We start from the raw sequence: 144,179 nt of genomic DNA, 5'->3' as shown, positions 1-144,179 counted from the left end.
TTATGCAGATTAACAATCTTTTTATTATTTTATTGAAATTTCCATGAATGTTCAAGGAAATGGGATACAACAGTTTTTCTTTCTTTCTTTTATCCAGCACCCCTGACATCTTCCAAATCATGGTTGACAACATTAATATTCAATCTTCTGCATTCTTACACTTTTACTTTATGCAGATTAACAATCTTTTTCTTATTTTATTGAAATTTCCATGAATATTCCAGTAAAGGGGATACAACAGTTTTTCTTTCTTTCTTTTATCCCGCACAACCCCCCAGCTTCCAAATCATTGTTGACAACATTAACATTCTATCTTCTGCATTCTTACACTTTTTCTTTATGTAAATAACAATCTATTTATTATTTTATTGAAATTTCCATGAATGTCCAAGGAAATGGGATACAACATTTTTTCTTTCTTTCTTTTATCCCCCATGCCCCCAGCTTCCAAATCGTGGTTGACAACATTAATATTCAATCTTCGGCATTCTTACACTTTTTCTTTATGCAGATGAACAATCTTTTTATTATTTTAATGAAATTTCCATGAATGTTCAAGGAAATGGAATACAACAGTTTTTCTTTCTTTCTTTTATCCCCCACCACCTCCCACCTTCCAAATCATGGTTGGCAACAGTAATATTCAATCTTGTGCATTCTTACACTTTTACTTTATGCAGATTAACAATCTTTTTATTATTTTATTAAAATTTCCATGAATGTTCAAGGAAATTGGATACAACAGTTTTTCTTACTTTCTTTTATCCCCCACCCCCCTAGCTTCCAAATGATGCTTGACAACATTAATATTATATCTTTTGCATTCTTAAACTTTTTCTTTATGCAGACTAACAATCTTTTTATTATTTTATTGAAATTTCCATGAATGTTCAAGGAAATGTGATACAACATTATTTCTTTCTTTCTTTCATCCCGCACGCCCCCAGCTTCCAAATCGTGGTTGAGAATATAAATATTCAATGTTATGCATTCTTACACTTTTTCTTTATGCAGATTAACAATTTTTTATTATTTTATTGAAATTTCCATGAATGTTCAAGGAAATGGGATACAACAGTTTTTCTTTCTTTCTTTCATCCCCCTACACCCCCAGCTTCCAAATCATTGTTGACAACATTAATATTCCATCTTCTGCATTCTTACTCTTTTTCTTTATGCAGATTAACAATCTTTTATTATTTTATTGACATTTCCATGAAAGTTCAAGGAAATGGGATACAACAGTTTTTCTTTCTTTCTTTTATCCCCCAACACGCCCCAGCTTCCCAATCATGGTTGACAACATTAATATTCTATCTTCTGCATTCTTACTCTTTTTCTCTGTGCAGATTAACAATCTTTTTATTATTTTATTGAAATTGCCATGAATGTTCAAGGAAATGGGATACATCATTTTTTCTTTCTTTCTTTTATCCTCCAGCGCCCCCAGCTTCCAAATCATGGTTGACAACATTAATATTCTATATTCTGCATTCTTACTCTTTTTCTCTATGCCGATTAACAATCTTTTTATTATTGTATTGAAATTTCCATGAATGTTCAAGGAAATGGGATACAACAGTTTTTCTTTCTTTCTTTCATCCCCCACCCCCCCAGGCTTCCAAATCATGGTTGACAAAATAATATTGTATATTCTGGCTTCATACTCTTTTTCTTTATGCAGATTCACAATCTTGTCATTATTTTATTGAAATTCCATGAATGTTCAAGGAAATGGGATACAACAATTTCTCTTTCTTTCTTTTATCCCCCACGCTCCAAGCTTCCAAATCATGGTTGACAACATTAATATTCTATCTTCTGCATTCTTATTCTTTTTCTTTATGCAGATTACCCATCTTTTTATTATTTTATTGAAATTTCCATGAATGTTCAAGGAAATGGTATACAACAGTTTTTCTTTCTTTCTTTTATCCCCCACCACCCCCCAAGCTTCCAAATCATGGTTCACAACACTAATAGTCTATCTTCTGCATTCTTACACTTTTTCTTTATGCATATTAACAATCTTTTTATTATTTTATTGAAATTTCCATGAATGTTCAAGGAAATGGTATACAACTGTTTTTCTTTCTTTCTTTTATCCCCCACTGCCCCCCAGTTTACAAATCATGGTTGACAACATTAATATTCTATCTTCTGCATTCTTACACTTTTACTTTATGCAGATTAACAATCTTTTTCTTATTTTATTGAAATTTCCATGAATGTTCAAGGAAAGGGGATACAACAGTTTTTCTTTCTTTCTTTTATCCCCCACAACCCCCCAGCTTCTAAAACATGGTTGACAACATTAATATTCTATCTTCTGCATTCTTACTCTTTTTCTTTATGCAGATTAACAATCTTTTTATTATTGTATTGAAATTTCCATGAATGTTCAAGGAAATGGGATACAACATTTTTTCTTTCTTTCTTTCATCCCGCACGTCCCCAGCTTCCAAATCGTGGTTGACAACATGAACATTCTATCTCCTGCATTCTTACTCTTTTTCTTTATGCAGATTAACAAACTTTTATTATTTTTTTGAAATTTCCATGAATGTTCAAGAAAATGGTATACAACAGTTTTTTTTTCTTTCTTTCAACCCCCACCCTCCCAGCTTCCAAATCATGGTTGACAACATAATATTGTATCTTCTGCCTTCATACTATTTTTCTTTATGCAATTAACAAACTTGTCATTATTTTACTGAAATTTCATGAATGTTCAAGGAAATGGGATACAACATTTTCTCTTTCTTTCTTTTATACCCCACTCCCCAAGATTCCAAATCATGGTTGACAACATTAATATTCTATCTTCTGCATTCTTACTCTTTTTCTTTATACAGATTACCAATCTTTTAAATATTTTATTGAAATTTCCATGAATGTTCAAGGAAATGGTATACAACAGTTTTTCTTTCTTTCTTTTATCCCCCACCTCCCACCACCTTCCAAATCATGGTTGACAACATTAATATTCAATCTTCTGTATTCTTACACTTTTTCTTTATGTAAATAACAATCTATTTATTATTTTATTGAAATTTCCTTGAATGTCCAAGGAAATGGGATACAACATTATTTCTTTCTTTCTTTCATCCCGCACGCCCCCAGCTTCCAAATCGTGGTTGACAATATTAATATTCAATGTTCTGCATTCCTACACTTTTTCTTTATGCATATTAACAATCTTTTTATTATTTTATTGAAATTTCCATGAATGTTCAAGGAAATGGGATACAACAGTTTTTCTTTCTTTCTTTTATCCCCCACAACCCCTCAGCTTCTAAAACATAGTTCACAACATTAATATTCTATCTTCTGCATTCTTACTCTTTTTCTTTATGCAGATTAACCATCTTTTTATTATTGTATTGAAATTTCCATGAATGTTCAAGGAAATGGGATACAACAGTTTTTCTTTCTTTCTTTTATCCCCCACCCCCGCCAGCTTCCAAATCATGGTTGACAACATGAACATTCTATCTCCTGCATTCTTACTCTTTTTCTTTATGCAGATTAACAATCTTTTATTATTTTTTTGAAATTTCCATGAATGTTCAAGGAAATGGGATACAACAGTTTTTTTTTCTTTCTTTCATCCCCCACCCTCCCAGCTTCCAAATCATGGTTGACAACATAATATTGTATCTTCTGCCTTCATACTCTTTTTCTTTATGCATTTAACAATCTTGTCATTATTTTACTGAAATTTCATGACTGTTCAAGGAAATGGGATACAACATTTTCTCTTTCTTTCTTTCATCCCCCACTCCCCAAGCTTCCAAATCATGGTTCACAACACTAATAGTCTATCTTCTGCATTCTTACACTTTTTCTTTATGCATATTAACAATCTTTTTATTATTTTATTGAAATTTCCATGAATGTTCAAGGAAATGGTATACAACAGTTTTTCTTTCTTTCTTTTATCCCCCACCACCCCCCAAGCTTCCAAATCATGGTTCACAACACTAATAGTCTATCTTCTGCATTCTTACACTTTTTCTTTATGCATATTAACAATCTTTTTATTATTTTATTGAAATTTCCATGAATGTTCAAGGAAATGGTATACAACTGTTTTTCTTTCTTTCTTTTATCCCCCACTGCCCCCCAGTTTACAAATCATGGTTGACAACATTAATATTCTATCTTCTGCATTCTTACTCTTTTTCTTTATGCAGATTAAAAATCTTTTTATTATTTTATTTAAATTTCCATGAATGTTCCAGTAAATGGGATACAGCAGTTTTTCTTTCATTCTTTTAACCTCCAGCGACCCCAGCTTCCAAATAATGGTTGACAACATTAATATTCTATCTTCTGCATTCTTACTCTTTTTCTTTATGCAGATTAACAATCTTTTTATTATTTTATTGAAATTTCCATGAATGTTCAAGGAAATGGGATACAACAGTTTTTCTTTCTTTCTTTTATCCAGCACCCCTGACATCTTCCAAATCATGGTTGACAACATTAATATTCAATCTTCTGCATTCTTACACTTTTACTTTATGCAGATTAACAATCTTTTTCTTATTTTATTGAAATTTCCATGAATATTCCAGGAAAGGGGATACAACAGTTTTTCTTTCTTTCTTTTATCCCGCACAACCCCCCAGCTTCCAAATCATTGTTGACAACATTAACATTCTATCTTCTGCATTCTTACACTTTTTCTTTATGTAAATAACAATCTATTTATTATTTTATTGAAATTTCCATGAATGTCCAAGGAAATGGGATACAACATTTTTTCTTTCTTTCTTTTATCCCCCATGCCCCCAGCTTCCAAATCGTGGTTGACAACATTAATATTCAATCTTCGGCATTCTTACACTTTTTCTTTATGCAGATGAACAATCTTTTTATTATTTTAATGAAATTTCCATGAATGTTCAAGGAAATGGAATACAACAGTTTTTCTTTCTTTCTTTAATCCCCCACCACCTCCCACCTTCCAAATCATGGTTGGCAACAGTAATATTCAATCTTGTGCATTCTTACACTTTTACTTTATGCAGATTAACAATCTTTTTATTATTTTATTAAAATTTCCATGAATGTTCAAGGAAATTGGATACAACAGTTTTTCTTACTTTCTTTTATCCCCCACCCCCTAGCTTCCAAATGATGCTTGACAACATTAATATTATATCTTTTGCATTCTTAAACTTTTTCTTTATGCAGACTAACAATCTTTTTATTATTTTATTGAAATTTCCATGAATGTTCAAGGAAATGTGATACAACATTATTTCTTTCTTTCTTTCATCCCGCACGCCCCCAGCTTCCAAATCGTGGTTGAGAATATTAATATTCAATGTTATGCATTCTTACACTTTTTCTTTATGCAGATTAACAATTTTTTATTATTTTATTGAAATTTCCATGAATGTTCAAGGAAATGGGATACAACAGTTTTTCTTTCTTTCTTTCATCCCCGTACACCCCCAGCTTCCAAATCATTGTTGACAACATTAATATTCCATCTTCTGCATTCTTACTCTTTTTCTTTATGCAGATTAACAATCTTTTATTATTTTATTGACATTTCCATGAAAGTTCAAGGAAATGGGATACAACAGTTTTTCTTTCTTTCTTTTATCCCCCAACACGCCCCAGCTTCCCAATCATGGTTGACAACATTAATATTCTATCTTCTGCATTCTTACTCTTTTTCTCTGTGCAGATTAACAATCTTTTTATTATTTTATTGAAATTGCCATGAATGTTCAAGGAAATGGGATACAACATTTTTTCTTTCTTTCTTTTATCCTCCAGCGCCCCCAGCTTCCAAATCATGGTTGACAACATTAATATTCTATCTTCTGCATTCTTACTCTTTTTCTCTGTGCAGATTAACAATCTTTTTATTATTGTATTGAAATTTCCATGAATGTTCAAGGAAATGGGATACAACAGTTTTTCTTTCTTTCTTTCATCCCCCACCCCCCCAGGCTTCCAAATCATGGTTGACAAAATAATATTGTATATTCTGGCTTCATACTCTTTTTCTTTATGCAGATTCACAATCTTGTCATTATTTTATTGAAATTCCATGAATGTTCAAGGAAATGGGATACAACAATTTCTCTTTCTTTCTTTTATCCCCCACGCTCCAAGCTTCCAAATCATGGTTGACAACATTAATATTCTATCTTCTGCATTCTTACTCTTTTTCTTTATGCAGATTAACAATCTTTTTATTATTTTATTGAAATTTCCATGAATTTTCCAGTAAATGGGATACAGCAGTTTTTCTTTCATTCTTTTAACCTCCAGCGACCCCAGCTTCCAAATAATGGTTGACAACATTAATATTCTATCTTCTGCATTCTTACTCTTTTTCTTTATGCAGATTAACAATCTTTTTATTATTTTATTGAAATTTCCATGAATGTTCAAGGAAATGGGATACAACAGTTTTTCTTTCTTTCTTTTATCCAGCACCCCTGACATCTTCCAAATCATGGTTGACAACATGAACATTCAATCTTCTGCATTCTTACACTTTTACTTTATGCAGATTAACAATCTTTTTCTTATTTTATTGAAATTTCCATGAATATTCCAGTAAAGGGGATACAACAGTTTTTCTTTCTTTCTTTTATCCCCCAACACGCCCCAGCTTCCCAATCATGGTTGACAACATTAATATTCTATCTTCTGCATTCTTACTCTTTTTCTCTGTGCAGATTAACAATCTTTTTATTATTTTATTGAAATTTCCATGAATGTTCAAGGAAATGGGATACAACAGTTTTTCTTTCTTTCTTTTATCCCGCACAACCCCCGATTCCAAATAATTGTTGACAACATTAACATTCGATCTTCTGCACTCTTAATCTTTTTCATTATGCAGATTAACCATCTTTTTATTATTGTATTGAAATTTCCATGAATGTTCAAGGAAATGGGATACAACAGTTTTTCTTTCTTTCTTTTATCCCCCACCCCCGCCAGCTTCCAAATCATGGTTGACAACATGAACATTCTATCTCCTGCATTCTTACTCTTTTTCTTTATGCAGATTAACAATCTTTTATTATTTTTTTGAAATTTCCATGAATGTTCAAGGAAATGGGATACAACAGTTTTTTTTTCTTTCTTTCATCCCCCACCCTCCCAGCTTCCAAATCATGGTTGACAACATAATATTGTATCTTCTGCCTTCATACTCTTTTTCTTTATGCATTTAACAATCTTGTCATTATTTTACTGAAATTTCATGACTGTTCAAGGAAATGGGATACAACATTTTCTCTTTCTTTCTTTCATCCCCCACTCCCCAAGCTTCCAAATCATGGTTGACAACATTAATATTCTATCTTCTGCATTCTTACTCTTTTTCTTTATGCTGATTGCCAATCTTTTTAATATTTTATTGAAATTTCCATGAATGTTCAAGGAAATGGTATACAACAGTTTTTCTTTCTTTCTTTTATCCCCCACCACCCACCACCTTCCAAATCATGGTTGACAACATTAATATTCAATCTTCTGTATTCTTACACTTTTTCTTTATGTAAATAACAATCTATTTATTATTTTATTGAAATTTCCATGAATGTCCAAGGAAATGGGATACAACATTTTTTCTTTCTTTCTTTTATCCCCCACGCCCCCAGCTTCCAAATCGTGGTTGACAACATTAATATTCAATCTTCGGCATTCTTACACTTTTTCTTTATGCAGTTGAACAATCTTTTTATTATTTTAATGAAATTTCCATGAATGTTCAAGGAAATGGGATACAACAGTTTTTCTTTCTTTCTTTTATCCAGCACCCCTGACATCTTCCAAATCCTGGTTGACAACATTAATATTCAATCTTCTGCATTCTTACACTTTTACTTTATGCAGATTAACAATCTTTTTCTTATTTTATTGAAATTTCCATGAATATTCCAGTAAAGGGGATACAACAGTTTTTCTTTCTTTCTTTTATCCCCCAACACGCCCCAGCTTCCCAATCATGGTTGACAACATTAATATTCTATCTTCTGCATTCTTACTCTTTTTCTCTGTGCAGATTAACAATCTTTTTATTATTTTATTGAAATTTCCATGAATGTTCAAGGAAATGGGATACAACAGTTTTTCTTTCTTTCTTTTATCCCGCACAACCCCCGATTCCAAATCATTGTTGACAACATTAACATTCAATCTTCTGCACTCTTAATCTTTTTCATTATGCAGATTAACAATCTTTTTATTATTTTATTGAAATTGCCATGAATGTTCAAGGAAATGGGATACAACATTTTTTCTTTCTTTCTTTTATCCTCCAGCGCCCCCAGCTTCCAAATCATGGTTGACAACATTAATATTCTATCTTCTGCATTCTTACTCTTTTTCTCTATGCAGATTAACAATCTTTTTATTATTGTATTGAAATTTCCATGAATGTTCAAGGAAATGGGATACAACAGTTTTTCTTTCTTTCTTTCATCCCCCACCCCCCCAGCTTCCAAATCATGGTTGACAAATTAATATTGTATATTCTGGCTTCATACTCTTTTTCTTTATGCAGATTCACAATCTTGTCATTATTTTATTGAAATTCCATGAATGTTCAAGGAAATGGGATACAACAATTTCTCTTTCTTTCTTTTATCCCCCACGCTCCAAGCTTCCAAATCATGGTTGCCAACATTAATATTCTATCTTCTGCATTCTTATTCTTTTTCTTTATGCAGATTACCCATCTTTTTATTATTTTATTGAAATTTCCATGAATGTTCAAGGAAATGGTATACAACAGTTTTTCTTTCTTTCTTTTATCCCCCACCACCCCCCAAGCTTCCAAATCATGGTTCACAACACTAATAGTCTATCTTCTGCATTCTTACACTTTTTCTTTATGCATATTAACAATCTTTTTATTATTTTATTGAAATTTCCATGAATGTTCAAGGAAATGGTATACAACTGTTTTTCTTTCTTTCTTTTATCCCCCACTGCCCTCCAGTTTACAAATCATGGTTGACAACATTAATATTCTATCTTCTGCATTCTTACTCTTTTTCTTTATGCAGATTAAAAATCTTTTTATTATTTTATTGAAATTTCCATGAATGTTCCAGTAAATGGGATACAGCAGTTTTTCTTTCATTCTTTTAACCTCCAGCGACCCCAGCTTCCAAATAATGGTTGACAACATTAATATTCTATCTTCTGCATTCTTACTCTTTTTCTTTATGCAGATTAACAATCTTTTTATTATTTTATTGAAATTTCCATGAATGTTCAAGGAAATGGGATACAACAGTTTTTCTTTCTTTCTTTTATCCAGCACCCCTGACATCTTCCAAATCATGGTTGACAACATTAATATTCAATCTTCTGCATTCTTACACTTTTACTTTATGCAGATTAACAATCTTTTTCTTATTTTATTGAAATTTCCATGAATATTCCAGTAAAGGGGATACAACAGTTTTTCTTTCTTTCTTTTATCCCGCACAACCCCCCAGCTTCCAAATCATTGTTGACAACATTAACATTCTATCTTCTGCATTCTTACACTTTTTCTTTATGTAAATAACAATCTATTTATTATTTTATTGAAATTTCCATGAATGTCCAAGGAAATGGGATACAACATTTTTTCTTTCTTTCTTTTATCCCCCATGCCCCCAGCTTCCAAATCGTGGTTGACAACATTAATATTCAATCTTCGGCATTCTTACACTTTTTCTTTATGCAGATGAACAATCTTTTTATTATTTTAATGAAATTTCCATGAATGTTCAAGGAAATGGAATACAACAGTTTTTCTTTCTTTCTTTTATCCCCCACCACCTCCCACCTTCCAAATCATGGTTGGCAACAGTAATATTCAATCTTGTGCATTCTTACACTTTTACTTTATGCAGATTAACAATCTTTTTATTATTTTATTAAAATTTCCATGAATGTTCAAGGAAATTGGATACAACAGTTTTTCTTACTTTCTTTTATCCCCCACCCCCCTAGCTTCCAAATGATGCTTGACAACATTAATATTATATCTTTTGCATTCTTAAACTTTTTCTTTATGCAGACTAACAATCTTTTTATTATTTTATTGAAATTTCCATGAATGTTCAAGGAAATGTGATACAACATTATTTCTTTCTTTCTTTCATCCCGCACGCCCCCAGCTTCCAAATCGTGGTTGAGAATATAAATATTCAATGTTATGCATTCTTACACTTTTTCTTTATGCAGATTAACAATTTTTTATTATTTTATTGAAATTTCCATGAATGTTCAAGGAAATGGGATACAACAGTTTTTCTTTCTTTCTTTCATCCCCCTACACCCCCAGCTTCCAAATCATTGTTGACAACATTAATATTCCATCTTCTGCATTCTTACTCTTTTTCTTTATGCAGATTAACAATCTTTTATTATTTTATTGACATTTCCATGAAAGTTCAAGGAAATGGGATACAACAGTTTTTCTTTCTTTCTTTTATCCCCCAACACGCCCCAGCTTCCCAATCATGGTTGACAACATTAATATTCTATCTTCTGCATTCTTACTCTTTTTCTCTGTGCAGATTAACAATCTTTTTATTATTTTATTGAAATTGCCATGAATGTTCAAGGAAATGGGATACATCATTTTTTCTTTCTTTCTTTTATCCTCCAGCGCCCCCAGCTTCCAAATCATGGTTGACAACATTAATATTCTATATTCTGCATTCTTACTCTTTTTCTCTATGCCGATTAACAATCTTTTTATTATTGTATTGAAATTTCCATGAATGTTCAAGGAAATGGGATACAACAGTTTTTCTTTCTTTCTTTCATCCCCCACCCCCCCAGGCTTCCAAATCATGGTTGACAAAATAATATTGTATATTCTGGCTTCATACTCTTTTTCTTTATGCAGATTCACAATCTTGTCATTATTTTATTGAAATTCCATGAATGTTCAAGGAAATGGGATACAACAATTTCTCTTTCTTTCTTTTATCCCCCACGCTCCAAGCTTCCAAATCATGGTTGACAACATTAATATTCTATCTTCTGCATTCTTATTCTTTTTCTTTATGCAGATTACCCATCTTTTTATTATTTTATTGAAATTTCCATGAATGTTCAAGGAAATGGTATACAACAGTTTTTCTTTCTTTCTTTTATCCCCCACCACCCCCCAAGCTTCCAAATCATGGTTCACAACACTAATAGTCTATCTTCTGCATTCTTACACTTTTTCTTTATGCATATTAACAATCTTTTTATTATTTTATTGAAATTTCCATGAATGTTCAAGGAAATGGTATACAACTGTTTTTCTTTCTTTCTTTTATCCCCCACTGCCCCCCAGTTTACAAATCATGGTTGACAACATTAATATTCTATCTTCTGCATTCTTACACTTTTACTTTATGCAGATTAACAATCTTTTTCTTATTTTATTGAAATTTCCATGAATGTTCAAGGAAAGGGGATACAACAGTTTTTCTTTCTTTCTTTTATCCCCCACAACCCCCCAGCTTCTAAAACATGGTTGACAACATTAATATTCTATCTTCTGCATTCTTACTCTTTTTCTTTATGCAGATTAACAATCTTTTTATTATTGTATTGAAATTTCCATGAATGTTCAAGGAAATGGGATACAACATTTTTTCTTTCTTTCTTTCATCCCGCACGTCCCCAGCTTCCAAATCGTGGTTGACAACATGAACATTCTATCTCCTGCATTCTTACTCTTTTTCTTTATGCAGATTAACAAACTTTTATTATTTTTTTGAAATTTCCATGAATGTTCAAGAAAATGGTATACAACAGTTTTTTTTTCTTTCTTTCAACCCCCACCCTCCCAGCTTCCAAATCATGGTTGACAACATAATATTGTATCTTCTGCCTTCATACTATTTTTCTTTATGCAATTAACAAACTTGTCATTATTTTACTGAAATTTCATGAATGTTCAAGGAAATGGGATACAACATTTTCTCTTTCTTTCTTTTATACCCCACTCCCCAAGATTCCAAATCATGGTTGACAACATTAATATTCTATCTTCTGCATTCTTACTCTTTTTCTTTATACAGATTACCAATCTTTTAAATATTTTATTGAAATTTCCATGAATGTTCAAGGAAATGGTATACAACAGTTTTTCTTTCTTTCTTTTATCCCCCACCTCCCACCACCTTCCAAATCATGGTTGACAACATTAATATTCAATCTTCTGTATTCTTACACTTTTTCTTTATGTAAATAACAATCTATTTATTATTTTATTGAAATTTCCTTGAATGTCCAAGGAAATGGGATACAACATTATTTCTTTCTTTCTTTCATCCCGCACGCCCCCAGCTTCCAAATCGTGGTTGACAATATTAATATTCAATGTTCTGCATTCCTACACTTTTTCTTTATGCATATTAACAATCTTTTTATTATTTTATTGAAATTTCCATGAATGTTCAAGGAAATGGGATACAACAGTTTTTCTTTCTTTCTTTTATCCCCCACAACCCCTCAGCTTCTAAAACATAGTTCACAACATTAATATTCTATCTTCTGCATTCTTACTCTTTTTCTTTATGCAGATTAACCATCTTTTTATTATTGTATTGAAATTTCCATGAATGTTCAAGGAAATGGGATACAACAGTTTTTCTTTCTTTCTTTTATCCCCCACCCCCGCCAGCTTCCAAATCATGGTTGACAACATGAACATTCTATCTCCTGCATTCTTACTCTTTTTCTTTATGCAGATTAACAATCTTTTATTATTTTTTTGAAATTTCCATGAATGTTCAAGGAAATGGGATACAACAGTTTTTTTTTCTTTCTTTCATCCCCCACCCTCCCAGCTTCCAAATCATGGTTGACAACATAATATTGTATCTTCTGCCTTCATACTCTTTTTCTTTATGCATTTAACAATCTTGTCATTATTTTACTGAAATTTCATGACTGTTCAAGGAAATGGGATACAACATTTTCTCTTTCTTTCTTTCATCCCCCACTCCCCAAGCTTCCAAATCATGGTTCACAACACTAATAGTCTATCTTCTGCATTCTTACACTTTTTCTTTATGCATATTAACAATCTTTTTATTATTTTATTGAAATTTCCATGAATGTTCAAGGAAATGGTATACAACAGTTTTTCTTTCTTTCTTTTATCCCCCACCACCCCCCAAGCTTCCAAATCATGGTTCACAACACTAATAGTCTATCTTCTGCATTCTTACACTTTTTCTTTATGCATATTAACAATCTTTTTATTATTTTATTGAAATTTCCATGAATGTTCAAGGAAATGGTATACAACTGTTTTTCTTTCTTTCTTTTATCCCCCACTGCCCCCCAGTTTACAAATCATGGTTGACAACATTAATATTCTATCTTCTGCATTCTTACTCTTTTTCTTTATGCAGATTAAAAATCTTTTTATTATTTTATTTAAATTTCCATGAATGTTCCAGTAAATGGGATACAGCAGTTTTTCTTTCATTCTTTTAACCTCCAGCGACCCCAGCTTCCAAATAATGGTTGACAACATTAATATTCTATCTTCTGCATTCTTACTCTTTTTCTTTATGCAGATTAACAATCTTTTTATTATTTTATTGAAATTTCCATGAATGTTCAAGGAAATGGGATACAACAGTTTTTCTTTCTTTCTTTTATCCAGCACCCCTGACATCTTCCAAATCATGGTTGACAACATTAATATTCAATCTTCTGCATTCTTACACTTTTACTTTATGCAGATTAACAATCTTTTTCTTATTTTATTGAAATTTCCATGAATATTCCAGGAAAGGGGATACAACAGTTTTTCTTTCTTTCTTTTATCCCGCACAACCCCCCAGCTTCCAAATCATTGTTGACAACATTAACATTCTATCTTCTGCATTCTTACACTTTTTCTTTATGTAAATAACAATCTATTTATTATTTTATTGAAATTTCCATGAATGTCCAAGGAAATGGGATACAACATTTTTTCTTTCTTTCTTTTATCCCCCATGCCCCCAGCTTCCAAATCGTGGTTGACAACATTAATATTCAATCTTCGGCATTCTTACACTTTTTCTTTATGCAGATGAACAATCTTTTTATTATTTTAATGAAATTTCCATGAATGTTCAAGGAAATGGAATACAACAGTTTTTCTTTCTTTCTTTAATCCCCCACCACCTCCCACCTTCCAAATCATGGTTGGCAACAGTAATATTCAATCTTGTGCATTCTTACACTTTTACTTTATGCAGATTAACAATCTTTTTATTATTTTATTAAAATTTCCATGAATGTTCAAGGAAATTGGATACAACAGTTTTTCTTACTTTCTTTTATCCCCCACCCCCTAGCTTCCAAATGATGCTTGACAACATTAATATTATATCTTTTGCATTCTTAAACTTTTTCTTTATGCAGACTAACAATCTTTTTATTATTTTATTGAAATTTCCATGAATGTTCAAGGAAATGTGATACAACATTATTTCTTTCTTTCTTTCATCCCGCACGCCCCCAGCTTCCAAATCGTGGTTGAGAATATTAATATTCAATGTTATGCATTCTTACACTTTTTCTTTATGCAGATTAACAATTTTTTATTATTTTATTGAAATTTCCATGAATGTTCAAGGAAATGGGATACAACAGTTTTTCTTTCTTTCTTTCATCCCCGTACACCCCCAGCTTCCAAATCATTGTTGACAACATTAATATTCCATCTTCTGCATTCTTACTCTTTTTCTTTATGCAGATTAACAATCTTTTATTATTTTATTGACATTTCCATGAAAGTTCAAGGAAATGGGATACAACAGTTTTTCTTTCTTTCTTTTATCCCCCAACACGCCCCAGCTTCCCAATCATGGTTGACAACATTAATATTCTATCTTCTGCATTCTTACTCTTTTTCTCTGTGCAGATTAACAATCTTTTTATTATTTTATTGAAATTGCCATGAATGTTCAAGGAAATGGGATACAACATTTTTTCTTTCTTTCTTTTATCCTCCAGCGCCCCCAGCTTCCAAATCATGGTTGACAACATTAATATTCTATCTTCTGCATTCTTACTCTTTTTCTCTGTGCAGATTAACAATCTTTTTATTATTGTATTGAAATTTCCATGAATGTTCAAGGAAATGGGATACAACAGTTTTTCTTTCTTTCTTTCATCCCCCACCCCCCCAGGCTTCCAAATCATGGTTGACAAAATAATATTGTATATTCTGGCTTCATACTCTTTTTCTTTATGCAGATTCACAATCTTGTCATTATTTTATTGAAATTCCATGAATGTTCAAGGAAATGGGATACAACAATTTCTCTTTCTTTCTTTTATCCCCCACGCTCCAAGCTTCCAAATCATGGTTGACAACATTAATATTCTATCTTCTGCATTCTTACTCTTTTTCTTTATGCAGATTAACAATCTTTTTATTATTTTATTGAAATTTCCATGAATTTTCCAGTAAATGGGATACAGCAGTTTTTCTTTCATTCTTTTAACCTCCAGCGACCCCAGCTTCCAAATAATGGTTGACAACATTAATATTCTATCTTCTGCATTCTTACTCTTTTTCTTTATGCAGATTAACAATCTTTTTATTATTTTATTGAAATTTCCATGAATGTTCAAGGAAATGGGATACAACAGTTTTTCTTTCTTTCTTTTATCCAGCACCCCTGACATCTTCCAAATCATGGTTGACAACATGAACATTCAATCTTCTGCATTCTTACACTTTTACTTTATGCAGATTAACAATCTTTTTCTTATTTTATTGAAATTTCCATGAATATTCCAGTAAAGGGGATACAACAGTTTTTCTTTCTTTCTTTTATCCCCCAACACGCCCCAGCTTCCCAATCATGGTTGACAACATTAATATTCTATCTTCTGCATTCTTACTCTTTTTCTCTGTGCAGATTAACAATCTTTTTATTATTTTATTGAAATTTCCATGAATGTTCAAGGAAATGGGATACAACAGTTTTTCTTTCTTTCTTTTATCCCGCACAACCCCCGATTCCAAATAATTGTTGACAACATTAACATTCGATCTTCTGCACTCTTAATCTTTTTCATTATGCAGATTAACCATCTTTTTATTATTGTATTGAAATTTCCATGAATGTTCAAGGAAATGGGATACAACAGTTTTTCTTTCTTTCTTTTATCCCCCACCCCCGCCAGCTTCCAAATCATGGTTGACAACATGAACATTCTATCTCCTGCATTCTTACTCTTTTTCTTTATGCAGATTAACAATCTTTTATTATTTTTTTGAAATTTCCATGAATGTTCAAGGAAATGGGATACAACAGTTTTTTTTTCTTTCTTTCATCCCCCACCCTCCCAGCTTCCAAATCATGGTTGACAACATAATATTGTATCTTCTGCCTTCATACTCTTTTTCTTTATGCATTTAACAATCTTGTCATTATTTTACTGAAATTTCATGACTGTTCAAGGAAATGGGATACAACATTTTCTCTTTCTTTCTTTCATCCCCCACTCCCCAAGCTTCCAAATCATGGTTGACAACATTAATATTCTATCTTCTGCATTCTTACTCTTTTTCTTTATGCTGATTGCCAATCTTTTTAATATTTTATTGAAATTTCCATGAATGTTCAAGGAAATGGTATACAACAGTTTTTCTTTCTTTCTTTTATCCCCCACCACCCACCACCTTCCAAATCATGGTTGACAACATTAATATTCAATCTTCTGTATTCTTACACTTTTTCTTTATGTAAATAACAATCTATTTATTATTTTATTGAAATTTCCATGAATGTCCAAGGAAATGGGATACAACATTTTTTCTTTCTTTCTTTTATCCCCCACGCCCCCAGCTTCCAAATCGTGGTTGACAACATTAATATTCAATCTTCGGCATTCTTACACTTTTTCTTTATGCAGTTGAACAATCTTTTTATTATTTTAATGAAATTTCCATGAATGTTCAAGGAAATGGAATACAACAGTTTTCTTTCTTTCTTTTATCTCCCACCACCTCCCACCTTCCAAATCATGGTTGGCAACAGTAATATTCAATCTTGTGCATTCTTACACTTTTACTTTATGCAAATTAACAATCTTTTTATTATTTTATTAAAATTTCCATGAATGTTCAAGGAAATTGGATACAACAGTTTTTCTTTCTTTCTTTTATCCCCCACTTGCCCGCAGCTTCTAATTCATGGTTGACAACATTAATATTCTATCTTCTGCATTCTTACTCTTTTTCGTTATGCAGATTAACTATCTTTTTATTATTTTATTGAAATTTCCATGAATGTTCAAGGAAATGGGATACAACAGTTTTTCTTACTTTCTTTTATCCCCCACCCCCCCCAGCTTCCAAATCATGGTTGACAACATTAATATTCTATCTTCTGCATTCTTACACTTTTTCTTTATGCAGACTAACAATCTTTTTATTATTTTATTGAAATTTCCATGAATGTTCAAGGAAATGTGATACAACATTATTTCTTTCTTTCTTTCATCCCGCACGACCCCAGCTTCCAAATCGTGGTTGAGAATATTAATATTCAATGTTCTGCATTCTTACACTTTTTCTCTATGCAGATTAACAATTTTTTATTATTTTATTGAAATTTCCATGAATGTTCAAGGAAATGGGATACAACAGTTTTTCTTTCTTTCTTTCATCCCCGTACACCCCCAGCTTCCAAATCATTGTTGACAACATTAATATTCCATCTTCTGCATTCTTACTCTTTTTCTTTATGCAGATTAACAATCTTTTATTATTTTATTGACATTTCCATGAAAGTTCAAGGAAATGGGATACAACAGTTTTTCTTTCTTTCTTTTATCCCCCAACACGCCCCAGCTTCCCAATCATGGTTGACAACATTAATATTCTATCTTCTGCATTCTTACTCTTTTTCTCTGTGCAGATTAACAATCTTTTTATTATTTTATTGAAATTGCCATGAATGTTCAAGGAAATGGGATACAACATTTTTTCTTTCTTTCTTTTATCCTCCAGCGCCCCCAGCTTCCAAATCATGGTTGACAACATTAATATTCTATCTTCTGCATTCTTACTCTTTTTCTCTGTGCAGATTAACAATCTTTTTATTATTGTATTGAAATTTCCATGAATGTTCAAGGAAATGGGATACAACAGTTTTTCTTTCTTTCTTTCATCCCCCACCCCCCCAGGCTTCCAAATCATGGTTGACAAAATAATATTGTATATTCTGGCTTCATACTCTTTTTCTTTATGCAGATTCACAATCTTGTCATTATTTTATTGAAATTCCATGAATGTTCAAGGAAATGGGATACAACAATTTCTCTTTCTTTCTTTTATCCCCCACGCTCCAAGCTTCCAAATCATGGTTGACAACATTAATATTCTATCTTCTGCATTCTTACTCTTTTTCTTTATGCAGATTAACAATCTTTTTATTATTTTATTGAAATTTCCATGAATTTTCCAGTAAATGGGATACAGCAGTTTTTCTTTCATTCTTTTAACCTCCAGCGACCCCAGCTTCCAAATAATGGTTGACAACATTAATATTCTATCTTCTGCATTCTTACTCTTTTTCTTTATGCAGATTAACAATCTTTTTATTATTTTATTGAAATTTCCATGAATGTTCAAGGAAATGGGATACAACAGTTTTTCTTTCTTTCTTTTATCCAGCACCCCTGACATCTTCCAAATCATGGTTGACAACATGAACATTCAATCTTCTGCATTCTTACACTTTTACTTTATGCAGATTAACAATCTTTTTCTTATTTTATTGAAATTTCCATGAATATTCCAGTAAAGGGGATACAACAGTTTTTCTTTCTTTCTTTTATCCCCCAACACGCCCCAGCTTCCCAATCATGGTTGACAACATTAATATTCTATCTTCTGCATTCTTACTCTTTTTCTCTGTGCAGATTAACAATCTTTTTATTATTTTATTGAAATTTCCATGAATGTTCAAGGAAATGGGATACAACAGTTTTTCTTTCTTTCTTTTATCCCGCACAACCCCCGATTCCAAATAATTGTTGACAACATTAACATTCGATCTTCTGCACTCTTAATCTTTTTCATTATGCAGATTAACCATCTTTTTATTATTGTATTGAAATTTCCATGAATGTTCAAGGAAATGGGATACAACAGTTTTTCTTTCTTTCTTTTATCCCCCACCCCCGCCAGCTTCCAAATCATGGTTGACAACATGAACATTCTATCTCCTGCATTCTTACTCTTTTTCTTTATGCAGATTAACAATCTTTTATTATTTTTTTGAAATTTCCATGAATGTTCAAGGAAATGGGATACAACAGTTTTTTTTTCTTTCTTTCATCCCCCACCCTCCCAGCTTCCAAATCATGGTTGACAACATAATATTGTATCTTCTGCCTTCATACTCTTTTTCTTTATGCATTTAACAATCTTGTCATTATTTTACTGAAATTTCATGACTGTTCAAGGAAATGGGATACAACATTTTCTCTTTCTTTCTTTCATCCCCCACTCCCCAAGCTTCCAAATCATGGTTGACAACATTAATATTCTATCTTCTGCATTCTTACTCTTTTTCTTTATGCTGATTGCCAATCTTTTTAATATTTTATTGAAATTTCCATGAATGTTCAAGGAAATGGTATACAACAGTTTTTCTTTCTTTCTTTTATCCCCCACCACCCACCACCTTCCAAATCATGGTTGACAACATTAATATTCAATCTTCTGTATTCTTACACTTTTTCTTTATGTAAATAACAATCTATTTATTATTTTATTGAAATTTCCATGAATGTCCAAGGAAATGGGATACAACATTTTTTCTTTCTTTCTTTTATCCCCCACGCCCCCAGCTTCCAAATCGTGGTTGACAACATTAATATTCAATCTTCGGCATTCTTACACTTTTTCTTTATGCAGTTGAACAATCTTTTTATTATTTTAATGAAATTTCCATGAATGTTCAAGGAAATGGAATACAACAGTTTTCTTTCTTTCTTTTATCTCCCACCACCTCCCACCTTCCAAATCATGGTTGGCAACAGTAATATTCAATCTTGTGCATTCTTACACTTTTACTTTATGCAAATTAACAATCTTTTTATTATTTTATTAAAATTTCCATGAATGTTCAAGGAAATTGGATACAACAGTTTTTCTTTCTTTCTTTTATCCCCCACTTGCCCGCAGCTTCTAATTCATGGTTGACAACATTAATATTCTATCTTCTGCATTCTTACTCTTTTTCGTTATGCAGATTAACTATCTTTTTATTATTTTATTGAAATTTCCATGAATGTTCAAGGAAATGGGATACAACAGTTTTTCTTACTTTCTTTTATCCCCCACCCCCCCCAGCTTCCAAATCATGGTTGACAACATTAATATTCTATCTTCTGCATTCTTACACTTTTTCTTTATGCAGACTAACAATCTTTTTATTATTTTATTGAAATTTCCATGAATGTTCAAGGAAATGTGATACAACATTATTTCTTTCTTTCTTTCATCCCGCACGACCCCAGCTTCCAAATCGTGGTTGAGAATATTAATATTCAATGTTCTGCATTCTTACACTTTTTCTCTATGCAGATTAACAATTTTTTATTATTTTATTGAAATTTCCATGAATGTTCAAGGAAATGGGATACAAAGGTTTTTCTTTCTTTCTTTCAACCCCCTACCCCCCCAGCTTCCAAAACATGGTTGACAACATTAATATTCCATGTTCTGCATTCTTACTCTTTTTCTCTGTGCAGATTAACAATCTTTTTATTATTTTATTGAAATTTCCATGAGTGTTCAAGGAAATGGGATACAACAGTTTTTCTTTCTTTCTTTTATCCCGCACAACCCCCCAGATTCCAAATCATTGTTGACAACATTAACATTCAATCTTCTGCATTCTTAATCTTTTTCTTTATGCAGATTAACAATCTTTTTATTATTTTATTGAAATTGCCATGAATGTTCAAGGAAATGGGATACAACATTTTTTCTTTCTTTCTTTTATCCTCCAGCGCCCCCAGCTTCCAAATCATGGTTGACAACATTAATATTCTATCTTCTGCATTCTTACTCTTTTTCTCTATGCAGATTAACAATCTTTTTATTATTGTATTGAAATTTCCATGAATGTTCAAGGAAATGGGATACAACATTATTTCTTTCTTTCTTTTATCCCTCATAACCCCCCATATTCCAAATCATTGTTGACAACATTAACATTCTATCTTCGTCATTCTTACTCTTTTTCTCTATGCAGATTTAGAATCTCTTTATTATTTTATTGAAATTTCAATGAATGTTCATAGAAATGTGACACAAGGGTTTTTCTTTCTTTCTTTTATCCCCCACCCCAACAGCTTCCAAATCTTGGTTCCCAACACTAATATTCTATCTTCTGCATTCTTACACTTTTTCTTTATGCATATTAACAATCTTTTTATTATTTTATTGAAATTTCCATGAATGTTAAAGGAAATGGGATACAACAGTTTTTCTTTCATTCTTTTATCCCCCACCCCCCCAGCTTCCAAATCATGATTGAAAACATTAATATTCTACCTTCTGCATTCTTACTGTTTTTCTTTATGCAGATTAACAATCTTTTCTTATTTTATTGAAATTTCCATGAAAGTTCAAGGAAATGGGATACAACAGTTTTTCTTTCTTTCTTTTATCCAGCACCCCTGACATCTTCCAAATCATGGTTGACAACATGAACATTCAATCTTCTGCATTCTTACACTTTTACTTTATGCAGATTAACAATCTTTTTCTTATTTTATTGAAATTTCCATGAATATTCCAGTAAAGGGGATACAACAGTTTTTCTTTCTTTCTTTTATCCCCCAACACGCCCCAGCTTCCCAATCATGGTTGACAACATTAATATTCTATCTTCTGCATTCTTACTCTTTTTCTCTGTGCAGATTAACAATCTTTTTATTATTTTATTGAAATTTCCATGAATGTTCAAGGAAATGGGATACAACAGTTTTTCTTTCTTTCTTTTATCCCGCACAACCCCCGATTCCAAATCATTGTTGACAACATTAACATTCAATCTTCTGCACTCTTAATCTTTTTCATTATGCAGATTAACAATCTTTTTATTATTTTATTGAAATTGCCATGAATGTTCAAGGAAATGGGATACAACATTTTTTCTTTCTTTCTTTTATCCTCCAGCGCCCCCAGCTTCCAAATCATGGTTGACAACATTAATATTCTATCTTCTGCATTCTTACTCTTTTTCTCTATGCAGATGAACAATCTTTTTATTATTGTATTGAAATTTCCATGAATGTTCAAGGAAATGGGATACAACAGTTTTTCTTTCTTTCTTTCATCCCCCACCCCCCCAGCTTCCAAATCATGGTTGACAAATTAATATTGTATATTCTGGCTTCATACTCTTTTTCTTTATGCAGATTCACAATCTTGTCATTATTTTATTGAAATTCCATGAATGTTCAAGGAAATGGGATACAACAATTTCTCTTTCTTTCTTTTATCCCCCACGCTCCAAGCTTCCAAATCATGGTTGACAACATTAATATTCTATCTTCTGCATTCTTATTCTTTTTCTTTATGCAGATTACCCATCTTTTTATTATTTTATTGAAATTTCCATGAATGTTCAAGGAAATGGTATACAACAGTTTTTCTTTCTTTCTTTTATCCCCCACCACCCCCCAAGCTTCCAAATCATGGTTCACAACACTAATAGTCTATCTTCTGCATTCTTACACTTTTTCTTTATGCATATTAACAATCTTTTTATTATTTTATTGAAATTTCCATGAATGTTCAAGGAAATGGTATACAACTGTTTTTCTTTCTTTCTTTTATCCCCCACTGCCCCCCAGTTTACAAATCATGGTTGACAACATTAATATTCTATCTTCTGCATTCTTACTCTTTTTCTTTATGCAGATTAAAAATCTTTTTATTATTTTATTGAAATTTCCATGAATGTTCCAGTAAATGGGATACAGCAGTTTTTCTTTCATTCTTTTAACCTCCAGCGACCCCAGCTTCCAAATAATGGTTGACAACATTAATATTCTATCTTCTGCATTCTTACTCTTTTTCTTTATGCAGATTAACAATCTTTTTATTATTTTATTGAAATTTCCATGAATGTTCAAGGAAATGGGATACAACAGTTTTTCTTTCTTTCTTTTATCCAGCACCCCTGACATCTTCCAAATCATGGTTGACAACATTAATATTCAATCTTCTGCATTCTTACACTTTTACTTTATGCAGATTAACAATCTTTTTCTTATTTTATTGAAATTTCCATGAATATTCCAGGAAAGGGGATACAACAGTTTTTCTTTCTTTCTTTTATCCCGCACAACCCCCCAGCTTCCAAATCATTGTTGACAACATTAACATTCTATCTTCTGCATTCTTACACTTTTTCTTTATGTAAATAACAATCTATTTATTATTTTATTGAAATTTCCATGAATGTCCAAGGAAATGGGATACAACATTTTTTCTTTCTTTCTTTTATCCCCCATGCCCCCAGCTTCCAAATCGTGGTTGACAACATTAATATTCAATCTTCGGCATTCTTACACTTTTTCTTTATGCAGATGAACAATCTTTTTATTATTTTAATGAAATTTCCATGAATGTTCAAGGAAATGGAATACAACAGTTTTTCTTTCTTTCTTTTATCCCCCACCACCTCCCACCTTCCAAATCATGGTTGGCAACAGTAATATTCAATCTTGTGCATTCTTACACTTTTACTTTATGCAGATTAACAATCTTTTTATTATTTTATTAAAATTTCCATGAATGTTCAAGGAAATTGGATACAACAGTTTTTCTTACTTTCTTTTATCCCCCACCCCCTAGCTTCCAAATGATGCTTGACAACATTAATATTATATCTTTTGCATTCTTAAACTTTTTCTTTATGCAGACTAACAATCTTTTTATTATTTTATTGAAATTTCCATGAATGTTCAAGGAAATGTGATACAACATTATTTCTTTCTTTCTTTCATCCCGCACGCCCCCAGCTTCCAAATCGTGGTTGAGAATATTAATATTCAATGTTATGCATTCTTACACTTTTTCTTTATGCAGATTAACAATTTTTTATTATTTTATTGAAATTTCCATGAATGTTCATGGAAATGGGATACAACAGTTTTTCTTTCTTTCTTTCATCCCCCTACACCCCCAGCTTCCAAATCATTGTTGACAACATTAATATTCCATCTTCTGCATTCTTACTCTTTTTCTTTATGCAGATTAACAATCTTTTATTATTTTATTGACATTTCCATGAAAGTTCAAGGAAATGGGATACAACAGTTTTTCTTTCTTTCTTTTATCCCCCAACACGCCCCAGGTTCCCAATCATGGTTGACAACATTAATATTCTATCTTCTGCATTCTTACTCTTTTTCTCTGTGCAGATTAACAATCTTTTTATTATTTTATTGAAATTGCCATGAATGTTCAAGGAAATGGGATACAACATTTTTTCTTTCTTTCTTTTATCCTCCAGCGCCCCCAGCTTCCAAATCATGGTTGACAACATTAATATTCTATCTTCTGCATTCTTACTCTTTTTCTCTGTGCAGATTAACAATCTTTTTATTATTGTATTGAAATTTCCATGAATGTTCAAGGAAATGGGATACAACAGTTTTTCTTTCTTTCTTTCATCCCCCACCCCCCCAGGCTTCCAAATCATGGTTGACAAAATAATATTGTATATTCTGGCTTCATACTCTTTTTCTTTATGCAGATTCACAATCTTGTCATTATTTTATTGAAATTCCATGAATGTTCAAGGAAATGGGATACAACAATTTCTCTTTCTTTCTTTTATCCCCCACGCTCCAAGCTTCCAAATCATGGTTGACAACATTAATATTCTATCTTCTGCATTCTTATTCTTTTTCTTTATGCAGATTACCCATCTTTTTATTATTTTATTGAAATTTCCATGAATGTTCAAGGAAATGGTATACAACAGTTTTTCTTTCTTTCTTTTATCCCCCACCACCCCCCAAGCTTCCAAATCATGGTTCACAACACTAATAGTCTATCTTCTGCATTCCTACACTTTTTCTTTATGCATATTAACAATCTTTTTATTATTTTATTGAAATTTCCATGAATGTTCAAGGAAATGGTATACAACTGTTTTTCTTTCTTTCTTTTATCACCCACTGCCCCCCAGTTTACAAATCGTGGTTGACTACATTAATATTCTATCTTCTGCATTCTTACTCTTTTTCTTTATGCAGATTAACAATCTTTTTATTATTTTATTGAAATTTCCATGAATGTTCCAGTAAATGGGATACAGCAGTTTTTCTTTCATTCTTTTAACCTCCAGCGACCCCAGCTTCCAAATAATGGTTGACAACATTAATATTCTATCTTCTGCATTCTGACTCTTTTTCTTTATGCAGATTAACAATCTTTTTATTATTTTATTGAAATTTCCATGAATGTTCAAGGAAATGGGATACAACAGTTTTTCTTTCTTTCTTTTATCCAGCACCCCTGACATCTTCCAAATCATGGTTGACAACATTAATATTCAATCTTCTGCATTCTTACACTTTTACTTTATGCAGATTAACAATCTTTTTCTTATTTTATTGAAATTTCCATGAATATTCCAGTAAAGGGGATACAACAGTTTTTCTTTCTTTCTTTTATCCCCCAACACGCCCCAGCTTCCCAATCATGGTTGACAACATTAATATTCTATCTTCTGCATTCTTACTCTTTTTCTCTGTGCAGATTAACAATCTTTTTATTATTTTATTGAAATTTCCATGAATGTTCAAGGAAATGGGATACAACAGTTTTTCTTTCTTTCTTTTATCCCGCACAACCCCCGATTCCAAATCATTGTTGACAACATTAACATTCAATCTTCTGCACTCTTAATCTTTTTCATTATGCAGATTAACAAACTTTTTATTATTTTATTGAAATTGCCATGAATGTTCAAGGAAATGGGATACAACATTTTTTCTTTCTTTCTTTTATCCTCCAGCGCCCCCAGCTTCCAAATCATGGTTGACAACATTAATATTCTATCTTCTGCATTCTTACTCTTTTTCTCTATGCAGATTAACAATCTTTTTATTATTGTATTGAAATTTCCATGAATGTTCAAGGAAATGGGATACAACAGTTTTTCTTTCTTTCTTTCATCCCCCACCCCCCCAGCTTCCAAATCATGGTTGACAAATTAATATTGTATATTCTGGCTTCATACTCTTTTTCTTTATGCAGATTCACAATCTTGTCATTATTTTATTGAAATTCCATGAATGTTCAAGGAAATGGGATACAACAATTTCTCTTTCTTTCTTTTATCCCCCACGCTCCAAGCTTCCAAATCATGGTTGACAACATTAATATTCTATCTTCTGCATTCTTATTCTTTTTCTTTATGCAGATTACCCATCTTTTTATTATTTTATTGAAATTTCCATGAATGTTCAAGGAAATGGTATACAACAGTTTTTCTTTCTTTCTTTTATCCCCCACCACCCCCCAAGCTTCCAAATCATGGTTCACAACACTAATAGTCTATCTTCTGCATTCTTACACTTTTTCTTTATGCATATTAACAATCTTTTTATTATTTTATTGAAATTTCCATGAATGTTCAAGGAAATGGTATACAACTGTTTTTCTTTCTTTCTTTTATCCCCCACTGCCCCCCAGTTTACAAATCATGGTTGACAACATTAATATTCTATCTTCTGCATTCTTACTCTTTTTCTTTATGCAGATTAACAATCTTTTTATTATTTTATTGAAATTTCCATGAATGTTCCAGTAAATGGGATACAGCAGTTTTTCTTTCATTCTTTTAACCTCCAGCGACCCCAGCTTCCAAATAATGGTTGACAACATTAATATTCTATCTTCTGCATTCTTACTCTTTTTCTTTATGCAGATTAACAATCTTTTTATTATTTTATTGAAATTTCCATGAATGTTCAAGGAAATGGGATACAACAGTTTTTCTTTCTTTCTTTTATCCAGCACCCCTGACATCTTCCAAATCATGGTTGACAACATTAATATTCAATCTTCTGCATTCTTACACTTTTACTTTATGCAGATTAACAATCTTTTTCTTATTTTATTGAAATTTCCATGAATATTCCAGTAAAGGGGATACAACAGTTTTTCTTTCTTTCTTTTATCCTCCAGCGCCCCAGCTTCCAAGTCATGGTTGACAACATTAATATTCTATCTTCTGCATTCTTACTCTTTTTCTTTATGCAGATTAACAATCTTTTTATTATTTTAATGAAATTTCCATGAATGTTCAAGGAAATGGGATACAACAGTTTTTCTTTCTTTCTTTTATCCCCCAATTGCCCGCAGCTTCTAATTCATGGTTGACAACATTAATATTCTATCTTCTGCATTCTTACTCTCTTTCTTTATGCAGATTAACAATCTTTTTATTATTTTATTGAAATTTCCATGAATGTTCAAGGAAATGGGATACAACAGTTTTTCTTTCTTTCTTTTATCCAGCACCCCCGCCATCTTCCAAATCATGGTTGACAACATTAATATTCAATCTTCTGCATTCTTACACTTTTACTTTATGCGGATTAACAATCTTTTTCTTATTTTATTGAAATTTCCATGAATGTTCAAGGAAATGGGATACAACACTTTTTCTTTCTTTCTTTTATCCCCCACCCCCGCCAGCCTCCAAATCATGGTTGACAACATGAACATTCTATCTCCTGCATTCTTACTCTTTTTCTTTATGCAGATTAACATTCTTTTATTATTTTATTGAAATTTCCATGAATGTTCAAGGAAATGGGATACAACAGTTTTTCTTTCTTTCTTTTATCCAGCACCCCTGACATCTTCCAAATCATGGTTGACAACATTAATATTCAATCTTCTGCATTCTTACACTTTTACTTTATGCAGATTAACAATCTTTTTCTTATTTTATTGAAATTTCCATGAATATTCCAGTAAAGGGGATACAACAGTTTTTCTTTCTTTCTTTTATCCCCCAACACGCCCCAGCTTCCCAATCATGGTTGACAACATTAATATTCTATCTTCTGCATTCTTACTCTTTTTCTCTGTGCAGATTAACAATCTTTTTATTATTTTATTGAAATTTCCATGAATGTTCAAGGAAATGGGATACAACAGTTTTTCTTTCTTTCTTTTATCCCGCACAACCCCCGATTCCAAATCATTGTTGACAACATTAACATTCAATCTTCTGCACTCTTAATCTTTTTCATTATGCAGATTAACAATCTTTTTATTATTTTATTGAAATTGCCATGAATGTTCAAGGAAATGGGATACAACATTTGTTCTTTCTTTCTTTTATCCTCCAGCGCCCCCAGCTTCCAAATCATGGTTGACAACATTAATATTCTATCTTCTGCATTCTTACTCTTTTTCTCTATGCAGATTAACAATCTTTTTATTATTGTATTGAAATTTCCATGAATGTTCAAGGAAATGGGATACAACAGTTTTTCTTTCTTTCTTTCATCCCCCACCCCCCCAGCTTCCAAATCATGGTTGACAAATTAATATTGTATATTCTGGCTTCATACTCTTTTTCTTTATGCAGATTCACAATCTTGTCATTATTTTATTGAAATTCCATGAATGTTCAAGGAAATGGGATACAACAATTTCTCTTTCTTTCTTTTATCCCCCACGCTCCAAGCTTCCAAATCATGGTTGACAACATTAATATTCTATCTTCTGCATTCTTATTCTTTTTCTTTATGCAGATTACCCATCTTTTTATTATTTTATTGAAATTTCCATGAATGTTCAAGGAAATGGTATACAACAGTTTTTCTTTCTTTCTTTTATCCCCCACCACCCCCCAAGCTTCCAAATCATGGTTCACAACACTAATAGTCTATCTTCTGCATTCTTACACTTTTTCTTTATGCATATTAACAATCTTTTTATTATTTTATTGAAATTTCCATGAATGTTCAAGGAAATGGTATACAACTGTTTTTCTTTCTTTCTTTTATCCCCCACTGCCCCCCAGTTTACAAATCATGGTTGACAACATTAATATTCTATCTTCTGCATTCTTACTCTTTTTCTTTATGCAGATTAAAAATCTTTTTATTATTTTATTGAAATTTCCATGAATGTTCCAGTAAATGGGATACAGCAGTTTTTCTTTCATTCTTTTAACCTCCAGCGACCCCAGCTTCCAAATAATGGTTGACAACATTAATATTCTATCTTCTGCATTCTTACTCTTTTTCTTTATGCAGATTAACAATCTTTTTATTATTTTATTGAAATTTCCATGAATGTTCAAGGAAATGGGATACAACAGTTTTTCTTTCTTTCTTTTATCCAGCACCCCTGACATCTTCCAAATCATGGTTGACAACATTAATATTCAATCTTCTGCATTCTTACACTTTTACTTTATGCAGATTAACAATCTTTTTCTTATTTTATTGAAATTTCCATGAATATTCCCGTAAAGGGGATACAACAGTTTTTCTTTCTTTCTTTTATCCTCCAGCGCCCCAGCTTCCAAGTCATGGTTGACAACATTAATATTCTATCTTCTGCATTCTTACTCTTTTTCTTTATGCAGATTAACAATCTTTTTATTATTTTAATGAAATTTCCATGAATGTTCAAGGAAATGGGATACAACAGTTTTTCTTTCTTTCTTTTATCCCCCAATTGCCCGCAGCTTCTAATTCATGGTTGACAACATTAATATTCTATCTTCTGCATTCTTACTCTCTTTCTTTATGCAGATTAACAATCTTTTTATTATTTTATTGAAATTTCCATGAATGTTCAAGGAAATGGGATACAACAGTTTTTCTTTCTTTCTTTTATCCAGCACCCCCGCCATCTTCCAAATCATGGTTGACAACATTAATATTCAATCTTCTGCATTCTTACACTTTTACTTTATGCAGATTAACAATCTTTTTCTTATTTTATTGAAATTTCCATGAATGTTCAAGGAAATGGGATACAACACTTTTTCTTTCTTTCTTTTATCCCCCACCCCCGCCAGCCTCCAAATCATGGTTGACAACATGAACATTCTATCTCCTGCATTCTTACTCTTTTTCTTTATGCAGATTAACATTCTTTTATTATTTTATTGAAATTTCCATGAATGTTCAAGGAAATGGGATACAATAGTTTTTCTTTCTTTCTCTTATCCCCCACGCTCCAAGCTTCCAAATCATGGTTGACAACATTAATATTCTATCTTCTGCATTCTTACTCTTTTTCTTTATGCAGATTACCAATCTTTTTATTATTTTATTATACTTTCCATGAATGTTCAAGGAAATGGTATACAACAGTTTTTCTTTCATTCTTTTATCCCCCACCCCCCCAAGCTTCCAAATCATGGTTGACAAGATTAATAGTCTATCTTCTGCATTCTTACACTTTTAGTTTATGCAGATTAACAACCTTTTTATTATTTTATTAAAATTTCCATGAATGTTCAAGGAAATTGGATACAACAGTTTTTCTTTCTTTCTTTTATCCCCCACTTGCCCGCAGCTTCTAATTCATGGTTGACAACATTAATATTCTTTCTTCTGCATTCTTACTCTCTTTCTTTATGCAGATTAACAATCTTTTTATTATTTTATTGAAATTTCCATGAATGTTCAAGGAAATGGGATACAACAGTTTTTCTTTCTTTCTTTTATCCCCCACTTGCCCCCAGCTTCCAAATCGTGGTTGACAATATTAATATTCAATGTTCTGCATTCTTACATTTTTCTTTGTGCAGATTAACAATTTTTTATTATTTTATTGATATTTCTATGAATGTTCAAGGAAATGGGATGCAACAGTTTTTCTTTCTTTCTTTCATCCCCCTACCCCCCCAGCTTCCAAATTATTGTTGACAACATTAATATTGTATCTTCTGCATTCTTACTCTTTTTCTCTATGCAGATTAACAATCTTTTTATTATTGTATTGAAATTTCCATGAATGTTCAAGGAAATGGGATAAAACAGTTTTTCTTTCTTTCTTTTATCCCGCACAACCCCCCAGATTCCAAATCATTGTTGACAACATTAACATTCTATCTTCGTCATTCTTACTCTTTTTCTCTATGCAGATTAAGAATCTTTTTATTATTTTATTGAAATTTCCATGAATGTTCAAGGAAATGGGATACAACACTTTTTCTTTCTTTCTATCATCCCCCAACCCCACCAGCTTCCAAATCATGGTTGACAACATTAATATTCTATCTTCTGCATTCTTACTCTTTTTCTTTATGCAGATTACCAATCTTTTTATTATTTTATTGAAATTTCCATGAATGTTCAAGGAAATGGGATACAACAGTTTTTCTTTCATTCTTTTATCCCCCACACCCCCAGCTTCCAAATCATGATTGAAAACATTAATATTCTACCTTCTGCATTCTTACTGTTTTTCTTTATGCAGATGAACAATCTTTTTATTATTTTAATGAAATTTCCATGAATGTTCAAGGAAATGGAATACAACAGTTTTTCTTTCTTTCTTTTTTCCCCAACCACCTCCCACCTTCCAAATCATGGTTGGCAACAGTAATATTCAATCTTGTGCATTCTTACACTTTTACTTTATGCAGATTAAAAATCTTTTTATTATTTTATTGAAATTTCCATGAATGTTCAAGGAAATTGGATACAACAGTTTTTCTTACTTTCTTTTATCCCCCACCCCCCCCAGCTTCCAAATCAAGTTTGACAACATTAATATTCTATCTTCTGCATTCTTACACTTTTTCTTTATGCAGACTAACAATCTTTTTATTATTTTATTGAAATTTCCATGAATGTTCAAGGAAATGGGATACAACAGTTTTTCTTTCTTTCTTTTATCCCCCACTTTCCCCCAGCTTCCAAATCGTGGTTGACAATATTAATATTCAATGTTCTGCATTCTTACACTTTTTCTTTGTGCAGATTAACAATTTTTTATTATTTTATTGAAATTTCCATGAATGTTCAAGGAAATGGGATGCAACAGTTTTTCTTTCTTTCTTTCATCCCCCTACCCCCCCAGCTTCCAAATCATGGTTGACAACATTAATATTCCATCTTCTGCATTCTTACTCTTTTTCTTTATGCAGATTAACAATCTTTTATTATTTTATTGAAATTTCCATGAATGTTCAAGGAAATGGGATACAACATTTTTTCTTTCTTTATTTTATCCTCCAGCGCCCCCAGCTTCCAAATCATTGTTGACAACATTAATATTGTATCTTCTGCATTCTTACTCTTTTTCTCTATGCAGATTAACAATCTTTTTATTATTGTATTGAAATTTCCATGAATGTTCAAGGAAATGGGATAAAACAGTTTTTCTTTCTTTCTTTTATCCCGCACAAACCCCCAGATTCCAAATCATTGTTGACAACATTAACATTCTATCTTCGTCATTCTTACTCTTTTTCTCTATGCAGATTAAGAATCTTTTTATTATTTTATTGAAATTTCCATGAATGTTCAAGGAAATGGGATACAACACTTTTTCTTTCTTTCTATCATCCCCCAACCCCACCAGCTTCCAAATCATGGTTGACAACATTAATATTCTATCTTCTGCATTCTTACTCTTTTTCTTTATGCAGATTACCAATCTTTTTATTATTTTATTGAAATTTCCATGAATGTTCAAGGAAATGGGATACAACAGTTTTTCTTTCATTCTTTTATCCCCCACCCCCCCAGCTTCCAAATCATGATTGAAAACATTAATATTCTACCTTCTGCATTCTTACTGTTTTTCTTTATGCAGATTAACAATCTTTTCTTATTTTATTGAAATTTCCATGAATGTTCAAGGAAATGGGATACAACACTTTTTCTTTCTTTCTTTTATCCCCCACCTCCGCCAGCTTCCAAATAATGGTTGACAACATGAACATTCTATCTCCTGCATTCTTATTCTTTTTCTTCATGCAGATTAACAATCTTTTATTATTTTATTGAAATTTCCATGAATGTTCAAGGAAATGGGATACAACAGTTTTTCTTTCTTTCTTTTATCCCCCACGCTCCAAGCTTCCAAATCATGGTTGACAACATTAATATTCTATCTTCTGCATTCTTACTCTTTTTCTTTATGCAGATTACCAATCTTTTTATTATTTTATTGAACTTTCCATGAATGTTCAAGGAAATGGTATACAACAGTTTTTCTTTCATTCTTTTATCCCCCACCCCCCCAAGCTTCCAAATCATGGTTGACAAGATTAATGGTCTATCTTCTGCATTCTTACAATTTTTCTTTATGCAGAATAACAATCTTTTTATTATTTTACTGAAATTTCCATGAATGTTCAAGGAAATGGGATACAACAGCTGTTCTTTCTTTCTTTTATCCAGCACCCCCGCCATCTTCGAAATCATGGTTGACAACATTAATATTCAATCTTCTGCATTCTTACACTTTTACTTTATGCAGATTAACAATCTTTTTCTTATTTTATTGAAATTTCCATGAATGTTCAAGGAAATGGGATACAACAGTTTTTCTTTCTTTCTTTTATCCCCCACAACCCCCCAGCTTCTAAAACATGGTTGACAACATTAATATTCTATCTTCTGCATTCTTACTCTTTTTCTTTATGCAGATTAACAATCTTTTTATTATTTTAATGAAATTTCCATGAATGTTCAAGGAAATGGAATACAACAGTTTTTCTTTCTTTCTTTTTTCCCCCACCACCTCCCACCTTCCAAATCATGGTTGGCAACAGTAATATTCAATCTTGTGCATTCTTACACTTTTACTTTATGCAGATTAACAATCTTTTTATTATTTTATTAAAATTTCCATGAATGTTCAAGGAAATTGGATACAACAGTTTTTCTTACTTTCTTTTATCCCCCACCCCCCCAGCTTCCAAATCAAGTTTGACAACATTAATATTCTATCTTCTGCATTCTTACACTTTTTCTTTATGCAGACTAACAATCTTTTTATTATTTTATTGAAATTTCCATGAATGTTCAAGGAAATGGGATACAACATTATTTCTTTCTTTCTTTCATCCCGCACGCCCCCAGCTTCCAAATCGTGGTTGACAATATTAATATTCAATGTTCTGCATTCTTACACTTTTTCTTTATGCAAATTAACAATCTTTTTATTATTTTATTGAAATTTCCATGAATGTTCAAGGAAATGGGATACAACAGTTTTTCTTTCTTTCTTTTATCCAGCACCCCTGACATCTTCCAAATCATGGTTGACAACATTAATATTCAATCTTCTGCATTCTTACACTTTTCCTTTATGCAGATTAACAATCTTTTTCTTATTTTATTGAAATTTCCATGCATATTCCAGTAAAGGGGATACAACAGTTTTTCTTTCTTTCTTTTATCCCCCAACACGCCCCAGCTTCCCAATCATGGTTGACAACATTAATATTCTATCTTCTGCATTCTTACTCTTTTTCTCTGTGCAGATTAACAATCTTTTTATTATTTTATTGAAATTTCCATGAATGTTCAAGGAAATGGGATACAACAGTTTTTCTTTCTTTCTTTTATCCCGCACAACCCCCGATTCCAAATCATTGTTGACAACATTAACATTCAATCTTCTGCACTCTTAATCTTTTTCATTATGCAGATTAACAATCTTTTTATTATTTTATTGAAATTGCCATGAATGTTCAAGGAAATGGGATACAACATTTTTTCTTTCTTTCTTTTATCCTCCAGCGCCCCCAGCTTCCAAATCATGGTTGACAACATTAATATTCTATCTTCTGCATTCTTACTCTTTTTCTCTATGCAGATTAACAATCTTTTTATTATTGTATTGAAATTTCCATGAATGTTCAAGGAAATGGGATACAACAGTTTTTCTTTCTTTCTTTCATCCCCCACCCCCCCAGCTTCCAAATCATGGTTGACAAATTAATATTGTATATTCTGGCTTCATACTCTTTTTCTTTATGCAGATTCACAATCTTGTCATTATTTTATTGAAATTCCATGAATGTTCAAGGAAATGGGATACAACAATTTCTCTTTCTTTCTTTTATCCCCCACGCTCCAAGCTTCCAAATCATGGTTGACAACATTAATATTCTATCTTCTGCATTCTTATTCTTTTTCTTTATGCAGATTACCCATCTTTTTATTATTTTATTGAAATTTCCATGAATGTTCAAGGAAATGGTATACAACAGTTTTTCTTTCTTTCTTTTATCCCCCACCACCCCCCAAGCTTCCAAATCATGGTTCACAACACTAATAGTCTATCTTCTGCATTCTTACACTTTTTCTTTATGCATATTAACAATCTTTTTATTATTTTATTGAAATTTCCATGAATGTTCAAGGAAATGGTATACAACTGTTTTTCTTTCTTTCTTTTATCCCCCACTGCCCCCCAGTTTACAAATCATGGTTGACAACATTAATATTCTATCTTCTGCATTCTTACTCTTTTTCTTTATGCAGATTATCATTCTTTTTATTATTTTATTGAAATTTCCATGAATGTTCCAGTAAATGGGATACAGCAGTTTTTCTTTCATTCTTTTAACCTCCAGCGACCCCAGCTTCCAAATAATGGTTGACAACATTAATATTCTATCTTCTGCATTCTTACTCTTTTTCTTTATGCAGATTAACAATCTTTTTATTATTTTATTGAAATTTCCATGAATGTTCAAGGAAATGGGATACAACAGTTTTTCTTTCTTTCTTTTATCCAGCACCCCTGACATCTTCCAAATCATGGTTGACAACATTAATATTCAATCTTCTGCATTCTTACACTTTTACTTTATGCAGATTAACAATCTTTTTCTTATTTTACTGAAATTTCCATGAATATTCCAGTAAAGGGGATACAACAGTTTTTCTTTCTTTCTTTTATCCCGCACAACCCCCCAGCTTCCAAATCATTGTTGACAACATTAACATTCTATCTTCTGCATTCTTACACTTTTTCTTTATGTAAATAACAATCTATTTATTATTTTATTGAAATTTCCATGAATGTCCAAGGAAATGGGATACAACATTTTTTCTTTCTTTCTTTTATCCCCCATGCCCCCAGCTTCCAAATCGTGGTTGACAACATTAATATTCAATCTTCGGCATTCTTACACTTTTTCTTTATGCAGATGAACAATCTTTTTATTATTTTAATGAAATTTCCATGAATGTTCAAGGAAATGGAATACAACAGTTTTTCTTTCTTTCTTTTATCCCCCACCACCTCCCACCTTCCAAATCATGGTTGGCAACAGTAATATTCAATCTTGTGCATTCTTACACTTTTACTTTATGCAGATTAACAATCTTTTTATTATTTTATTAAAATTTCCATGAATGTTCAAGGAAATTGGATACAACAGTTTTTCTTACTTTCTTTTATCCCCCACCCCCCTAGCTTCCAAATGATGCTTGACAACATTAATATTATATCTTTTGCATTCTTAAACTTTTTCTTTATGCAGACTAACAATCTTTTTATTATTTTATTGAAATTTCCATGAATGTTCAAGGAAATGTGATACAACATTATTTCTTTCTTTCTTTCATCCCGCACGCCCCCAGCTTCCAAATCGTGGTTGAGAATATTAATATTCAATGTTATGCATTCTTACACTTTTTCTTTATGCAGATTAACAATTTTTTATTATTTTATTGAAATTTCCATGAATGTTCAAGGAAATGGGATACAACAGTTTTTCTTTCTTTCTTTCATCCCCCTACACCCTCAGCTTCCAAATCATTGTTGACAACATTAATATTCCATCTTCTGCATTCTTACTCTTTTTCTTTATGCAGATTAACAATCTTTTATTATTTTATTGACATTTCCATGAAAGTTCAAGGAAATGGGATACAACAGTTTTTCTTTCTTTCTCTTATCCCCCAACACGCCCCAGCTTCCCAATCATGGTTGACAACATTAATATTCTATCTTCTGCATTCTTACTCTTTTTCTCTGTGCAGATTAACAATCTTTTTATTATTTTATTGAAATTGCCATGAATGTTCAAGGAAATGGGATACAACATTTTTTCTTTCTTTCTTTTATCCTCCAGCGCCCCCAGCTTCCAAATCATGGTTGACAACATTAATATTCTATATTCTGCATTCTTACTCTTTTTCTCTATGCAGATTAACAATCTTTTTATTATTGTATTGAAATTTCCATGAATGTTCAAGGAAATGGGATACAACAGTTTTTCTTTCTTTCTTTCATCCCCCACCCCCCCAGGCTTCCAAATCATGGTTGACAAAATAATATTGTATATTCTGGCTTCATACTCTTTTTCTTTATGCAGATTCACAATCTTGTCATTATTTTATTGAAATTCCATGAATGTTCAAGGAAATGGGATACAACAATTTCTCTTTCTTTCTTTTATCCCCCACGCTCCAAGCTTCCAAATCATGGTTGACAACATTAATATTCTATCTTCTGCATTCTTATTCTTTTTCTTTATGCAGATTACCCATCTTTTTATTATGTTATTGAATTTTCCATGAATGTTCAAGGAAATGGTATACAACAGTTTTTCTTTCTTTCTTTTATCCCCCACCACCCCCCAAGCTTCCAAATCATGGTTCACAACACTAATAGTCTATCTTCTGCATTCTTACACTTTTTCTTTATGCATATTAACAATCTTTTTATTATTTTATTGAAATTTCCATGAATGTTCAAGGAAATGGTATACAACTGTTTTTCTTTCTTTCTTTTATCCCCCACTGCCCCCCAGTTTACAAATCATGGTTGACAACATTAATATTCTATCTTCTGCATTCTTACTCTTTTTCTTTATGCAGATTAACATTCTTTTTATTATTTTATTGAAATTTCCATGAATGTTCCAGTAAATGGGATACAGCAGTTTTTCTTTCATTCTTTTAACCTCCAGCGACCCCAGCTTCCAAATAATGGTTGACAACATTAATATTCTATCTTCTGCATTCTTACTCTTTTTCTTTATGCAGATTAACAATCTTTTTATTATTTTATTGAAATTTCCATGAATGTTCAAGGAAATGGGATACAACAGTTTTTCTTTCTTTCTTTTATCCAGCACCCCTGACATCTTCCAAATCATGGTTGACAACATTAATATTCAATCTTCTGCATTCTTACACTTTTACTTTATGCAGATTAACAATCTTTTTCTTATTTTATTGAAATTTCCATGAATATTCCAGTAAAGGGGATACAACAGTTTTTCTTTCTTTCTTTTATCCCCCAACACGCCCCAGCTTCCCAATCATGGTTGACAACATTAATATTCTATCTTCTGCATTCTTAATCTTTTTCATTATGCAGATTAACAATCTTTTTATTATTTTATTGAAATTGCCATGAATGTTCAAGGAAATGGGATACAACATTTTTTCTTTCTTTCTTTTATCCTCCAGCGCCCCCAGCTTCCAAATCATGGTTGACAACATTAATATTCTATCTTCTGCATTCTTACTCTTTTTCTCTATGCAGATTAACAATCTTTTTATTATTGTATTGAAATTTCCATGAATGTTCAAGGAAATGGGATACAACAGTTTTTCTTTCTTTCTTTCATCCCCCACCCCCCCAGCTTCCAAATCATGGTTGACAAATTAATATTGTATATTCTGGCTTCATACTCTTTTTCTTTATGCAGATTCACAATCTTGTCATTATTTTATTGAAATTCCATGAATGTTCAAGGAAATGGGATACAACAATTTCTCTTTCTTTCTTTTATCCCCCACGCTCCAAGCTTCCAAAAAATGGTTGACAACATTAATATTCTATCTTCTGCATTCTTATTCTTTTTCTTTATGCAGATTACCCATCTTTTTATTATTTTATTGAAATTTCCATGAATGTTCAAGGAAATGGTATACAACAGTTTTTCTTTCTTTCTTTTATCCCCCACCACCCCCCAAGCTTCCAAATCATGGTTCACAACACTAATAGTCTATCTTCTGCATTCTTACACTTTTTCTTTATGCATATTAACAATCTTTTTATTATTTTATTGAAATTTCCATGAATGTTCAAGGAAATGGTATACAACTGTTTTTCTTTCTTTCTTTTATCCCCCACTGCCCCCCAGTTTACAAATCATGGTTGACAACATTAATATTCTATCTTCTGCATTCTTACTCTTTTTCTTTATGCAGATTAAAAATCTTTTTATTATTTTATTGAAATTTCCATGAATGTTCCAGTAAATGGGATACAGCAGTTTTTCTTTCATTCTTTTAACCTCCAGCGACCCCAGCTTCCAAATAATGGTTGATAACATTAATATTCTATCTTCTGCATTCTTACTCTTTTTCTTTATGCAGATTAACAATCTTTTTATTATTTTATTGAAATTTCCATGAATGTTCAAGGAAATGGGATACAACAGTTTTTCTTTCTTTCTTTTATCCAGCACCCCTGACATCTTCCAAATCATGGTTGACAACATTAATATTCAATCTTCTGCATTCTTACACTTTTACTTTATGCAGATTAACAATCTTTTTCTTATTTTATTGAAATTTCCATGAATATTCCAGTAAAGGGGATACAACAGTTTTTCTTTCTTTCTTTTATCCCGCACAACCCCCCCGCTCAAATCATTGTTGACAACATTAACATTCTATCTTCTGCATTCTTACACTTTTTCTTTATGTAAATAACAATCTATTTATTATTTTATTGAAATTTCCATGAATGTCCAAGGAAATGGGATACAACATTTTTTCTTTCTTTCTTTTATCCCCCATGCCCCCAGCTTCCAAATCGTGGTTGACAACATTAATATTCAATCTTCGGCATTCTTACACTTTTTCTTTATGCAGATGAACAATCTTTTTATTATTTTAATGAAATTTCCATGAATGTTCAAGGAAATGGAATACAACAGTTTTTCTTTCTTTCTTTTATCCCCCACCACCTCCCACCTTCCAAATCATGGTTGGCAACAGTAATATTCAATCTTGTGCATTCTTACACTTTTACTTTATGCAGAATAACAATCTTTTTATTATTTTACTGAAATTTCCATGAATGTTCAATTAAATGGGATACAACAGTTGTTCTTTCTTTCTTTTATCCAGCACCCCCGCCATCTTCGAAATCATGGTTGACAACATTAATATTCAATCTTCTGCATTCTTACACTTTTACTTTATGCAGATTAACAATCTTTTTCTTATTTTATTGAAATTTCCATGAATGTTCAAGGAAATGGGATACAACAGTTTTTCTTTCTTTCTTTTATCCCCCACAACCCCCCAGCTTCTAAAACATGGTTGACAACATTAATATTCTATCTTCTGCATTCTTACTCTTTTTCTTTATGCAGATTAACAATCTTTTTATTATTTTAATGAAATTTCCATGAATGTTCAAGGAAATGGAATACAACAGTTTTTCTTTCTTTCTTTTTTCCCCCACCACCTCCCACCTTCCAAATCATGGTTGGCAACAGTAATATTCAATCTTGTGCATTCTTACACTTTTACTTTATGCAGATTAACAATCTTTTTATTATTTTATTAAAATTTCCATGAATGTTCAAGGAAATTGGATACAACAGTTTTTCTTACTTTCTTTTATCCCCCACCCCCCCAGCTTCCAAATCAAGTTTGACAACATTAATATTCTATCTTCTGCATTCTTACACTTTTTCTTTATGCAGACTAACAATCTTTTTATTATTTTATTGAAATTTCCATGAATGTTCAAGGAAATGGGATACAACATTATTTCTTTCTTTCTTTCATCCCGCACACCCCCAGCTTCCAAATCGTGGTTGACAATATTAATATTCAATGTTCTGCATTCTTACACTTTTTCTTTATGCAAATTAACAATTTTTTATTATTTTATTGAAATTTCCATGAATGTTAAAGGAAATGGGATACAACAGTTTTTCTTTCTTTCTTTCATCCCCCTACCCCCCCAGCTTCCAAATCATGGTTGACAACATTAATATTCTATCTTCTGCATTCTTACTCTTTTTCTCTGTGCAGATTAACAATTTTTTATTATTTTATTGAAATTTCCATGAATGTTCAAGGAAATGGGATACAACAGTTTTTCTTTCTTTCTTTTATCCCGCACAACCCCCCAGATTCCAAATCATTGTTGACAACATTAACATTCATTCTTCTGCATTCTTAATCTTTTTCTTTATGCAGATTAACAATCTTTTTATTATTTTATTGAAATTGCCATGAATGTTCAGGGAAATGGGATACAACATTTTTTCTTTCTTTCTTTTATCCTCCTGCGCCCCCAGCTTCCAAATCATGGTTGACAACATTAATATTCTATCTTCTGCATTCTTACTCTTTTTCTCTATGCAGATTAAGAATCTTTTTATTATTTTATTGAAATTTCCATGAATGTTCAAGGAAATGGGATACAACACTTTTTCTTTCTTTCTATCATCCCCCAACCCCACCAGCTTCCAAATCATGGTTGACAACATTAATATTCTATATTCTGCATTCTTACTATTTTTCTTTATGCAGATTACCAATCTTTTTGATTACTTTATTGAAATTTCCTTGAATGTTCAAGGAAATGGGATACAACAGTTTTTCTTTCATTCTTTTATCCCCCACCCCCCCAGCTTCCAAATCATGATTGAAAACATTAATATTCTAACTTCTGCATTCTTACTGTTTTTCTTTATGCAGATTAACAATCTTTTCTTATTTTATTGAAATTTCCATGATTGTTCAAGGAAATGGGATACAACACTTTTTGTTTCTTTCTTTTATCCCCCACCCCCGCCAGCTTCCAAATCATGGTTGACAACATGAACATTCTATCTCCTGCATTCTTACTCTTTTTCTTTATGCAGATTAACAATCTTTTATTATTTTATTGAAATTTCCATGAATGTTCAAGGAAATGGGATACAACTGTTTTTCTTTCTTTCTTTTATCCCCCACGCTCCAAGCTTCCAAATCATGGTTGACAACATTAATATTCTATCTTCTGCATTCTTACTCTTTTTCTTTATGCAGATTACCAATCTTTTTATTATTTTATTGAACTTTCCATGAATGTTCAAGGAAATGGTATACAACAGTTTTTCTTTCATGCTTTTATCCCCCACCCCCCAAGCTTCAAAATCATGGTTGAGAAGATTAATAGTCTATCTTCTGCATTCTTACACTTTTACTTAATGCAGATTAACAATCTTTTTATTATTTTATTGAAATTTCCATGAATGTTCAAGGAAATGGGATACAACAGTTTTTCTTTCTTTCTTTCATCCCCCACTTGCCCGCAGCTTCTAATTCATGGCTGACAACATTAATATTCTATCTTCTGCATTCTTACTCTCTTTCTTTATGCAGATTAACAATCTTTTTATTATTTTATTGAAATTTCCATGAATGTTCAAGGAAATGGGATACAACAGTTTTTCTTTCTTTCTTTCATCCCCCACCCCCCCAGCTTCCAAATCATGGTTGACCACATAATATTGTATCTTCTCCCTTCATACTCTTTTTCTTTATGCAGACTAACAATCTTGTCATTATTTTATTGAAATTTCATGAATGTTCAAGGAAAGGGGATACAACATTTTCTCTTTCTTTCTTTTATCCCCCACTCCCCAAGCTTCCAAATCATGGTTGACAACATTAATATTCTATCTTCTGCATTCTTACACTTTTTCTTTATGCAGATTAACAATTTTTTATTATTTTATTGAAATTTGCATGAATGTTCAAGGAAATGGTATACAACAGTTTTTCTTTCTTTCTTTTATCCCCCACCACCCACCACCTTCCAAGTCATGGTTGACAACATTAATATTCCATCTTCTGTATTCTTACTCTTTTTCTTTATGCAGATTAACAATCTATTTATTATTTTATTGAAATTTCCATGAAAGTTCAAGGAAATGGGATACAACAGTTTTTCTTTCTTTCTTTTATCCCCCAACAAGCCCCAGCTTCCCAATCATGGTTGACAACATTAACATTCATTCTTCTGCATTCTTAATCTTTTTCTTTATGCAGATTAACAATCTTTTTATTATTTTATTGAAATTGCCATGAATGTTCAAGGAAATGGGATACAACATTTTTTCTTTCTTTCTTTTATCCTCCAGCGCCCCCAGCTTCCAAATCATGGTTGACAACATTAATATTCTACCTTCTGCATTCTTACTCTTTTTCTTTATGCAGATTACCAATCTTTTTATTATTTTATTGTACTTTCAATGAATATTCAAGGAAATGGTATACAACAGTTTTTCTTTCATTCTTTTATCCCCCACCCCCCCAAGCTTCCAAATCATGGTTGACAAGATTAATAGTCTATCTTCTGCATTCTTACACTTTTACTTTATGCAGATTAACAATCTTTTTATTATTTTATTGAAATTTCCATGAATGTTCAAGGAAATGGGATACAACAGTTTTTCTTTCTTTCTTTCATCCCCCACTTGCCCGCAGCTTCTAATTCATGGTTGACAACATTAATATTCTATCTTCTGCATTCTTACTCTCTTTCTTTATGCAGATTAACAATCTTTTTATTATTTTATTGAAATTTCCATGAATGTTCAAGGAAATGGGATACAACAGTTTTTCTTTCTTTCTTTCATCCCCCACCCCCCCAGCTTCCAAATCATGGTTGACAACATAATACTGTATCTTCTCCCTTCATACTCTTTTTCTTTATGCAGATTAACAATCTTTTTATTATTGTATTGAAATTTCCATGAATGTTCAAGGAAATGGGATACAACAGTTTTTCTTTCTTTCTTTTATCCTCCAGCGCCCCCAGCTTCCAAATCATGGTTGACAACATTAATATTCTATCTTCTGCATTCTTACTCTTTTTCTCTATGCAGATTAACAATCTTTTTATTATTTTAATGAAATTTCCATGAATGTCCAAGGAAATGGGATACGAGATTTTTTCTTTCTTTCTTTTATCCCCTACGCCCCCCCAGATTCCAAATCATTGTTGACAACATTAACATTCTATCTTCGGCATTCTTACACTTTTTCTTTATGCAGATGAACAATCTTTTTATTATTTTAATGAAATTTCCATGAATGTTCAAGGAAATGGAATACAACAGTTTTTCTTTCTTTCTTTTATTCCCCACCACCTCCCACATTCCAAATCATGGTTGGCAACATAATATTGTATCTTCTGCCTTCATACTCTTTTTCTTTATGCATTTAACAATCTTGTCATTATTTTACTGAAATTTCATGAATGTTCAAGGAAATGGGATACAACATTTTCTCTTTCTTTCTTTTATCCCCCACTCCCCAAGATTCCAAATCATGGTTGACAACATTAATATTCTATCTTCTGCATTCTTACTCTTTTTCTTTATACAGATTACCAATCTTTTAAATATTTTATTGAAATTTCCATGAATGTTCAAGGAAATGGTATACAACAGTTTTTCTTTCTTTCTTTTATCCCCCACCACCCACCACCTTCCAAATCATGGTTGACAACATTAATATTCAATCTTCTGTATTCTTACACTTTTTCTTTATGTAAATAACAATCTATTTATTATTTTATTGAAATTTCCATGAATGTCCAAGGAAATGGGATACAACATTATTTCTTTCTTTCTTTCATCCCGAACGCCCTCAGCTTCCAAATCGTGGTTCACAATATTAATATTCAATGTTCTGCATTCTTACACTTTTTCTTTATGCAGATTAACAATTTTTTATTATTTTATTGAAATTTCCATGAATGTTCAAGGAAATGGGATGCAACAGTTTTTCTTTCTTTCTTTCATCCCCCTACCCCCCCCGGCTTCCAAATCATGGTTGACTACATTAATATTCCATCTTCTGCATTCTTACTATTTTTCTTTATGCAGATTAACAATCTTTTATTATTTTATTGAAATTTCCATGAATGTTCAAGGAAATGGGATACAACAGTTTTTCTTTCTTTCTTTTATCCCCCATCACGCCCCAGCTTCCCAATCATGGTTGACAACATTAATATTCTATCTTCTGCATTCTTACTCTTTTTCTCTGTGCAGATTAACAATCTTTTTATTATTTTATTAAAATTTCCATGAATGTTCAAGGAAATGGAATACAACAGTTTTTCTTTCTTTCTTTTATCCCCCACAACCCCCCAGCTTCTAAAACATGGTTGACAACATTAATATTCTATCTTCTGCATTCTTACTCTTTTTCTTTATGCAGATTAACAATCTTTTTATTATTTTAATGAAATTTCCATGAATGTTCAAGGAAATGGAATACAACAGTTTTTCTTTCTTTCTTTTATCCCCCACCACCTCCCACCTTCCAAATCATGGTTGGCAACAGTAATATTCAATCTTGTGCATTCTTACACTTTTACTTTATGCAGATTAACAATCTTTTTATTATTTTATTAAAATTTCCATGAATGTTCAAGGAAATTGGATACAACAGTTTTTCTTACTTTCTTTTATCCCCCACCCCCCCAGCTTCCAAATCAAGTTTGACAACATTAATATTCAATGTTCTGCATTCTTACACTTTTTCTTTATGCAAATTAACAATTTTTTATTATTTTATTGAAATTTCCATGAATGTTCAAGGAAATGGGATACAACAGTTTTTCTTTCTTTCTTTCATCCCCCTACCCCCCCAGCTTCCAAATCATGGTTGACAACATTAATATTCTATCTTCTGCATTCTTACTCTTTTTCTCTGTGCAGATTAACAATTTTTTATTATTTTATTGAAATTTCCATGAATGTTCAAGGAAATGGGATACAACAGTTTTTCTTTCTTTCTTTTATCCCGCACAACCCCCCAGATTCCAAATCATTGTTGACAACATTAACATTCATTCTTCTGCATTCTTAATCTTTTTCTTTATGCAGATAAACAATCTTTTTATTATTTTATTGAAATTGCCATGAATGTTCAGGGAAATGGGATACAACATTTTTTCTTTCTTTCTTTTATCCTCCTGCGCCCCCAGCTTCCAAATCATGGTTGACAACATTAATATTCTATCTTCTGCATTCTTACTCTTTTTCTCTATGCAGATTAAGAATCTTTTTATTATTTTATTGAAATTTCCATGAATGTTCAAGGAAATGGGATACAACACTTTTTCTTTCTTTCTATCATCCCCCAACCCCACCAGCTTCCAAATCATGGTTGACAACATTAATATTCTATATTCTGCATTCTTACTATTTTTCTTTATGCAGATTACCAATCTTTTTGATTACTTTATTGAAATTTCCTTGAATGTTCAAGGAAATGGGATACAACAGTTTTTCTTTCATTCTTTTATCCCCCACCCCCCCAGCTTCCAAATCATGATTGAAAACATTAATATTCTACCTTCTGCATTCTTTCTGTTTTTCTTTATGCAGATTAACAATCTTTTCTTATTTTATTGAAATTTCCATGATTGTTCAAGGAAATGGGATACAACACTTTTTGTTTCTTTCTTTTATCCCCCACCCCCGCCAGCTTCCAAATCATGGTTGACAACATGAACATTCTATCTCCTGCATTCTTACTCTTTTTCTTTATGCAGATTAACAATCTTTTATTATTTTATTGAAATTTCCATGAATGTTCAAGGAAATGGGATACAACTGTTTTTCTTTCTTTCTTTTATCCCCCACGCTCCAAGCTTCCAAATCATGGTTGACAACATTAATATTCTATCTTCTGCATTCTTACTCTTTTTCTTTATGCAGATTACCAATCTTTTTATTATTTTATTGAACTTTCCATGAATGTTCAAGGAAATGGTATACAACAGTTTTTCTTTCATGCTTTTATCCCCCACCCCCCAAGCTTCAAAATCATGGTTGAGAAGATTAATAGTCTATCTTCTGCATTCTTACACTTTTACTTAATGCAGATTAACAATCTTTTTATTATTTTATTGAAATTTCCATGAAAGTTCAAGGAAATGGGATACAACAGTTTTTCTTTCTTTCTTTCATCCCCCACCCCCCCAGCTTCCAAATCATGGTTGACCACATAATATTGTATCTTCTCCCTTCATACTCTTTTTCTTTATGCAGACTAACAATCTTGTCATTATTTTATTGAAATTTCATGAATGTTCAAGGAAATGGGATACAACATTTTCTCTTTCTTTCTTTTATCCCCCACTCCCCAAGCTTCCAAATCATGGTTGACAACATTAATATTCTATCTTCTGCATTCTTACACTTTTTCTTTATGCAGATTAACAATTTTTTATTATTTTATTGAAATTTCCATGAATGTTCAAGGAAATGGTATACAACAGTTTTTCTTTCTTTCTTTTATCCCCCACCACCCACCACCTTCCAAGTCATGGTTGACAACATTAATATTCCATCTTCTGTATTCTTACTCTTTTTCTTTATGCAGATTAACAATCTATTTATTATTTTATTGAAATTTCCATGAAAGTTCAAGGAAATGGGATACAACAGTTTTTCTTTCTTTCTTTTATCCCCCAACAAGCCCCAGCTTCCCAATCATGGTTGACAACATTAACATTCATTCTTCTGCATTCTTAATCTTTTTCTTTATGCAGATTAACAATCTTTTTATTATTTTATTGAAATTGCCATGAATGTTCAAGGAAATGGGATACAACATTTTTTCTTTCTTTCTTTTATCCTCCAGCGCCCCCAGCTTCCAAATCATGGTTGACAACATTAATATTCTACCTTCTGCATTCTTACTCTTTTTCTTTATGCAGATTACCAATCTTTTTATTATTTTATTGTACTTTCAATGAATATTCAAGGAAATGGTATACAACAGTTTTTCTTTCATTCTTTTATCCCCCACCCCCCCAAGCTTCCAAATCATGGTTGACAAGATTAATAGTCTATCTTCTGCATTCTTACACTTTTACTTTATGCAGATTAACAATCTTTTTATTATTTTATTGAAATTTCCATGAATGTTCAAGGAAATGGGATACAACAGTTTTTCTTTCTTTCTTTCATCCCCCACTTGCCCGCAGCTTCTAATTCATGGTTGACAACATTAATATTCTATCTTCTGCATTCTTACTCTCTTTCTTTATGCAGATTAACAATCTTTTTATTATTTTATTGAAATTTCCATGAATGTTCAAGGAAATGGGATACAACAGTTTTTCTTTCTTTCTTTCATCCCCCACCCCCCCAGCTTCCAAATCATGGTTGACAACATAATACTGTATCTTCTCCCTTCATACTCTTTTTCTTTATGCAGATTAACAATCTTTTTATTATTGTATTGAAATTTCCATGAATGTTCAAGGAAATGGGATACAACAGTTTTTCTTTCTTTCTTTCATCCTCCAGCGCCCCCAGCTTCCAAATCATGGTTGACAACATTAATATTCTATCTTCTGCATTCTTACTCTTTTTCTCTATGCAGATTAACAATCTTTTTATTATTTTAATGAAATTTCCATGAATGTCCAAGGAAATGGGATACGAGATTTTTTCTTTCTTTCTTTTATCCCCTACGCCGCCCCAGATTCCAAATCATTGTTGACAACATTAACATTCTATCTTCGGCATTCTTACACTTTTTCTTTATGCAGATGAACAATCTTTTTATTATTTTAATGAAATTTCCATGAATGTTCAAGGAAATGGAATACAACAGTTTTTCTTTCTTTCTTTTATTCCCCACCACCTCCCACATTCCAAATCATGGTTGGCAACATAATATTGTATCTTCTGCCTTCATACTCTTTTTCTTTATGCATTTAACAATCTTGTCATTATTTTACTGAAATTTCATGAATGTTCAAGGAAATGGGATACAACATTTTCTCTTTCTTTCTTTTATCCCCCACTCCCCAAGATTCCAAATCATGGTTGACAACATTAATATTCTATCTTCTGCATTCTTACTCTTTTTCTTTATACAGATTACCAATCTTTTAAATATTTTATTGAAATTTCCATGAATGTTCAAGGAAATGGTATACAACAGTTTTTCTTTCTTTCTTTTATCCCCCACCACCCACCACCTTCCAAATCATGGTTGACAACATTAATATTCAATCTTCTGTATTCTTACACTTTTTCTTTATGTAAATAACAATCTATTTATTATTTTATTGAAATTTCCATGAATGTCCAAGGAAATGGGATACAACATTATTTCTTTCTTTCTTTCATCCCGAACGCCCTCAGCTTCCAAATCGTGGTTCACAATATTAATATTCAATGTTCTGCATTCTTACACTTTTTCTTTATGCAGATTAACAATTTTTTATTATTTTATTGAAATTTCCATGAATGTTCAAGGAAATGGGATGCAACAGTTTTTCTTTCTTTCTTTCATCCCCCTACCCCCCGAGGCTTCCAAATCATGGTTGACTACATTAATATTCCATCTTCTGCATTCTTACTATTGTTCTTTATGCAGATTAACAATCTTTTATTATTTTATTGAAATTTCCATGAATGTTCAAGGAAATGGGATACAACAGTTTTTCTTTCTTTCTTTTATCCCCCATCACGCCCCAGCTTCCCAATCATGGTTGACAACATTAATATTCTATCTTCTGCATTCTTACTCTTTTTCTCTGTGCAGATTAACAATCTTTTTATTATTTTATTAAAATTTCCATGAATGTTCAAGGAAATGGGATACAACAGTTTTTCTTTCTTTCTTTTATCCCCCACAACCCCCCAGCTTCTAAAACATGGTTGACAACATTAATATTCTATCTTCTGCATTCTTACTCTTTTTCTTTATGCAGATTAACAATCTTTTTATTATTGTATTGAAATTTCCATGAATGTTCAAGGAAATGGGATACAACAGTTTTTCTTTCTTTCTTTTATCCCCCACCCCCGCCAGCTTCCAAATCATGGTTGACAACATGAACATTCTATCTCCTGCATTCTTACTCTTTTACTTTATGCAGATTAACAATCTTTTATTATTTTTTTGAAATTTCCATGAATGTTCAAGGAAATGGGATACAACAGTTTTTTTTTCTTTCTTTCATCCCCCACCCTCCCAGCTTCCAAATCGTGGTTGACAATATTAATATTCAATCTTCTGTATTCTTACACTTTTTCTTTATGTAAATAACAATCTATTTATTATTTTATTGAAATTTCCATGAATGTCCAAGGAAATGGTATACAACATTTTTTCTTTCTTTCTTTAATCCCCCAGGCCCCCAGCTTCCAAATCGTGGTTGACAACATTAATATTCAATCTTCGGCATTCTTACACTTTTTCTTTATGCAGTTGAACAAAATTTTTATTATTTTAATGAAATTTCCATGAATGTTCAAGGAAATGGAATACAACTGTTTTTCTTTCTTTCTTTTATCTCGCACCACCTCCCACCTTCCAAATCATGGTTGGCAACAGTAATATTCAATCTTGTGCATTCTTACACTTTTACTTTATGCAGATTAACAATCTTTTTATGATTTTATTAAAATTTCCATGAATGTTCAAGGAAATTGAATACAACAGTTTTTCTTTCTTTCTTTTATCCCCCACTTGCCCGCAGCTTCTAATTCATGGTTGACAACATTAATATTCTATCTTCTGCATTCTTACACTTTTTCTTTATGCAGACTAACAATCTTTTTATTATTTTATTGAAATTTCCATGAATGTTCAAGGAAATTGGATACAACATTATTTCTTTCTCTCTTTCATCCCGCACGCCCCCAGCTTCCAAATCGTGGTTGAGAATATTAATATTCAATGTTCTGCATTCTTACACTTTTTCTTTTTGCAGATTAACAATTTTTTATTATTTTATTGAAATTTCCATGAATGTTCAAGGAAATGGGATACAACAGTTTTTCTTTCTTTCTTTCATCCCCCTACACCCCCAGCTTCCAAATCATTGTTGACAACATTAATATTCCATCTTCTGCATTCTTACTCTTTTTCTTTATGCAGATTAACAATCTTTTATTATTTTATTGAAATTTCCATGAAAGTTCAAGGAAATGGGATACAACAGTTTTTCTTTCTTTCATTTATCCTCCAACACGCTCCAGCTTCCCAATCATGGTTGACAACATTAATATTCTATCTTCTGCATTCTTACTCTTTTTCTCTGTGCAGATTAACAATCTTTTTATTATTTTATTGAAATTTCCATGAATGTTCAAGGAAATGGGATACAACAGTTTTTCTTTCTTTCTTTTATCCCGCACAACCCCCGATTCCAAATCATTGTTGACAACATTAACATTCAATCTTCTGCACTCTTAATCTTTTTCATTATGCAGATTAACAATCTTTTTATTATTTTATTGAAATTGCCATGAATGTTCAAGGAAATGGGATACAATATTTTCTCTTTCTTTGTTTTATCCTCCAGCGCCCCCAGCTTCCAAATCATGGTTGACAACATTAATATTCTATCTTCTGCATTCTTACTCTTTTTCTCTATGCAGATTAACAATCTTTTTATTATTGTATTGAAATTTCCATGAATGTTCAAGGAAATGGGATACAACAATTTCTCTTTCTTTCTTTTATCCCCCACGCTCCAAGCTTCCAAATCATGGTTGACAACATTAATATTCTATCTTCTGCATTCTTATTCTTTTTCTTTATGCAGATTACCCATCTTTTTATTATTTTATTGAAATTTCCATGAATGTTCAAGGAAATGGTATACAACAGTTTTTCTTTCTTTCTTTTATCCCCCACCACCCCCCAAGCTTCCAAATCATGGTTCACAACACTAATAGTCTATCTTCTGCATTCTTACACTTTTTCTTTATGCATATTAACAATCTTTTATTATTTTATTGAAATTTCCATGAATGTTCAAGGAAATGGTATACAACAGTTTTTCTTTCATTCTTTTATCCCCCACCCCCCCAAGCTTCCAAATCATGGTTGACAAGATTAATAGTCTATCTTCTGCATTCTTACACTTTTACTTTATGCAGATTAACAATCTTTTTATTATTTTTATTAAAATTTCCATGAATGTTCAAGGAAATTGGATACAACAGTTTTTCTTTCTTTCTTTTATCCCCCACTTGCCCGCAGCTTCTAATTCATGGTTGACAACATTAATATTCTATCTTCTGCATTCTTACTCTCTTTCTTTATGCAGATTAACAATCTTTTTATTATTTTATTGAAATTTCCATGAATGTTCAAGGAAATGGGATACAACGGTTTTTCTTTCTTTCTTTTATCCCCCACTGGCCCGCAGCTTCTAAATCATGGTTGACAACATTAATATTCTATCTTCTGCATTCTTACTCTTTTTCTTTATGCAGACTAACAATCTTTTTATTATTTTATTGAAATTTCCATGAATGTTCCAGTAAATGGGATACAGCAGTTTTCTTTCTTTCTTTTATCCTCCAGCGACCCCAGCTTCCAAATCATGGTTTACAACATTAATATTCTATCTTCTGCATTCTTACTCTTTTTCTTTATGCAGATTAACAATCTTTTTATTATTTTATTGAAATTTCCATGAATGTTCCAGGAAATGGGATACAACAGTTTTTCTTTCTTTCTTTTATCCAGCACCCCTGCCATCTTCCAAATCATGGTTGACAACATTAATATTCAATCTTCTGCATTCTTACACTTTTACTTTATGCAGATTAACAAACTTTTTCTTATTTTATTGAAATTTCCATGAATGTTCCAGTAAATGGGATACAACAGTTTTTCTTTCTTTCTTTTATCCTCCAGCGCCCCCAGCTTCCAAATCATGGTTGACAACATTAATATTCTATCTTCTGCATTCTTACTCTCTTTCTTTATGCAGATTAACAATCTTTTTATTATTTTATTGAAATTTCCATGAATGTTCAAGGAAATGGGATACAACAGTTTTTCTTTCTTTCTTTCATGCCCCACCCCTCCCAGCTTCCAAATCATGGTTGACAACATAATATTCTATCTTCTGCCTTCATACTCTTTTTCTTTATGCATTTAACAATCTTGTCATTATTTTATTGAAATTTCATGAATGTTCAAGGAAATGGGATACAACAATTTCTCTTTCTTTCTTTTATCACCAACGCTCCAAGCTTGCAAATCATGGTTGACAACATTAATATTCTATCTTCTGCATTCTTATTCTTTTTCTTTATGCAGATTACCATTCTTTTTATTATTTTATTGAACTTTCCATGAATGTTCAATGAAATGGGATACAACAGTTTTTCTTTCTTTCTTTTATCCCCCACGCCCCCAGCTTCCAAATCGTGGTTGACAACATTAATATTCAATCTTCGGCATGCTTACACTTTTTCTTTATGCAGATTACCAATCTTTTTATTATTTTATTGAAATTTCCATGAATGTTCAAGGAAATGGTATACAACAGTTTTTCTTTCTTTCTTTTATCCCCCACCACCCCCCACCTTCCAAATCATGGTTGACAACATTAATATTCAATCTTCGGCATTCTTACACTTTTTCTTTATGTAAATAACAATCTATTTATTATTTTATTGAAATTTCCATGACTGTTCAAGGAAATGGAATACAACAGTTTTTCTTTCTTTCTTTTATCCAGCACCCCTGCCATCTTCCAAATCATGGTTGACAACATTAATATTCAATGTTCTGCATTCTTACACTTTTACTTTTTGCAGATTAACAATCTTTTTCTTATTTTATTGAAATTTCCATGAATGTTCCAGTAAATGGGATACAGCAGTTTTTCTTTCTTTCTTTTATCCTCCAGCCCCCCCAGCTTCCAAATCATGGTTGGCAACATTAATATTCTATCTTCTGCATTCTTACTCTTTTTCTTTATGCAGATTAACAATCTTTTTATTATTTTATTGAAATTTCCATGAATGTTCAAGGAAATGGGATACAACAGTTTTTCATTCTTTCTTTTATCCCCCACCCCCCCCAAGCTTCCAAATCATGGTTGCCAACATTAATATTCTATCTTCTGCATTCTAACTCTTTCTTTACGCAGGTTAACAATCTTTTTGTTATTTTATTGAAATTTCCATGAATGTTCAAGGAAATGCGATACGACACTTTTTCTTTCTTTCTGTCATCCCCCAACCCCCCAGCTTCCAAATCATGGTTGAAAACATTAATATTCTATCTTCTACATTCTTACTCTTTTTCTTTATGCAGATTGACAATCTTTTTATTATTTTATTGAAATTTTATGAATGTTCAAGTAATTGGGATACAACATTTTCTCTTTCTTTCTTTTATTCCCCACCCCCAGAGATTTCAAATCATGCTTGACAAGATTAATATTCTATCTTCTGCATTCTTACACTTTTTCTTTATGCAGATTAACAATCTATTTATTATTTTATTGAAATTTCTATGAATGTTCAAGGAAATGGGATACAACAGTTTTTCTTTCTTTCTTTTATCCTCCAGCGCCCCCAGCTTCCAAATCATGGTTGACAACATTAATATTCCATCTTCTGCATTCTTACTCTTTTTCTTTATGCAGATTAGCAATCTTTTTATTATTTTATTGAAATTTCCATGAATGTTCAAGGAAATTGGAGGCAACAGTTTTTCTTTCTTTCTTTTATCCCCCACCCCCCCAGCGTCAAAATCATGGTTGACAACATTAATATTCTATCTCCTGCATTCTTACTCTTTTTCTTTATGCAGATTACCAATCTTTTTATTATTTTATTGAACTTTCCATGAATGTTCGAGGAAATGGTATAGAACTGTTTTTCTTTCTTTTTTTTTTTCCCCCACTCCCCCCCAGTTTACAAATCATGGTTGACAACATTAATATTCTATCTTCTGCATTCTTACTCTCTTTCTTTATGCAGATTAACAATCTTTTTATTATTTTATTGAAATTTCCATGAATGTTCAAGGAAATGGGATACAACAGTTTTTCTTTCTTTCTTTCATGCCCCACCCCTCCCAGCTTCCAAATCATGGTTGACAACATAATATTCTATCTTCTGCCTTCATACTCTTTTTTTTATGCATTTAACAATCTTGTCATTATTTTATTGAAATTTCATGAATGTTCAAGGAAATGGGATACAACAATTTCTCTTTCTTTCTTTTATCCCCCACGCTCCAAGCTTGCAAATCATGGTTGACAACATTAATATTCTATCTTCTGCATTCTTATTCTTTTTCTTTATGCAGATTACCATTCTTTTTATTATTTTATTGAACTTTCCATGAATGTTCAATGAAATGGTATACAACTGTTTTTCTTTCTTTCTTTTATCCCCCACTGCCCCCCAGTTTACAAATCATGGTTGAGAACATTAATATTCTATCTTCTGCATTCTTACACTTTTGCTTTATGCAGATTAACAATCTTTTCATTATTTTATTGAAATTTCCATGAATGTTCCAGTAAATGGGATACAGCAGTTTTTCTTTCTTTCTTTTATCCTCCAGCGACCCCAGCTTCCAAATCATGGTTGACAACATTAATATTCTATTTTCTGCATTCTTACTCTTTTTCTTTATGCAGATTAACAATCTTTTTATTATTTTATTGAAATTTCCATGAATGTTCAAGGAAATGGGATACAACAGTTTTTCTTTCTTTCTTTTATCCAGCACCCCTGCCATCTTCGAAATCATGGTTGACAACATTAATATTCAATCTTCTGCATTCTTACTGTTTTACTTTATGGAGATTAACAATCTTTTTCTTATTTTATTGAAATTTCCATGAATATTCCAGTAAATGGGATACAACAGTTTTTCTTTCTTTCTTTTATCCTCCAGCGCCCCCAGCTTCCAAATCATGGTTGGCAACATTAATATTCTATCTTCTGCATTCTTACTCTTTTTCTTTATGCAGATTAACAATCTTTTTATTATTTTATTGAAATTTCCATGAATGTTCAAGGAAATGGGATACAACAGTTTTTCATTCTTTCTTTCATCACCCACCCCCCCCAGCTTCCAAATCATGGTTGCCAACATTAATATTCTATCTTCTGCATTCTAACTCTTTCTTTACGCAGGTTAACAATCTTTTTGTTATTTTATTCAAATTTCCATGAATGTTCAAGGAAATGCGATACGACACTTTTTCTTTCTTTCTGTCATCCCCCAACCCCCCAGCTTCCAAATCATGGTTGAAAACATTAATATTTTATCTTCTACATTCTTACTCTTTTTCTTTATGCAGATTGACAATCTTTTTATTATTTTATTGAAATTTTATGAATGTTCAAGGAATTGGGATACAACATTTTCTCTTTGTTTCTTTTATCCCCCACCCCCCAAGCTTCCAAATCATGCTTGACAAGATTAATATTCTATCTTCTGAATTCTTACACTTTTTCTTTATGCAGATTAACAATCTATTTATTATTTTATTGAAATTTCAAAGAATGTTCAAGGAAATGGGATACAACAGTTTTTCTTTCTTTCTTTTATCCCCCACGCCCCCAGCTTCCAAATCGTGGTTGACAACATTAATATTCAATCTTCGGCATGCTTACACTTTTTCTTTATGCAGATTACCAATCATTTTATTATTTTATTGAAATTTCCATGAATGTTCAAGGAAATGGTATACAACAGTTTTTCTTTCTTTCTTTTATCCCCCACCACCCCCCACCTTCCAAATCATGGTTGACAACATTAATATTCAATCTTCGGCATTCTTACACTTTTTCTTTATGTAAATAACAATCTATTTATTATTTTATTGAAATTTCCATGACTGTTCAAGGAAATGGAATACAACAGTTTTTCTTTCTTTCTTTTATCCAGCACCCCTGCCATCTTCCAAATCATGGTTGACAACATTAAAATTCAATGTTCTGCATTCTTACACTTTTACTTTATGCAGATTAACAATCTTTTTCTTATTTTATTGAAATTTCCATGAATGTTCCAGTAAATGGGATACAACAGTTTTTCTTTCTTTCTTTTATCCTCCAGCGCCCCCAGCTTCCAAATCAGGGTTGACAACATTAATATTCTATCTTCTGCATTCTTACTCTTTTTCTTTAAGCAGATTAACGATCTTTTTATTATTTTATTGAAATTTCCATGAATGTTCAAGGAAATGGTATACAACAGTTTTTCTTTCTTTCTTTAATCCCCCACCACCCACCACCTTCAAAATCATGGTTGACAACATTAATATTCGATCTTCTGTTTTCTTACACTTTCTCTTTATGCAAATAACAATCTATTTTTTATTTTATTGAAATTTCCATGAATGTCTAAGGAAATGGGATACAACATTTTTTCTTTCTTTCTTTTATCCGCCACGCCCCCAGCTTCCAAATCGTGGTTGACAACATTAATATTCAATCTTCGGCATTCTTACACTTTTTCTTCATGCAGATGAACAATCTTTTTATTATTTTAATGAAATTTCCATGAATGTTCAAGGAAATGGAATACAACAGTTTTTCTTTCTTTCTTTTTTCCCCCACCACCTCCCACCATCCAAATCATGGTTGGCAACAGTAATATTCAATCTTCTGCATTCTTACACTTTTACTTTATGCAGATTAACAATCTTTTTATTATTTTATTAAAATTTCCATGAATGTTCAAGGAAATGGGATACAACGGTTTTTCTTTCTTTCTTTTATCCCCCACTGGCCCGCAGCTTCCAAATCATGGTTTACAACATTAATATTCTATCTTCTGCATTCTTACTCTTTTTCTTTATGCAGATTAACAATCTTTTTATTATTTTATTGAAATTTCCATGAATGTTCAAGGAAATGGGATACAACAGTTTTTCTTTCTTTCTTTTATCCTGCACCCCTGCCATCTTCCAAATCATGGTTGACAACATTAATATTCAATCTTCTGCATTCTTACACTTTTACTTTATGCAGATTAACAAACTTTTTCTTATTTTATTGAAATTTCCATGAATGTTCCAGTAAATGGGATACAACAGTTTTTCTTTCTTTCTTTTATCCTCCAGCGCCCCCAGCTTCCAAATCATGGTTGACAACATTAATATTCTATCTTCTGCATTCTTACTCTTTTTCTTTATGCAGATTAACAATCTTTTTATTATTTTATTGAAATTTCCATGAATGTTCAAGGAAATGGGATACAACAGTTTTTCTTTCTTTCTTTCATGCCCCACCCCTCCCAGCTTCCAAATCATGGTTGACAACATAATATTCTATCTTCTGCCTTCATACTCTTTTTCTTTATGCATTTAACAATCTAGTCATTATTTTATTGAAATTTCATGAATGTTCAAGGAAATGGGATACAACAATTTCTCTTTCTTTCTTTTATCCCCCACGCTCCAAGCTTGCAAATCATGGTTGACAACATTAATATTCTATCTTCTGCATTCTTATTCTTTTTCTTTATGCAGATTACCATTCTTTTTATTATTTTATTGAACTTTCCATGAATGTTCAATGAAATGGGATACAACAGTTTTTCTTTCTTTCTTTTATCCCCCACGTTCCCAGCTTCCAAATCGTGGTTGACAACATTAATATTCAATCTTCGGCATGCTTACACTTTTTCTTTATGCAGATTACCAATCTTTTTATTATTTTATTGAAATTTCCATGAATGTTCAAGGAAATGGTATACAACTGTTTTTCCTTCTTTCTTTTATCCCCCACTCCCCCCCAGTTTACAAATCATGGTTGACAAAATTAATATTCTATCTTCTGCATTCTTACTCTTTTTCTTTAAGCAGACTAACAATCTTTTTATTATTTTATTGAAATTTCCATGAATATTCCAGTAAATGGGATACAGCAGTTTTCTTTCTTTCTTTTATCCTCCAGCGACCCCAGCTTCCAAATCATGGATTACAACATTAATATTCTATCTTCTGCATTCTTACTCTTTTTCTTTATTCAGATTAACAATCTTTTTATTATTTTATTGAAACTTCCATGAATGTTCAAGGAAATGGGATACAACAGTTTTTCTTTCTTTCTTTTATCCAGCACCCCTGCCATCTTCTAAATCATGGTTGACAACATTAATATTCAATCTTCTGCATTCTTACACTTTTACTTTATGCAGATTAACAAACTTTTTCTTATTTTATTGAAATTTCCATGAATGTTCCAGTAAATGGGATACAACAGTTTTTCTTTCTTTCTTTTATCCTCCAGCGCCCCCAGCTTCCAAATCATGGTTGACAACATTAATATTCTATCTTCTGCATTCTTATTCTTTTTCTTTATGCAGATTACCATTCTTTTTATGATTTTATTGAACTTTCCATGAATGTTCAAGGAAATGGGATACAACAGTTTTTCTTTCTTTCTTTTATCCTCCAGCGCCCCCAGCTTCCAAATCATGGTTGACAACATTAATATTCTATCTTCTCCATTCTTACACTTTTGCTTTATGCAGATTAACAATCTTTTTATTATTTTATTGAAATTTCCATGAATGTTCCAGTAAATGGGATACAGCAGTTTTTCTTTCTTTCTTTTATCCAGCACCCCTGCCATCTTCCAAATCATGGTTGACAACATTAATATGCAATCTTCTGCATTCTTACACTTTTACTTTATGGAGATTAACAATCTTTTTCTTATTTTATTGAAATTTCCATGAATATTCCAGTAAATGGGATACAACAGTTTTTCTTTCTTTCTTTTATCCTCCAGCGCCCCCAGCTTCCAAATCATGGTTGACAACATTAATATTCTATCTTCTGCATTCTTACTCTTTTTCTTTATGCAGATTAACAATCTTTTTATTATTTTATTCAAATTTCCATGAATGTTCAAGGAAATGGGATACAACAGTTTTTCATTCTTTTTTTCATCCCCCACCCTCCCCAACTTCCAAATCACGGTTGCCAACATTAATATTCTATCTTCTGCATTCTAACTCTTTCTTTACGCAGGTTAACAATCTTTTTGTTATTTTATTGAAATTTCCATGAATGTTCAAGGAAATGCGATACGACACTTTTTCTTTCTTTCTATCATCCCCCTACCCCCCAGCTTCCAAATCATGGTTGAAAACATTAATATTCTATCTTCTACATTCTTACTCTTTTTCTTTATGCAGATTGACAATCTTTTTATTATTTTATTGAAATTTTATGAATGTTCAAGGAATTGGGATACAACAATTTCTCTTTCTTTCTTTTATCCCCCACCCCCCAAGCTTCCAAATCATGCTTGACAAGATTAATATTCTATCTTCTGCATTCTTACACTTTTTCTTTATGCAGATTAACAATCTATTTATTATTTTATTGAAATTTCAATGAATGTTCAAGGAAATGGGATACCACAGTTTTTCTTTCTTTTATCCAGCACCCCCGCCATCTTCCAAATCATGGTTGACAACATTAATACTCAATCATCTGCATTCTTACACTTTTACTTTGTGCAGATTAACAATCTTTTTCTTATTTTATTGAAATTTCATTGAATGTTCAAGGAAATGAGATACAACAGTTTTTCTTTCTTTCTTTTATCCCCCACAACCCCCCAGCTTCCAAAACATGGTTGACAACATTAATATTCTACCTTCTGCATTCTTACTCTTTTTCTTCATGCAGATTAACAATCTTTTTATTATTGTATTGAAATTTCCATGAATGTTCAAGGAAATGGGATAAACAGTTTTTCTTTCTTTCTTTTATCCTCCAGCGACCCCAGCTTCCAAATCATTTTTGACAACATTATTATTCTACCTTCTGCATTCTTATTCTTTTTCTTTATGCAGATTACCAATCTTTTTATTATTTTATTGAACTTTCCATGAATGTTCAAGGAAATGGTATACAACTGTTTTTCTTTCTTTCTTTTATCCCCCACTCCCCCCCAGTTTACAAATCATGGTTGACAAAATTAATATTCTATCTTCTGCATTCTTACTCTTTTTCTTAATGCAGACTAACAATCTTTTATTATTTTATTGAAATTTCCATGAATGTTCCAGTAAATGGGATACAGCAGTTTTCTTTCTTTCTTTTATCCTCCAGCGACCCCAGCTTCCAAATCATGGTTTACAACATTAATATTCTATCTTCTGCATTCTTACTCTTTATCTTTATGCAGATTAACAATCTTTTTATTATTTTATTGAACTTTCCATGAATGTTCGAGGAAATGGTATAGAACTGTTTTTCTTTCTTTTTTTTTTTCCCCCACTCCCCCCCAGTTTACAAATCATGGTTGACAACATTAATATTCTATCTTCTGCATTCTTACTCTCTTTCTTTATGCAGATTAACAATCTTTTTATTATTTTATTGAAATTTCAATGAATGTTCAAGGAAATGGGATACCACAGTTTTTCTTTCTTTCTTTTATCCAGCACCCCCGCCATCTTCCAAATCATCGTTGACAACATTAATATTCAATCTTCTGCATTCTTACACTTTTACTTTATGCAGATTAACAATCTTTTTCTTATTTTATTGAAATTTCATTGAATGTTCAAGGAAATGGGATACAACAGTTTTTCTTTCTTTCTTTTATCCCCCACAACCCCCCAGCTTCCAAAACATGGTTGACAACATTAATATTCTATCTTCTGCATTCTTACTCTTTTTCTTTATGCAGATTAACAATCTTTTTATTATTGTATTGAAATTTCCATGAATGTTCAAGGAAATGGGATAAACAGTTTTTCTTTCTTTCTTTTATCCTCCAGCGCCCCCAGCTTCCAAATCATGGTTGACAACATTAATATTCTATCTTCTGCATTCTTATTCTTTTTCTTTATGCAGATTACCAATCTTTTTATTATTTTATTGAACTTTCCATGAATGTTCAAGGAAATGGTATACAACTGTTTTTCTTTCTTTCTTTTATCCCCCACTCCCCCCCAGTTTACAAATCATGGTTGACAAAATTAATATTCTATCTTCTGCATTCTTACTCTTTTTCTTTATGCAGACTAACAATCTTTTTATTATTTTATTGAAATTTCCATGAATGTTCCAGTAAATGGGATACAGCAGTTTTCTTTCTTTCTTTTATCCTCCAGCGACCCCAGCTTCCAAATCATGGTTTACAACATTAATATTCTATCTTCTGCATTCTTACTCTTTTTCTTTATGCAGATTAACAATCTTTTTATTATTTTATTGAAATTTCCATGAATGTTCAAGGAAATGGGATACAACAGTTTTTCTTTCTTTCTTTTATCCAGCACCCCTGCCATCTTCCAAATCATGGTTGACAACATTATTATTCAATCTTCTGCATTCTTACACTTTTACTTTATGGAGATTAACAATCTTTTTCTTATTTTATTGAAATTTCCATGAATGTTCCAGTAAATGGGATACAACAGTTTTTCTTTCTTTCTTTTATCCTCCAGCGCCCCCAGCTTCCAAATCATGGTTGACAACATTAATATTCTATCTTCTGCATTCTTACACTTTTTCTTTATGCAGATTAACAATCTTTTTATTATTTTATTGAAATTTCCATGAATGTTCATGGAAATGGGATACAACAGTTTTTCTTTCTTTCTTTCATGCCCCACCCCCCCAGCTTCCAAATCATGGTTGACAACATAATATTCTATCTTCTGCCTTTATAGTCTTTTTCTTTATGCATTTAACAATCTTGTCATTATTTTATTGAAATTTCATGAATGTTCAAGGAAATGGGATACAACATTTTCTCTTTCTTTCTTTTATCCCCCACCACCCCCCACCTTCCAAATCATGGTTGACAACATTAATATTGTATCTTCTGCATTCTTACTCTTTTTCTTTATGCAGATTAACAATCTTTTCATTATTTTATTGAAATTTCCATGAATGTTCAAGGAAATGGTATACAACAGTTTTTCTTTCTTTCTTTTATCCCCCACCACCCCCCACCTTCCAAATCATGGTTGACAACATTAATATTCAATCTTCTGTATTCTTACACTTTTTCTTTATGCAAATAACAATCTATTTATTATTTTATTGAAATTTCCATGAATGTCTAAGGAAATGGGATACAACATTTTTTCTCTCTTTCTTTTATCCCCCACGCCCCCAGCTTCCAAATCGTGGTTGCCAAAATTAATATTCAATCTTCGGCATTCTTACAGTTTTTCTTTATGCAGATGAACAATCATTTTATTATTTTAATGAAATTTCCATGAATGTTCAAGGAAATGGAATACAACAGTTTTTATTTCTTTCTTTTATCCCCCACCACCTCCCACCTTCCAAATCATGGTTGGCAACAGTAATATTCAATCTTCTGCATTCTTACACTCTTACTTTATGCAGATTAATAATCTTTTTATTATTTTATTAAAATTTCCATGAATGTTCAAGGAAATTGGATACAACGGTTTTTCTTTCTTTCTTTTATCCCCCACTGGCCCGCAGCTTCTAAATCATGGTTGACAACATTAATATTCTATCTTCTGCATTCTTACTCTTTTTCTTTATGCAGATGATCTATCTTTTTATTATTTTATTGAAATTTCCATGAATGTTCAAGGAAATGGGATACAACAGTTTTTCTTACTTTCTTTTATCCCCCACCCCCCGGAGCTTCCAAATCATGGTTGACAACATTAATATTCTATCTTCTGCATTCTTACACTTTTTCTTTATGCAGACTAACAATCTTTTTATTATTTTATTGAAATTTCCATGAATGTTCAAGGAAATGTGATACAACATTATTTCTTTTTTTCTGTCATCCCCCACGCCTCCAGCTTCCAAATCGTGGTTGACAATATTAATATTCAATGTTCTGCATTCTTACACTTTTTCTTTATGCAGATTAACAATCTTTTTATTATTTTATTGAAATTTCCATGAATGTTCAAGGAAATGATACAACAGTTTTTCTTTCTTTCTTTCATCCCCCTACCCCCCCAGCTTCCAAATCATGGTTGACAACATTAATATTCCATCTTCTGCATTCTTACACTTTTTCTCTATGCAGATTAACAATCTTTTTATTACTTTATTGAAATTTCCATGAGTGTTCAAGGAAATGGGATACAACAGTTTTTCTTTATTTCTTTTATCCCCCACCCCCCCCCAGCTTCCAAATCATGGTTGACAACACTAATATTCTATCTTCTGCATTCTTACACTTTTTCTTTATGCAGACTAACAATCTTTTTATTATTTTATTGAAATTTCCATGAATGTTCAAGGAAATGTGATACAACATTATTTCTTTCTTTCTTTTATCCTCCAGCGCCCGCAGGTTCCAAATCATGGTTGACAACATTAATATTCTATCTTCTGCATTCTTACTCTTTTTCTTTATGCAGATTAACAATCTTTTTATTATTTTATTGAAATTTCAATGAATGTTCAAGGAAATGGGATACAACAGTTTTTCTTTCTTTCTTTTATCCCCCACGCCCCCAGCTTCCAAATCGTGGCTGACAACATTAATATTCAATCTTCGGCATGCTTACACTTTTTCTTTATGCAGATTACCAGTCTTTTTATTATTTTATTGAAATTTCCATGAATGTTCAAGGAAATGGTATACAACAGTTTTTCTTTCTTTCTTTTATCCCCCACCACCACCCACATTCCAAATCATGGTTGGCAACATTAATATTCAATCTTCGGCATTCTTACACTTTTTCTTTATGTAAATAACAATCTATTTATTATTTTATTGAAATTTCCATGAATGTTCAAGGAAATGGAATACAACAGTTTTTCTTTCTTTCTTTTATCCAGCACCCCTGCCATCTTTCAAATCATGGTTGACAACATTAATATTCAATGTTCTGCATTCTTACACTTTTACTTTATGCAGATTAACAATCTTTTTCTTATTTTATTGAAATTTCCATGAATGTTCCAGTAAAGGGGATACAACAGTTTTTCTTCCTTTCTTTTATCCTCCAGCGCCCCCAGCTTCCAAATCAGGGTTGACAACATTAATATTCTATCTTCTGCATTCTTACTCTTTTTCTTTATGCAGATTAACGATCTTTTTATTATTTTATTGAAATTTCCATGAATGTTCAAGGAAATGGTATACAACAGTTTTTCTTTCTTTCTTTAATCCCCCACCACCCACCACCTTCCAAATCATGGTTGACAACATTAATATTCGATCTTCTGTATTCTTACACTTTTTCTTTATGCAAATAACAATCTATTTATTATTTTATTGAAATTTCCATGAATGTCTAAGGAAATGGGATACAACATTTTTTCTTTCTTTCTTTTATCCGCCACGCCCCCAGCTTCCAAATCGTGGTTGACAACATTAATATTCAATCTTCGGCATTCTTACACTTTTTCTTTATGCAGATGAACAGTCTTTTTATTATTTTAATGAAATTTCCATGAATGTTCAAGGAAATGGAATACAACAGTTTTTCTTTCTTTCTTTTTTCCCCCACCACCTCCCACCATCCAAATCATGGTTGGCAACAGTAATATTCAATCTTCTGCATTCTTACACTTTTACTTTATGCAGATTAACAATCTTTTTATTATTTTATTAAAATTTCCATGAATGTTCAAGGAAATGGGATACAACGTTTTTTCTTTCTTTCTTTTATCCCCCACTGGCCCGCAGCTTCTAAATCATGCTTGACAACATTAATATTCTATCTTCTGCATTCTTACACTTTTTCTTTATGCAGATTAACAATCTTTTTATTATTTTATTGAAATTTCCATGAATGTTCAAGGAAATGTGATACAACATTATTTCTTTCTTTCTTTCATCCCACACGCCCCCAGCTTCCAAATCGTGGTTGACAATATTAATATTCAATGTTCTGCATTCTTACACTTTTTCTTTATGCAGATTAACAATCTTTTTATTATTTTATTGAAATTTCCGTCAATGTTCAAGGAAATGATACAACAGTTTTTCTTTCTTTCTTTCATCCCCCTACCCCCCCCAGCTTCCAAATCATGGTTGACAACATTAATATTCCATCTTCTGCATTCTTACACTTTTTCTCTATGCAGATTAACAATCTTTTTATTATTTTATTGAAATTTCCATGAGTGTTCAAGGAAATGGGATTCAACAGTTTTTCTTTCTTTCTTTTATCCCCCACCCCCCCGGCTTCCAAATCATGGTTGACAACATTAATATTCCATCTTCTGTATTCTTAGTCTTTTTCTTTATGCAGATTAGCAATCTTTTTATTATTTTATTGAAATTTCCATGAATGTTCAAGGAAATTGGAGGCAACAGTTTTTCTTTCTTTCTTTTATCCCCCACCCCCCCAAGCGTCAAAATCATGGTTGACAACATTAATATTCTATCTCCTGCATTCTTACTATTTTTCTTTATGCAGATTACCAATCTTTTTATTATTTTATTGAACTTTCCATGAATGTTCAAGGAAATGGTATAGAACTGTTTTTCTTTCTTTCTTTTATCCCCCACTCCCCCCCAGTTTACAAATCATGGTTGACAAAATTAATATTCTATCTTCTGCATTCTTACTCTTTTTCTTTATGCAGATTAACAATCTTTTTATTATTTTATTGAAATTTCCATGAATGTTCCAGTAAATGGGATACAGCAGTTTTCTTTCTTTCTTTTATCCTCCAGCGACCCCAGCTTCCAAATCATGGTTTACAACATTAATATTCTATCTTCTGCATTCTTACTCTTTTTCTTTATGCAGATTAACAATCTTTTTATTATTTTATTGAAATTTCCATGAATGTTCAAGGAAATGGGATACAACAGTTTTTCTTTCTTTCTTTTATCCAGCACCCCTGCCATCTTCCAAATCATGGTTGACAACATTAATATTCAATCTTCTACATTCTTACACTTTTTCTTTATGCAGATTAACAAACTTTTTCTTATTTTATTGAAATTTCCATGAATGTTCCAGTAAATGGGATACAACAGTTTTTCTTTCTTTCTTTTATCCTCCAGCGCCCCCAGCTTCCAAATCATGGTGGACAACATTAATATTATATCTTCTGCATTCTTACTCTTTTTCTTTATGCAGATTAACAATCTTTTTATTATTTTATTGAAATTTCCATGAATGTTCAAGGAAATGGGATACAACAGTTTTTCTTTCTTTCTTTCATGCCCCACCCCCCCAGCTTCCAAATCATGGTTGACAACATAATATTCTATCTTCTGCCTTCATACTCTTTTTCTTTATGCATTTAACAATCTTGTCATTATTTTATTGAAATTTCATGAATGTTCAAGGAAATGGGATACAACATTTTCTCTTTCTTTCTTTTATCCCCCACTCCCCATGCTTCCAAATCATGGTTGACAACATTAATATTGTATCTTCTGCATTCTTACTCTTTTTCTTTATGCAGATTAACAATCTTTTCATTATTTTATTGAAATTTCCATGAATGTTCAAGGAAATGGTATACAACAGTTTTTCTTTCTTTCTTTTATCCCCCACCACCCATCACCTTCCAAATCATGGTTGACAACATTAATATTCAATCTTCTGTATTCTTACACTTTTTCTTTATGCAAATAACAATCTATTTATTATTTTATTGAAATTTCCATGAATGTCTAAGGAAATGGGATACAACATTTTTTCTTTCTTTCTTTTATCCCCCACGCCCCCAGCTTCCAAATCGTGGTTGACAAAATTAATATTCAATCTTCGGCATTCTTACACTTTTTCTTTATGCAGATGAACAATCTTTTTATTATTTTAATGAAATTTCCATGAATGTTCAAGGAAATGGAATACAACAGTTTTTCTTTCTTTCTTTTATCCCCCACCACCTCCCACCTTCCAAATCATGGTTGGCAACAGTAATATTCAATCTTCTGCATTGTTACACTTTTACTTTATGCGGATTAATAATCTTTTTATTATTTTATTAAAATTTCCATGAATGTTCAAGGAAATGGGATACAACAGTTTTTCTTACTTTCTTTTATCCCCCACCCCCCGGAGCTTCCAAATCATGGTTGACAACATTAATATTCTATCTTCTGCATTCTTACTCTTTTTCTTTATGCAGACTAACAATCTTTTTATTATTTTATTGAAATTTCCATGAATGTTCAAGAAAATGTGATACAACATTATTTCTTTTTTTCTGTCATCCCCCACGCCCCCAGCTTCCAAATCGTGGTTGACAATATTAATATTCAATGTTCTGCATTCTTACACTTTTTCTTTATGCAGATGAACAATCTTTTTATTACTTTATTGAAATTTCCACGAATGTTCAAGGAAATGGGATACAACAGTTTTTCTTTCTTTCTTTTATCCCCCACCCCCCCGGCTTCCAAATCATGGTTGACAACACTAATATTCTATCTTCTGCATTCTTACACTTTTTCTTTATGCAGACTAACAATCTTTTTATTATTTTATTGAAATTTCCATGAATGTTCAAGGAAATGTGATACAACATTATTTCTTTCTTTCTTTTATCCTCCAGCGCCCGCAGCTTCCAAATCATGGTTGACAACATTAATATTCTATCTTCTGCATTCTTACTCTTTTTCTTTATGCAGATTAACAATCTTTTTATTATTTTATTGAAATTTCAATGAATGTTCAAGGAAATGGGATACAACAGTTTTTCTTTCTTTCTTTCATCCCCCACCACCCCCAGCTTCCAAATCATGGTTGACAACATAATATTCTATCTTCTGCCTTCACACTCTTTTTCTTTATGCATTTAACAATCTTGTCATTATTTTATTGAAATTTCATGAATGTTCAAGGAAATGGGATACAACATTTTCTATTTCTTTCTTTTATCCCCCACTCCCCAAGCTTCCAAATCATGGTTTTCAACATTAATATTCTATCTTCTGAATTCTTACTCTTTTTCTTTATGCAGATTACCAATCTTTTTATTATTTTATTGAAATTTCCATGAATGTTCAAGGAAATGGTATACAACAGTTTTTCTTTCTTTCTTTTATCCCTCACCACCCCCCACCTTCCAAATCATGGTTGACAACATTAATATTCTATCTTCTGCATTCTTATTCTTTTTCTTTATGCAGATTACCAATCTTTTTATTATTTTATTGAACTTTCCATGAATGTTCAAGGAAATGGTATACAACTGTTTTTCTTTCTTTCTTTTATCCCCCACTCCCCCCCAGTTTACAAATCATGGTTGACAAAATTAATATTCTATCTTCTGCATTCTTACTCTTTTTCTTTATGCAGACTAACAATCTTTTTATTATTTTATTGAAATTTCCATGAATGTTCCAGTAAATGGGATACAGCAGTTTTCTTTCTTTCTTTTATCCTCCAGCGCCCCCAGCTTCCAAATCATGGTTGACCACATTAATATTCTATCTTCTGCATTCTTACTCTTTTTCTTTATGCAGATTAACAATCTTTTTATTATTTTCTTGAAATTTCCATGAATGTTCAAGGAAATGGGATACAACAGTTTTTCTTTCTTTCTTTTATCCAGCACCCCCGCCATCTTCCAAATCATGGTTGACAACATTAATATTCAATCTTCTGCATTCTTACACTTTTACTTTATGCAGATTAACAATCTTTTTCTTATTTTATTGAAATTTCCATGAATGTTCAAGGAAATGGGATACAACAGTTTTTCTTTCTTTCTTTTATCCCCACAACACCCCAGCTTCCAAAACACGGTTGACAACATTAATATTCTATCTTCTGCATTCTTACTCTTTTTCTTTATGCAGATTAACAATCTTTTTATTATTGTATTGAAATTTCCATGAATGTTCAAGGAAATGGGATACAACAGTTTTTCTTTCTTTCTTTAATCCCCCACCTCCGCCAGCTTCCAAATCATGGTTGACAACATGAACATTCTATCTCCTGCATTCTTACTCTTTTTCTTTATGCAGATTAACAATCTTTTATTATTTTTTTGAAATTTCCATGAATGTTCAAGGAAATGGGATACAACAGTTTTTTTTTCTTTCTTTCATCCCCCACCCTCCCAGCTTCCAAATCATGGTTGACAACATAATATTGTATCTTCTGCCTTCATACTCTTTTTCTTTATGCATTTAACAATCTTGTCATTATTTTACTGAAATTTCATGAATGTTCAAGGAAATGGGATACAACATTTTCTCTTTCTTTCTTTTATCCCCCACTCCCCAAGCTTCCAAATCATGGTTGACAACATTAATATTCTATCTTCTGCATTCTTACTCTTTTTCTTTATGCAGATTACCAATCTTTTTAATATTTTATTGAAATTTCCATGAATGTTCAAGGAAATGGTATACAACAGTTTTTCTTTCTTTCTTTTATCCCCCACCACCCACCACCTTCCAAATCATGGTTGACAACATTAATATTCAATCTTCTGTATTCATACACTTTTTCTTTATGTAAATAACAATCTATTTATTATTTTATTGAAATTTCCATGAATGTCCAAGGTAAGGGGATACAACATTATTTCTTTCTTTCTTTCATCCCTCACGCCCCCAGCTTCCAAATCGTGGTTGACAATATTAATATTCAATGTTCTGCATTCTTACACTTTTTCTTTATGCAGATTAACAATTTTTTATTATTTTATTGAAATTTCCATGAATGTTCAAGGAAATGGGATGCAACAGTTTTTCTTTCTTTCTTTCATCCCCCTACCCACCCATCTTCCAAATCATGGTTGACAACATTAATATTCCATCTTCTGCATTCTTACTCTTTTTCTTTATGCAGATTAACAATCTTTTATTATTTTATTGAAATTTCCATGAATGTTCAAGGAAATGGGATACAACAGTTTTTCTTTCTTTCTTTTTTCCCCCAACACGCCCCAGCTTCCCAATCATGGTTGACAACATTAATATTCTATCTTCTGCATTCTTACTCCTTTTCTCTGTACAGGTTAACAATCTTTTTATTATTTTATTGAAATTTCCATGAATGTTCAAGGAAATGGGATACAACAGTTTTTCTTTCTTTCTTTTATCCCCCACAACCCCCCAGCTTCTAAAACATGGTTGACAACATTAATATTCTATCTTCTGCATTCTTACTCTTTTTCTTTATGCAGATTAACAATCTTTTTATTATTGTATTGAAATTTCCATGAATGTTCAAGGAAATTGGATACAACAGTTTTTCTTTCTTTCTTTTATCCCCCACCCCCGCCAGCTTCCAAATCATGGTTGACAACATGAACATTCTATCTCCTGCATTCTTACTCTTTTTCTTTATGCAGATTAACAATCTTTTATTATTTTTTTGAAATTTCCATGAATGTTCAAGGAAATGGGATACAACAGGTTTTTTTTCTTTCTTTCATCCCCCACCCTCCCAGCTTCCAAATGATGGTTGACAACATAATATTGTATCTTCTGCCTTCATACTCTTTTTCTTTATGCATTTAACAATCTTGTCATTATTTTACTGTAATTATATGAATGTTCAAGGAAATGGGATACAACATTTTCTCTTTCTTTCTTTCATCCCCCACTCCCCAAGCTTCCAAATCATGGTTGACAACATTAATATTCTGTCTTCTGCATTCTTACTCTTTTTCTTTATGCAGATTACCAATCTTTGTAATATTTTATTGAAATTTCCATGAATGTTCAAGAAAATGGTATACAACAGTTTTTCTTTCTTTCTTTTATCCCCCACTTGCCCGCAGCTTCTAATTCATGGTTGACAACATTAATATTCTATCTTCTGCATTCTTACTCTTTTTCGTTATGCAGATTAATTATCTTTTTATTATTTTATTGAAATTTCCATGAATGTTCAAGGAAATGGGATACAACAGTTTTTCTTACTTTCTTTTATCCCCCACCCCCCCCAGCTTCCAAATCATGGTTGACAACATTAATATTCTATCCTCTGCATTCTTACACTTTTTGTTTATGCAGACTAACAATCTTTTTATTATTTTATTGAAATTTCCATGAATGTTCAAGGAAATGTGATACAACATTATTTCTTTCTTTCTTTCATCCCGCACGCCCCCAGCTTCCAAATCGTGATTGACAATATTAATATTCAATGTTCTGCATTCTTACACTTTTTCTTTATGCAGATTAACAATCTTTTTATTATTTTATTGAAATTTCCATTAATGTCCAAGGAAATGGGATATAACATTTTTTCTTTCTTTCTTTTATCCCCCACGCCCCCAGCTTCCAAATCGTGGTTGACAACATTAATATTCAATCTTCGGCATTCTTACACTTTTTCTTTATGCAGATGAACAATCTTTTTATTATTTTAATGAAATTTCCATGAATGTTCAAGGAAATGGAATACAAAAGTTTTTCTTTCTTTCTTTTTTCCCCCCCCACCTCCCACCTTCCAAATCATGGTTGGCAACAGTAATATTCAATCTTGTGCATTCTTACACTTTTACTTTATGCAGATTAACAATCTTTTTATTATTTTATTAAAATATCCCTGAATGTTCAAGGAAATTGGATAAAACAGTTTTTCTTACTTTCTTTTATCCCCCACCCCCCCCGGCTTCCAAATCAAGTTTGACAACATTAATATTCTATCTTCTGCATTCTTACACTTTTTCTTTATGCAGACTAACAATCTTTTTATTATTTTATTGAAATTTCCATGAATGTTCAAGGAAATGGGATACAACATTATTTCTTTCTTTCTTTCATCCCGCACGCCCCCAGCTTCCAAATCGTGGTTGACAATATTAATATTCAATGTTCTGCATTCTTACACTTTTTCTTTATGCAGATTAACAATCTTTTTATTATTGTATTGAAATTTCCATGAATGTTCAAGGAAATGGGATAGAACAGTTTTTCTTTCTTTCTTTTATCCCCCACCCCCGCCAGCTTCCAAATCATGGATGACAACATGAACATTCTATCTCCTGCATTCTTACTCTTTTTCTTTATGCAGATTAACAATCTTTTATTATTTTTTTGAAATTTCCATGAATGTTCAAGGAAATGGGATACAACAGTTTTTTTTTCTTTCTTTCATCCCCCACCCTCCCAGCTTCCAAATCATGGTTGACAACATAATATTGTATCTTCTGCCTTCATACTCTTTTTCTTTATGCATTTAACAATCTTGTCATTATTTTACTGAAATTTCATGAATGTTCAAGGAAATGGGATACAACATTTTCTCTTTCTTTCTTTTATCCCCCACTCCCCAAGCTTCCAAATCATGGTTGACAACATTAATATTCTATCTTCTGCATTCTTACTCTTTTTCTTTATGCAGATTACCAATCTTTTTAATATTTTATTGAAATTTCCATGAATGTTCAAGGAAATGGGATACAACAGTTTTTCTTTCTTTCTTTTATCCCCCACAACCCCCCAGCTTCTAAAACATGGTTGACAACATTAATATTCTATCTTCTGCATTCTTACTCTTTTTCTTTATGCAGATTAACAATCTTTTTATTATTGTATTGAAATTTCCATGAATGTTCAAGGAAATTGGATACAACAGTTTTTCTTTCTTTCTTTTATCCCCCACCCCCGCCAGCTTCCAAATCATGGTGGACAACATGATCATTCTATCTCCTGCATTCTTACTCTTTTTCTTTATGCAGATTAACAATCTTTTATTATTTTTTTGAAATTTCCATGAATGTTCAAGGAAATGGGATACAACAGTTTTTTTTTCTTTCTTTCATCCCCCACCCTCCCAGCTTCCAAATCATGGTTGACAACATAATATTGTATCTTCTGCCTTCATACTCTTTTTCTTTATGCATTTAACAATCTTGTCATTATTTTACTGAAATTTCATGAATGTTCAAGGAAATGGGATACAACATTTTCTCTTTCTTTCTTTCATCCCCCACACCCCAAGCTTCCAAATCATGGTTGACAACATTAATATTCTGTCTTCTGCATTCTTACTCTTTTTCTTTATGCAGATTACCAATCTTTGTAATATTTTATTGAAATTTCCATGAATGTTCAAGGAAATGGTATACAACAGTTTTTCTTTCTTTCTTTTATCCCCCCCCCCAGCTTCCAAATCATGGTTGACAACATTAATATTCTATCCTCTGCATTCTTACACTTTTTGTTTATGCAGACTAACAAACTTTTTATTATTTTATTGAAATTTCCATGAATGTTCAAGGAAATGTGATACAACATTATTTCTTTCTTTCTTTCATCCCGCACGCCCCCAGCTTCCAAATCGTGATTGACAATATTAATATTCAATGTTCTGCATTCTTACACTTTTTCTTTATGCAGATTAACAATCTTTTTATTATTTTATTGAAATTTCCATTAATGTCCAAGGAAATGGGATATAACATTTTTTCTTTCTTTCTTTTATCCCCCACGCCCCCAGCTTCCAAATCGTGGTTGACAACATTAATATTCAATCTTCGGCATTCTTACACTTTTTCTTTATGCAGATGAACAATCTTTTTATTATTTTAATGAAATTTCCATGAATGTTCAAGGAAATGGAATACAAAAGTTTTTCTTTCTTTCTTTTTTCCCCCACCACCTCCCACCTTCCAAATCATGGTTGGCAACAGTAATATTCAATCTTGTGCATTCTTACACTTTTACTTTATGCAGATTAACAATCTTTTTATTATTTTATTAAAATATCCATGAATGTTCAAGGAAATTGGATAAAACAGTTTTTCTTACTTTCTTTTATCCCCCACCCCCCCCAGCTTCCAAATCAAGTTTGACAACATTAATATTCTATCTTCTGCATTCTTACACTTTTTCTTTATGCAGACTAACAATCTTTTTATTATTTTATTGAAATTTCCATGAATGTTCAAGGAAATGGCATACAACATTATTTCTTTCTTTCTTTCATCCCGCACGCCCCCAGCTTCCAAATCGTGGTTGACAATATTAATATTCAATGTTCTGCATTCTTACACTTTTTCTTTATGCAGATTAACAATCTTTTTATTATTGTATTTAAATTTCCATGAATGTTCAAGGAAATGGGATACAACAGTTTTTCTTTCTTTCTTTTATCCCCCACCCCCGCCAGCTTCCAAATAATGGTTGACAACATGAACATTCTATCTCCTGCATTCTTACTCTTTTTCTTTATGCAGATTAACAATCTTTTATTATTTTTTTGAAATTTCCATGAATGTTCAAGGAAATGGGATACAACAGTTTTTTTTTTCTTTCTTTCATCCCCCACCCTCCCAGCTTCCAAATCATGGTTGACAACATAATATTGTATCTTCTGCCTTCATACTCTTTTTCTTTATGCATTTAACAATCTTGTCATTATTTTACTGAAATTTCATGAATGTTCAAGGAAATGGGATACAACATTTTCTCTTTCTTTCTTTTATCCCCCACTCCCCAAGCTTCCAAATCATGGTTGACAACATTAATATTCTATCTTCTGCATTCTTACTCTTTTTCTTTATGCAGATTACCAATCTTTTTAATATTTTATTGAAATTTCCATGAATGTTCAAGGAAATGGTATACAACAGTCTTTCTTTCTTTCTTTTATCCCCCACCACCCACCACCTTCCAAATCATGGTTGACAACATTAATATTCAATCTACTGTATTCTTACACTTTTTCTTTATGTAAATAACAATCTATTTATTATTTTATTGAAATTTCCATGAATGTCCAAGGTAATGGGATACAACATTATTTCTTTCTTTCTTTCATCCCTCACGCCCCCAGCTTCCAAATCGTGGTTTACAATATTAATATTCAATGTTCTGCATTCTTACACTTTTTCTTTATGCAGATTAACAATTTTTTATTATTTTATAGAAATTTCCATGAATGTTCAAGGAAATGGGATGCAACAGTTTTTCTTTCTTTCTTTCATCCCCCTACCCACCCAGCTTCCAAATCATGGTTGACAACATTAATATTCCAACTTCTGCATTCTTACTCTTTTTCTTTATGCAGACTAACAATCTTTTATTATTTTATTGAAATTTCCATGAATGTTCAAGGAAATGGGATACAACAGTTTTTCTTTCTTTCTTTTATCGCCCAACACGCCCCAGCTTCCCAATCATGGTTGACAACATTAATATTCTATCTTCTGCATTCTTACTCTTTTTCTCTGTGCAGGTTAACAATCTTTTTATTATTTTATTGAAATTTCCATGAATGTTCAAGGAAATGGGATACAACAGTTTTTCTTTCTTTCTTTTTTCCCCCACAACCCCCCAGCTTCTAAAACATGGTTGACAACATTAATATTCTATCTTCTGCATTCTTACTCTTTTTCTTTATGCAGATTAACAATCTTTTTATTATTGTATTGAAATTTCCATGAATGTTCAAGGAAATTGGATACAACAGTTTTTCTTTCTTTCTTTTATCCCCCACCCCCGCCAGCTTCCAAATCATGGTTGACAACATGAACATTCTATCTCCTGCATTCTTACTCTTTTTCTTTATGCAGATTAACAATCTTTTATTATTTTTTTGGAATTTCCATGAATGTTCAAGGAAATGGGATAGAACAGTTTTTTTTTTTTTCTTTCATCCCCCACCCTCCCAGCTTCCAAATGATGGTTGACAACATAATATTGTATCTTCTGCCTTCATACTCTTTTTCTTTATGCATTTAACAATCTTGTCATTATTTTACTGAAATTTCATGAATGTTCAAGGAAATGGGATTCAACATTTTCTATTTCTTTCTTTCATCCCCCACTCCCCAAGCTTCCAAATCATGGTTGACAACATTAATATTCTGTCTTCTGCATTCTTACTCTTTTTCTTTATGCAGATTACCAATCTTTGTAATATTTTATTGAAATTTCCATGAATGTTCAAGGAAATGGTATACAACAGTTTTTCTTTCTTTCTTTTATCCCCCACTTGCCCGCAGCTTCTAATTCATTGTTGACAACATTAATATTCTATCTTCTGCATTCTTACTCTTTTTCGTTATGCAGATTAATTATCTTTTTATTATTTTATTGAAATTTCCATGAATGTTCAAGGAAATGGGATACAACAGTTTTTCTTACTTTCTTTTATCCCCCCCCCCCAGCTTCCAAATCATGGTTGACAACATTAATATTCTATCCTCTGCATTCTTACACTTTTTGTTTATGCAGACTAACAATCTTTTTATTATTTTATTGAAATTTCCATGAATGTTCAAGGAAATGTGATACAACATTATTTCTTTCTTTCTTTCATCCCGCACGCCCCCAGCTTCCAAATCGTCAGCACCACGCTCAGCCAGTGAGCGAACCGGCCATCCGTATATGGGATCCGAACCCGGGGCCTTGGCGCTATCAGCACCGCACTCTACCGAGTGAGCCACGGGCCGGCCCCCCAGCTTCCAAATCGTGATTGACAATATTAATATTCAATGTTCTGCATTCTTACACTTTTTCTTCATGCAGATTAACAATCTTTTTATTATTTTATTGAAATTTCCATTAATGTCCAAGGAAATGGGATATAACATTTTTTCTTTCTTTCTTTTATCCCCCACGCCCCCAGCTTCCAAATCGTGGTTGACAACATTAATATTCAATCTTCGGCATTCTTACACTTTTTCTTTATGCAGATGAACAATCTTTTTATTATTTTAATGAAATTTCCATGAATGTTCAAGGAAATGGAATACAAAAGTTTTTCTTTCTTTCTTTTTTCCCCCACCACCTCCCACCTTCCAAATCATGGTTGGCAACAGTAATATTCAATCTTGTGCATTCTTACACTTTTACTTTATGCAGATTAACAATCTTTTTATTATTTTATTAAAATATCCATGAATGTTCAAGGAAATTGGATAAAACAGTTTTCCTTACTTTCTTTTATCCCCCACCCCCCCAGCTTCCAAATCAAGTTTGACAACATTAATATTCTATCTTCTGCATTCTTACACTTTTTCTTTATGCAGACTAACAATCTTTTTATTATTTTATTGAAATTTCCATGAATGTTCAAGGAAATGGGATACAACATTATTTCTTTCTTTCTTTCATCCCGCACGCCCCCAGCTTCCAAATCGTGGTTGACAATATTAATATTCAATGATCTGCATTCTTACACTTTTTCTTTATGCAGATTAAGAATTTTTTATTATTTTATTGAAATTTCCATGAATGTTCAAGGAAATGGGATACAACAGTTTTTCTTTCTTTCTTTCATCCCCCTACCCCCCCAGCTTCCAAATCATGGTTGACAACATTAATATTCCATCTTCTGCTTTCTTACTCTTTTTCTTTATGCAGATTAACAATCTTTTATTATTTTATTGAAATTGCCATGAATGTTCAAGGAAATGGGATACAACATTTTTTCTTTCTTTCTTTTATCCTCCAGCGCCCCCAGCTTCCAAATCATGGTTGACAACATTAATATTCTATCTTCTGCATTCTTACTCTTTTTCTCTATGCAGATTAACAATCTTTTTATTATTGTATTGAAATTTCCATGAATGTTCAAGGAAATGGGATACAACACTTTTTCTTCCTTTCTTTTATCCCGCACAACCCCCAGATTCCAAATCATTGTTGACAACATTAACATTCTATCTTCGTCATTCTTACTCTTTATCTCTATGCAGATTAAGAATCTTTTTATTATTTTATTGAAATTTCCATGAATGTTCAAGGAAATGGGATACAACACTTTTTCTTTCTTTCTATCATCCCCCAACCCCACCAGCTTCCAAATCATGGTTGACAACATTAATATTCTATCTTCTGCATTCTTACTATTTTTCTTTATGCAGATTACCTATCTTTTTATTATTTTATTGAAATTTCCATGAATGTTCAAGGAAATGGGATACAACAGTTTTTCTTTCATTCTTTTATCCCTCACCCCCCCAGCTTCCAAATCATGATTGAAAACATTAATATTCTACCTTCTGCATTCTTACTGTTTTTCTTTATGCAGATTAACAATCTTTTCTTATTTTATTGAAATTTCCATGAATGTTCAAGGAAATGGGATACAACACTTTTTCTTTCTTTCTTTTATCCCCCACCCCCGCCAGCTTCCATATCATGGTTGACAACATGAACATTCTATCTCCTGCATTCTTACTCTTTTTCTTTATGCAGATTAACAATCTTTTCATTATTTTATTGAAATTTCCATGAATGTTCAAGGAAATGGGATACAACATTTTCTCTTTCTTTCTTTTATCCCCCACCACCCCCCACCTTCCAAATCATGGTTGACAACATTAATATTGTATCTTCTGCATTCTTACTCTTTTTCTTTATGCAGATTAACAATCTTTTTATTATTTTATTGAAATTTCCATGAATGTTCAAGGAAATGGGATACAACAGTTTTTCTTTCATTCTTTTATCCCCCACCCCCCCAGCTTCCAAATCATGATTGAAAACATTAATATTCTACCTTCTGCATTCTTACTGTTTTTCTTTATGCAGATTAACAATCTTTTCTTATTTTATTGAAATTTCCATGAATGTTCAAGGAAATGGGATACAACAATTTTTCTTTCTTTCTTTTATCCCCCACCTCCGCCAGCTTCCATATCATGGTTGACAACATGAACATTCTATCTCCTGCATTCTTACTCTTTTTCTTTATGCAGATTAACAATCTTTTCATTATTTTATTGAAATTTCCATGAATGTTCAAGGAAATGGGATACAACATTTTCTCTTTCTTTCTTTTATCCCCCACCACCCCCCACCTTCCAAATCATGGTTGACAACATTAATATTGTATCTTCTGCATTCTTACTCTTTTTCTTTATGCAGATTAACAATCTTTTCATTATTTTATTGAAATTTCCATGAATGTTCAAGGAAATGGTATACAACAGTTTTTCTTTCTTTCTTTTATCCCCCACCACCCCCCACCTTCCAAATCATGGTTGACAACATTAATATTCAATCTTCTGTATTCTTACACTTTTTCTTTATGCAAATAACAATCTATTTATTATTTTATTGAAATTTCCATGAATGTCTAAGGAAATGGGATACAACATTTTTTCTCTCTTTCTTTTATCCCCCACGCCCCCAGCTTCCAAATCGTGGTTGACAAAATTAATATTCCATCTTCGGCATTCTTACAGTTTTTCTTTATGCAGATGAACAATCTTTTTATTATTTTAATGAAATTTCCATGAATGTTCAAGGAAATGGAATACAACAGTTTTTATTTCTTTCTTTTATCCCCCACCACCTCCCACCTTCCAAATCATGGTTGGCAACAGTAATATTCAATCTTCTGCATTCTTACACTTTTACTTTATGCAGATTAATAATCTTTTTATTATTTTATTAAAATTTCCATGAATGTTCAAGGAAATTGGATACAACGGTTTTTCTTTCTTTCTTTTATCCCCCACTGGCCCGCAGCTTCTAAATCATTGTTGACAACATTAATATACTATCTTCTGCATTCTTACTCTTTTTCTTTATGCAGATGAACTATCTTTTTATTATTTTATTGAAATTTCCATGAATGTTCAAGGAAATGGGATACAACAGTTTTTCTTACTTTCTTTTATCCCCCACCCCCCGGAGCTTCCAAATCATGGTTGACAACATTAATATTCTATCTTCTGCATTCTTACACTTTTTCTTTATGCAGACTAACAATCTTTTTATTATTTTATTGAAATTTCCATGAATGTTCAAGGAAATGTGATACAACATTATTTCTTTTTTTCTGTCATCCCCCACGCCTCCAGCTTCCAAATCGTGGTTGACAATATTAATATTCAATGTTCTGCATTCTTACACTTTTTCTTTATGCAGATTAACAATCTTTTTATTATTTTATTGAAATTTCCATGAATGTTCAAGGAAATGATACAACAGTTTTTCTTTCTTTCTTTCATCCCCTTACCCCCCCAGCTTCCAAATCATGGTTGACAACATTAATATTCCATCTTCTGCATTCTTACACTTTTTCTCTATGCAGATTAACAATCTTTTTATTACTTTATTGAAATTTCCATGAGTGTTCAAGGAAATGGGATACAACAGTTTTTCTTTATTTCTTTTATCCCCCACCCCCCCCAGCTTCCAAATCATGGTTGACAACACTAATATTCTATCTTCTGCATTCTTACACTTTTTCTTTATGCAGACTAACAATCTTTTTATTATTTTATTGAAATTTCCATGAATGTTCAAGGAAATGTGATACAACATTATTTCTTTCTTTCTTTTATCCTCCAGCGCCCGCAGCTTCCAAATCATGGTTGACAACATTAATATTCTATCTTCTGCATTCTTACTCTTTTTCTTTATGCAGATTAACAATCTTTTTATTATTTTATTGAAATTTCAATGAATGTTCAAGGAAATGGGATACAACAGTTTTTCTTTCTTTCTTTTATCCCCCACGCCCCCAGCTTCCAAATCGTGGCTGACAACATTAATATTCAATCTTCGGCATGCTTACACTTTTTCTTTATGCAGATTACCAGTCTTTTTATTATTTTATTGAAATTTCCATGAATGTTCAAGGAAATGGTATACAACAGTTTTTCTTTCTTTCTTTTATCCCCCACCACCCCCCACATTCCAAATCATGGTTGGCAACATTAATATTCAATCTTCGGCATTCTTACACTTTTTCTTTATGTAAATAACAATCTATTTATTATTTTATTGAAATTTCCATGAATGTTCAAGGAAATGGAATACAACAGTTTTTCTTTCTTTCTTTTATCCAGCACCCCTGCCATCTTTCAAATCATGGTTGACAACATTAATATTCAATCTTCTGCATTCTTACACTTTTACTTTATGCAGATTAACAAACTTTTTCTTATTTTATTGAAATTTCCATGAATGTTCCAGTAAAGGGGATACAACAGTTTTTCTTCCTTTCTTTTATCCTCCAGCGCCCCCAGCTTCCAAATCAGGGTTGACAACATTAATATTCTATCTTCTGCATTCTTACTCTTTTTCTTTATGCAGATTAACGATCTTTTTATTATTTTATTGAAATTTCCATGAATGTTCAAGGAAATGGTATACAACAGTTTTTCTTTCTTTCTTTAATCCCCCACCACCCACCACCTTCCAAATCATGGTTGACAACATTAATATTCGATCTTCTGTATTCTTACACTTTTTCTTTATGCAAATAACAATCTATTTATTATTTTATTGAAATTTCCATGAATGTCTAAGGAAATGGGATACAACATTTTTTCTTTCTTTCTTTTATCCGCCACGCCCCCAGCTTCCAAATCGTGGTTGACAACATTAATATTCAATCTTCGGCATTCTTACACTTTTTCTTTATGCAGATGAACAATCTTTTTATTATTTTAATGAAATTTCCATGAATGTTCAAGGAAATGGAATACAACAGTTTTTCTTTCTTTCTTTTTTCCCCCACCACCTCCCACCATCCAAATCATGGTTGGCAACAGTAATATTCAATCTTCTGCATTCTTACACTTTTACTTTATGCAGATTAACAATCTTTTTATTATTTTATTAAAATTTCCATGAATGTTCAAGGAAATGGGATACAACGTTTTTTCTTTCTTTCTTTTATCCCCCACTGGCCCGCAGCTTCTAAATCATGCTTGACAACATTAATATTCTATCTTCTGCATTCTTACAATTTTTCTTTATGCAGATTAACAATCTTTTTATTATTTTATTGAAATTTCCATGAATGTTCAAGGAAATGTGATACAACATTATTTCTTTCTTTCTTTCATCCCACACGCCCCCAGCTTCCAAATCGTGGTTGACAATATTAATATTCAATGTTCTGCATTCTTACACTTTTTCTTTATGCAGATTAACAATCTTTTTATTATTTTATTGAAATTTCCGTCAATGTTCAAGGAAATGATACAACAGTTTTTCTTTCTTTCTTTCATCCCCCTACCCCCCCCAGCTTCCAAATCATGGTTGACAACATTAATATTCCATCTTCTGCATTCTTACACTTTTTCTCTATGCAGATTAACAATCTTTTTATTATTTTATTGAAATTTCCATGAGTGTTCAAGGAAATGGGATACAACAGTTTTTCTTTCTTTCTTTTATCCCCCACCCCCCCGGCTTCCAAATCATGGTTGACAACATTAATATTCCATCTTCTGCATTCTTACTCTTTTTCTTTATGCAGATTAGCAATCTTTTTATTATTTTATTGAAATTTCCATGAATGTTCAAGGAAATTGGAGGCAACAGTTTTTCTTTCTTTCTTTTATCCCCCACCCCCCCAGCGTCAAAATCATGGTTGACAACATTAATATTCTATCTCCTGCATTCTTACTATTTTTCTTTATGCAGATTACCAATCTTTTTATTATTTTATTGAACTTTCCATGAATGTTCAAGGAAATGGTATAGAACTGTTTTTCTTTCTTTCTTTTATCCCCCACTCCCCCCCAGTTTACAAATCATGGTTGACAAAATTAATATTCTATCTTCTGCATTCTTACTCTTTTTCTTTATGCAGACTTACAATCTTTTTATTATTTTATTGAAATTTCCATGAATGTTCCAGTAAATGGGATACAGCAGTTTTCTTTCTTTCTTTTATTCTCCAGCGACCCCAGCTTCCAAATCATGGTTTACAACATTAATATTCTATCTTCTGCATTCTTACTCTTTTTCTTTATGCAGATTAACAATCTTTTTATTATTTTATTGAAATTTCCATGAATGTTCAAGGAAATGGGATACAACAGTTTTTCTTTCTTTCTTTTATCCAGCACCCCTGCCATCTTCCAAACCATGGTTGACAACATTAATATTCAATCTTCTACATTCTTACACTTTTTCTTTATGCAGATTAACAAACTTTTTCTTATTTTATTGAAATTTCCATGAATGTTCCAGTAAATGGGATACAACAGTTTTTCTTTCTTTCTTTTATCCTCCAGCGCCCCCAGCTTCCAAATCATGGTGGACAACATTAATATTATATCTTCTGCATTCTTACTCTTTTTCTTTATGCAGATTAACAATCTTTTTATTATTTTATTGAAATTTCCATGAATGTTCAAGGAAATGGGATACAACAGTTTTTCTTTCTTTCTTTCATGCCCCACCCCCCCAGCTTCCAAATCATGGTTGACAACATAATATTCTATCTTCTGCCTTCATACTCTTTTTCTTTATGCATTTAACAATCTTGTCATTATTTTATTGAAATTTCATGAATGTTCAAGGAAATGGGATACAACATTTTCTCTTTCTTTCTTTTATCCCCCACTCCCCATGCTTCCAAATCATGGTTGACAACATTAATATTGTATCTTCTGCATTCTTACTCTTTTTCTTTATGCAGATTAACAATCTTTTCATTATTTTATTGAAATTTCCATGAATGTTCAAGGAAATGGTATACAACAGTTTTTCTTTCTTTCTTTTATCCCCCACCACCCATCACCTTCCAAATCATGGTTGACAACATTAATATTCAATCTTCTGTATTCTTACACTTTTTCTTTATGCAAATAACAATCTATTTATTATTTTATTGAAATTTCCATGAATGTCTAAGGAAATGGGATACAACATTTTTTCTTTCTTTCTTTTATCCCCCACGCCCCCAGCTTCCAAATCGTGGTTGACAAAATTAATATTCAATCTTCGGCATTCTTACACTTTTTCTTTATGCAGATGAACAATCTTTTTATTATTTTAATGAAATTTCCATGAATGTTCAAGGAAATGGAATACAACAGTTTTTCTTTCTTTCTTTTATCCCCCACCACCTCCCACCTTCCAAATCATGGTTGGCAACAGTAATATTCAATCTTCTGCATTGTTACACTTTTACTTTATGCGGATTAATAATCTTTTTATTATTTTATTAAAATTTCCATGAATGTTCAAGGAAATGGGATACAACAGTTTTTCTTACTTTCTTTTATCCGCCACCCCCCGGAGCTTCCAAATCATGGTTGACAACATTAATATTCTATCTTCTGCATTCTTACTCTTTTTCTTTATGCAGACTAACAATCTTTTTATTATTTTATTGAAATTTCCATGAATGTTCAACAAAATATGATACAACATTATTTCTTTTTTTCTGTCATCCCCCACGCCCCCAGCTTCCAAATCGTGGTTGACAATATTAATATTCAATGTTCTGCATTCTTACACTTTTTCTTTATGCAGATGAACAATCTTTTTATTATTTTATTGAAATTTCCATGAATGTTCAAGGAAATGATACAACAGTTTTTCTTTCTTTCTTTCATCCCCCTACCCCCCCAGCTTCCAAATCATGGTTGACAACATTAATATTCCATCTTCTGCATTCTTACACTTTTTCTCTATGCAGATTAACAATCTTTTTATTACTTTATTGAAATTTCCACGAGTGTTCAAGGAAATGGGATACAACAGTTTTTCTTTATTTCTTTTATCCCCCACCCCCCCCAGCTTCCAAATCATGGTTGACAACACTAATATTCTATCTTCTGCATTCTTACACTTTTTCTTTATGCAGACTAACAATCTTTTTATTATTTTATTGAAATTTCCATGAATGTTCAAGGAAATGTGATACAACATTATTTCTTTCTTTCTTTTATCCTCCAGCGCCCGCAGCTTCCAAATCATGGTTGACAACATTAATATTCTATCTTCTGCATTCTTACTCTTTTTCTTTATGCAGATTAACAATCTTTTTATTATTTTATTGAAATTTCAATGAATGTTCAAGGAAATGGGATACAACAGTTTTTCTTTCTTTCTTTTATCCCCCACGCCCCCAGCTTCCAAATCGTGGCTGACAACATTAATATTCAATCTTCGGCATGCTTACACTTTTTCTTTATGCAGATTACCAGTCTTTTTATTATTTTATTGAAATTTCCATGAATGTTCAAGGAAATGGTATACAACAGTTTTTCTTTCTTTCTTTTATCCCCCACCACCCCCCACATTCCAAATCATGGTTGGCAACATTAATATTCAATCTTCGGCATTCTTACACTTTTTCTTTATGTAAATAACAATCTATTTATTATTTTATTGAAATTTCCATGAATGTTCAAGGAAATGGAATACAACAGTTTTTCTTTCTTTCTTTTATCCAGCACCCCTGCCATCTTTCAAATCATGGTTGACAACATTAATATTCAATGTTCTGCATTCTTACACTTTTACTTTATGCAGATTAACAAACTTTTTCTTATTTTATTGAAATTTCCATGAATGTTCCAGTAAAGGGGATACAACAGTTTTTCTTCCTTTCTTTTATCCTCCAGCGCCCCCAGCTTCCAAATCAGGGTTGACAACATTAATATTCTATCTTCTGCATTCTTACTCTTTTTCTTTATGCAGATTAACGATCTTTTTATTATTTTATTGAAATTTCCATGAATGTTCAAGGAAATGGTATACAACAGTTTTTCTTTCTTTCTTTAATCCCCCACCACCCACCACCTTCCAAATCATGGTTGACAACATTAATATTCGATCTTCTGTATTCTTACACTTTTTCTTTATGCAAATAACAATCTATTTATTATTTTATTGAAATTTCCATGAATGTCTAAGGAAATGGGATACAACATTTTTTCTTTCTTTCTTTTATCCGCCACGCCCCCAGCTTCCAAATCGTGGTTGACAACATTAATATTCAATCTTCGGCATTCTTACACTTTTTCTTTATGCAGATGAACAATCTTTTTATTATTTTAATGAAATTTCCATGAATGTTCAAGGAAATGGAATACAACAGTTTTTCTTTCTTTCTTTTTTCCCCCACCACCTCCCACCATCCAAATCATGGTTGGCAACAGTAATATTCAATCTTCTGCATTCTTACACTTTTACTTTATGCAGATTAACAATCTTTTTATTATTTTATTAAAATTTCCATGAATGTTCAAGGAAATGGGATACAACGTTTTTTCTTTCTTTCTTTTATCCCCCACTGGCCCGCAGCTTCTAAATCATGCTTGACAACATTAATATTCTATCTTCTGCATTCTTACAATTTTTCTTTATGCAGATTAACAATCTTTTTATTATTTTATTGAAATTTCCATGAATGTTCAAGGAAATGTGATACAACATTATTTCTTTCTTTCTTTCATCCCACACGCCCCCAGCTTCCAAATCGTGGTTGACAATATTAATATTCAATGTTCTGCATTCTTACACTTTTTCTTTATGCAGATTAACAATCTTTTTATTATTTTATTGAAATTTCCGTCAATGTTCAAGGAAATGATACAACAGTTTTTCTTTCTTTCTTTCATCCCCCTACCCCCCCCAGCTTCCAAATCATGGTTGACAACATTAATATTCCATCTTCTGCATTCTTACACTTTTTCTCTATGCAGATTAACAATCTTTTTATTATTTTATTGAAATTTCCATGAGTGTTCAAGGAAATGGGATACAACAGTTTTTCTTTCTTTCTTTTATCCCCCACCCCCCCGGCTTCCAAATCATGGTTGACAACATTAATATTCCATCTTCTGCATTCTTACTCTTTTTCTTTATGCAGATTAGCAATCTTTTTATTATTTTATTGAAATTTCCATGAATGTTCAAGGAAATTGGAGGCAACAGTTTTTCTTTCTTTCTTTTATCCCCCACCCCCCCAGCGTCAAAATCATGGTTGACAACATTAATATTCTATCTCCTGCATTCTTACTATTTTTCTTTATGCAGATTACCAATCTTTTTATTATTTTATTGAACTTTCCATGAATGTTCAAGGAAATGGTATAGAACTGTTTTTCTTTCTTTCTTTTATCCCCCACTCCCCCCCAGTTTACAAATCATGGTTGACAAAATTAATATTCTATCTTCTGCATTCTTACTCTTTTTCTTTATGCAGACTTACAATCTTTTTATTATTTTATTGAAATTTCCATGAATGTTCCAGTAAATGGGATACAGCAGTTTTCTTTCTTTCTTTTATTCTCCAGCGACCCCAGCTTCCAAATCATGGTTTACAACATTAATATTCTATCTTCTGCATTCTTACTCTTTTTCTTTATGCAGATTAACAATCTTTTTATTATTTTATTGAAATTTCCATGAATGTTCAAGGAAATGGGATACAACAGTTTTTCTTTCTTTCTTTTATCCAGCACCCCTGCCATCTTCCAAATCATGGTTGACAACATTAATATTCAATCTTCTACATTCTTACACTTTTTCTTTATGCAGATTAACAAACTTTTTCTTATTTTATTGAAATTTCCATGAATGTTCCAGTAAATGGGATACAACAGTTTTTCTTTCTTTCTTTTATCCTCCAGCGCCCCCAGCTTCCAAATCATGGTGGACAACATTAATATTATATCTTCTGCATTCTTACTCTTTTTCTTTATGCAGATTAACAATCTTTTTATTATTTTATTGAAATTTCCATGAATGTTCAAGGAAATGGGATACAACAGTTTTTCTTTCTTTCTTTCATGCCCCACCCCCCCAGCTTCCAAATCATGGTTGACAACATAATATTCTATCTTCTGCCTTCATACTCTTTTTCTTTATGCATTTAACAATCTTGTCATTATTTTATTGAAATTTCATGAATGTTCAAGGAAATGGGATACAACATTTTCTCTTTCTTTCTTTTATCCCCCACTCCCCATGCTTCCAAATCATGGTTGACAACATTAATATTGTATCTTCTGCATTCTTACTCTTTTTCTTTATGCAGATTAACAATCTTTTTATTATTTTATTGAAATTTCCATGAATGTTCAAGGAAATGGGATACAACAGTTTTTCTTTCTTTCTTTCATGCCCCACCCCCCCAGCTTCCAAATCATGGTTGACAACATAATATTCTATCTTCTGCCTTCATACTCTTTTTCTTTATGCATTTAACAATCTTGTCATTATTTTATTGAAATTTCATGAATGTTCAAGGAAATGGGATACAACATTTTCTCTTTCTTTCTTTTATCCCCCACTCCCCATGCTTCCAAATCGTGGTTGACAAAATTAATAATCAATCTTCGGCATTCTTACACTTTTTCTTTATGCAGATGAACAATCTTTTTATTATTTTAATGAAATTTCCATGAATGTTCAAGGAAATGGAATACAACAGTTTTTCTTTCTTTCTTTTATCCCCCACCACCTCCCACCTTCCAAATCATGGTTGGCAACAGTAATATTCAATCTTCTGCATTGTTACACTTTTACTTTATGCGGATTAATAATCTTTTTATTATTTTATTAAAATTTCCATGAATGTTCAAGGAAATGGGATACAACAGTTTTTCTTACTTTCTTTTATCCGCCACCCCCCGGAGCTTCCAAATCATGGTTGACAACATTAATATTCTATCTTCTGCATTCTTACTCTTTTTCTTTATGCAGACTAACAATCTTTTTATTATTTTATTGAAATTTCCATGAATGTTCAACAAAATATGATACAACATTATTTCTTTTTTTCTGTCATCCCCCACGCCCCCAGCTTCCAAATCGTGGTTGACAATATTAATATTCAATGTTCTGCATTCTTACACTTTTTCTTTATGCAGATGAACAATCTTTTTATTATTTTATTGAAATTTCCATGAATGTTCAAGGAAATGATACAACAGTTTTTCTTTCTTTCTTTCATCCCCCTACCCCCCCAGCTTCCAAATCATGGTTGACAACATTAATATTCCATCTTCTGCATTCTTACACTTTTTCTCTATGCAGATTAACAATCTTTTTATTACTTTATTGAAATTTCCACGAGTGTTCAAGGAAATGGGATACAACAGTTTTTCTTTCTTTCTTTTATCCCCCACCCCCCCGGCTTCCAAATCATGGTTGACAACACTAATATTCTATCTTCTGCATTCTTACACTTTTTCTTTATGCAGACTAACAATCTTTTTATTATTTTATTGAAATTTCCATGAATGTTCAAGGAAATGTGATACAACATTATTTCTTTCTTTCTTTTATCCTCCAGCGCCCGCAGCTTCCAAACCATGGTTGACAACATTAATATTCTATCTTCTGCATTCTTACTCTTTTTCTTTATGCAGATTAACAATCTTTTTATTATTTTATTGAAATTTCAATGAATGTTCAAGGAAATGGGATACAACAGTTTTTCTTTCTTTCTTTCATCCCCCACCACCCCCAGCTTCCAAATCATGGTTGACAACATAATATTCTATCTTCTGCCTTCACACTCTTTTTCTTTATGCATTTAACAATCTTGTCATTATTTTATTGAAATTTCATGAATGTTCAAGGAAATGGGATACAACATTTTCTATTTCTTTCTTTTATCCCCCACTCCCCAAGGTTCCAAATCATGGTTGACAACATTAATATTCTATCTTCTGAATTCTTACTCTTTTTCTTTATGCAGATTACCAATCTTTTTATTATTTTATTGAAATTTCCATGAATGTTCAAGGAAATGGTATACAACAGTTTTTCTTTCTTTCTTTTATCCCTCACCACCCCCCACCTTCCAAATCATGGTTGACAACATTAATATTCTATCTTCTGCATTCTTATTCTTTTTCTTTATGCAGATTACCAATCTTTTTATTATTTTATTGAACTTTCCATGAATGTTCAAGGAAATGGTATACAACTGTTTTTCTTTCTTTCTTTTATCCCCCACTCCCCCCCAGTTTACAAATCATGGTTGACAAAATTAATATTCTATCTTCTGCATTCTTACTCTTTTTCTTTATGCAGACTAACAATCTTTTTATTGTTTTATTGAAATTTCCATGAATGTTCCAGTAAATGGGATACAGCAGTTTTCTTTCTTTCTTTTATCCTCCAGCGCCCCCAGCTTCCAAATCATGGTTGACAACATTAATATTCTATCTTCTGCATTCTTACTCTTTTTCTTTATGCAGATTAACAATCTTTTTATTATTTTCTTGAAATTTCCATGAATGTTCAAGGAAATGGGATACAACAGTTTTTCTTTCTTTCTTTTATCCAGCACCCCCGCCATCTTCCAAATCATGGTTGACAACATTAATATTCAATCTTCTGCATTCTTACACTTTTACTTTATGCAGATTAACAATCTTTTTCTTATTTTATTGAAATTTCCATGAATGTTCAAGGAAATGGGATACAAGAGTTTTTCTTTCTTTCTTTTATCCCCACAACCCCCCAGCTTCCAAAACATGGTTGACAACATTAATATTATATCTTCTGCATTCTTACTCTTTTTCTTTATGCAGATTAACAATCTTTTTATTATTGTATTGAAATTTCCATGAATGTTCAAGGAAATGGGATACAACAGTTTTTCTTTCTTTCTTTTATCCCCCACAACCCCCCAGCTTCTAAAACATGGTTGACAACATTAATATTCTATCTTCTGCATTCTTACTCTTTTTCTTTATGCAGATTAACAATCTTTTTATTATTGTATTGAAATTTCCATGAATGTTCAAGGAAATTGGATACAACAGTTTTTCTTTCTTAATTTTATCCCCCACCCCCGCCAGCTTCCAAATCATGGTTGACAACATGAACATTCTATCTCCTGCATTCTTACTCTTTTTCTTTATGCAGATTAACAATCTTTTATTATTTTTTTGAAATTTCCATGAATGTTCAAGGAAATGGGATACAACAGGTTTTTTTTCTTTCTTTCATCCCCCACCCTCCCAGCTTCCAAATGATGGTTGACAACATAATATTGTATCTTCTGCCTTCATACTCTTTTTCTTTATGCATTTAACAATCTTGTCATTATTTTACTGTAATTATATGAATGTTCAAGGAAATGGGATACAACATTTTCTCTTTCTTTCTTTCATCCCCCACTCCCCAAGCTTCCAAATCATGGTTGACAACATTAATATTCTGTCTTCTGCATTCTTACTCTTTTTCTTTATGCAGATTACCAATCTTTGTAATATTTTATTGAAATTTCCATGAATGTTCAAGAAAATGGTATACAACAGTTTTTCTTTCTTTCTTTTATCCCCCACTTGCCCGCAGCTTCTAATTCATGGTTGACAACATTAATATTCTATCTTCTGCATTCTTACTCTTTTTCGTTATGCAGATTAATTATCTTTTTATTATTTTATTGAAATTTCCATGAATGTTCAAGGAAATGGGATACAACAGTTTTTCTTACTTTCTTTTATCCCCCACCCCCCCCAGCTTCCAAATCATGGTTGACAACATTAATATTCTATCCTCTGCATTCTTACACTTTTTGTTTATGCAGACTAACAATCTTTTTATTATTTTATTGAAATTTCCATGAATGTTCAAGGAAATGTGATACAACATTATTTCTTTCTTTCTTTCATCCCGCACGCCCCCAGCTTCCAAATCGTGATTGACAATATTAATATTCAATGTTCTGCATTCTTACACTTTTTCTTTATGCAGATTAACAATCTTTTTATTATTTTATTGAAATTTCCATTAATGTCCAAGGAAATGGGATATAACATTTTTTCTTTCTTTCTTTTATCCCCCACGCCCCCAGCTTCCAAATCGTGGTTGACAACATTAATATTCAATCTTCGGCATTCTTACACTTTTTCTTTATGCAGATGAACAATCTTTTTATTATTTTAATGAAATTTCCATGAATGTTCAAGGAAATGGAATACAAAAGTTTTTCTTTCTTTCTTTTTTCCCCCCCCACCTCCCACCTTCCAAATCATGGTTGGCAACAGTAATATTCAATCTTGTGCATTCTTACACTTTTACTTTATGCAGATTAACAATCTTTTTATTATTTTATTAAAATATCCCTGAATGTTCAAGGAAATTGGATAAAACAGTTTTTCTTACTTTCTTTTATCCCCCACCCCCCCCAGCTTCCAAATCAAGTTTGACAACATTAATATTCTATCTTCTGCATTCTTACTCTTTTTCTTTATGCAGATTAACAATCTTTTTATTATTGTATTGAAATTTCCATGAATGTTCAAGGAAATTGGATACAACAGTTTTTCTTTCTTTCTTTTATCCCCCACCCCCGCCAGCTTCCAAATCATGGTTGACAACATGAACATTCTATCTCCTGCATTCTTACTCTTTTTCTTTATGCAGATTAACAATCTTTTATTATTTTATTGAAATTTCCATGAATGTTCAAGGAAATGGGATACAACAGTTTTTCTTTCTTTCTTTTATCCCCCACGCTCCAAGCTTCCAAATCGTGGTTGACAACATTAATATTCTATCTTCTGCATTCTTACTCTTTTTCTTTATGCAGATTACCAATCTTTTTATTATTTTATTGTACTTTCCATGAATGTTCAAGGAAATGGTATACAACAGTTTTTCTTTCATTCTTTTATCCCCCACCCCCCCAAGCTTCCAAATCATGGTTGACAAGATAAATAGTCTATCTTCTGCATTCTTACACTTTTACTTTATGCAGATTAACAATCTTTTTATTATTTTATTAAAATTTCCATGAATGTTCAAGGAAATTGGATACAACAGTTTTTCTTTCTTTCTTTTATCCCCCACTTGCCCGCAGCTTCTAATTCATGGTTGACAACATTAATATTCTATCTTCTGCATTCTTACTCTCTTTCTTTATGCAGATTAACAATCTTTTTATTATTTTATTGAAATTTCCATGAATGTTCAAGGAAATGGGATACAACACTTTTTCTTTCTTTCTTTCATCCCCCACCCCCCCAGCTTCCAAATCATGGTTGACAACATAACGTTGTATCTTCTCCCTTCATACTCTTTTTCTTTATGCATTTAACAATCTTGTCATTATTTTATTGAAATTTCATGAATGTTCAAGGAAATGGGATACAACATTTCTCTTTCTTTCTTTTATCCCCCACTCCCCAAGCTTCCAAATCATAGTTGACAACATTAATATTCTATCTTCTGCATTCTTAGTCTTTTTCTTTATGCTGATTACCAATCTTTTTAATATTTTATTGAAATTTCCATGAATGTTCAAGGAAATGGTATACAACAGTTTTTCTTTCTTTCTTTTATCCCCCACGCTCCAAGCTTCAAAATCATGGTTGACAACATTAATATTCTATCTTTTGCATTCTTACTCTTTTTCTTTATGCAGATTAACAATCTTTTTAATATTTTATTGAAATTTCCATGAATGTTCAAGGAAATGGTATACAACACTTTTTCTTTCTTTCTTTTATCCCCCACCACCCACCACCTTCCAAATCATGGTTGACAACATTAATATTCAATCTTCTGTATTCTTACACTTTTTCTTTATGTAAATAACAATCTATTTATTATTTTATTGAAATTTCCATGAATGTCCAAGGAAAGGGGATACAACATTTTTTCTTTTTTCTTTTATTCCCCTCGCCCCCAGCTTCCAAATCGTGTTTGACAACATTAATATTCAATCTTCGGCATTCTTACACTTTTTCTTTAAGCAGATGAACAATCTTTTTATTATTTTAATCAAATTTCCATGAATGTTCAAGGAAATTGGACACAACAGTTTTTCTTACTTTCTTTTAACCCCCACCGCCCCCAGCTTCCAAATCAAGTTTGACAACATTAATATTCTATCTTCTGCATTCTTACACTTTTTCTTTATGCAGACTAACAATCTTTTTATTATTTTATTGAAATTTCCATGAATGTTCAAGGAAATGTGATACAACATTATTTCTTTCTTTCTTTCATCCCGCACGCCCCCAGCTTCCAAATCGTGGTTGACAATATTAATATTCAATGTTCTGCATTCTTACACTTTTTCTTTATGCAGATTAACAATTTTTTATTATTTTATTGAAATTTCCATGAATGTTCAAGGAAATGGGATACAACACTTTTTCTTTCTTTCTTTCATCCCCCTACCCCCCCAGCTTCCAAATCATGGTTGACAACATTAATATTCCATCTTCTGCTTTCTTACTATTTTTCTTTATGCAGATTAACAATCTTTTATTATTTTATTGAAATTTCCATGAAAGTTCAAGGAATGGAATACAACAGTTTTTCTTTCTTTCTTTTATCCCCCAACACGCCCCAGCTTCCCAATCATGGTTGACAACATTAATATTCTATCTTCTGCATTCTTACTCTTTTTCTCTGTGCAGATTAACAATCTTTTTATTATTTTATTGAAATTTCCATGAATGTTCAAGGAAATGGGATACAACAGTTTTTCTTTCTTTCTTTTATCCCGCACAACCCCCCAGATTCCAAATCATTGTTGACAACATTAACATTCATTCTTCTGCATTCTTAATATTTTTCTTTATGCAGATTAACAATCTTTTTATTATTTTATTGAAATTGCCATGAATGTTCAAGGAAATGGGATACAACATTTTTTCTTTCTTTCTTTTATCCTCCAGCGCCCCCAGCTTCCAAATCATGGTTGACAACATTAATATTCTATCTTCTGCATTCTTACTCTTTTTCTCTATGCAGATTAACAATCTTTTTATTATTGTATTGAAATTTCCATGAATGTTCAAGGAAATGGGATACAACAGTTTTTCTTTCTTTCTATTATCCCGCACAACCCCCCAGATTCCAAATCATTGTTGACAACATTAACATTCTATCTTCATCATTCTTACTCTTTTTCTCTATGCAGATTAAGAATCTTTTTATTATTTTATTGAAATTTCCATGAATGTTCAAGGAAATGGGATACAACACTTTTTCTTTCTTTCTATCATCCCCCAACCCCACCAGCTTCCAAATCATGGTTGACAACATTAATATTCTATCTTCTGCATTCTTACTAGTTTTCTTTATGCAGATTAACAATCTTTTCTTATTTTATTGAAATTTCCATGAATCTTCAAGGAAATGGGATACAAAACTTTTTCTTTCTTTCTTTTATCCCCCAACCCCGCCAGCTTCCAAATCATGGTTGACAACATGAACATTCTATCTCCTGCATTCTTACTCTTTTTCTTTATGCAGATTAACAATCTTTTATTATTTTATTGAAATTTCCATGAATGTTCAAGGAAATGGAATACAACAGTTTTTCTTTCTTTCTTTTTTCCCCCACCACCTCCCACCTTCCAAATCATGGTTGGCAACAGTAATATTCAATCTTGTGCATTCTTACACTTTTTCGTTATGCAGATTAACTATCTTTTTATTATTTTATTAAAATTTCCATGAATGTTCAAGGAAATTGGACACAACAGTTTTTCTTACTTTCTTTTATCCCCCACCCCCCCCAGCTTCCAAATCAAGTTTGACAACATTAATATTCTATCTTCTGCATTCTTACACTTTTTCTTTATGCAGACTAACAATCTTTTTATTATTTTATTGAAATTTCCATGAATGTTCAAGGAAATGGGATACAACATTATTTCTTTCTTTCTTTCATCCCGCACGCCCCCAGCTTCCAAATCGTGGTTGACAATATTAATATTCAATGTTCTGCATTCTTACACTTTTTCTTTATGCAGATTAACAATTTTTTATTATTTTATTGAAATTTCCATGAATGTTCAAGGAAATGGGATACAACAGTTTTTCTTTCTTTCTTTTATCCCCCACTCCCCAAGCTTCCAAATCATGGCTGACAACATTAATATTCTATCTTCTGAATTCTTACTCTTTTTCTTTATGCAGATTACCAATCTTTTTATTATTTTAATGAAATTTCCATGAATGTTCAAGGAAATGGAATACAAAAGTTTTTCTTTCTTTCTTTTTTCCCCCCCCACCTCCCACCTTCCAAATCATGGTTGGCAACAGTAATATTCAATCTTGTGCATTCTTACACTTTTACTTTATGCAGATTAACAATCTTTTTATTATTTTATTAAAATATCCCTGAATGTTCAAGGAAATTGGATAAAACAGTTTTTCTTACTTTCTTTTATCCCCCACCCCCCCCAGCTTCCAAATCAAGTTTGACAACATTAATATTCTATCTTCTGCATTCTTACTCTTTTTCTTTATGCAGATTAACAATCTTTTTATTATTGTATTGAAATTTCCATGAATGTTCAAGGAAATTGGATACAACAGTTTTTCTTTCTTTCTTTTATCCCCCACCCCCGCCAGCTTCCAAATCATGGTTGACAACATGAACATTCTATCTCCTGCATTCTTACTCTTTTTCTTTATGCAGATTAACAATCTTTTATTATTTTATTGAAATTTCCATGAATGTTCAAGGAAATGGGATACAACAGTTTTTCTTTCTTTCTTTTATCCCCCACGCTCCAAGCTTCCAAATCGTGGTTGACAACATTAATATTCTATCTTCTGCATTCTTACTCTTTTTCTTTATGCAGATTACCAATCTTTTTATTATTTTATTGTACTTTCCATGAATGTTCAAGGAAATGGTATACAACAGTTTTTCTTTCATTCTTTTATCCCCCACCCCCCCAAGCTTCCAAATCATGGTTGACAAGATAAATAGTCTATCTTCTGCATTCTTACACTTTTACTTTATGCAGATTAACAATCTTTTTATTATTTTATTAAAATTTCCATGAATGTTCAAGGAAATTGGATACAACAGTTTTTCTTTCTTTCTTTTATCCCCCACTTGCCCGCAGCTTCTAATTCATGGTTGACAACATTAATATTCTATCTTCTGCATTCTTACTCTCTTTCTTTATGCAGATTAACAATCTTTTTATTATTTTATTGAAATTTCCATGAATGTTCAAGGAAATGGGATACAACACTTTTTCTTTCTTTCTTTCATCCCCCACCCCCCCAGCTTCCAAATCATGGTTGACAACATAACGTTGTATCTTCTCCCTTCATACTCTTTTTCTTTATGCATTTAACAATCTTGTCATTATTTTATTGAAATTTCATGAATGTTCAAGGAAATGGGATACAACATTTCTCTTTCTTTCTTTTATCCCCCACTCCCCAAGCTTCCAAATCATAGTTGACAACATTAATATTCTATCTTCTGCATTCTTAGTCTTTTTCTTTATGCTGATTACCAATCTTTTTAATATTTTATTGAAATTTCCATGAATGTTCAAGGAAATGGTATACAACAGTTTTTCTTTCTTTCTTTTATCCCCCACGCTCCAAGCTTCAAAATCATGGTTGACAACATTAATATTCTATCTTTTGCATTCTTACTCTTTTTCTTTATGCAGATTAACAATCTTTTTAATATTTTATTGAAATTTCCATGAATGTTCAAGGAAATGGTATACAACACTTTTTCTTTCTTTCTTTTATCCCCCACCACCCACCACCTTCCAAATCATGGTTGACAACATTAATATTCAATCTTCTGTATTCTTACACTTTTTCTTTATGTAAATAACAATCTATTTATTATTTTATTGAAATTTCCATGAATGTCCAAGGAAAGGGGATACAACATTTTTTCTTTTTTCTTTTATTCCCCTCGCCCCCAGCTTCCAAATCGTGTTTGACAACATTAATATTCAATCTTCGGCATTCTTACACTTTTTCTTTAAGCAGATGAACAATCTTTTTATTATTTTAATCAAATTTCCATGAATGTTCAAGGAAATTGGACACAACAGTTTTTCTTACTTTCTTTTAACCCCCACCGCCCCCAGCTTCCAAATCAAGTTTGACAACATTAATATTCTATCTTCTGCATTCTTACACTTTTTCTTTATGCAGACTAACAATCTTTTTATTATTTTATTGAAATTTCCATGAATGTTCAAGGAAATGTGATACAACATTATTTCTTTCTTTCTTTCATCCCGCACGCCCCCAGCTTCCAAATCGTGGTTGACAATATTAATATTCAATGTTCTGCATTCTTACACTTTTTCTTTATGCAGATTAACAATTTTTTATTATTTTATTGAAATTTCCATGAATGTTCAAGGAAATGGGATACAACACTTTTTCTTTCTTTCTTTCATCCCCCTACCCCCCCAGCTTCCAAATCATGGTTGACAACATTAATATTCCATCTTCTGCTTTCTTACTATTTTTCTTTATGCAGATTAACAATCTTTTATTATTTTATTGAAATTTCCATGAAAGTTCAAGGAATGGAATACAACAGTTTTTCTTTAATTCTTTTATCCCCCAACACGCCCCAGCTTCCCAATCATGGTTGACAACATTAATATTCTATCTTCTGCATTCTTACTCTTTTTCTCTGTGCAGATTAACAATCTTTTTATTATTTTATTGAAATTTCCATGAATGTTCAAGGAAATGGGATACAACAGTTTTTCTTTCTTTCTTTTATCCCGCACAACCCCCCAGATTCCAAATCATTGTTGACAACATTAACATTCATTCTTCTGCATTCTTAATATTTTTCTTTATGCAGATTAACAATCTTTTTATTATTTTATTGAAATTGCCATGAATGTTCAAGGAAATGGGATACAACATTTTTTCTTTCTTTCTTTTATCCTCCAGCGCCCCCAGCTTCCAAATCATGGTTGACAACATTAATATTCTATCTTCTGCATTCTTACTCTTTTTCTCTATGCAGATTAACAATCTTTTTATTATTGTATTGAAATTTCCATGAATGTTCAAGGAAATGGGATACAACAGTTTTTCTTTCTTTCTATTATCCCGCACAACCCCCCAGATTCCAAATCATTGTTGACAACATTAACATTCTATCTTCATCATTCTTACTCTTTTTCTCTATGCAGATTAAGAATCTTTTTATTATTTTATTGAAATTTCCATGAATGTTCAAGGAAATGGGATACAACACTTTTTCTTTCTTTCTATCATCCCCCAACCCCACCAGCTTCCAAATCATGGTTGACAACATTAATATTCTATCTTCTGCATTCTTACTAGTTTTCTTTATGCAGATTAACAATCTTTTCTTATTTTATTGAAATTTCCATGAATCTTCAAGGAAATGGGATACAAAACTTTTTCTTTCTTTCTTTTATCCCCCAACCCCGCCAGCTTCCAAATCATGGTTGACAACATGAACATTCTATCTCCTGCATTCTTACTCTTTTTCTTTATGCAGATTAACAATCTTTTATTATTTTATTGAAATTTCCATGAATGTTCAAGGAAATGGAATACAACAGTTTTTCTTTCTTTCTTTTTTCCCCCACCACCTCCCACCTTCCAAATCATGGTTGGCAACAGTAATATTCAATCTTGTGCATTCTTACACTTTTTCGTTATGCAGATTAACTATCTTTTTATTATTTTATTAAAATTTCCATGAATGTTCAAGGAAATTGGACACAACAGTTTTTCTTACTTTCTTTTATCCCCCACCCCCCCCAGCTTCCAAATCAAGTTTGACAACATTAATATTCTATCTTCTGCATTCTTACACTTTTTCTTTATGCAGACTAACAATCTTTTTATTATTTTATTGAAATTTCCATGAATGTTCAAGGAAATGGGATACAACATTATTTCTTTCTTTCTTTCATCCCGCACGCCCCCAGCTTCCAAATCGTGGTTGACAATATTAATATTCAATGTTCTGCATTCTTACACTTTTTCTTTATGCAGATTAACAATTTTTTATTATTTTATTGAAATTTCCATGAATGTTCAAGGAAATGGGATACAACAGTTTTTCTTTCTTTCTTTTATCCCCCACTCCCCAAGCTTCCAAATCATGGCTGACAACATTAATATTCTATCTTCTGCATTCTTACTATTTTTCTTTATGCAGATTACCAATCTTTTTAATATTTTATTGAAATTTCCATGAATGTTCAAGGAAATGGTATACAACAGTTTTTCTTTCTTTCTTTTATTCCCCATCACCCACCACCTTCCAAATCATGGTTGACAACATTAATATTCAATCTTCTGTATTCTTACACTTTTTCTTTATGTAAATAACAATCTATTTATTATTTTATTGAAATTTCCATGAATGTCCAAGGAAATGGGATATAACATTTTTTCTTTCTTTCTTTTATCCCCCACGCCCCCAGCTTCCAAATCGTGGTTGACAACATTAATATTCAATCTTCGGCATTCTTACACTTTTTCTTTATGCAGATGAACAATCTTTTTATTATTTTAAGGAAATTTCCATGAATGTTCAAGGAAATGGAATACAACAGTTTTTCTTTCTTTCTTTTTTCCCCCACCACCTCCCACCTTCCAAATCATGGTTGGCAACAGTAATATTCAATCTTCTGCATTCTTACACTTTTTCTTTATGCAGACTAACAATCTTTTTATTATTTTATTGAAATTTCCATGAATGTTCAAGGAAATGGGATTCAACAGTTTTTCTTTCTTTCTTTTATCCTGCACAACCCTCCAGATTCCAAATCATTGTTGACAACATTAACATTCATTCTTCTGCATTCTTAATCTTTTTCTTTATGCAGATTAACAATCTTTTTATTATTTTATTGAAATTGCCATGAATGTTCAAGGAAATGGGATACAACAGTTTTTCTTTCTTTCTTTTATCCCCCAATTGCCCGCAGCTTCTAATTCATGGTTGACAACATTAATATTCTATCTTCTGCATTCTTACTATTTTTCTTTATGCAGATTACCAATCTTTTTATTATTTTATTGAAATTTCCATGAATGTTCAAGGAAATGGGATACAACAGTTTTTCTTTCTTTCTTTTATCCAGCACCCACGCCATCTTCCAAATCATGGTTGACAACATTAATATTCCATCTTCTGCATTCTTACACTTTTACTTTATGCAGATTCACAATCTTTTTCTTATTTTATTGAAATTTCCATGAATGTTCAAAGAAATGGGATACAACACTTTTTCTTTCTTTCTTTTATCCCCCACCCCCGCCAGCCTCCAAATCATGGTTGACAACATGAACATTCTATCTCCTGCACTCTTACTCTTTTTCTTTATGCAGATTAACAATCTTTTATTATTTTATTGAAATTTCCATGAATGTTCAAGGAAATGGGATACAACAGTTTTTCTTTCTTTCTTTTATCCCCCACGCTCCAAGCTTCCAAATCGTGGTTGACAACATTAATATTCTATCTTCTGCATTCTTACTCTTTTTCTTTATGCAGATTACCAATCTTTTTATTATTTTATTGTACTTTCCATGAATGTTCAAGGAAATGGTATACAACAGTTTTTCTTTCATTCTTTTATCCCCCACCCCCCCAAGCTTCCAAATCATGGTTGACAAGATAAATAGTCTATCTTCTGCATTCTTACACTTTTACTTTATGCAGATTAACAATCTTTTTATTATTTTATTAAAATTTCCATGAATGTTCAAGGAAATTGGATACAACAGTTTTTCTTTCTTTCTTTTATCCCCCACTTGCCCGCAGCTTCTAATTCATGGTTGACAACATTAATATTCTATCTTCTGCATTCTTACTCTCTTTCTTTATGCAGATTAACAATCTTTTTATTATTTTATTGAAATTTCCATGAATGTTCAAGGAAATGGGATACAACACTTTTTCTTTCTTTCTTTCATCCCCCACCCCCCCAGCTTCCAAATCATGGTTGACAACATAATGTTGTATCTTCTCCCTTCATACTCTTTTTCTTTATGCATTTAACAATCTTGTCATTATTTTATTGAAATTTCATGAATGTTCAAGGAAATGGGATACAACATTTCTCTTTCTTTCTTTTATCCCCCACTCCCCAAGCTTCCAAATCATAGTTGACAACATTAATATTCTATCTTCTGCATTCTTAGTCTTTTTCTTTATGCTGATTACCAATCTTTTTAATATTTTATTGAAATTTCCATGAATGTTCAAGGAAATGGTATACAACAGTTTTTCTTTCTTTCTTTTATCCCCCACGCTCCAAGCTTCAAAATCATGGTTGACAACATTAATATTCTATCTTTTGCATTCTTACTCTTTTTCTTTATGCAGATTAACAATCTTTTTAATATTTTATTGAAATTTCCATGAATGTTCAAGGAAATTTTATACAACACTTTTTCTTTCTTTCTTTTATCCCCCACCACCCACCACCTTCCAAATCATGGTTGACAACATTAATATTCAATCTTCTGTATTCTTACACTTTTTCTTTATGTAAATAACACTCTATTTATTATTTTATTGAAATTTCCATGAATGTCCAAGGAAAGGGGATACAACATTTTTTCTTTTTTCTTTTATTCCCCTCGCCCCCAGCTTCCAAATCGTGTTTGACAATATTAATATTCAATCTTCGGCATTCTTACACTTTTTCTTTAAGCAGATGAACAATCTTTTTATTATTTTAATCAAATTTCCATGAATGTTCAAGGAAATGGAATACAACAGTTTTTCTTTCTTTCTTTTTTCCCCCACCACCTCCCACCTTCCAAATCATGGTTGGCAACAGTAATATTCAATCTTGTGCATTCTTACACTTTTTCGTTATGCAGATTAACTATCTTTTTATTATTTTATTAAAATTTCCATGAATGTTCAAGGAAATTGGACACAACAGTTTTTCTTACTTTCTTTTAACCCCCACCGCCCCCAGCTTCCAAATCAAGTTTGACAACATTAATATTCTATCTTCTGCATTCTTACACTTTTTCTTTATGCAGACTAACAATCTTTTTATTATTTTATTGAAATTTCCATGAATGTTCAAGGAAATGTGATACAACATTATTTCTTTCTTTCTTTCATCCCGCACGCCCCCAGCTTCCAAATCGTGGTTGACAATATTAATATTCAATGTTCTGCATTCTTACACTTTTTCTTTATGCAGATTAACAATTTTTTATTATTTTATTGAAATTTCCATGAATGTTCAAGGAAATGGGATACAACAGTTTTTCTTTCTTTCTTTCATCCCCCTACCCCCCCAGCTTCCAAATCATGGTTGACAACATTAATATTCCATCTTCTGCTTTCTTACTATTTTTCTTTATGCAGATTAACAATCTTTTATTATTTTATTGAAATTTCCATGAAAGTTCAAGGAATGGGATACAACAGTTTTTCTTTCTTTCTTTTATCCCCCAACACCCCCCAGCTTCCCAATCATGGTTGACAACATTAATATTCTATCTTCTGCATTCTTACTCTTTTTCTCTGTGCAGATTAACAATCTTTTTATTATTTTATTGAAATTTCCATGAATGTTCAAGGAAATGGGATACAACAGTTTTTCTTTCTTTCTTTTATCCCGCACAACCCCCCAGATTCCAAATCATTGTTGACAACATTAACATTCATTCTTCTGCATTCTTAATATTTTTCTTTATGCAGATTAACAATCTTTTTATTATTTTATTGAAATTGCCATGAATGTTCAAGGAAATGGGATACAACATTTTTTCTTTCTTTCTTTTATCCTCCAGCGCCCCCAGCTTCCAAATCATGGTTGACAACATTAATATTCTATCTTCTGCATTCTTACTCTTTTTCTCTATGCAGATTAACAATCTTTTTATTATTCTATTGAAATTTCCATGAATGTTCAAGGAAATGGGATACAACAGTTTTTCTTTCTTTCTATTATCCCGCACAACCCCCCAGATTCCAAATCATTGTTGACAACATTAACATTCTATCTTCATCATTCTTACTCTTTTTCTCTATGCAGATTAAGAATCTTTTTATTATTTTATTGAAATTTCCATGAATGTTCAAGGAAATGGGATACAACACTTTTTCTTTCTTTCTATCATCCCCCAACCCCACCAGCTTCCAAATCATGGTTGACAACATTAATATTCTATCTTCTGCATTCTTACTATTTTTCTTTATGCAGATTAACAATCTTTTCTTATTTTATTGAAATTTCCATGAATCTTCAAGGAAATGGGATACAAAACTTTTTCTTTCTTTCTTTTATCCCCCAACCCCGCCAGCTTCCAAATCATGGTTGACAACATGAACATTCTATCTCCTGCATTCTTACTCTTTTTCTTTATGCAGATTAACAATCTTTTATTATTTTATTGAAATTTCCATGAATGTTCAAGGAAATGGAATACAACAGTTTTTCTTTCTTTCTTTTTTCCCCCACCACCTCCCACCTTCCAAATCATGGTTGGCAACAGTAATATTCAATCTTGTGCATTCTTACACTTTTTCGTTATGCAGATTAACTATCTTTTTATTATTTTATTAAAATTTCCATGAATGTTCAAGGAAATTGGACACAACAGTTTTTCTTACTTTCTTTTATCCCCCACCCCCCCCAGCTTCCAAATCAAGTTTGACAACATTAATATTCTATCTTCTGCATTCTTACACTTTTTCTTTATGCAGACTAACAATCTTTTTATTATTTTATTGAAATTTCCATGAATGTTCAAGGAAATGGGATACAACATTATTTCTTTCTTTCTTTCATCCCGCACGCCCCCAGCTTCCAAATCGTGGTTGACAATATTAATATTCAATGTTCTGCATTCTTACACTTTTTCTTTATGCAGATTAACAATTTTTTATTATTTTATTGAAATTTCCATGAATGTTCAAGGAAATGGGATACAACAGTTTTTCTTTCTTTCTTTCATCCCCCTACCCCCCCAGCTTCCAAATCATGGTTGACAACATTAATATTCCATCTTCTGCTTTCTTACTATTTTTCTTCATGCAGATTAACAATCTTTTATTATTTTATTTAAATTTTCCATGAAAGTTCAAGGAATGGGATACAACAGTTTTTCTTTCTTTCTTTTATCCCCCAACACGCCCCAGCTTCCCAATCATGGTTGACAACATTAATATTCTATCTTCTGCATTCTTACTCTTTTTCTCTGTGCAGATTAACAATCTTTTTATTATTTTATTGAAATTTCCATGAATGTTCAAGGAAATGGGATACAACAGTTTTTCTTTCTTTCTTTTATCCCGCACAACCCCCCAGATTCCAAATCATTGTTGACAACATTAACATTCATTCTTCTGCATTCTTAATATTTTTCTTTATGCAGATTAACAATCTTTTTATTATTTTATTGAAATTGCCATGAATGTTCAAGGAAATGGGATACAACATTTTTTCTTTCTTTCTTTTATCCTCCAGCGCCCCCAGCTTCCAAATCATGGTTGACAACATTAATATTCTATCTTCTGCATTCTTACTCTTTTTCTCTATGCAGATTAACAATCTTTTTATTATTGTATTGAAATTTCCATGAATGTTCAAGGAAATGGGATACAACAGTTTTTCTTTCTTTCTATTATCCCGCACAACCCCCCAGATTCCAAATCATTGTTGACAACATTAACATTCTATCTTCATCATTCTTACTCTTTTTCTCTATGCAGATTAAGAATCTTTTTATTATTTTATTGAAATTCCCATGAATGTTCAAGGAAATGGGATACAACACTTTTTCTTTCTTTCTATCATCCCCCAAACCCACCAGCTTCCAAATCATGGTTGACAACATTAATATTCTATCTTCTGCATTCTTACTATTTTTCTTTATGCAGATTAACAATCTTTTCTTATTTTATTGAAATTTCCATGAATCTTCAAGGAAATGGGATACAAAACTTTTTCTTTCTTTCTTTTATCCCCCAACCCCGCCAGCTTCCAAATCATGGTTGACAACATGAACATTCTATCTCCTGCATTCTTACTCTTTTTCTTTATGCAGATTAACAATCTTTTATTATTTTATTGAAATTTCCATGAATGTTCAAGGAAATGGGATACAACAGTCTTTCTTTCTTTTATCCCCCACGCTCCAAGCTTCCAAATCATGGTTGACAACATTAATATTCTATCTTCTGCATTCTTACTCTTTTTCTTTATGCAGATTACCAATCTTTTTATTATTTTATTGAACTTTCCATGAATGTTCAAGGAAATGGTATACAACAGTTTTTCTTTCATTCTTTTATCCCCCACCCCCCCAAGCTTCCAAATCATGGTTGACAAGATTAATATTCTATCTTCTGCATTCTTACACTTTTACTTTATGCAGATTAACAATCTTTTTATTATTTTAATGAAATTTCCATGAATGTTCAAGGAAATGGAATACAACAGTTTTTCTTTCTTTCTTTTTTCCCCCACCACCTCCCACCTTCCAAATCATGGTTGGCAACATTAATATTCAATCTTGTGCATTCTTACACTTTTTCGTTATGCAGATTAACTATCTTTTTATTATTTTATTAAAATTTCCATGAATGTTCAAGGAAATTGGACACAACAGTTTTTCTTACTTTCTTTTAACCCCCACCGCCCCCAGCTTCCAAATCAAGTTTGACAACATTAATATTCTATCTTCTGCATTCTTACACTTTTTCTTTATGCAGACTAACAATCTTTTTATTATTTTATTGAAATTTCCATGAATGTTCAAGGAAATGTGATACAACATTATTTATTTCTTTCTTTCATCCCGCACGCCCCCAGCTTCCAAATCGTGGTTGACAATATTAATATTCAATGTTCTGCATTCTTACACTTTTTCTTTATGCAGATTAACAATTTTTTATTATTTTATTGAAATTTCCATGAATGTTCAAGGAAATGGGATACAACAGTTTTTCTTTCTTTCTTTCATCCCCCTACCCCCCCAGCTTCCAAATCATGGTTGACAACATTAATATTCCATCTTCTGCTTTCTTACTATTTTTCTTTATGCAGATTAACAATCTTTTATTATTTTATTGAAATTTCCATGAAAGTTCAAGGAATGGGATACAACAGTTTTTCTTTCTTTTTTTTATCCCCCAACACGCCCCAGCTTCCCAATCATGGTTGACAACATTAATATTCTATCTTCTGCATTCTTACTCTTTTTCTCTGTGCAGATTAACAATCTTTTTATTATTTTATTGAAATTTCCATGAATGTTCAAGGAAATGGGATACAACAGTTTTTCTTTCTTTCTTTTATCCCGCACAACCCCCCAGATTCCAAATCATTGTTGACAACATTAACATTCATTCTTCTGCATTCTTAATATTTTTCTTTATGCAGATTAACAATCTTTTTATTATTTTATTGAAATTGCCATGAATGTTCAAGGAAATGGGATACAACATTTTTTCTTTCTTTCTTTTATCCTCCAGCGCCCCCAGCTTCCAAATCATGGTTGACAACATTAATATTCTATCTTCTGCATTCTTACTCTTTTTCTCTATGCAGATTAACAATCTTTTTATTATTGTATTGAAATTTCCATGAATGTTCAAGGAAATGGGATACAACAGTTTTTCTTTCTTTCTATTATCCCGCACAACCCCCCAGATTCCAAATCATTGTTGACAACATTAACATTCTATCTTCATCATTCTTACTCTTTTTCTCTATGCAGATTAAGAATCTTTTTATTATTTTATTGAAATTTCCATGAATGTTCAAGGAAATGGGATACAACACTTTTTCTTTCTTTCTATCATCCCCCAACCCCACCAGCTTCCAAATCATGGTTGACAACATTAATATTCTATCTTCTGCATTCTTACTATTTTTCTTTATGCAGATTAACAATCTTTTCTTATTTTATTGAAATTTCCATGAATCTTCAAGGAAATGGGATACAAAACTTTTTCTTTCTTTCTTTTATCCCCCAACCCCGCCAGCTTCCAAATCATGGTTGACAACATGAACATTCTATCTCCTGCATTCTTACTCTTTTTCTTTATGCAGATTAACAATCTTTTATTATTTTATTGAAATTTCCATGAATGTTCAAGGAAATGGAATACAACAGTTTTTCTTTCTTTCTTTTTTCCCCCACCACCTCCCACCTTCCAAATCATGGTTGGCAACAGTAATATTCAATCTTGTGCATTCTTACACTTTTTCGTTATGCAGATTAACTATCTTTTTATTATTTTATTAAAATTTCCATGAATGTTCAAGGAAATTGGACACAACAGTTTTTCTTACTTTCTTTTATCCCCCACCCCCCCCAGCTTCCAAATCAAGTTTGACAACATTAATATTCTATCTTCTGCATTCTTACACTTTTTCTTTATGCAGACTAACAATCTTTTTATTATTTTATTGAAATTTCCATGAATGTTCAAGGAAATGTGATACAACATTATTTCTTTCTTTCTTTCATCCCGCACGCCCCCAGCTTCCAAATCGTGGTTGACAATATTAATATTCAATGTTCTGCATTCTTACACTTTTTCTTTATGCAGATTAACAATTTTTTATTATTTTATTGAAATTTCCATGAATGTTCAAGGAAATGGGATACAACAGTTTTTCTTTCTTTCTTTCATCCCCCTACCCCCCCAGCTTCCAAATCATGGTTGACAACATTAATATTCCATCTTCTGCTTTCTTACTATTTTTCTTCATGCAGATTAACAATCTTTTATTATTTTATTTAAATTTTCCATGAAAGTTCAAGGAATGGGATACAACAGTTTTTCTTTCTTTCTTTTATCCCCCAACACGCCACAGCTTCCCAATCATGGTTGACAACATTAATATTCTATCTTCTGCATTCTTACTCTTTTTCTCTGTGCAGATTAACAATCTTTTTATTATTTTATTGAAATTTCCATGAATGTTCAAGGAAATGGGATACAACAGTTTTTCTTTCTTTCTTTTATCCCGCACAACCCCCCAGATTCCAAATCATTGTTGACAACATTAACATTCATTCTTCTGCATTCTTAATATTTTTCTTTATGCAGATTAACAATCTTTTTATTATTTTATTGAAATTGCCATGAATGTTCAAGGAAATGGGATACAACATTTTTTCTTTCTTTCTTTTATCCTCCAGCGCCCCCAGCTTCCAAATCATTGTTGACAACATTAACATTCTATCTTCATCATTCTTACTCTTTTTCTCTATGCAGATTAAGAATCTTTTTATTATTTTATTGAAATTTCCATGAATGTTCAAGGAAATGGGATACAACACTTTTTCTTTCTTTCTATCATCCCCCAACCCCACCAGCTTCCAAATCATGGTTCACAACATTAATATTCTATCTTCTGCATTCTTACTATTTTTCTTTATGCAGATTAACAATCTTTTCTTATTTTATTGAAATTTCCATGAATCTTCAAGGAAATGGGATACAAAACTTTTTCTTTCTTTCTTTTATCCCCCAACCCCGCCAGCTTCCAAATCATGGTTGACAACATGAACATTCTATCTCCTGCATTCTTACTCTTTTTCTTTATGCAGATTAACAATCTTTTATTATTTTATTGAAATTTCCATGAATGTTCAAGGAAATGGGATACAACAGTATTTCTTTCTTTCTTTTATCCCCCACGCTCCAAGCTTCCAAATCATGGTTGACAACATTAATATTCTATCTTCTGCATTCTTACTCTTTTTCTTTATGCAGATTACCAATCTTTTTATTATTTTATTGAACTTTCCATGAATGTTCAAGGAAATGGTATACAACAGTTTTTCTTTCATTCTTTTATCCCCCACCCCCCCAAGCTTCCAAATCATGGTTGACAAGATTAATATTCTATCTTCTGCATTCTTACACTTTTACTTTATGCAGATTAACAATCTTTTTATTATTTTAATGAAATTTCCATGAATGTCCAAGGAAATGGGATACGACATTTTTTCTTTCTTTCTTTTATCCCCCACGCCCCCAGTTTCCAAATCGTGGTTGACAACATTAATATTCAATCTTCTGTAATCTTACACTTTTTCTTTATGTAAATAACAATCTATTTATTATTTTATTGAAATTTCCATGAATGTCCAAGGAAATGGGATACAACATTTTTTCTTTCTTTCTTTTATACCCCACGCCCCCAGCTTCCAAATCGTGGTTGACAACATTAATATTCTATCTTCTGCATTCTTACTCTTTTTCTTTATGCAGATTAACAATCTTTTTATTATTTTATTGAAATTTCCATGAATGTTCAAGGAAATGGGATACAACAGTTTTTCTTTCTTTCTTTTATCCAGCACCCCCGCCATCTTCCAAATCATGGTTGACATCATTAATATTCAATCTTCTGCATTCTTACACTTTTACTTTATGCAGATTAACAATCTTTTTCTTATTTTATTGAAATTTCCATGAATGTTCAAGGAATTGGGATACAACAGTTTTTCTTTCTTTCTTTTATCCCCCACAACCCCCCAGCTTCTCAAACATGGTTGACAACATTAATATTCTATCTTCTGCATTCTTACTCTTTTTCTTTATGCAGATTAACAATCTTTTTATTATTGTATTGAAATTTCCATGAATGTTCAAGGAAATGGGATACAACAGTTTTTCTTTCTTTCTTTTATCCCCCACCCCCGCCAGCTTCCAAATCATGGTTGACAACATGAACATTCTATCTCCTGCATTCTTACTCTTTTTCTTTATGCAGATTAACAATCTTTTATTATTTTATTGAAATTTCCATGAATGTTTAAGGAAATGGGATACAACAGTTTTTCTTTCTTTCTTTTATCCCCCACGCTCCAAGCTTCCAAATCATGGTTGACAACATTAATATTCTATCTTCTGCATTCTTACTCTTTTTCTTTATGCAGATTACCAATCTTTTTATTATTTTATTGTACTTTCCATGAATGTTCAAGGAAATGGTATACAACAGTTTTTCTTTCATTCTTTCATCCCCCACTTGCCCGCAGCTTCTAATTCATGGTTGAAAACATTAATATTCTATCTTCTGCATTCTTACTCTCTTTCTTTATGCAGATTAACAATCTTTTTATTATTGTATTGAAATTTCCATGAATGTTCAAGGAAATGGAATACAACAGTTTTTCTTTCTTTCTTTTTTCCCCCACCACCTCCCACCTTCCAAATCATGGTTGGCAACAGTAATATTCAATCTTGTGCATTCTTACACTTTTACTTTATGCAGACTAACAATCTTTTTATTATTTTATTGAAATTTCCATGAATGTTCAAGGAAATGGGATACAACAGTTTTTCTTTCTTTCTTTTATCCTCCAGCGCCCCCAGCTTCCAAATCATGGTTGACAACATTAATATTCTATCTTCTGCATTCTTACTCTTTTTCTCTATGCAGATTAACAATCTTTTTATTATTGTATTGAAATTTCCATGAATATTCAAGGAAATGGGATACAACACTTTTTCTGTCTTTCTTTTATCCCTCATAACCCCCCAGATTCCAAATCATTGTTGACAACATTAACATTCTATCTTCGTCATTCTTACTCTTTTTCTCTATGCAGATTTAGAATCTCTTTATTATTTTATTGAAATTTCAATGAATGTTCATAGAACTGTGACACAAGAGTTTTTCTTTCTTTCTTTTATCCCCCACGCCAACAGCTTATAAATCTTGGTTCCCAACACTAATATTCTATCTTCTGCATTCTTACACTTATTCTTTATGCATATTAACAATCTTTTTATTATTTTATTGAAATTTCCATGAATGTTCAAGGAAATGGGATACAACAGTTTTTCTTTCATTCTTTTATCCCCCACCCCCCCAGCTTCCAAATCATGATTGAAAACATTAATATTCTACCGTCAGTATTCTTACTGTTTTTCTTTATGCAGATTAACAATCTTTTCTTATTTTATTGAAATTTCCATGAAAGTTCAAGGAAATGGGATACAACAGTTTTTCTTTCTTTCTTTTATCCCCCCACACCCCCCAGCTTCCCAATCATGGTTGACAACATTAATATTCTATCTTCTGCATTCTTACTCTTTTTCTCTATGCAGATTAACAATCTTTTTATTATTTTATTGAAATTTCCATGAATGTTCAAGGAAATGGGATACAACAGTTTTTCTTTCTTTCTTTTATCCCGCACAACCCCCCAGCTTCCAAATCATTGTTGACAACATTAACATTCTATCTTCTGCATTCTTAAACTTTTTCTTTATGTAAATAACAATCTATTTATTATTTTATTGAAATTTCCATGAATGTCCCAGGAAATGGGATACAACATTTTTTCTTTCTTTCTTTTATCCCCCATGCCCCCAGCTTCCAAATCGTGGTTGACCACATTAAAATTCAATCTTCGGCATTCTTACACTTTTTCTTTATGCAGATGAACAATCTTTTTATTATTTTAATGAAATTTCCATGAATGTTCAAGGAATTGGAATACAACAGTTTTTCTTTCTTTCTTTTTTCCCCCACCACCTCCCACCTTCCAAATCATGGTTGGCAACAGTAATATTCAATCTTGTGCATTCTTACACTTTTACTTTATGCAGACTAACAATCTTTTTATTATTTTATTGAAATTTCCATGAATGTTCCAGGAAATGGGATACAACAGTTTTTCTTTCTTTCTTTTATCCCCCACAACCCCCAGCTTCTCAAACATGGTTGACAACATTAATATTCTATCTTCTGCATTCTTACTCTTTTTCTCTTTTTTTTTTTTTTTTTTTTTTAAATTTTATTTTGTTGATATACATTGTAGCTGATTAATGCTCCCCATCACCAAAACCTCCCTCCCTTCTCCCTCCCCCCCTCCCCCCCAACCATGTCCTTTCTGTTTGTTTGTTGTATCAACTTCAAATAATTGTGGTTGTTATATCTTCTTACCCCCCCCCGTTTGTGTGTGTATGTGTGTATGTGTGTGTGTGAATTTATATATTAATTTTTAGCTCCCACCAATAAGTGAGAACATGTGGTATTTCTCTTACTCTTTTTCTTTATGCAGATTAACAATCTTTTTAATATTTTATTGAAATTTCCATGAATGTTCAAGGAAATGGTATACAACACTTTTTCTTTCTTTCTTTTATCCCCCACCACCCACCACCTTCCAAATCATGGTTGACAACATTAATATTCAATCTTCTGTATTCTTACACTTTTTCTTTATGTAAATAACAATCTATTTATTATTTTATTGAAATTTCCATGAATGTCCAAGGAAAGGGGATACAACATTTTTTCTTTTTTCTTTTATTCCCCTCGCCCCCAGCTTCCAAATCGTGTTTGACAACATTAATATTCAATCTTCGGCATTCTTACACTTTTTCTTTATGCAGATGAACAATCTTTTTATTATTTTAATCAAATTTCCATGAATGTTCAAGGAAATGGAATACAACAGTTTTTCTTTCTTTCTTTTTTCCTCCACCACCTCCCACCTTCCAAATCATGGTTGGCAACAGTAATATTCAATCTTGTGCATTCTTACACTTTTACTTTATGCAGATTAACAATCTTTTTATTATTTTATTAAAATTTCCATGAATGTTCAAGGAAATAGGATACAACAGTTTTTCTTACTTTCTTTTATCCCCCACACCCCCAGCTTCCAAATCAAGTTTGAGAACATTAATATTCTATCTTCTGCATTCTTACACTTTTTCTTTATGCAGACTAACAATCTTTTTATTATTTTATTGAAATTTCCATGACTGTTCAAGGAAATGTGATACAACATTATTTCTTTCTTTCTTTCATCCCGCACGCCCCCAGCTTCCAAATCGTGGTTGACAATATTAATATTCAATGTTCTGCATTCTTACACTTTTTCTTTATGCAGATTAACAATTTTTTATTATTTTATTGAAATTTCCATGAATGTTCAAGGAAATGGGATACAACAGTTTTTCTTTCTTTCTTTCATCCCCCTACCCCCCCAGCTTCCAAATCATGGTTGACAACATTAATATTCCATCTTCTGCTTTCTTACTATTTTTCTTTATGCAGATTAACAATCTTTTATTATTTTATTGAAATTTCCATGAAAGTTCAAGGAATGGGATACAACAGTTTTTCTTTCTTTCTTTTATCCCCCAACACGCCCCAGCTTCCCAATCATGGTTGACAACATTAATATTCTATCTTCTGCATTCTTACTCTTTTTCTCTGTGCAGATTAACAATCTTTTTATTATTTAATTGAAATTTCCATGAATGTTCAAGGAAATGGGATACAACAGTTTTTCTTTCTTTCTTTTATCCCGCACAACCCCCCAGATTCCAAATCATTGTTGACAACATTAACATTCATTCTTCTGCATTCTTAATCTTTTTCTTTATGCAGATTAACAATCTTTTTATTATTTTATTGAAATTACCATGAATGTTCAAGGAAATGGGATACAACATTTTTTCTTTCTTTCTTTTATCCTCCAGCGCCCCCAGCTTCCAAATCATGGTTGACAACATTAATATTCTATCTTCTGCATTCTAACTCTTTTTCTCTATGCAGATTAACAATCTTTTTATTATTGTAATGAAATTACCATGAATGTTCAAGGAAATGGGATACAACAGTTTTTCTTTCTTTCTATTATCCCGCACAACACCCCAGATTCCAAATCATTGTTGACAACATTAACATTCTATCTTCATCATTCTTACTCTTTTTCTCTATGCAGATTAAGAATCTTTTTATTATTTTATTGAAATTTCCATGAATATTCAAGGAAATGGGATACAACACTTTTTCTTTCTTTCTATCATCCCCCAACCCCACCAGCTTCCAAATCATGGTTGACAACATTAATATTCTATCTTCTGCATTCTTACTATTTTTCTTTATGCAGATTAACAATCTTTTCTTATTTTATTGAAATTTCCATGAATGTTCAAGGAAATGGGATACAAAACTTTTTCTTTCTTTCTTTTATCCCCCAACCCCGCCAGCTTCCAAATCATGGTTGACAACATGAGCATTCTATCTCCTGCATTCTTACTCTTTTTCTTTCTGCAGATTAACAATCTTTTATTATTTTATTGAAATTTCCATGAATGTCTAAGGAAATGGGATACGACATTTTTTCTTTCTTTCTTTTATCCCCCACGCCCCCAGTTTCCAAATCGTGGGTGACAACATTAATAATCAATCTTCGGCATTCTTACTCTTTTTCTTTATGCAGATTAACAATCTTTTATTATTTTTTTGAAATTTCCATGAATGTTCAAGGAAATGGGATACAACAGTTTGTCTTTCTTTCTTTCATCCCCTACCCCCTCAGCTTCCAAATCATGGTTGACAACATAATATTGTATCTTCTGCCTTCATACTCGTTTTCTTTATGCATTTAACAATCTTGTCATTATTTTATTGAAATTTCATGAATGTTCAAGGAAATGGGATACAACATTTTCTCTTTCTTTCTTTTATGCCCCACTCCCCAAGCTTCCAAATCATGGTTGACAACATTAATATTCTATCTTCTGCATTCTTACTCTTTTTCTTTATGCAGATTACCAATCGTTTTATTATTTTATTGAAATTTCCATGAATGTTCAAGGAAATGGTATACAACTGTTTTTCTTTCTTTCTTTTATCCCCCACCACCCCCCACCTTCCAAATCATGGTTGACAACATTAATATTCAATCTTCTGTAATCTTACACTTTTTCTTTATGTAAATAACAATCTATTTATTATTTTATTGCAATTTCCATGAATGTCCAAGGAAATGGGATACAACATTTTTTCTTTCTTTCTTTTATCCCCCACGCCCCCAGCTTCCAAATCGTGGTTGACAACATTAATATTCTATCTTCTGCATTCTTACTCTTTTTCTTTATGCAGATTAACAATCTTTTTATTATTGTATTGAAATTTCCATGAATGTTCAAGGAAATGGGATACAACAGTTTTTATTTCTTTCTTTTATCCCCCACCCCCGCCAGCTTCCAAATCATGGTTGACAACATGAACATTCTATCTCCTGCATTCTTACTCTTTTTCTTTATGCAGATTAACAATCTTTTATTATTTTTTTGAAATTTCCATGAATGTTCAAGGAAATGGGATAGAACAGTTTTTTTTTCTTTCTTTCATCCCCCACCCTCCCAGCTTCCATATCATGGTTGACAACATAATATTGTATCTTCTGCCTTCATACTCTTTTTCTTTATGCATTTAACAATCTTGTCATTATTTTACTGAAATTTCATGAATGTTCAAGGAAATGGGATACAACATTTTCTCTTTCTTTCTTTCATCCCCCACTCCCCAAGCTTCCAAATCATGTTTGACAACATTAATATTCTATCTTCTGCATTCTTACTCTTTTTCGTTATGCAGATTAACTATCTTTTTATTATTTTATTGAAATTTCCATGAATGTTCAAGGAAATGGGATACAACAGTTTTTCTTACTTTCTTTTATCCCCCACACCCCCAACTTCCAAATCATGGTTGACAACATTAATATTCTACCTTCTGCATTCTTACACTTTTTCTTTATGCAGACTAACAATCTTTTTATTATTTTATTGAAATTTCCATGAATGTTCAAGGAAATGTGATACAACATTATGTCTTTCTTTCTTTCATCCCGCACGCCCCCAGCTTCCAAATCGTGGTTGACAATATTAATATTCAATGTTCTGCATTCTTACACTTTTTCTTTATGCAGATTAACAATTTTTTATTATTTTATTGAAATTTCCATGAATGTTCAAGGAAATGGGATACAACATTTTTTCTTTCTTTCTTTTATCCTCCAGCGCCCCCAGCTTCCAAATCATGGTTGACAACATTAATATTCTATCTTCTGCATTCTTACTCTTTTTCTCTATGCAGATTAACAATCTTTTTATTATTGTATTGAAATTTCCATGAATGTTCAAGGAAATGGGATACAACAGTTTTTCTGTCTTTCTTTTATCCCTCATAACCCCCCAGATTCCAAATCATTGTTGACAACATTAACATTCTATCTTCGTCATTCTTACTCTTTTTCTCTATGCAGATTTAGAATCTCTTTATTATTTTATTGAAATTTCAATGAATGTTCATAGAACTGTGACACAAGAGTTTTTCTTTCTTTCTTTTATCCCCCGCCCCAACAGCTTCCAAATCTTGGTTCCCAACACTAATATTCTATCTTCTGCATTCTTACACTTATTCTTTATGCATATTAACAATCTTTTTATTATTTTATTGAAATTTCCATGAATGTTCAAGGAAATGGGATACAACAGTTTTTCTTTCATTCTTTAATCCCCCACCCCCCCAGCTCCCAAATCATGATTGAAAACATTAATAATCTACCGTCAGCATTCTTACTGTTTTTCTTTATGCAGATTAACAATCTTTTCTTATTTTATTGAAATTTCCATGAAAGTTCAAGGAAATGGGATACAACAGTTTTTCTTTCTTTCTTTTATCCCCCCACACCCCCCAGCTTCCCAATCATGGTTGACAACATTAATATTCTATCTTCTGCATTCTTACTCTTTTTCTCTATGCAGATTAACAATCTTTTTATTATTTTATTGAAATTTCCATGAATTTTCAAGGAAATGGGATACAACAGTTTTTCTTTCTTTCTTTTATCCCGCACAACCCCCCAGCTTCCAAATCATTGTTGACAACATTAACATTCTATCTTCTGCATTCTTAAACTTTTTCTTTATGTAAATAACAATCTATTTATTATTTTATTGAAATTTCCATGAATGTCCCAGGAAATGGGATACAACATTTTTTCTTTCTTTCTTTTATCCCCCATGCTCCCAGCTTCCAAATCGTGGTTGACCACATTAAAATTCAATCTTCTGCATTCTTACACTTTTTCTTTATGCAGACTAACAATCTTTTTATTATTTTATTGAAATTTCCATGACTGTTCAAGGAAATGTGATACAACATTATTTCTTTCTTTCTTTCATCCCGCACGCCCCCAGCTTCCAAATCGTGGTTGACAATATTAATATTCAATGTTCTGCATTCTTACACTTTTTCTTTATGCAGATTAACAATTTTTTATTATTTTATTGAAATTTCCATGAATGTTCAAGGAAATGGGATACAACAGTTTTTCTTACTTTCTTTTATCCCCCACCCCCCTAGCTTCCAAATGATGCTTGACAACATTAATATTATATCTTGTGCATTCTTACACTTTTTCTTTATGCAGACTAACAATCTTTTTATTATTTTATTGAAATTTCCATGAATGTTCAAGGAAATGTGATACAACATTATTTCTTTCTTTCTTTCATCCCGCACGCCCCCAGCTTCCAAATCGTGATTGACAATATTAATATTCAATGTTCTGCATTCTTACACTTTTTCTTTATGCAGATTAACAATTTTTTATTATTTTATTGAAATTTCCATGAATGTTCAAGGAAATGGGATACAACAGTTTTTCTTTCTTTCTTTCATCCCCCTACACCCCCAGCTTCCAAATCATTGTTGACAACATTAATATTCCATCTTCTGCATTCTTACTCTTTTTCTTTATGCAGATTAACAATCTTTTATTATTTTATTGAAATTTCCATGAAAGTTCAAGGAAATGGGATACAACAGTTTTTCTTTCTTTCTTTTATCCCCCAACACGCCCCAGCTTCCCAATCATGGTTGACAACATTAATATTCTATCTTCTGCATTCTTACTCTTTTTCTCTGTGCAGATTAACAATCTTTTTATTATTTTATTGAAATTTCCATGAATGTTCATGGCAATGGGATACAACAGTTTTTCTTTCTTTCTTTTAACCCGCACAACCCCCCAGATTCCAAATCATTGTTGACAACATTAACATTCAATCTTCTGCACTCTTAATCTTTTTCATTATGCAGATTAACAATCTTTTTATTATTTTATTGAAATTGCCATGAATGTTCAAGGAAATGGGATACAACATTTTTTCTTTCTTTCTTTTATCCTCCAGCGCCCCCAGCTTCCAAATCATGGTTGACAACATTAATATTCTATCTTCTGCATTCTTACTCTTTTTCTCTATGCAGATTAACAATCTTTTTATTATTGTATTGAAATTTCCATGAATGTTCAAGGAAATGGGATACAACAGTTTTTCTTTCTTTCTTTTATCCCGCACAACCCCCCAGATTCCAAATCATTGTTGACAACATTAACATTCTATCTTCGTCATTCTTACTCTTTTTCTCTATGCAGATTAAGAATCTGTTTATTATTTTATTGAAATTTCAATGAATGTTCATAGAAATGTGACACAAGAGTTTTTCTTTCTTTCTTTTATCCCCCACCCCACCAGCTTCCAAATCATGGTTCACAACACTAATATTCTATATTCTGCATTCTTACACTTTTTCTTTATGTATATTAACAATCTTTTTATTATTTTATTGAAATTTCCATGAATGTTCAAGGAAATGGGATACAACACTTCTTCTTTCTTTCTATCATCCCCCAACCCTACCAGCTTCCAAATCATGGTTGACAACATTAATATTCTATGTTCTGCATTCTTACTATTTTTCTTTATGCAGATTACCAATCTTTTTATTATTTTATTGAAATTTCCATGAAAGTTCAAGGAAATGGGATACAACAGTTTTTCTTTCTTTCTTTTATCCCCCACCCCCCCAGCTTCCCAAAATGATTGAAAACATTCATATTCTACCTTCTGCATTCTTACTGTTTTTCTCTATGCAGATTAACAATCTTTTATTATTTTATTGAAATTTCCATGAATGTTCAAGGAAATGGTATACAACACTTTTTCTTTCTTTCTTTTATCCCCCACCCCCGCAAGCTTCCAAATCATGGTTGACAACATGAACATTCTATCTCCTGCATTCTTACTCTTTTTCTTTATGCTGATTAACAATCTTTTATTATTTTATTGAAATTTCCATGAATGTTCAAGGAAATGGGATACAACAGTTTTTCTTTCTTTCTTTTATCCCCCACGCTCCAAGCTTCCAAATCATGGTTGACAACATTAATATTCTATCTACTGCATAATTACTCTTTTTCTTTATGCAGATTAACAATCTTTTTATTATTTTATTGAACTTTCCATGAATGTTCAAGGAAATGGTATACAACTGTTTTTCTTTCTTTCTTTTATCCCCCACTCCCCCCCAGTTTACAAATCATGGTTGAAAACATTAACATCCTATCTCCTGCATTCTTATTTTTTTCTTTATGCAGATTAACAATCTTATATTATTTTTTTGAAATTTCCATGAATGTTCAAGGAAATGGGATAGAACAGTTTTTTTTTCTTTCTTTCATCCCCCACCCTCCCAGCTTCCATATCAAGGTTGACAACATAATATTGTATCTTCTGCCTTCATACTCTTTTTCTTTATGCAGATTAACAATCTTTTATTATTTTATTGAAATTTCCATGAAAGTTCAAGGAAATGGGATACAACAGTTTTTCTTTCTTTCTTTTATCCCCCAACACGCCCCAGCTTCCCAATCATGTTTGACAACATTAATATTCTATCTTCTGCATTCTTACTCTTTTTCTCTGTGCAGATTAACAATCTTTTTATTATTTTATTGAAATTTCCATGAATGTTCAAGGAAATGGGATACAACAGTTTTTCTTTCTTTCTTTTATCCCGCACAACACCCCAGATTCCAAATCATTGTTGACAACATTAACATACAATCTTCTGCACTCTTAATCTTTTTCATTATGCAGATTAACAATCTTTTTATTATTTTATTGAAATTGCCATGAATGTTCAAGGAAATGGGATACAACATTTTTTCTTTCTTTCTTTTACCCTCCAGCGCCCCCAGCTTCCAAATCATGGTTGACAACATTAATATTCTATCTTCTGCATTCTTACTCTTTTTCTCTATGCAGATTAACAATCTTTTTATTATTGTATTGAAATTTCCATGAATGTTCAAGGAAATGGGATACAACATTTTTTCTTCCTTTCTTTTATCCCCCACCCCACCAGCTTCCAAATCGTGGTTCACAACACTAATATTCTATCTTCTGCATTCTTACACTTTTTCTTTATGTATATTAGCAATCTTTTTATTATTTTATTGAAATTTCCATGAATGTTCAAGGAAATGGGATACAACACTTCTTCTTTCTTTCTATCATCCCCCAACCCAACCAGCTTCCAAATCATGGTTGACACCATTAATATTCTATCTTCTGCATTCTTACTATTTTTCTTTATGCAGATTACCAATCTTTTTATTATTTTATTGAAATTTCCATGAATGTTCAAGGAAATGGGATACAACAGTTTTTCTTTCATTCTTTTATCCCCCACCCCCCCAGCTTCCCAACATGATTGAAAACATTCATATTCTACCTTGTGCATTCTTACTGTTTTTCTCTATGCAGATTAACAATCTTTTATTATTTTATTGAAATTTCCATGAATGTTCAAGGAAATGGGATACAACACTTTTTCTTTCTTTCTTTTATCCCCCACCCCCGCAAGCTTCCAAATCATGGTTGACAACATGAACATTCTATCTCCTGCATTCTTACTCTTTTTCTTTATGCTGATTAACAATCTTTTATTATTTTATTGAAATTTCCATGAATGTTCAAGGAAATGGGATACAACAGTTTTTCTTTCTTTCTTTTATCCCCCACGCTCCAAGCTTCCAAATCATCGTTGACAACATTAATATTCTATCTACAGCATAATTACTCTTTTTCTTTATGCAGATTAACAATCTTTTTATTATTTTATTGAACTTTCCATGAATGTTCAAGGAAATGGTATACAACTGTTTTTCTTTCTTTCTTTTATCCCCCACTCCCCCCCAGTTTACAAATCATGGTTGAAAACATTAACACCCTATCTCCTGCATTCTTACTCTTTGTCTTTATGCAGATTAACAATCTTTTATTATTTTTTTGAAATTTCCATGAATGTTCAAGGAAATGGGATAGAACAGTTTTTTTTTCTTTCTTTCATCCCCCACCCTCCCAGCTTCCATATCAAGATTGACAACATAATATTGTATCTTCTGCCTTCATACTCTTTTTCTTTATGCATTTAACAATCTTGTCATTATTTTACTGAAATTTCATGAATGTTCAAGGAAATGGGATACAACATTTTCTCTTTCTTTCTTTCATCCCCCACTCCCCAAGCTTCCAAATCATGGTTGACAACATTAATATTCTATCTTCTGCATTCTTACTCTTTTTCGTTATGCAGATTAACTATCTTTTTATAATTTTATTGAAATTTCCATGAATGTTCAAGGAAATGGGATACAACTGTTTTTCTTACTTTCTTTTATCCCCCACACCCCCAGCTTCCAAATCATGGTTGACAACATTAATATTCTACCTTCTGCATTCTTACACTTTTTCTTTATGCAGACTAACAATCTTTTTATTATTTTATTGAAATTTCCATGAATGTTCAAGGAAATGTGATACAACATTATGTCTTTCTTTCTTTCATCCCGCACGCCCCCAGCTTCCAAATCGTGGTTGACAATATTAATATTCAATGTTCTGCATTCTTACACTTTTTCTTTATGCAGATTAACAATTTTTTATTATTTTATTGAAATTTCCGTGAATGTTCAAGGAAATGGGATACAACGGTTTTTCTTTCTTTCTTTTATCCCCCACTCCCCCAGCATCCAAAACATGGTTGACAACATTAATATTCTATCTTCTGCATTCTTACTCTTTTTCTCTATGCAGATTAACAATCTTTTTATTATTTTATTGAAATTTCCATGAATTTTCTAGGAAATGGGATACAACAGTTTTTCTTTCTTTCTTTTATCCCGCACAACCCCCCAGCTTCCAAATGATTGTTGACAACATTAACATTCTATCTTCTGCATTCTTACACTTTTTCTTTATGTAAATAACAATCTATTTATTATTTTATTGAAATTGCCATGAATGTTCAAGGAAATGGGATACAACATTTTTTCTTTCTTTCTTTTATCCTCCAGCGCCCCCAGCTTCCAAATCATGGTTGACAACATTAATCTTCTATCTTCTGCATTCTTACTCTTTTTCTCTATGCAGATTAACAATCTTTTTATTATTGTATTGAAATATCCATGAATGTTCAAGGAAATGGGATACAACAGTTTTTCTGTCTTTCTTTTATCCCTCATAACCCCCCAGATTCCAAATCATTGTTGACAACATTAACATTCTATCTTCGTCATTCTTACTCTTTTTCTCTATGCAGATTTAGAATCTCTTTATTATTTTATTGAAATTTCAATGAATGTTCATAGAACTGTGACACAAGAGTTTTTCTTTCTTTCTTTTATCCCCCACCCCAACAGCTTCCAAATCTTGGTTCCCAACACTAATATTCTATCTTCTGCATTCTTACACTTTTTCTTTATGCATATTAACAATCTTTTTATTATTTTATTGAAATTTCCATGAATGTTCAAGGAAATGGGATACAACAGTTTTTCTTTCATTCTTTTATCCCCCACTCCCCAAGCTTCCAAATCATGGTTGACAACATTAATATTCTATCTTCTGCATTCTTAACCTTTTTCTTTATGCAGATTACCAATCTTTTCTTATTTTATTGAAATTTCCATGAAAGTTCAAGGAAATGGGATACAACAGTTTTTCTTTCTTTCTTTTATCCCCCACCCCTCCAGCTTCCAAATCATGGTTGACAACATAATATTGTATCTTCTGCCTTCATACTCTTTTTCTTTATGCATTTAAAAATCTTGTCATTATTTTATTGAAATTTCATGAATGTTCAAGGAAATGGGATACAACATTTTCTCTTTCTTTCTTTTATCCCCCACTCCCCAAGCTTCCAAATCATGGTTGACAACATTAATATTCTATCTTCTGCATTCTTACCCTTTTTCTTTATGCAGATTACCAATCTTTTTAATATTTTATTGAAATTTCCATGAATGTTCAAGGCAATGGTATACAACATTTTTTCTTTCTTTCTTATATCCCCCACCACCCACCACCTTCCAAATCATGGTTGACAACATTAATATTCAATCTTCTGTATTCTTACACTTTTTCTTTATGTAAATAACAATCTATTTATTATTTTATTGAAATTTCCATGAATGTCCAAGGAAACGGGATACAACATTTTTTCTTTCTTTCTTTTATCCCCCACGCCCCCAGCTTCCAAATCGTGGTTGACAACATTAATATTCAATCTTCGGCATTCTTACACTTTTTCTTTATGCAGATGAACAATCTTTTTATTATTTTAATGAAATTTCCATGAATGTTCAAGGAAATGGAATACAACAGTTTTTCTTTCTTTCTTTTTTCCCCCACCACCTCCCACCTTCCAAATCATGGTTGGCAACAGTAATATTCAATCTTGTGCATTCTTACACTTTTACTTTATGCAGATTAACAATCTCTTTATTATTTTATTAAAATATCCATGAATCTTCAAGGAAATTGGATAAAACAGTTTTTCTTACTTTCTTTTATCCCCCACCCCCCCCCAGCTTCCAAATCATGGTTGACAACATAATATTGTATCTTCTGCCTTCATACTCTTTTTCTTTATGCATTTAACAATCTTGTCATTATTTTATTGAAATGTCCATGAATGTTCAAGGAAATGGGATACAACATTATTTCTTTCTTTCTTTCATCCCGCACGCCCCCAGCTTCCAAATCGTGGTTGACAATATTCATATTCAATGTTCTGCATTCTTACACTTTTTCTTTATGCAGATTAACAATTTTTTATTATTTTATTGAAATTTCCATGAATGTTCAAGGAAATGGGATACAACAGTTTTTCTTTCTTTCTTTCATCCCCCTACCCCCCCAGCTTCCAAATCATGGTTGACAACATTAATATTCCATCTTCTGCTTTCTTACTATTTTTCTTTATGCAGATTAACAATCTTTTATTATTTTATTGAAATTTCCATGAAAGTTCAAGGAATGGGATACAACAGTTTTTCTTTCTTTCTTTTATCCCCCAACACGCCCCAGCTTCCCAATCATGGTTGACAACATTAATATTCTATCTTCTGCATTCTTACTCTTTTTCTCTGTGCAGATTAACAATCTTTTTATTATTTTATTGAAATTTCCATGAATGTTCAAGGAAATGGGATACAACAGTTTTTCTTTCTTTCTTTTATCCAGCACAACGCCCCAGATTCCAAATCATTGTTGACAACATTAACATTCATTCTTCTGCATTCTTAATCTTTTTCTTTATGCAGATTAACAATCTTTTTATTATTTTATTGAAATTACCATGAATGTTCAAGGAAATGGGATACAACATTTTTTCTTTCTTTCTTTTATCCTCCAGCGCCCCCAGCTTCCAAATCATGGTTGACAACATTAATATTCTATCTTCTGCATTCTTACTCTTTTTCTCTATGCAGATTAACAATCTTTTTATTATTGTAATGAAATTACCATGAATGTTCAAGGAAATGGGATACAACAGTTTTTCTTTCTTTCTATTATCCCGCACAACCCCCCAGATTCCAAATCATTGTTGACGACATTAACATTCTATCTTCATCATTCTTACTCTTTTTCTCTATGCAGATTAAGAATCTTTTTATTATTTTATTGAAATTTCCATGAATATTCAAGGAAATGGGATACAACACTTTTTCTTTCTTTCTATCATCCCCCAACCCCACCAGCTTCCAAATCATGGTTGACAACATTAATATTCTATCTTCTGCATTCTTACTATTTTTCTTTATGCAGATTAACAATCTTTTCTTATTTTATTGAAATTTCCATGAATGTTCAAGGAAATGGGATACAAAACTTTTTCTTTCTTCCTTTTATCCCCCAACCCCGCCAGCTTCCAAATCATGGTTGACAACATGAGCATTCTATCTCCTGCATTCTTACTCTTTTTCTTTATGCAGATTAACAATCTTTTATTTTTTTATTGAAATTTCCATGAATGTTCAAGGAAATGGGATACAACAGTTTTTCTTTCTTTCTTTTATCCCCCACGCTCCAAGCTTCCAAATCATGGTTGACAACATTAATATTCTATCTTCTGCATTCTTACTCTCTTTCTTTATGCAGATTACCAATCTTTTTATTATTTTATTGAACTTTCCATGAATGTTCAAGGAAATGGTATACAACAGTTTTTCTTTCATTCTTTTATCCCCCACCCCCCCAAGCTTCCAAATCATGGTTGACAAGATTAATATTCTATCTTCTGCATTCTTACACTTTTACTTTATGCAGATTAACAATCTTTTTATTATTTTAATGAAATTTCCATGAATGTCTAAGGAAATGGGATACGACATTTTTTCTTTCTTTCTTTTATCCCCCACGCCCCCAGTTTCCAAATCGTGGTTGACAACATTAATATTCAATCTTCGGCATTCTTACTCTTTTTCTTTATGCAGATTAACAATCTTTTATTATTTTTTTGAAATTTCCATGAATGTTCAAGGAAATGGGATACAACAGTTTGTCTTTCTTTCTTTCATCCCCTACCCCCTCAGCTTCCAAATCATGGTTGACAACATAATATTGTATCTTCTGCCTTCATACTCGTTTTCTTTATGCATTTAACAATCTTGTCATTATTTTATTGAAATTTCATGAATGTTCAAGGAAATGGGATACAACATTATTTCTTTCTTTCTTTCATCCCGCACGCCCCCAGCTTCCAAATCGTGGTTGACAATATTCATATTCAATGTTCTGCATTCTTACACTTTTTCTTTATGCAGATTAACAATTTTTTATTATTTTATTGAAATTTCCATGAATGTTCAAGGAAATGGGATACAACAGTTTTTCTTTCTTTCTTTCATCCCCCTACCCCCCCAGCTTCCAAATCATGGTTGACAACATTAATATTCCATCTTCTGCTTTCTTACTATTTTTCTTTATGCAGATTAACAATCTTTTATTATTTTATTGAAATTTCCATGAAAGTTCAAGGAATGGGATACAACAGTTTTTCTTTCTTTCTTTTATCCCCCTACACGCCCCAGCTTCCCAATCATGGTTGACAACATTAATATTCTATCTTCTGCATTCTTACTCTTTTTCTCTGTGCAGATTAACAATCTTTTTATTATTTTATTGAAATTTCCATGAATGTTCAAGGAAATGGGATACAACAGTTTTTCTTTCTTTCTTTTATCCAGCACAACCCCCCAGATTCCAAATCATTGTTGACAACATTAACATTCATTCTTCTGCATTCTTAATCTTTTTCTTTATGCAGATTAACAATCTTTTTATTATTTTATTGAAATTACCATGAATGTTCAAGGAAATGGGATACAACATTTTTTCTTTCTTTCTTTTATCCTCCAGCGCCCCCAGCTTCCAAATCATGGTTGACAACATTAATATTCTATCTTCTGCATTCTTACTCTTTTTCTCTATGCAGATTAACAATCTTTTTATTATTGTAATGAAATTACCATGAATGTTCAAGGAAATGGGATACAACAGTTTTTCTTTCTTTCTATTATCCCGCACAACCCCCCAGATTCCAAATCATTGTTGACAACATTAACATTCTATCTTCATCATTCTTACTCTTTTTCTCTATGCAGATTAAGAATCTTTTTATTATTTTATTGAAATTTCCATGAATATTCAAGGAAATGGGATACAACACTTTTTCTTTCTTTCTATCATCCCCCAACCCCACCAGCTTCCAAATCATGGTTGACAACATTAATATTCTATCTTCTGCATTCTTACTATTTTTCTTTATGCAGATTAACAATCTTTTCTTATTTTATTGAAATTTCCATGAATGTTCAAGGAAATGGGATACAAAACTTTTTCTTTCTTCCTTTTATCCCCCAACCCCGCAAGCTTCCAAATCATGGTTGACAACATGAGCATTCTATCTCCTGCATTCTTACTCTTTTTCTTAATGCAGATTAACAATCTTTTATTTTTTTATTGAAATTTCCATGAATGTTCAAGGAAATGGGATACAACAGTTTTTCTTTCTTTCTTTTATCCCCCACGCTCCAAGCTTCCAAATCATGGTTGACAACATTAATATTCTATCTTCTGCATTCTTACTCTGTTTCTTTATGCAGATTACCAATCTTTTTATTATTTTATTGAACTTTCCATGAATGTTCAAGGAAATGGTATGCAACAGTTTTTCTTTCATTCTTTTATCCCCCACCCCCCCAAGCTTCCAAATCATGGTTGACAAGATTAATATTCTATCTTCTGCATTCTTACACTTTTACTTTATGCAGATTAACAATCTTTTTATTATTTTAATGAAATTTCCATGAATGTCTAAGGAAATGGGATACGACATTTTTTCTTTCTTTCTTTTATCCCCCACGCCCCCAGTTTCCAAATCGTGGTTGACAACATTAATATTCAATCTTCGGCATTCTTACTCTTTTTCTTTATGCAGATTAACAATCTTTTATTATTTTTTTGAAATTTCCATGAATGTTCCAGGAAATGGGATACAACAGTTTGTCTTTCTTTCTTTCATCCCCTACCCCCTCAGCTTCCAAATCATGGTTGACAACATAATATTGTATCTTCTGCCTTCATACTCGTTTTCTTTATGCATTTAACAATCTTGTCTTTATTTTATTGAAATTTCATGAATGTTCAAGGAAATGGGATACAACATTTTCTCTTTCTTTCTTTTATGCCCCACTCCCCAAGCTTCCAAATCATGGTTGACAACATTAATATTCTATCTTCTGCATTCTTACTCTTTTTCTTTATGCAGATTACCAATCGTTTTATTATTTTATTGAAATTTCCATGAATGTTCAAGGAAATGGTATACAACAGTTTTTCTTTCTTTCTTTTATCCCCCACCACCCCCCACCTTCCAAATCATGGTTGACAACATTAATATTCAATCTTCTGTAATCTTACACTTTTTCTTTATGTAAATAACAATCTATTTATTATTTTATTGAAATTTCCATGAATGTCCAAGGAAATGGGATACAACATTTTTTCTTTCTTTCTTTTATCCCCCACGCCCCCAGCTTCCAAATCATGGTTGACAACATGAACATTCTATCTCCTGCATTCTTACTATTTTTCTTTATGCAGATTAACAATCTTTTATTATTTTTTTGAAATTTCCATGAATGTTCAAGGAAATGGGATAGAACAGTTTTTTTTTCTTTCTTTCATCCCCCACCCTCCCAGCTTCCATATCTTGGTTGACAACATAATATTGTATCTTCTGCCTTCATACTCTTTTTCTTTATGCATTTAACAATCTTGTCATTATTTTACTGAAATTTCATGAATGTTCAAGGAAATGGGATACAACATTTTCTCTTTCTTTCTTTCATCCCCCACTCCCCAAGCTTCCAAATCATGGTTGACAACATTAATATTCTATCTTCTGCATTCTTACTCTTTTTCGTTATGCAGATTAACTATCTTTTTATTATTTTATTGAAATTTCCATGAATGTTCAAGGAAATGGGATACAACATTTTTTCTTACTTTCTTTTATCCCCCACACCCCCAACTTCCTAATCATGGTTGACAACATTAATATTCTACCTTCTGCATTCTTACACTTTTTCTTTATGCAGACTAACAATCTTTTTATTATTTTATTGAAATTTCCATGAATGTTCAAGGAAATGGGATACAACAGTTTTTCTGTCTTTCTTTTATCCCTCATAACCCCCCAGATTCCAAATCATTGTTGACAACATTAACATTCTATCTTCGTCATTCTTACTCTTTTTCTCTATGCAGATTTAGAATCTCTTTATTATTGTATTGAAATTTCCATGAATGTTCAAGGAAATGGGATACAACACTTTTTCTTTCTTTCTTTCATCCCCCACCCCCCCAGGCTTCCAAATCATGGTTGACAAAATAATATTGTATATTCTGGCTTCATACTCTTTTTCTTTATGCAGATTCACAATCTTGTCATTATTTTATTGAAATTCCATGAATGTTCAAGGAAATGGGATACAACAATTTCTCTTTCTTTCTTTTATCCCCCACGCTCCAAGCTTCCAAATCATGGTTGACAACATTAATATTCTATCTTCTGCATTCTTATTCTTTTTCTTTATGCAGATTACCCATCTTTTTATTATTTTATTGAAATTTCCATGAATGTTCAAGGAAATGGTATACAACAGTTTTTCTTTCTTTCTTTTATCCCCCACCACCCCCCAAGCTTCCAAATCATGGTTCACAACACTAGTAGTCTATCTTCTGCATTCTTACACTTTTTCTTTATGCATATTAACAATCTTTTTATTATTTTATTGAAATTTCCATGAATGTTCAAGGAAATGGTATACAACTGTTTTTCTTTCTTTCTTTTATCCCCCACTGCCCCCCAATTTACAAATCATGGTTGACAACATTAATATTCTATCTTCTGCATTCTTACTCTTTTTCTTTATGCAGATTAACATTCTTTTTATTATTTTATTGAAATTTCCATGAATGTTCCTGTAAATGGGATACAGCAGTTTTTCTTTCATTCTTTTAACCTCCAGCGACCCCAGCTTCCAAATAATGGTTGACAACATTAATATTCTATCTTCTGCATTCTTACTCTTTTTCTTTATGCAGATTAACAATCTGTTTATTATTTTATTGAAATTTCCATGAATGTTCAAGGAAATGGGATACAACAGTTTTTCTTTCTTTCTTTTATCCAGCACCCCTGACATCTTCCAAATCCTGGTTGACAACATTAATATTCAATCTTCTGCATTCTTACACTTTTACTTTATGCAGATTAACAATCTTTTTCTTATTTTATTGAAATTTCCATGAATATTCCAGTAAAGGGGATACAACAGTTTTTCTTTCTTTCTTTTATCCCCCAACACGCCCCAGCTTCCCAATCATGGTTGACAACATTAATATTCTATCTTCTGCATTCTTACTCTTTTTCTCTGTGCAGATTAACAATCTTTTTATTATTTTATTGAAATTTCCATGAATGTTCAAGGAAATGGGATACAACAGTTTTTCTTTCTTTCTTTTATCCCGCACAACCCCCGATTCCAAATCATTGTTGACAACATTAACATTCAATCTTCTGCACTCTTAATCTTTTTCATTATGCAGATTAACAATCTTTTTATTATTTTATTGAAATTGCCATGAATGTTCAAGGAAATGGGATACAACATTTTTTCTTTCTTTCTTTTATCCTCCAGCGCCCCCAGCTTCCAAATCATGGTTGACAACATTAATATTCTATCTTCTGCATTCTTACTCTTTTTCTCTATGCAGATTAACAATCTTTTTATTATTGTATTGAAATTTCCATGAATGTTCAAGGAAATGGGATACAACAGTTTTTCTTTCTTTCTTTCATCCCCCACCCCCCCAGCTTCCAAATCATGGTTGACAAATTAATATTGTATATTCTGGCTTCATACTCTTTTTCTTTATGCAGATTCACAATCTTGTCATTATTTTATTGAAATTCCATGAATGTTCAAGGAAATGGGATACAACAATTTCTCTTTCTTTCTTTTATCCCCCACGCTCCAAGCTTCCAAATCATGGTTGCCAACATTAATATTCTATCTTCTGCATTCTTATTCTTTTTCTTTATGCAGATTACCCATCTTTTTATTATTTTATTGAAATTTCCATGAATGTTCAAGGAAATGGTATACAACAGTTTTTCTTTCTTTCTTTTATCCCCCACCACCCCCCAAGCTTCCAAATCATGGTTCACAACACTAATAGTCTATCTTCTGCATTCTTACACTTTTTCTTTATGCATATTAACAATCTTTTTATTATTTTATTGAAATTTCCATGAATGTTCAAGGAAATGGTATACAACTGTTTTTCTTTCTTTCTTTTATCCCCCACTGCCCTCCAGTTTACAAATCATGGTTGACAACATTAATATTCTATCTTCTGCATTCTTACTCTTTTTCTTTATGCAGATTAAAAATCTTTTTATTATTTTATTGAAATTTCCATGAATGTTCCAGTAAATGGGATACAGCAGTTTTTCTTTCATTCTTTTAACCTCCAGCGACCCCAGCTTCCAAATAATGGTTGACAACATTAATATTCTATCTTCTGCATTCTTACTCTTTTTCTTTATGCAGATTAACAATCTTTTTATTATTTTATTGAAATTTCCATGAATGTTCAAGGAAATGGGATACAACAGTTTTTCTTTCTTTCTTTTATCCAGCACCCCTGACATCTTCCAAATCATGGTTGACAACATTAATATTCAATCTTCTGCATTCTTACACTTTTACTTTATGCAGATTAACAATCTTTTTCTTATTTTATTGAAATTTCCATGAATATTCCAGTAAAGGGGATACAACAGTTTTTCTTTCTTTCTTTTATCCCGCACAACCCCCCAGCTTCCAAATCATTGTTGACAACATTAACATTCTATCTTCTGCATTCTTACACTTTTTCTTTATGTAAATAACAATCTATTTATTATTTTATTGAAATTTCCATGAATGTCCAAGGAAATGGGATACAACATTTTTTCTTTCTTTCTTTTATCCCCCATGCCCCCAGCTTCCAAATCGTGGTTGACAACATTAATATTCAATCTTCGGCATTCTTACACTTTTTCTTTATGCAGATGAACAATCTTTTTATTATTTTAATGAAATTTCCATGAATGTTCAAGGAAATGGAATACAACAGTTTTTCTTTCTTTCTTTTATCCCCCACCACCTCCCACCTTCCAAATCATGGTTGGCAACAGTAATATTCAATCTTGTGCATTCTTACACTTTTACTTTATGCAGATTAACAATCTTTTTATTATTTTATTAAAATTTCCATGAATGTTCAAGGAAATTGGATACAACAGTTTTTCTTACTTTCTTTTATCCCCCACCCCCCTAGCTTCCAAATGATGCTTGACAACATTAATATTATATCTTTTGCATTCTTAAACTTTTTCTTTATGCAGACTAACAATCTTTTTATTATTTTATTGAAATTTCCATGAATGTTCAAGGAAATGTGATACAACATTATTTCTTTCTTTCTTTCATCCCGCACGCCCCCAGCTTCCAAATCGTGGTTGAGAATATAAATATTCAATGTTATGCATTCTTACACTTTTTCTTTATGCAGATTAACAATTTTTTATTATTTTATTGAAATTTCCATGAATGTTCAAGGAAATGGGATACAACAGTTTTTCTTTCTTTCTTTCATCCCCCTACACCCCCAGCTTCCAAATCATTGTTGACAACATTAATATTCCATCTTCTGCATTCTTACTCTTTTTCTTTATGCAGATTAACAATCTTTTATTATTTTATTGACATTTCCATGAAAGTTCAAGGAAATGGGATACAACAGTTTTTCTTTCTTTCTTTTATCCCCCAACACGCCCCAGCTTCCCAATCATGGTTGACAACATTAATATTCTATCTTCTGCATTCTTACTCTTTTTCTCTGTGCAGATTAACAATCTTTTTATTATTTTATTGAAATTGCCATGAATGTTCAAGGAAATGGGATACATCATTTTTTCTTTCTTTCTTTTATCCTCCAGCGCCCCCAGCTTCCAAATCATGGTTGACAACATTAATATTCTATATTCTGCATTCTTACTCTTTTTCTCTATGCCGATTAACAATCTTTTTATTATTGTATTGAAATTTCCATGAATGTTCAAGGAAATGGGATACAACAGTTTTTCTTTCTTTCTTTCATCCCCCACCCCCCCAGGCTTCCAAATCATGGTTGACAAAATAATATTGTATATTCTGGCTTCATACTCTTTTTCTTTATGCAGATTCACAATCTTGTCATTATTTTATTGAAATTCCATGAATGTTCAAGGAAATGGGATACAACAATTTCTCTTTCTTTCTTTTATCCCCCACGCTCCAAGCTTCCAAATCATGGTTGACAACATTAATATTCTATCTTCTGCATTCTTATTCTTTTTCTTTATGCAGATTACCCATCTTTTTATTATTTTATTGAAATTTCCATGAATGTTCAAGGAAATGGTATACAACAGTTTTTCTTTCTTTCTTTTATCCCCCACCACCCCCCAAGCTTCCAAATCATGGTTCACAACACTAATAGTCTATCTTCTGCATTCTTACACTTTTTCTTTATGCATATTAACAATCTTTTTATTATTTTATTGAAATTTCCATGAATGTTCAAGGAAATGGTATACAACTGTTTTTCTTTCTTTCTTTTATCCCCCACTGCCCCCCAGTTTACAAATCATGGTTGACAACATTAATATTCTATCTTCTGCATTCTTACACTTTTACTTTATGCAGATTAACAATCTTTTTCTTATTTTATTGAAATTTCCATGAATGTTCAAGGAAAGGGGATACAACAGTTTTTCTTTCTTTCTTTTATCCCCCACAACCCCCCAGCTTCTAAAACATGGTTGACAACATTAATATTCTATCTTCTGCATTCTTACTCTTTTTCTTTATGCAGATTAACAATCTTTTTATTATTGTATTGAAATTTCCATGAATGTTCAAGGAAATGGGATACAACATTTTTTCTTTCTTTCTTTCATCCCGCACGTCCCCAGCTTCCAAATCGTGGTTGACAACATGAACATTCTATCTCCTGCATTCTTACTCTTTTTCTTTATGCAGATTAACAAACTTTTATTATTTTTTTGAAATTTCCATGAATGTTCAAGGAAATGGGATACAACAGTTTGTCTTTCTTTCTTTCATCCCCTACCCCCTCAGCTTCCAAATCATGGTTGACAACATAATATTGTATCTTCTGCCTTCATACTCGTTTTCTTTATGCATTTAACAATCTTGTCTTTATTTTATTGAAATTTCATGAATGTTCAAGGAAATGGGATACAACATTTTCTCTTTCTTTCTTTTATGCCCCACTCCCCAAGCTTCCAAATCATGGTTGACAACATTAATATTCTATCTTCTGCATTCTTACACTTTTTCTTTATGCATATTAACAATCTTTTTATTATTTTATTGAAATTTCCATGAATGTTCAAGGAAATGGTATACAACTGTTTTTCTTTCTTTCTTTTATCCCCCACTGCCCTCCAGTTTACAAATCATGGTTGACAACATTAATATTCTATCTTCTGCATTCTTACTCTTTTTCTTTATGCAGATTAAAAATCTTTTTATTATTTTATTGAAATTTCCATGAATGTTCCAGTAAATGGGATACAGCAGTTTTTCTTTCATTCTTTTAACCTCCAGCGACCCCAGCTTCCAAATAATGGTTGACAACATTAATATTCTATCTTCTGCATTCTTACTCTTTTTCTTTATGCAGATTAACAATCTTTTTATTATTTTATTGAAATTTCCATGAATGTTCAAGGAAATGGGATACAACAGTTTTTCTTTCTTTCTTTTATCCAGCACCCCTGACATCTTCCAAATCATGGTTGACAACATTAATATTCAATCTTCTGCATTCTTACACTTTTACTTTATGCAGATTAACAATCTTTTTCTTATTTTATTGAAATTTCCATGAATATTCCAGTAAAGGGGATACAACAGTTTTTCTTTCTTTCTTTTATCCCGCACAACCCCCCAGCTTCCAAATCATTGTTGACAACATTAACATTCTATCTTCTGCATTCTTACACTTTTTCTTTATGTAAATAACAATCTATTTATTATTTTATTGAAATTTCCATGAATGTCCAAGGAAATGGGATACAACATTTTTTCTTTCTTTCTTTTATCCCCCATGCCCCCAGCTTCCAAATCGTGGTTGACAACATTAATATTCAATCTTCGGCATTCTTACACTTTTTCTTTATGCAGATGAACAATCTTTTTATTATTTTAATGAAATTTCCATGAATGTTCAAGGAAATGGAATACAACAGTTTTTCTTTCTTTCTTTTATCCCCCACCACCTCCCACCTTCCAAATCATGGTTGGCAACAGTAATATTCAATCTTGTGCATTCTTACACTTTTACTTTATGCAGATTAACAATCTTTTTATTATTTTATTAAAATTTCCATGAATGTTCAAGGAAATTGGATACAACAGTTTTTCTTACTTTCTTTTATCCCCCACCCCCCTAGCTTCCAAATGATGCTTGACAACATTAATATTATATCTTTTGCATTCTTAAACTTTTTCTTTATGCAGACTAACAATCTTTTTATTATTTTATTGAAATTTCCATGAATGTTCAAGGAAATGTGATACAACATTATTTCTTTCTTTCTTTCATCCCGCACGCCCCCAGCTTCCAAATCGTGGTTGAGAATATAAATATTCAATGTTATGCATTCTTACACTTTTTCTTTATGCAGATTAACAATTTTTTATTATTTTATTGAAATTTCCATGAATGTTCAAGGAAATGGGATACAACAGTTTTTCTTTCTTTCTTTCATCCCCCTACACCCCCAGCTTCCAAATCATTGTTGACAACATTAATATTCCATCTTCTGCATTCTTACTCTTTTTCTTTATGCAGATTAACAATCTTTTATTATTTTATTGACATTTCCATGAAAGTTCAAGGAAATGGGATACAACAGTTTTTCTTTCTTTCTTTTATCCCCCAACACGCCCCAGCTTCCCAATCATGGTTGACAACATTAATATTCTATCTTCTGCATTCTTACTCTTTTTCTCTGTGCAGATTAACAATCTTTTTATTATTTTATTGAAATTGCCATGAATGTTCAAGGAAATGGGATACATCATTTTTTCTTTCTTTCTTTTATCCTCCAGCGCCCCCAGCTTCCAAATCATGGTTGACAACATTAATATTCTATATTCTGCATTCTTACTCTTTTTCTCTATGCCGATTAACAATCTTTTTATTATTGTATTGAAATTTCCATGAATGTTCAAGGAAATGGGATACAACAGTTTTTCTTTCTTTCTTTCATCCCCCACCCCCCCAGTCTTCCAAATCATGGTTGACAAAATAATATTGTATATTCTGGCTTCATACTCTTTTTCTTTATGCAGATTCACAATCTTGTCATTATTTTATTGAAATTCCATGAATGTTCAAGGAAATGGGATACAACAATTTCTCTTTCTTTCTTTTATCCCCCACGCTCCAAGCTTCCAAATCATGGTTGACAACATTAATATTCTATCTTCTGCATTCTTATTCTTTTTCTTTATGCAGATTACCCATCTTTTTATTATTTTATTGAAATTTCCATGAATGTTCAAGGAAATGGTATACAACAGTTTTTCTTTCTTTCTTTTATCCCCCACCACCCCCCAAGCTTCCAAATCATGGTTCACAACACTAATAGTCTATCTTCTGCATTCTTACACTTTTTCTTTATGCATATTAACAATCTTTTTATTATTTTATTGAAATTTCCATGAATGTTCAAGGAAATGGTATACAACTGTTTTTCTTTCTTTCTTTTATCCCCCACTGCCCCCCAGTTTACAAATCATGGTTGACAACATTAATATTCTATCTTCTGCATTCTTACACTTTTACTTTATGCAGATTAACAATCTTTTTCTTATTTTATTGAAATTTCCATGAATGTTCAAGGAAAGGGGATACAACAGTTTTTCTTTCTTTCTTTTATCCCCCACAACCCCCCAGCTTCTAAAACATGGTTGACAACATTAATATTCTATCTTCTGCATTCTTACTCTTTTTCTTTATGCAGATTAACAATCTTTTTATTATTGTATTGAAATTTCCATGAATGTTCAAGGAAATGGGATACAACATTTTTTCTTTCTTTCTTTCATCCCGCACGTCCCCAGCTTCCAAATCGTGGTTGACAACATGAACATTCTATCTCCTGCATTCTTACTCTTTTTCTTTATGCAGATTAACAAACTTTTATTATTTTTTTGAAATTTCCATGAATGTTCAAGGAAATGGGATACAACAGTTTGTCTTTCTTTCTTTCATCCCCTACCCCCTCAGCTTCCAAATCATGGTTGACAACATAATATTGTATCTTCTGCCTTCATACTCGTTTTCTTTATGCATTTAACAATCTTGTCTTTATTTTATTGAAATTTCATGAATGTTCAAGGAAATGGGATACAACATTTTCTCTTTCTTTCTTTTATGCCCCACTCCCCAAGCTTCCAAATCATGGTTGACAACATTAATATTCTATCTTCTGCATTCTTACTCTTTTTCTTTATGCAGATTACCAATCGTTTTATTATTTTATTGAAATTTCCATGAATGTTCAAGGAAATGGTATACAACAGTTTTTCTTTCTTTCTTTTATCCCCCACCACCCCCCACCTTCCAAATCATGGTTGACAACATTAATATTCAATCTTCTGTAATCTTACACTTTTTCTTTATGTAAATAACAATCTATTTATTATTTTATTGAAATTTCCATGAATGTCCAAGGAAATGGGATACAACATTTTTTCTTTCTTTCTTTTATCCCCCACGCCCCCAGCTTCCAAATCATGGTTGACAACATGAACATTCTATCTCCTGCATTCTTACTATTTTTCTTTATGCAGATTAACAATCTTTTATTATTTTTTTGAAATTTCCATGAATGTTCAAGGAAATGGGATAGAACAGTTTTTTTTTCTTTCTTTCATCCCCCACCCTCCCAGCTTCCATATCTTGGTTGACAACATAATATTGTATCTTCTGCCTTCATACTCTTTTTCTTTATGCATTTAACAATCTTGTCATTATTTTACTGAAATTTCATGAATGTTCAAGGAAATGGGATACAACATTTTCTCTTTCTTTCTTTCATCCCCCACTCCCCAAGCTTCCAAATCATGGTTGACAACATTAATATTCTATCTTCTGCATTCTTACTCTTTTTCGTTATGCAGATTAACTATCTTTTTATTATTTTATTGAAATTTCCATGAATGTTCAAGGAAATGGGATACAACATTTTTTCTTACTTTCTTTTATCCCCCACACCCCCAACTTCCTAATCATGGTTGACAACATTAATATTCTACCTTCTGCATTCTTACACTTTTTCTTTATGCAGACTAACAATCTTTTTATTATTTTATTGAAATTTCCATGAATGTTCAAGGAAATGGGATACAACAGTTTTTCTGTCTTTCTTTTATCCCTCATAACCCCCCAGATTCCAAATCATTGTTGACAACATTAACATTCTATCTTCGTCATTCTTACTCTTTTTCTCTATGCAGATTTAGAATCTCTTTATTATTGTATTGAAATTTCCATGAATGTTCAAGGAAATGGGATACAACACTTTTTCTTTCTTTCTTTCATCCCCCACCCCCCCAGGCTTCCAAATCATGGTTGACAAAATAATATTGTATATTCTGGCTTCATACTCTTTTTCTTTATGCAGATTCACAATCTTGTCATTATTTTATTGAAATTCCATGAATGTTCAAGGAAATGGGATACAACAATTTCTCTTTCTTTCTTTTATCCCCCACGCTCCAAGCTTCCAAATCATGGTTGACAACATTAATATTCTATCTTCTGCATTCTTATTCTTTTTCTTTATGCAGATTACCCATCTTTTTATTATTTTATTGAAATTTCCATGAATGTTCAAGGAAATGGTATACAACAGTTTTTCTTTCTTTCTTTTATCCCCCACCACCCCCCAAGCTTCCAAATCATGGTTCACAACACTAGTAGTCTATCTTCTGCATTCTTACACTTTTTCTTTATGCATATTAACAATCTTTTTATTATTTTATTGAAATTTCCATGAATGTTCAAGGAAATGGTATACAACTGTTTTTCTTTCTTTCTTTTATCCCCCACTGCCCCCCAATTTACAAATCATGGTTGACAACATTAATATTCTATCTTCTGCATTCTTACTCTTTTTCTTTATGCAGATTAACATTCTTTTTATTATTTTATTGAAATTTCCATGAATGTTCCTGTAAATGGGATACAGCAGTTTTTCTTTCATTCTTTTAACCTCCAGCGACCCCAGCTTCCAAATAATGGTTGACAACATTAATATTCTATCTTCTGCATTCTTACTCTTTTTCTTTATGCAGATTAACAATCTGTTTATTATTTTATTGAAATTTCCATGAATGTTCAAGGAAATGGGATACAACAGTTTTTCTTTCTTTCTTTTATCCAGCACCCCTGACATCTTCCAAATCCTGGTTGACAACATTAATATTCAATCTTCTGCATTCTTACACTTTTACTTTATGCAGATTAACAATCTTTTTCTTATTTTATTGAAATTTCCATGAATATTCCAGTAAAGGGGATACAACAGTTTTTCTTTCTTTCTTTTATCCCCCAACACGCCCCAGCTTCCCAATCATGGTTGACAACATTAATATTCTATCTTCTGCATTCTTACTCTTTTTCTCTGTGCAGATTAACAATCTTTTTATTATTTTATTGAAATTTCCATGAATGTTCAAGGAAATGGGATACAACAGTTTTTCTTTCTTTCTTTTATCCCGCACAACCCCCGATTCCAAATCATTGTTGACAACATTAACATTCAATCTTCTGCACTCTTAATCTTTTTCATTATGCAGATTAACAATCTTTTTATTATTTTATTGAAATTGCCATGAATGTTCAAGGAAATGGGATACAACATTTTTTCTTTCTTTCTTTTATCCTCCAGCGCCCCCAGCTTCCAAATCATGGTTGACAACATTAATATTCTATCTTCTGCATTCTTACTCTTTTTCTCTATGCAGATTAACAATCTTTTTATTATTGTATTGAAATTTCCATGAATGTTCAAGGAAATGGGATACAACAGTTTTTCTTTCTTTCTTTCATCCCCCACCCCCCCAGCTTCCAAATCATGGTTGACAAATTAATATTGTATATTCTGGCTTCATACTCTTTTTCTTTATGCAGATTCACAATCTTGTCATTATTTTATTGAAATTCCATGAATGTTCAAGGAAATGGGATACAACAATTTCTCTTTCTTTCTTTTATCCCCCACGCTCCAAGCTTCCAAATCATGGTTGCCAACATTAATATTCTATCTTCTGCATTCTTATTCTTTTTCTTTATGCAGATTACCCATCTTTTTATTATTTTATTGAAATTTCCATGAATGTTCAAGGAAATGGTATACAACAGTTTTTCTTTCTTTCTTTTATCCCCCACCACCCCCCAAGCTTCCAAATCATGGTTCACAACACTAATAGTCTATCTTCTGCATTCTTACACTTTTTCTTTATGCATATTAACAATCTTTTTATTATTTTATTGAAATTTCCATGAATGTTCAAGGAAATGGTATACAACTGTTTTTCTTTCTTTCTTTTATCCCCCACTGCCCTCCAGTTTACAAATCATGGTTGACAACATTAATATTCTATCTTCTGCATTCTTACTCTTTTTCTTTATGCAGATTAAAAATCTTTTTATTATTTTATTGAAATTTCCATGAATGTTCCAGTAAATGGGATACAGCAGTTTTTCTTTCATTCTTTTAACCTCCAGCGACCCCAGCTTCCAAATAATGGTTGACAACATTAATATTCTATCTTCTGCATTCTTACTCTTTTTCTTTATGCAGATTAACAATCTTTTTATTATTTTATTGAAATTTCCATGAATGTTCAAGGAAATGGGATACAACAGTTTTTCTTTCTTTCTTTTATCCAGCACCCCTGACATCTTCCAAATCATGGTTGACAACATTAATATTCAATCTTCTGCATTCTTACACTTTTACTTTATGCAGATTAACAATCTTTTTCTTATTTTATTGAAATTTCCATGAATATTCCAGTAAAGGGGATACAACAGTTTTTCTTTCTTTCTTTTATCCCGCACAACCCCCCAGCTTCCAAATCATTGTTGACAACATTAACATTCTATCTTCTGCATTCTTACACTTTTTCTTTATGTAAATAACAATCTATTTATTATTTTATTGAAATTTCCATGAATGTCCAAGGAAATGGGATACAACATTTTTTCTTTCTTTCTTTTATCCCCCATGCCCCCAGCTTCCAAATCGTGGTTGACAACATTAATATTCAATCTTCGGCATTCTTACACTTTTTCTTTATGCAGATGAACAATCTTTTTATTATTTTAATGAAATTTCCATGAATGTTCAAGGAAATGGAATACAACAGTTTTTCTTTCTTTCTTTTATCCCCCACCACCTCCCACCTTCCAAATCATGGTTGGCAACAGTAATATTCAATCTTGTGCATTCTTACACTTTTACTTTATGCAGATTAACAATCTTTTTATTATTTTATTAAAATTTCCATGAATGTTCAAGGAAATTGGATACAACAGTTTTTCTTACTTTCTTTTATCCCCCACCCCCCTAGCTTCCAAATGATGCTTGACAACATTAATATTATATCTTTTGCATTCTTAAACTTTTTCTTTATGCAGACTAACAATCTTTTTATTATTTTATTGAAATTTCCATGAATGTTCAAGGAAATGTGATACAACATTATTTCTTTCTTTCTTTCATCCCGCACGCCCCCAGCTTCCAAATCGTGGTTGAGAATATAAATATTCAATGTTATGCATTCTTACACTTTTTCTTTATGCAGATTAACAATTTTTTATTATTTTATTGAAATTTCCATGAATGTTCAAGGAAATGGGATACAACAGTTTTTCTTTCTTTCTTTCATCCCCCTACACCCCCAGCTTCCAAATCATTGTTGACAACATTAATATTCCATCTTCTGCATTCTTACTCTTTTTCTTTATGCAGATTAACAATCTTTTATTATTTTATTGACATTTCCATGAAAGTTCAAGGAAATGGGATACAACAGTTTTTCTTTCTTTCTTTTATCCCCCAACACGCCCCAGCTTCCCAATCATGGTTGACAACATTAATATTCTATCTTCTGCATTCTTACTCTTTTTCTCTGTGCAGATTAACAATCTTTTTATTATTTTATTGAAATTGCCATGAATGTTCAAGGAAATGGGATACATCATTTTTTCTTTCTTTCTTTTATCCTCCAGCGCCCCCAGCTTCCAAATCATGGTTGACAACATTAATATTCTATATTCTGCATTCTTACTCTTTTTCTCTATGCCGATTAACAATCTTTTTATTATTGTATTGAAATTTCCATGAATGTTCAAGGAAATGGGATACAACAGTTTTTCTTTCTTTCTTTCATCCCCCACCCCCCCAGGCTTCCAAATCATGGTTGACAAAATAATATTGTATATTCTGGCTTCATACTCTTTTTCTTTATGCAGATTCACAATCTTGTCATTATTTTATTGAAATTCCATGAATGTTCAAGGAAATGGGATACAACAATTTCTCTTTCTTTCTTTTATCCCCCACGCTCCAAGCTTCCAAATCATGGTTGACAACATTAATATTCTATCTTCTGCATTCTTATTCTTTTTCTTTATGCAGATTACCCATCTTTTTATTATTTTATTGAAATTTCCATGAATGTTCAAGGAAATGGTATACAACAGTTTTTCTTTCTTTCTTTTATCCCCCACCACCCCCCAAGCTTCCAAATCATGGTTCACAACACTAATAGTCTATCTTCTGCATTCTTACACTTTTTCTTTATGCATATTAACAATCTTTTTATTATTTTATTGAAATTTCCATGAATGTTCAAGGAAATGGTATACAACTGTTTTTCTTTCTTTCTTTTATCCCCCACTGCCCCCCAGTTTACAAATCATGGTTGACAACATTAATATTCTATCTTCTGCATTCTTACACTTTTACTTTATGCAGATTAACAATCTTTTTCTTATTTTATTGAAATTTCCATGAATGTTCAAGGAAAGGGGATACAACAGTTTTTCTTTCTTTCTTTTATCCCCCACAACCCCCCAGCTTCTAAAACATGGTTGACAACATTAATATTCTATCTTCTGCATTCTTACTCTTTTTCTTTATGCAGATTAACAATCTTTTTATTATTGTATTGAAATTTCCATGAATGTTCAAGGAAATGGGATACAACATTTTTTCTTTCTTTCTTTCATCCCGCACGTCCCCAGCTTCCAAATCGTGGTTGACAACATGAACATTCTATCTCCTGCATTCTTACTCTTTTTCTTTATGCAGATTAACAAACTTTTATTATTTTTTTGAA

Source organism: Cynocephalus volans, chromosome 4, assembly GCF_027409185.1.
Source record: "Cynocephalus volans isolate mCynVol1 chromosome 4, mCynVol1.pri, whole genome shotgun sequence".
In the NCBI taxonomy this organism is placed as follows: domain Eukaryota; kingdom Metazoa; phylum Chordata; class Mammalia; order Dermoptera; family Cynocephalidae; genus Cynocephalus; species Cynocephalus volans.
This window is presented reverse-complemented; position numbering follows the sequence as displayed.